Consider the following 116006-nt stretch of genomic DNA (forward strand, 5'->3'; position numbering starts at 1 on the left):
GGGTTTTAAAATCTATTCTGTGACTGACTGGAAACCAGTATAAACTGGAAACCAGTGTAAAGATTTCAAAACTGGTGTGATGTGTTCAGATCTCTTAGTCCTGGTTAAAACTCTTGCAGCAGCGTTCTGGATGAGCTGCAGATGTTTAATGTTCTTTTTAGGAAGTCCTGTTAAAGACCATTACAGTAATCCAGTCTACTGGAGATGAATGCATGGATGAGTTTCTCTTGGTCTTTCTGGGAAACTAAACTTTTAATTCTGTTGATGTTTCTGAGCTGGTAAAAATCTTCTTAGTGAAGCTTTGATGTGGCTGCTGAAAGTCAGGTCTGAGTCTATCAACACTCCCAGGTTACCAACTTGGTTGGTGGTTTTAAGAGTCAGAGTCTCCAGATGTTTACCAATGCTGACCCTCTTCTCTTTCTACCAAACAGAATAATCTCCGTTTTGTCTTCATTTAATTGTAGAAAATTCTCCTTCATCCAGGTGTTTATTTGCTCCAGACACTGACACAATAAGTCTGTTGGACTGCAGTCATCTGGTGGCAAAGACATAAAGTTGTGTATCATCTGCATAACTTTGATAATTAATGCTATAGTTCTGTAATATTTGACCCAAAGGGAGCAGATACAAGTTGAACAGAAGAGGTCCAAGGACTGACCCCTGGGGGACTCCACAAGTCATGGCCACTCGCTCGGATTCATAGCTGCCGATCGTAACAAAATAACTCCGGCCTTCTAAATAGGACCTGAACCAGTTAAGAACCAGCCTGTGCAACAGGATTCTGTGATTTATAGTATCAAACGCAGCACTGCGATCCAACAGAACCAGGACTGATACTAGACCAGAACCAGGACTGATACTTGACCAGAATCAGGACTGATACCAGACCAGAACCAGGACTGATACTTGACCAGAATCAATATTCAACCTAATGTCATTTAACACTTTGACCAGAGCTGTTTCAGGGCTGTGATGAGGTCGGAAGCCGGACTGAAATTTATCAAGATTTCCACTTTCATTTAAAAAGTCATGAAGCTGGTGAAATACAACTTTCTCAATAATCTTGGAAATAAAAGAGGTTAGAGACGGTCTATAGTTGTTCATTATAGAGGCGTCTAGAGTCCTTTTCTTTAGGAGGCTTAATAGCAGCTATCTTTAGTGACTTGGGAAAAATGCCTGATGCCAGTGAGCTGTTAACTATCAGTAGGAGACCACTTTCTACTGAGGTAAAAACTGTTTTTAAAAAGTCGGATAGTATCATGTCCAGAGTGCATGTTGTTGATTTCAAATGTCAAACTGTTTTTTGTAGGATTTTTAAATCCACCATTTTAAATTGCGACATAACATCAGAATTATTTCCGGGTTTTAGACACAGACTAGTTGTCTTGTGTGACTGTGTGGAATTAATATTTTGCCTAATTGTTTAAATTTTTTGGCTAAAAAAGTCGGCAAATTGGTTGCATTTCTCAGTGGAAAGGAGCTCTGGGCTAATCTGTATAGGAGGATGGAGAGGAATTTCCTGTGTATAAATAGAAATAAAACGGAGGTCATTATTTTTGGTAAATGTGACCTGCTGACAGGATGCAGCAGCGTTATTGGCACCTTGGACTCATTCACTCATCCTTTTATTAAAAACCTCTGTGTTTTATTTGATTTTAACCTCAAATTTGACAGGCAGGTTTGTGCAGTAGTCCAGTCTAGTTTTTACCATTTGAGGCTTATCAGTAGAATTAAGCCTTACCTTCCCCGTGATGCCCTAGAAAGGGTCATTTATACTTTTATTTTCTCTAGACTGGACTACTGTAACTCCCTTTATTCTGGGATTGATCAGTCTCTCCTCCGCCATCTACAGCTGATTCCGCCTATTAACGGTGACCAGACGGCGGGAGCACACTAAGCCAGTGCTGCAATCCCTTTACTGGCTGCCTGTCGCTTTTAGAATTTCTTTTAAAGAAAAAAAACTTCTGATTTTTCAGTGTATACATGGTCTGGCTCCTCTCGATCTGTCCGATCTTCTGCACCACCACCATCCTGGTAGGGCTCTGAGGTCTGAAAATCAGTTGAGGTTAGCAGTCCTGAGGACTCGACTAGTCCCTCGAGGAGACAGAGCTTCTTCTGTGGTCGCTCCAAAACGTTGGAATGGACTTCCTCTCTCTCTGAGGTCTGCCAAACCTATCTTTTTACTCTGGCTTTTAATCCTAGAGAGCAGGATCATTAGGCTAGACCTTTTAATTTATTTTTGTTATTTTACTGTTTTATACTGTTTGTTTTATTATAGTTTGATGTTTTATTTGTTGTAATTTTATCTGTACAGCACTTTGGGTACCCTGGGGTATGAGAAGGTGCTATATAAATAAAAGTTGATTGATTGATAGTGCACAAAATAGAAAACTGGTAGCCTATAGCATTTTCACTTGTCCAGTAAAGGACTCCACATTATTTTTTTTTGTGCACAGCATGGGAAACATTGACCTACTGATTAGAGCCCCCAGTGGAGGCTTGGTTCCCTGGACTTCTGCTCCTCTGGCTGCACCGGGGCATCAGAGCATGGTGTGCAGGACCACACAAGACAGAATTATGTGGCAGACTTTCTCCAGAGAGCAGCACATGAGATTTGATCGTATCCTACGCTCATTTCTAAATGAATAAATGCCAAACCTTGCATGGATATGGTCGTCCACACATATTTCCGTTGTACGTTTATATGATAAATGAGGGCCATTGCCTCTAAAACTCCTGTATGACCAACACATTAGAGTCTTGTTAGGGCCTATTTTGACTGCTTTATACAAGCAAACAGAAGCAGCATTGTTTAAGAATGACCTGTTTCCAGGTTTTCCTTCTTGGTTTTAGTTCAAATGCTGGTTTTCCTTCCTGGTTTTGGGTAAGCAAGGATAAGACAGCTAAGATATTAAAAATACCTCCTTTAATACATTTTATGTTACCTTTCATTGCGTAAGAATGCACATACAAGCACACATTTGTCCAGGACTATGAAGATGGTAAATGAAGATATTTTTAAGGGAATGTGGCTGTTTTAGACAATTTTTGGGAGTGGTTGTCCTCCCGGATGGTTCTCGGGATCAGCCCCATTCCTCTGATAACAATGATATTAACCATAACCATAACGTTGTGACCACTGTCTAATACTGAGCAGATCCTCTTCATGACTTGTGACCTGTTGGGACATTTTTGTGGGTATCCTATAAGGGAATGTTAGCAGTAGACTACTGTAGGGCTGAATCTTTGGTAGTTGGGCTTGCTTCTCCCAGATTATATCCCATCAGATGGTTATCTTTGGTGTTCAGAGGGTGGCTGAACATGTCAGACTCTTTGTTGTGGTTTTTGAATCCTTCCAAAGCCCTGCTGGGGTAGGCTACTACTGTAGAACATCCATCTGATTCCCATAATGCAGGTTTTCCCAGCACAGTATTGAATTGTCATAAGATGAGCATGGTTACACATGCTACTTGTTGGTGGTTTTATTGTTGTGGCTGACTGATGTATGAGTCAGTACAGGTAAACTCTGGCTCGACACTGACAGGATGAAGCAAAGCTTAGTAGTTTCTCAGACCTGAGCTTTATTGATCCAGCCCCTTAGGCCTGAACTCATGTCTTATTTGGCTCTACGTGACCAAACATGCTAAACGTAGCCCCCTAAGCTAATTTGTGTATCCAGAATTTTCCAGTTGTCTCTTTTCAAAACACAGCAAGACTTACATAACAGGCCAAGTGCAGTAGGGCTGGGCCATGGTCTCAGATTTGTGTAGGTGTGTACTTTATGTATTAATGAGGTTGGTGGTTCTTGTATGTGTGGTTTGCTCCAGGTGTTCGAGACTGGGAAGAAAAAATAAGACTATACCACTAGTTTGAACTCGGCTATACTACTGAGAAAGTAGTAATGGTAAAGATGGAAAACAGCAAGTGAAAGAAGGAAAGAAGGAAATGATGGAAGGAAAACAAGTGATGAAACCTTTATGGAAAAAAGGATCAGATGAGATGATAGAGAGGTACAGTAAATACTACAGCATGACCTTTATTCTGAAAATTGCAAGTGACTGAAAACAGTTCACGTTCATCCTTTTGTTGCAGAAGATGTGCACTAAAGAGCAGACGTCTGGAAAAGTAAAAGGTATAGCACAGCTGTGCCCAAGTCGGGGCGCTGCTAAAAAGCCAAAAGGGAGCAGTTAGTGCCAAGACAGATACAGCTGCAGAAAGGTTATCATCTGAGCCGAGCAGCTATCTGAATAACCCACCAGTAGACAGTGACTGTGATCCACTTATGTGGTGGAAAATTCACACAGTAAACTTTCCCCACATCAGCAGATTAGCCAGAAAGTACCTTTTCATTCCAGCTACCAGCTGTGCATCTGAAAGGTCGCCCAGCACAGGTGGAAACTGCCATAAAACCACAACTGTGAACATGTTGGTGTTTCTGACAAAGAATCTTCAAACTTGAACAAATGTGAAGTGGTCCTTCGTTTGTTGCGGGGGTTACATTCTGAAAACACCCTGCGATAAATGAAATCTACAAAATTACGACCTTATTCATTTTTTCACAATTCAAATGTGTGTGAAGGTCTAACAATCCCTCCTCAGAGTGTTTATAGACCTTTCCCAAACTATAATGAACATTTTCATACACTCTCAAAAACCTACATATATTTAACAACGTGAATTTCTTAATAATTACTCACCCTGTAAAATATATTACAGCTTCCCTGCTGGCGCTGCGTCCCCACCCTCGTTTGTAACGTTGTTTTTCACTGAAAGCCCGGCTGTTGCTGTCTTTTTCAGAAAAAGACAGCAGGACACGAAGTAGACTGACTCTGGACAATCAAGACACAAAACACAGCGCATTGATGTTCACCGACACAATCAAGAAACAAAGCACAGTAGGCCGATTCCTGCAGCAAAATTTGGACATAAAATGGTTGAAATAAGATTTACATAAACTTAAATATGCAGTGCTGCATACAAAAAAATCCACGAAACAGCGAGACGGCAGAAGATGAACAGCGATGGGACCTCTGTAGATACCTTCTACCCCCATGCACAGTAGCATTATTCAGCCATGTTATTTTTACGTTTACTCAAGGGTTTGTCTAGTTTTGTTATTTAACTTCTTTATTTTGCACACTGCAGTTTTATGTTGCAAAGCAACTCTGTTTTACTTTTGTGGACAGTTTACATAATTATGTCTGCCTGTTCAATTGATAAGAAATTGTTCCTATTTTGAATTTTCACCAATAAAGTGTTTTTGAAGTATTTTGTCTAGCGTCAATTATATCGTCAATTATATCGTCAGTTATATCGTTATTGCAAATTTTCAAATTTATAAGGTGATAAGTATTTTTGGCCATATCAACCTGCCCTAGTATGCAGTGTTTCAACAAACACTGATGTTTTAACTGACTCTGTATTTGCATGTAAGGTGGTTTCCCTTCATGAGGACTTCTATTGCTTTTGGCACAAATGCTTTACATTTGCTGACAAAAACCACAGATTAAGACTTGTGCCCTAAATTAATGTAAAGCTCTTGGCTCTGGTTTATCCTCTGGGTATTTTATGCAAGACAGTATTAGAATTTGTTTTGCCAAATTAGGGCTGGGTTCAGTACGGCATGATTGTGTTTAATGCATTAATCACTTAATGTTGTTAATTATTTTATGGTACAGTTAACACAGTGTTTTTTTTTCCCCAAGGTTCTTGCTCACTGGCTCTGAACACAGAGAAACCACATGAGGAGGCCAGAGGGGTTCTCCCAGGTCTCCGAGGCTGTCCTGGACATATAATGTCTGGATGGTGACTGGGATTAAAAAAGTCTAAAGCTTCTACCTGCATTTTTACACACACACACACACACACACACACACACACACACACACACACACACACACACACACACACACACACACACACACACACACACACACAAAGAAAAAAAAGGATGACCAAAAATAACAACAGTAACAACAAAAAATGGCTTAGAGCTTTAATGGTTAAATTATTCATCTAATAGCTAAACAACTGCTTGATGTTGACTTCTGCCGCCTGTCTTTAGAGGAGGCGCGATGCAGTCTTTATCTTACTGTCTCTGTCACCTTATCAGTCAACTACACCCTTCTCTACATACAAGGGTGTGTGGGATATCTTGACTTCTGAGCGACCTGAGATCCAGCATGGGTGTGTTGCAACTTCATGACTTGGCTTGTTTTTCTAGCTGGTGAAAAACAGGAGTATTCCAAGTCAGATGATATCCAATAAAGGGTCAATATTTAGAAGAAATGTGATATCTGGACAACAACAATCATAGTTATATAATATAGTCTAGTGGAGGAAGAAAGTTAAGACAGTTTCAGTTCAGTTATTTCTAAGATTAAGAATCAAAATAATAAAAATACCACTGTGACAAAATCTTTATCACATCATCTGATCCATACTTTGGTATTTCCTGAGAGTTGGTAATGAAAGCATCTCATGCCTCTCCTGCCCTTCAACGCTCTGGAAACACTCGACTTGGCTCAGTTACTCCTGAAAACACTCCCTGGGTGGAAAGAAAGGCCCACTGCCACATTCTCAGGTGGTACTATATTTTTGTAGGGGATTTAACAAAATGCTGATCTCAGTTTACCAACTTGTTAACTCCAGCTAAAATGATCACGAATGAAAAACAGCTGCATCTGCCACCTCCAGCTGTGATGCTTGGTAGAGGATTTCCAGCAGTCAATGCATAAGTGGATGTTAAACACATGGTGGCCTACGGTTGGCATGTGTTATCTAATTACTAAACTTCCATCCATCCGTCCATTTTCTGCCGCTGGGGCAGCTGCCTAAGCAAGGAAACCCAGACTTTCCTCTCCCCGGCCACATTCACCAGCTCATCCGGAGGGATCCCGAGGCGTTCCCAGGCCAGCCGAGAGATGTAGTCCGTCCAGCGTGTCCTGGGTCTTCCCCGAGGTCTCTTTCCGGTGGGACGTGCCCGGAACACCTCACCAGGGAGGCGTCCAGGAGGCATCCTGACCAGATGCCCGAGCCACCTCATCTCCTCTCGATGTGGAGGAGCAGCGGCTCTACTCTGAACCCCTCCCGGATCACCGAGCTTCTCACCCTATCTCTAAAGGAGAGCCCGGCCACCCTGCGGAGAAAACTCATTTCGGCCGCTTGTATTCGCGATCTTGTTCTTTCGGGCACTACCCACAGCTCATGACCATAGGTGAGGGTAGGAACGTAGACCAACTGGTAAATCGAGAGCTTTGCCTTTTGGCTCAGCTTCTTCTTCACCACAACAGATCGATGCAGAGTCCGCATCACTGCAGATGCCGCATCGATCCGCCTGTCGATCTCCCTCTCCATCCTTCCCTCACTCCTGAACAAGACCCCGAGATACATGAACTCCTCCATTTGGGGCAGGACCCTATTGCTGACCCGGAGAGAGCGCTCCACCCTTTTCCGGCTGAGGACCATGGTCTCAGACTTGGAGGTGCTGATTCTCATTCCAGCTGCTTCACACTCGGTTGCGAATCGCTCCAGTGAGAGCTGAAGATCACGGCCTGATGAAGCTAACAGAACCACATCTTCCGCAAAGAGCAGAGACCCAATCCTGAGGCCACCAAACCGGATCCCTTCAACACCTCGGCTGCTCCTAGAAATTCTGTCCATAAAAGTTATGAACAGAATCAGAGACAGAGGGCAGCCTTGGCTGAGTCCAACCCGCACTGGAAACAATGCTGATTTACATTACTAAACTTAATAAGCTTATTATGTTATACCTGTCCGGCCCAAAACGTACCTGGGTCCAAATGAAAGCAAACCATAAAAACATTTTTCAGATTGGTTAAAATTTCTCATCAGCAAAATTCCTCCAGTCGACAATAATTTCCATAAATATTACTGTAGGCTCACTGCAAAGGGGTAGACCTATTTCACAGCCAATAAGAAGACCTCAGAGGGATGGAAGATGGGTTCGGGGTGACTACAACCCCTCACCCCTGTGGAGGAGCTCACGGTGAGCATCAACCGGCTGTGCGATAATGAGGGCCATCCCGAGGGGTCCATCATCAGAACCGGGTCCAAATGACTGCAAAGTAACTTTATAAAGTCCACCTACAAAGCCAGATTACAAAGGCGGTGCAGAATCCCCTTCAGTGACTCAACAGAAAGCTGGTTCCTCTGCTTGGTCCACTGGCTCTGCATCAGTGAGAAAACCCTCTCAACATTTGCGTCATGTGATGAAGTGCAAAGACAAACGGCAATCTTCAGCAATTCTGTGTAAGATGTAATACTTTTGGCCTTCTCAAAATATTTGGTCCACTTCTGCTGCACCTGCAGGCTAATAAACTCCTCATCACTGCTGCACCTCTCTGTAAATTTTTCAGATTGGTGACCTGGTAAAAACACTTGACATCATCAGTTGAAAAAATGCCTGTTGAGGATGGTTGTCTCATTTTCTCCAGGGTTGGTTGTAATATATGCAAAAACCCCAGTTTTGGGACATACACGCATGGTGTGATACATACAGTAATTTCTTCTTTTTTTGTAGATAGAAAATGGGCAGAAAGTTTGTCTGGAAGACTACTTCTGGCCAGACACCCCCTGACGTTTCTGTTCTGTTGTATTCTTATATATTGTTCTTGATACTGATTTTCTAATTCTGACACTGATACTGAAGTACAAAAATGATTCAGCCAGTTCATGGTTTAAGTGAAAGAAATACCAGATTTTAGTAGGCCTATGCTGTTCTGTTGGACTGTTTTTACACTCATTTTTATACTGTTTCTTTTAAAGTAATTGTGTCCGTTCTTGATATATGAGAGGTTGTAGCCTCAATAAATGAATTTTTTCAACTAAAATATTACATGGCATGGCTCAGCAAGGTAGAGTGGTCGTCTTGTAACCTGAGGGTTGCCAGTTCGATCCTCGGCCAAGTCGAGTTCATGTCGAGGTGTCCTTGGGCAAGACACCGAACCCCTGACTGCTCCTGATGGGTCGTGGTTGAGCGCCTTGCATGGCAGCTTCCGCCATCAGTGTGTGAATGTGTGTGTGAATGGGTGAATGTGATGTATAATGTAAAGCACTTTGGGTATCGTTCCAGGTACAATAAAAGCGCTATATAAATACGGATCATATACCATTTACATTAAACGCTTTAAATGAAAAGATTTCAATAAAATCTACACTTTTTCAGTTGACTTTTTTTTTTGTTTAATCCTCGTTGAAATAGCATTGGTTAGTTGTCACGAAAGCTCATGTTGTATTTGGCAGTCCATATCTTTGGAACAGATTTATATTGAGGAGTGAAAAGTTCATTAATTTTGACATGACACTTTCGGCTTCCGTTAGAGATTAAAATCTGAGGTTACCAATTTCTGAGAATTGAAATGAAAGTAAAAAGTGTGACAGCCAACTGTGTTCTCCCCTACTCCAGACATGCACCGTACAAGCCTTGCACATCAGCACAGAACTGGTCAGGTCCTTACCAAGTCCATCTCTACACTTTTGGGCCAGTAGTTCCTTAAATTTAAGGGACATGAAGCTGTTGCTCTTCCTTTCAAGAAGAATGTTGTGGATACTGTTCAGTGTTTTCTTCACCTCAGTAATGGACGTGCTCTCTTTTTCCATTTCTTGAATGTGGGTGTGAAACACAGACATGCGTCTCTTGACTCTTGATTACTGTTCGTGGTTTGTGCTTTGACAGTAAGAATGCCATTAAAGGCAAAATACGTAGCACTGACACCTAGTGTTTTAAATCAGAACTGCAGTCTAAAGAGAAAAACACGGACAGCGTTCGTCCTCCCCTCGGAGAGTTTCTGTAGGTTGGCGGTTTGTGAGAGGACGGTTCTTTTATACGGTCTATGAAGGACGGAGAACTTAGCGCCAGCAAACATCATGATCAGGAGCGAAGATGATTCACACACAGGAAGTTGCTGTGCTTTGCAATGCTAGCGCTAATTTCATGCGCTAATTTCCGTTAGCATAAAACAGAGTGTAAACAAAAGCTACATTAATCAACAAATGTTTTCCCTTAGTCTCACTTCATAAATGAATTTGGTAGTAATTTCATAAGTTTATAAGGACAAACACAGTATTCATTCGGTCCAAACATCATTACATTTGTTGTTGTAAACTAACAGGCCACCAGTTTACTCCACTAATACGTCCATACAGTCACACACATTCATTTATTGAGTGCCGAGAAATAAATTAGACTAAAATCTTTGTAAATCAAGATAAACTTTTGGGTTAATTTAAGCAAAATTCTGGTGTTTACCTGTCGAGGGGAAACTTTGCCAGCTCAGACTTCTCCACCTTTCAAAAGATTCTCCAATATTGATCCTCATTTTATCTTTGGTGGTTTGCTTTTTTAGCAGGATGCCAAGGCCTTTTAGGTTTTTCTGAAACTATTTCTGGTCGCTTCTTTTACCAGCTTCCATACCTGCAGGCTGCTGCTCTTTTACCCACATAAAATACCAAACGCTGCCTTGTTTGGTAACCGTGGGGAGTCGCATATGATTGGTTAAGGAACCAGGAAGTAGGAAAGAGCAACACGGTGCACCCAAGTTATTCCGACACAGAACTCTTATTTTGAAGGAGAAAAACTTGACAAAGACATAGTTGATGTAGGAGACAGATTGTTTATAGGAAAGCTTCCTTTTATCCCTCGCAGCATTTAAAATGATTTTTTAGGAAAAAAATCCAAATTTTTCAGCCTTTAAAGCTGGAAACATCTGTATCCTCCTCTCAATGCCAGGGCACAGAGACAGCCTGCTGTGGGAAAGCCTCCTTCTATATTCAGTGTCAACAAACTCACAGTACTCCTTCAGGTTATCTGTGTGCTGTGTAAATGTGGAAATGCTGGTACATTTTGAACATGATGTTCTCAAGGTCAGTATCTGTTGTGTCAAACCATGATGAACACAATTATTTAAAGGTTGTGCTGTGCAATCCCAACCAGAGTCTTGTTCTGCAGTGAACTCTACAGATTTGCAAACACATTCATCTCGTCGGATTGTGTTGCAGGTGCCTTCAGTGTTTCAGTGAGAAACTGTACGATGGTTTCTGCTGTCTCACTGGGTGTATTTTTAACCTCAACCTCATTTTTGTTTGCACACCACCCTTATTCCAGTCAAACTACTAGATTAGGATTGGGAATATTTCCTCTGCGCCATGGTTAGTCCCACCTGTTGAAACCCTACAGTACCGGATTTCTTTCAGAGCTTCCTGAGTGACATTGATGGTGCTATCGCACCACTGACCACAGCCTGGGTCTTGGTGTGAGCACTGCTAAACCTTTTAGTTCTGGAAACGCCTTTTTTAGCAACACATTTGTGGACCTGTAGCTGCTGTGGTGCTTCACATTATGACATGTCAGCACACCTTCTGCTGCATTTAAGGCATCCTCTTTTTTCCAGGTGTGAGAAGGAACTCCAATCAAACAAAGTTGGTGCAGCAGTTTTAAAGCTGTAAAGTGATTAGATTCCAATAAAAACACAATTTTGGATGATAGATTATATTTTTCTCTCACTGTCATTTGATTTAGTTTCACACTGCGCCTTTAATGTTTTAGGTTAATTGTCAGTCCTGAACCTTGTGATGGACTGGTAACATGTCCAGGCTGAACCTGCCGCTCACCTGCTAAATGCTGGGTTAGGCTCCAGCTTCCCTGCAACCCTTAATGGACGAAGCTGTAGATAATGAATGAATGAATGTCAGTCCTGAAACCCTCACTTGTTACCTGTAAATCTGTCTCCTCTCCAATCTTTCTTTGACTGTGTGACAGGAATACTATTTAATATTTTCTCAGAATTCCCTGCAGCTAGTTAGAATCAGGCCTTCTTCCAACCAGAGAAGAGTTAGAACTTTTCTAATTATCATTGTGTGTGTGTGTGTGTTTTTTTTTACAATGTAAAACAAGAACATTAAAAGTCCTAAACTGTTGGCTTGTGTTTCACATTCTTTAAAGCATCTGGTGCCTCTTGTGTATTTTTAACAGCAACCATGAAATAAAAGTCAAATTTTCAGCCCCCGCTTTAACTATTTTCCTTCTAGCTCTTGTTGCTCCTTGTTCACCTTCAGGCATCTCCCCCTGCTCCTCCTCCTCCTGAAGTCCCGCCCTCTTCTCTCTGCTGGGCTGGAGGAGTTGCTCACATTCAGACACAAGTCCAGCAGACATGCAGACACAGGTAGCATGACACGGTGGAGATCTCTCTCTTTTTGTTTTTACAGCTGTGGTTCAGAGCAGAGTAATGCTCTTTTAACCATGATGAGGAGCCTCTGAGGAAGATTTTCTCTCTTTCGACTCAGTATTTGAATTTTCCAGCTCTTCACTGACAGTTTCAGCAACATGAGTATGAAAAAGAAGAAGGGGCTGGTCATCAGCTGGCACAAGTCAATGTCCATCTTGGCTCCTTGGAGGAAAGGTAAAATCACCCGATTACTCTCCATCTTTTCACAAATTAGACCAACCAGTCCTTGAACAAGTTAGTTAAAGCAGCTAACCTGACAGTGTGAGCGGCCAGGTGTGATTTGTTCCTCATCACTCCTCAGATGTCATGTCCACCTGAAGACTCGTCCATCAGTCTGTCTCTGTGAGGATGTCTGAGCTGTGTTTTGTCCTGAGGCTGAATGAATTTAGTCCTGAGCTGAAGACGTGTGAAACTCTCTGAGTTGAGTTTAATGTTGATGAGAAGCAGATGTGACAGTCTGTTCAGACTTTAATTCAACTCCCACAAGTAGATAAATGTTTGTGTCTAAGAGACAAATAATATCACGTCAGTTCTAAAAATAGCTTTTTAAAAGCCAGTCTTTCATTTTCTCCGCTCATCGTTAAACTCTTCTGGTCTCCTTCCATTAGATGAGGCTTGAATGAAAAATGAGAGCTGTAAATAATGTGTCTGTGTGGCTGCCTCGACATAAAAGACATGGATACCACATGTTTATACCTCCTCCTCCTCCATGGGCCTGCTGTAACAGGAGAACTGGATGTCAGCTAGAAAAACACAACACAGCTGTTAAAAGTGATCATTTTAACGGTCTGGTTCTACGGTGGCTCTTTGGGGTCTGAAGCTTTCATTGTGGGTCCATTTCTGACTCTGTGAACCCTTCTGTTCCACCAGCTGCAGTTATTAAATTTTAGTTGTTGTTTTCACACAAAGCCAATAACCAGCCAGTAGCATAATGACTTATTACAGGTTCGGCTCAAAGATTTATTATGTTTTTGGCAAATTATTGTGTTGTTGACTGTATTACATCATTTTTTGCTACATCCTTTTAGCTCCTAAACCTGACCATGAAATGCTGGTCATTGTTGTTGTCACATCAGAGGTAGAAACCACTAGCAAACAGGCTGATAAGCACCACTAAAACCATCCTCACCAGTTCTGAAAACAGCTGATTTCTGCTGCTGCAGACTAGTTGACTGAAAGCAGAGATGAAATCAGCTTTGTTCATCTGCTGGACTAAGCTGACTGAGGCTAAAAACCTTGTTAGACTACAGAATTAATGCTGTATGTCTACATTTTAGGCAAAAACATAACAGTTTAAGGAGTTTTTAGGTTTTTGGTCACAGTTTCTACTTGTGATCACCCCTGCTCGTCTGATCCGTTGCTGGAGTCAGGATTTGGGTTCGGGGCTTTAGGTTTAGGAATGCAGTATAAACTGAAGAGCTGTCAGCTGGTGTTACAGCCATCTTTACGGTCAGGAAGCCAGTCACAACCTGAGGAGACTCTGCAGCAACCCACCGAGCATTGCCAGTCTCATCCTTCTGTCTTTTCTTATCCCAGCATCGGGTTTTTCTGCATTCCACATCCCAGCCCGGCTCGGCTGTCACTGCCAGCTTATTTACAGTATGAGCCTCCACACCTGCCAAGGAGAAAATCCCTGCGATGTTTTCTTGTGTCGGGATGATAAGTGTGCTTATTGTTGCAGCTGTGAGGGAGCTCCTTTGCTCTGCTTCCACACAGTCACATTGTTTGCCTTGTTACTTAGAGGAGGAAGAAAGGGCCATTGTAAAGATAACACAGTGTATACAGTTCAGCAGGGAGCCGACGCTCGGTGTGTCATTTTATCTCAGAAGAGGTTTGGGAGGGAGCTGGAGATCGTTTGAGGAGCCAAACCTGGATGAAACAACAAAAAACTGTAACCTGACCCGACCGGCTGAAATCTGAGGCTCTTTGAAAAGAAATGCTTCAGTTTTTGTCAAATTCCAGAGGAGTCGATGTGCAGATGCAGAAATATGCAGATTACAGCCTCATTTGTTTTACATCACATTACGTTCCATTTAACAGCAACAGGTGAAGATGAAAGATGCTGCTGAGCTGTAACGACTGCATCTTTAAGCCATACACATTTCCTACAATACGCATCAATTAATTCACGTTTCATTTCATCCTTTTTATCCAAGATGCCTCATTGGAAGTGAAAATAAATGTTTACCAAAGAGGAGTAAAAATAAAATAGACATAAGACCTTGTAACTATAAAGTCACTTTAGTCATGCATTTCTTAAATATATCTTTAAACCTTGTTTATCTGCTTTTATTGCTCTAATTAAATTTTTTTATTGTATTTAATTCTATTCCAGTCTTTTTAAAAAATATTTTCCTAATTTCTTACTCTATTTATTTAGTTTCATATAGTTGTAAATAAAAGTAGGCGTTAGGGGTTAAATGTTAAATGGCTCCTGTGGTTCAGCTGAAGGAAAATGAGCCACATTCATCCTTCGTGTTGCTGCTGTGTTTCAGGAAATGGTTGAGGGGTGACAGTGGACTAAACCTCCTGTGGAAGAATAAAGAAACATGCTCAGTGTGTCTGCACCAGACCAAGTGAAATAAACCGAAGCCGTTCAGGCTCCAGAATCTTATCCATATATGTCCACGTGGACCTCAGTTTGTTCTCTGAGAGGAAAAAATGCTTTTGATGGATGAGAAGTCAAAGCTGAATCTGTCAAAGGAAATGATCACGGAGGGGTTTTGACTTGAGTTACAGTCCTTCTGCACATTCTTCTCTTATCTAAACGGTTTCTGATAGGACAGAGCAGAGCTGGGGGCCCCGTTAACTGTGATAAGTGAAGGTGGTCTGGGTTTCATCCTCAGGTTCGAGGGTCCGGCTGCACCACGTGGTGAGGATTGAGACCACAGTGAGAGATGGTGCAGGTGGGCTTCCCGTCATTACCCCCTAAATCCAGAATACACTTGGATTTCAGTCTTTTTTGTTTTTCATTCTCTTCATGAAAGAAAAGCATTTTCTTGTGAACATGATGGTCCGTTCAGGGCTGGAGAGACGGATCTGGTTAAGCTCAGACAGCTGCAAACTAATCCGACTTCACGTCGTCCGTTCAGAAGTCTGCTGTACGTGTTCACCAGCAGAGGTTTTTCTAACAACCTTTAACTGAATCAACCTTTTAAAATATAGATCTAATGATTTAACTGTAAATTTAAGCTGACAACGTAAAACCACTCAGTTTCCTTCATAGTTTCACAATATGTTTTCATTTTCCAAACTTTTTTTTCTTTTAAGTCTTTTTCTTTTAATATGCAGTCTTGTGAATAATTCCATTTTTTATAATAAATTATTGAAAAGCTAAAAAAATTAATTGTGAATTCTAACCAGACTGGTTATTTAGGTAAAGAGTAATTCTCCAATGTCAGGCCGTCCTTCCTGGATCAGTACATAATCCCTGGCTTCTCCTCTAACAGCAGATGGTCAGCGGTCAGTGTTGACCACTGACCACCCACAATCCACCTGGGCTGTAAAAATAGTTGTCTTGTCACAGCTTGTCTATGAGCTGCTGTATTCTAAGGCAACAACTGATTCAACAGGTTTTCCCCAAGGAAACACACACTCAGGATCAGTCAGCACACACACCTGTTGTTCAGGTGAAGCCTTCATCTGGAAACGACTGGAGGTCTGAGGGAGAGGCTGGACACACCTGGAGATGGTTCAGTTAAATATGATGCTACCATAGTTTAGTGACATGTCCAGAAATCATATTTTCCCAAAAAACCACAAGAAAGCTGAACGACCCGTACAGGACTGGACTGATCCGGATCAAACTCAAGCAGCTATTCAGCTAAAGGACAGCTGGAAGCCAGAGCTGGCTAGATGTTTCCCCGTGTTTCTAAATTCTCTACTCAGCCTAAAAAGACATGTTCAAAACCACTTTTATAAATTAGTTTCCAGAAAGAAGCCTCCCAGGTCCTGGTTGAGGTCCTGTATCCTCCAGAGAAATCCAGAGTTATTATGTAGGATTTATTTATTCTTTACAGAGCAGAGCAGATTTAGATGGAATGAGACGTCTTAGTTACTTTACTCTGTTTCTTTAAAATAAATCCAACTTAAAGACCTATAAAGAGCATTGATGAGATTTTACACATTCACAGTGATGGGAAATTAAAGAACGCAGAATAATCTGACAAAAACTGTACCAAGAACATCTGTAATTGTAACAGACTGGACTTACTCGATCTGACTGGTTTGGACTGGAAGTTGTAACTAAGGACCGGTCTTTAAACTGGGCTAGTCGTGTCCCAACCGTTACTCCATGAGAGTGATCCTGGAAACTCCTGATCCTAAGTCTTTCTCCTCTGGCACAGTAGCAGAACTTACTGTTTCGAACATAGCATTAACTCTGGACCTGTGGTATCTGAAAGCTGTCTGAAACGCGTGCTGAAGGGAATGTGCTCCAGTCAGAGCCCCGATGGTTTTCTGAACCTGACCAGTATAGTTTCCAACTAAGTCCAACCAGAAAGTGACAGAAAGTGTTTTAGTGAAGACTTGCTGTTGTCATGGATGGATGTGAGGGCCCAAACGCAGGATGGAGAGGCCGGAGGCAGACGGAAATCAGAAACAAGGGGTTTAATCCAGAATCATGAGCAGACATGACGGGAAACAGGACAGATGATGTGACAAAGGAAAACTGAAACCATATACATATACAGAGAAGCCAACAGGGAACAGGTGAAGTGAATCTGCAATTAAACCAGGTGAGCTAACGAAGGGGAATGACCTACAAAATAAAAGAGGAAACCGGACAATGAACCCATAAAGAGCAACACTAAACCAAAGCACACAGACCACGACAGCTGTGTTATTAACCAAACGTGACTCTTGAATTTGTGGATAAACTTTATGGTATCTGATGGTAACAGCTGGAATTGGAATTTGATTAGCTGATAGTGGAGATGTTTAAATAGACTTCAGTTCTGTATTTGTTTAAGATGCCAGACTTAGATGTAAAACTGTGGAGTTTAATGTTGCCTCTCACACGTCTGGGATTTAAGCACAGTTCAACAAGACTATTTAGACTATTTAAATTTATTTACAGAGAACACAAAATTTATTTAAACAAAATCTACAACAAAACAAAAAAAGTTTAGAAACCTTCCTGCTGTTGGAGCCATGTTTGACTCACTGGCTGCAGAAATTTGACTCAGGGATGTGTAGGCATGTTCTTTCATATCCCAACACCACCTGGCCTCTGTAAACCCCTGGATGAAGCCTGTCTTTTCCCTCCAGCCTTCTGGGTATTTCAGAGTTTTTTCTCATGAAGCTTGAGCCCAAGGCATCGGTGGAGGGCAGGAGGCCAACCAACCTACTCTACTTAAACCGGGACGAGTAGCTCTGCTTGGAATGTGAAACAAATAAGATGGGAAATAGCTGAGGGATGTTTTGAAGCAGAAAGATGGTTTAGGATGAGTCGGGGACAAGCTGGGGGTGGACTGGCTGTAATAATACGCTGTCAGGTTTAGTTGGGCTGGAAATGGGCTGAGTCAGCCTGTGGGAATAATTACAGGATAGAAGATGTGTTTGTGTTGTTTGTGAAGGATGACGTCACCTAGATCAGGACAACACCTGTCCCGCTGACGGTGACTGGATGGAGGGGATTGAAGAGACAGACAGGGATTGGATCACAATAGCAAGAAGCCAGATTACACGGCTGAGTTGACGGGATGACTTCAGTGTGTAATTAAAGTCAACCTTCTTATTGTCCTCCAAAGAACAGTCATGCACTGGAAACTACGTCAGATAACACAGAGGACTCTCCACAGAGACTCGGAAATAGTGTGGCAGAGGAAAAAAGTGAATTCTCCGGCTTCCTGCAATGTGCAGATGAATTCTTGGGCTGTGATGTCACTGAAAACAGATCAGATTCCAGCTATTGCTGCTAACTGAGAAAAGACGAACTCTACGGTGCAGCAGCTGACTTCCTCAGAGCTTTGCTGGGATCACGTTCACATAAATACTTTATGATCTACGTTACAGACAGACAACCTGGGCTACTTTTCTGATGTGGCTGTAGTGTGCTGCATATTCACTTCTGCCACCGTCCAGGAAAATGAAGAGTTTCCACCAGTCCAAGGAAACTACGTACTGTGACCCACATTGATGGCCTAGACTGGATGTGTTTTCATCAAGCTGCTGAGAGGTGATGAGTCTCTTTCATCTTCATACCAGTCTTCTTCTGGATCACCTCAGAAGGGAGGCATCCTAACCTGATATCTCTCGTTCTTTCTGTCACTACTCACAGCTGGTGACCATAGGTGAGGGTAGGAACATAGACTGACCAGTAAATCGAGAGCTTTGTCTTTTTACGTAACTCTTTCCTCACCAGAGAGACAGTTTCCACATCACTGCAGCTGCTGCACGCATCTGCCTGTTGATCTCCTGCTCCATCCTGCCCTCTTTCCTAAACAAGACCCGAGGTACTTGAACTCTGGCACTTGGAGCAGGATCTGATTCCCAACCCAGAGAGGACACTCTGGCTGGTGATCATGGTCTCAGATTTGGAGATGCTGATTCTCATTCCAGACGCTTCACACTTGGCTGTGAATCTCTCCAGTGAGAGCTGAAGGTCACGGCCCGATGAAGCAAACAGAACCACATCATCTGCAAAAAGCAGACACCAAACCGGACCCCCTCAACACCTTGTCTGCACCTAGAAATTATGTCCACATTCTGCTGTTCTCAGGTGCAAACAGTTGGTCTTCTGTTTTTCCCTTCATAAACTTCCATGGTCGCCAGGATACCTGCTTGTTTCTCATGTTTCTGACCTGCTCCGTCGTGCTGGTCTTCAGGGATGTGATGCTAGAGGAAAGATAAAGCGGTGCACATGCTATTAAGATTCCAGGCTGTTCTAGGAGTCACCATTTGATGGGAATGCCTGTAATTCTTCACCAATGAGCCAATAAAAAACATCAAAGCTTCCTCCAACCCTGGGGCCTCATTCTTGACTGAGGCCCGGTGGAAACGTCACAAAAACAGAAATGTGTGTTTCTCTGGCTCAGGGCAGGATTGTAGCTATACTGTTCCAGAACTGACCTTAACATGTCTTATCTCACATTTCTGTGCTCAACTAAACATTAAAATGCTTCTGTGGAGTGGGTGCAGGTCCTGAAAGCCACATGACCAAACCCTGACATCTGTAGAAACTGTAGTCAGTGAATTTATTCTGAATTTGTCTCAGAAACCTTCAATCAGATTTGGGGTTTTTCTGGCTTTTTGCTTCTATGTGATAAATATTGTAGATATAAGAACATTCTATAAGACCAAACCAAACAACTCCGGCTCTTTATAGAGTTACTTCTCTTCAGGTTGTCTTCTGAAAAAACCAGGTTGAGTCGTCTCACCATCGATCATTTAGAAAGTCAGATGGTTTATTTTATTCCTGTAAATATGGACATGAGGTAACGCTGTCCCAGTGGTAGCTGGGATGGACTTCAGCTCCTCTTTTTTTGTAACTTACATTCGTAATTATGTCAAATAAATACGTTCAAATGAGAAACGTTGCTGGTTTCTGTGGAAAAGCAAAGATAAGTTTGTCCTCATGAATAATAACATGAACCCTTCTCGGACAGCTGGGAGTGGTTTGTGTTTCATAACGATTGTTTTCATGACTGCTGACTTTAATCATCACACTCTGATGGGAGCAGTAAACACTCATTTGTGCCACCATACACATAAATGCTGAATGAACTCCAAATTTAAACTGAGGTAAAAAAATAAAACAAACAAACAAACAAAAAACAGGGACAGGAAATGAATTTTCTAGGTCACACAAAGCAACAACAACTCGCTTATTTTTACCTACAGCAGCAGGATAGAAAAGTGGAAACAACTCTGGAAAGTTTTCTACGGTGGCCGGGAAGTCCAAAACAACATATATAAACAAATATATATTGAGTGAAATGCTTTTACATTTTTGCGTAATAGAAACATAATAGAAACCATATTTACATTTACAGAACAAAACTAAGTTTATTTGTTCAGCACATTTCATGTACAATTCAAAGTGCTTCATATAAAACATTAAAAGCTGGAAGCAATAACAAAGTTTAAGAGAAATAAAAGAAATGAAATAAAAACAGAAAGACTAAAATAAAATAGATAAAAAGCACAAAATAAAGTTCCATTGTGGGGAATTTAACAGTTGTTCTGATACAAGGCAGCAAATAGAAAAGTGTTTCTATTTGAGGGACCCCTGCATGTACGTCTTAGAAGACGAGTCCTGAAAACACTTTTACTGAAGATCAGAAGATGATGTGAAGGTAGGACGGGTTCATTATAACAGTAGTCACACATGCTGAAGGCCGTCAGAAAAAAGTTAATCGTGTTCCAACGTACGTGCAGAGAAGTGTACACTGTCGCCCCCTGTGGTCATAGATTCTGATGGGTGACAGATTTTGGTGAAACACCTGTCTTTCTTACTGTGTTTCGTGAACTTGAAGGTGTTTCACGTCAGTGGAAAGTTGCTTTATCGTTGGTAAAAATTTTAAAAAACGTTTTCAGAACTTTGTAAAACTGTTTTGCAGTTGCACATGTAAGTCTGCTTCAAGGATTGCAAACGTGTTTCACGTCTTGTACGGATGTTCTTTCTGAAACGGAACATTGTTGTCCTTGGTAAACGTGTTTTGGCTTTGTAGCTTTGTTTTGTAAATATAAATATGGTTTCTATGATGTAAATATGTTTCACAAAAATGTTAAAGTGTTTTACTCGATGTAATATTGTTTTGCACTTCCTGGCCACCGTAGATTTCTGTTTGCTGCATATAAAATATAAGAAATGAGTCTTTAAACAACCAAACATAAACATTCATGTTAAAAATAATAATCTAAGATGAATGATTTAAAGCCGTATGTATCATATGTGATACAGCTTCTGAGACCTTTTGCATCATTTTAAGGTAAAAATGTGGCTCAAAACCCTGTTTTACACAGTCTGATACTTGTCTTCTTTCCCCCGGTGGACGACGTTTTACATGGTAATAAAAGATAAATATTGAATATATTGAAATATTGAAGGGACAAATAAAGACTTCAGATAAAAAAATGGGTCGGGCTTTAAAGGGTTAAACCCAGTGGCTGTGCCGAAAAGTCTTTATGATTTCGTTTTCAGACAGATAAACATGGAATGTGTGCGATTATTAATCATGTCTTGAATTTATATGCCTTTATTTATCCTGGTTTCATTCATCTCACTGAGGCCCTCACATCCATCCGTTATGAACAGTGAAATCTTATTTCTACAGCACCGATTCACTCACTGCAAAAACGAACTCTCCTAATATATGAAGGAAAAAAATAACATTTCCCACTAACTCCAGGTCCTTTATCAAGTAAAAACCTCAAACCTTTAGTTTCTCTTGTGAGACAGAAACACTGGAAGAAACATTGGCAGGAAAGTTGAGAAGGTTTTTTTTCTTAAAAGAAATGTTTCATAACTTGTTTAAAGATATTTCTCACGTCGAAAGTCCAGAAATGTTTTCTCATTTCAGGAAATCTTCCCAGGTGTAATTATTTCACTGGATAATCTGGATCTTGTTATTTCAAGTGTTTTTTTTACTCGTATTATAACTTATTTTTGCTGTGGATGCTCCTGACTCACAACTCAAGTCTTTTACTGGTAAATGTGTCTCATTTTCATCTTTTCCTTCCTGCTAGAAGAGTGATACGCTATATAATGAGTGTGGCTGTTTTTCATGTAGAATCTGATTTATTCACTAGAATCTGCTGCTAAATAAACAGTGTGAATCAGGAAGGACTGCAGCTGGTTTTGAAAGGCCTGAGCAAACAGAGGACGAGAGCTGCTGTAGAAACTGATACGAACAGGCTCGTATCAGTGTGTTTTCAGACCTGCTCACGTTCAGCAGAAACATTTCAGTTATTTTTCAGGATTGTGGGTGTGGTGGTGTTTTGACAAGCAGCTGATTTTGCAACCAAAACAAGATGTTTGGAAACAAACTTTTATGCCGGGACGTTGTTAATCCAAAGCATCATTAAGTGTATGTTGTTTACTTCAGAACCGGCTCCAGTAGAAGGTCAGATTCCCATTTAATGACGGAGAATCATTCAGCAGTGTTAGGCCTCCACCCTCAGCTAACAACATCCCAGATAAACCACACATGAACTCCATTTACCACCAACGGCTTCTATTTTCATTCTCTGGATAAACAGTGGAGCAGGTTTTTATTAAAGATCTTAAAAAACCAAGGCCTGCATCTTATGTCAGCCTAAAAGTCTTTCTGATCTGGTTTTAGACTGATAGCAAGAGCAGAACGTAGAAGATTATAAATCATGTCTCTAAGTTCTTACTTAGTTACGATAACCTGGTTGTTTACAAGCACATTAACATCAATGATCTCAGTGAGACTCTGACATCATTTAGTATCTTTCACACCCAGTTTTTTTTTATCTGTAAACGACCTCCCAGAACCAAATGATCTGACTTTGTCAGGAAAAACACTGAACTTGAGAAGATCCAGATGATCCTGCCGGAGCAGGAAAACCATCACACCTGGGAAGATTTCCTGAAACAAGACAACGTTTCTGGAGAGAAAGTGGTGAAACAAGATGATTCTTGTTGGCAGTGGCGCAGGTGGTGCAGTGGGTCAGCCAGTAACTGGGAGGTTGTTGGTTTGAGTCCCACTCCTTGGGCAAGGCATCTCACCCTCCTTGCCTCCATTCTGCTGGACTTTGGTGGCGCAGACTGATGAGCTGCTGCCATATTTCCACCAGCCTGCTCCAGGAACCGACTGCTTACCAGTGAATTGATAATAACGATGGATTCATGTGAAGTAATTAGAATCAGTGTAAACACTTTGTCTGTAAATTAATAGATATTCTTAAATCAACTGAATCATCTTGTTAACTTTCTCTTGTTTTCAGATCTTTTCTCTCAAAGTGAGACAGTTTGGGGGTTTTAACTTAATAAATTATTATATTTTTAGAAAATCTTATCAAGTGTAATTACCTTCCTGCACTGACAGATTATTTTACTGGTTATAGTCTGAATCTTCTCATGTTTTCGTTTCCCTTCGTATTAAGAAAAATCATTTTGAGCTCCAGACTTCTCATCTGTGAGGAAGACAGCATCACATTTTCCACTTCAGTGAAATTTTAATCTTATGTTTGCTTTGGTTAAATCTCCAAATCTTCCAGCAGAAAGTTGCTCAGCCTTTTTAGAGTTTTTAATTATTTGACAAGCCAAATAAAACATCCCAACACAACAGAGACATTTAAAAAAGAGCTAATTTTTCCTTTTATTGTCTTAAAATTCAGAGTTTGGAAGGAAGACAGAATGTAATGTGACTGAAGTATCAGATTACTCACAGTGAGGACTCGCGTGGCTGCTCCCTGTAATGGTCATAAGTGGAGCTTCACTTCAAAGCCGGACAGTCGGGTCGGCCACACTGACAAATTGGATCAGTCCTGTGGTCTCTGAGTGGAAGAATTCAGGATTATATAAAGACCAGGCCTTGGGTTTTAGTCCAACATCAAACCAGGGTTGGTGGGTAGGATCAAACAGCTCCGTCCAGCCCAGTGTTAGTGCGAGGGAGGGTAAAATACCTGAGTTTCTACAGTCCTTCATTTAGTCTCTAAATGCTCTTCAAATGAATCATGAGGCTGAGCCGAGTGTTATATAATCTAGTTCCTGCTGAAAATCTCCCAGTCCTGCAGATCCACATGGTTGCAGCTCTAAGCTTCAGTGAACTTTGGATTAAACTCAGGTATTCAAAGGTCTCTGGTTTCCTTTGAGGATCTCAGACATCCCAGACTGTGTGAAAACACGACGTACTGGAGGGCCAGGTCTGAAGATGGAGAAGTAAAAAACATCAGACGCATTCACTGATGAAAGTCTCGTCCTTCCAAACAACAAACCAGAAAAGAAAATACTTCAGACTTTTGTAGAATCATGGCTGCTGGAATAAATTCATCTTTCTTTGTCTTTGGAACAGGTAAAGGAGACAGGGATGCCTTTCTGGAAAGAGAGGTTGTTCTGACAAAACTGAAGCTTTTCAACAACTTCCATGAAAAGCTCCTGACGGCCGACGACTCCCTCTCCACTGTCTCCACCGTGTCAGTGTCTGACCAGGACATCTTGGACCCCCCCAAGGCCTCTAAGGTAAATTCCCACCTGGAAGACAAGCCAGGGCAGCCTGGGATGGAGTCCGGCTCAGACTACCTGTCTGCCATCTTCTCCCACTCTCAGCTCCCCAGGTTGTACAAGTTTGAATCAGAGGACTCTGGAGTAGAGCTGCCCAGTGGAGCCAACTCTCCGTCCACACCGATGGGCTCGGAGCAGAGCTTTGTGGTCCACAGCCGAGAGTCCTCCTGTGATTCCTGCCACCTAAACCCCGACCATACCTCTCTCCCTAACATTCTGGGTTTAAACATTTCGAGCTCTGAGACTCAGCAGCAAAAGGACTCACAGGATCCCAGTTTGAATGCAGCAGTAGATACTCCAGACGATGTCTTCTTACACAGAGACAAACTAGGTTCACCAGCTGGGATGGTAGAACTGGACATGGATCAGGACACGGACCAGAACAAGGCTTCAGAAAGTCTCCCTGAAGGAGATGGAGAGAAATCTGAACAATGTGAGGAGAGCGTTTCTTTACCTGAAAGTATCTGCATGGAGAGTATGACGCCTGCAGAGGAATCCTCATCAGGGACGGGAACTGAGTCCATGAGGAGGAGTGACAGTCTGGAGGAGTACATGGACCAGTGCTGCCGACTCAGCCAGGTAAGAAAATAAACATGTTGACATCCGTGTTGCTCAGGAAAAACTGAAACGTCACACTGCGTCGTTTAGTCTTTCGGTTTAACGGATGTGTCGTCTCCTCTCTGAACTCACCCAGCTTCCATGTCAGCAGGTAAATAAGAAAAATGGAGGCTTAGTTTGTTTTATTAACCCCTGCTAAAAATTAGCAACAAACCACGTCTGGCCTTTTTTTTACTTTATTTCTTTATGTCTAATTGAATTATGGTATTAATTTAAAATCATTCACTCATATGTATGAATTTATTTGATTTATTTTCATATAATTTATTTGTTATTTATCTTAATTTGTTAATTCATTTGATATTTACTGATATTTAATTTTTTTCCAGTCTTTTTATTCCCAGATTTTACTGTATTTATAGAACTGTGAATAAATTAAGATTTTAAAGGGTAAACCAGGTAACTTAGAGAACTGAAGCTGGACCTGTTCCTACAGCAGACTGGTAACAGAGGCAAAGCAGCTGGACTCATTCAGAGGCAGCAGCAAGGCCACGTTCCATTCATGTCCTGGAAAAGCTGGTTTTCCAGCTCCCAGTGGACTGTGGGAGAACACCTGGCAGGTGAGAAAGATGCAAAGTCATAATCACCTGTTTGATGTTCCTGAAAACATCCCAGTCAGACTCTGAGGCGGTTTTCAGTACCAGCAGCTGTCAGAGAGAGAACGTGATGCAGCTTTAAAGTTTTCTACATGAATCCTTCTGCTGTTTCACACCAGAGGAAACGTGGCAGGACTGGAACCAGCCAAAGACTGAATGAGTTTAGGGAGTTTGTTGTTTGTAACTCTGCCCATGTTCTTATTTTACCAGTTTATATGTTTACTGAAGCAGTCATATAAAAACATGGGATTCCAGCTTTAAGTTAGAACATTCCCATCCAAACTGGTAAAATATTTTAGGGTTTCCAGCATGTTCATTTTGTTCATCTTTTTCAAAAGTAGCTGAAGAAGTGATTGAAAAGCTGTTTCTCTGCTGACTGGAGAATAAAAGTTAACCTACAAGCCAGGTGATGGTGGAAGCATTAGGGTTGGCCTCGTCAACATTTAATGTCCTCTGAGAGAAACATGGGACAGATGCAGCAGGTTCACGGCATGGTGAAAGATCAGCTCAAAGTCGAGCAGCTCTGGGGCTGGATTCCCTGCACAGATTAAACAAGGATGAGGAAGAAGGTGAGGAACATAGAGGGAATGACTCATGGTGATACCTGCATGCATGACAACAGCCAGATGAGTTCTGGGGTTTCTACTTTCTACTCAGATTCAGCCAAATGCAGCAGAACGGATCAGGTGATGCTTCATAGGACACATGCAGAGAAAACAGCCTGAGATCAGTTCACTAAAACCTGAACATTAAGAGCTAAAAAAAACAAAACAAGGAGACTGAAGATAATTTATGCCTCATCTTCAGGTGACGTTTTTGCACATTTTCCTCCAACTCTTTCTCAACAACCTTTTAAATCAATGTCAAGCTCAAAGACTTTTCTGAAGACGAGGGTGTATTTTTGCTGGCACATGGGCAACATGAGCCCCCCCCCATGTGATAGTGGGCTGCAGTCATTTCATGAGCCTGCATGTCATGCAACACTTGTTCATCTTTGCTGAGGGACTGGAGATTTTCCAGGTGATACTGAAGACCACCGGACCCCCCCCCCGGTTTACATTCCCAGAGTTTGGCAGTCTACCTGGATGTTTCAAGTAGGTGTCAAATATCTCAAATTACCCACATATTAACAAAGATAAAGGCTCTTTGATAGTTGGTGAGGCCCCGAGGAGGCATGTGGCTTTTAGGGGCCCAGCATGGCTGACGCTGGTGAAAGGCGGCCTGCTGAGTCCTCACCATCTTTCCTTGACAGATAGTAAGGAACGTTTTTCCTGCCCATCAGGGTTCTGGAGGAGATAAAAATGAAAATTATTTCTCTGTTTGATTACACAGTTCTAAGACATGAGGACTAAACGGAAGAAAAGATGATCTGGTTCAAAGACTGCGGTGCCACGTGGAAATAAGCCGTTCTCCTCGTTTTTGTTTATTTAGTTTTTCCTTCCTGGTTCTGGTTCTGATGGTGGTTTTCTTTCCTGGTTCTGGTTCTGATGGAGGTTTTCCTTCCTGGTTCTGGTTCTGATGGTGGTTTTCTTTCCTGGTTCTGGTTCTGATGGAGGTTTTCCTTCCTGGTTCTGGTTCTGATGGTGGTTTTCTTTCCTGGTTCTGGTTCTGATGGAGGTTTTCCTTCCTGGTTCTGGTTCTGATGGTGGTTTTCTTTCCTGGTTCTGGTTCTGATGGAGGTTTTCCTTCCTGGTTCTGGTTCTGATGGTGGTTTTCTTTCCTGGTTCTGGTTCTGATGGTGGTTTTCTTTCCTGGTTCTGGTTCTGATGGAGGTTTTCCTTCCTGGTTCTGGTTCTGATGGTGGTTTTCTTTCCTGGTTCTGGTTCTGATGGAGGTTTTCCTTCCTGGTTCTGGTTCTGATGATGGTTTTCTTTCCTGGTTCTGGTTCTGATGGAGGTTTTACTTCCTGGTTCTGGTTCTGGTTCTGATGGAGGTTTTCCTTCCTGGTTCTGGTTCTGATGGTGGTTTTCTTTCCTGGTTCTGGTTTCCTGGAGGTTTTCTCTCCACTCAGGATGGAAAATTGAATCAAAGAGAAGATCTGGTCCAATCTGGTGGTTTCCTCATTATTTTTATGAACTGGTATAAACAGACACAGTTAGTATAAACTGGACTGACATGGTTTTAATTGGATTATAACTGGACTGCAAAGAGTTGAATTGCATCAGATTGCGTCTGTAAAACTGAGTTGAGATGACGTTGTCGTGAACTGGTGCTGTATAAATAAAGCTGAATTGATTGCTATAGTAAAATGATTAGAATGAAGTAATCTCATTCTAATCTCCAGTGCTGGAACCAGTGCTGGAACCAGTGCTGGTTCAGAGCCACAGCCTGCCTAAGCACCGGCTCCTGGCTCTGAAAACTGGTTCTAAGCTGGCACCAACTCTTTGCTGGGCCAGAGCTAAGAACTGCTTCCTTGTGAGCTGAAGAGATGTGTGGCTGCAGGATCGGCCCATAGCTTCCCCCCTCTCCGGATGCTCTAAACACATCTGGTTCTTCATTCCTTTCCAACACTGTCATGTTTAGGAAAGTATTTTGGTTACAGCGAAGATACTGGAAGGCAGAAAACCTTTGTTTCTATGGCGATCTCAGATCTTGTTTACTCTTTATTTTCAATGTGAGTCGTAAAGAGATCAAATATGGAGACAGATAAATAGATACAAGATAAACTCTCATCATTAGCATGAAAGCTAATAGAGGATATGAAGGAAAACTGCTGTCTGAAATGAAATTAATTGTATTTTTCTGGATTTAGTTGGTGTTTGTTGTGAATCAGTGTTAAGTAAATCGACCTGAATCAGCCTGGAGATGTACAGTCATGCTTCCATGTTGCCTCTTTACATTATGTAGTTATATTGTTGAACTGTAAAATTTGTTGGAGTACCAGCTTCATAATTCTCCTAAAAGTCCTTTATGGAACCATAATTAATGTGTTTTTATTTAATCTAAACTAGAAACCTGGTGTGCAGTATTGCAGCATATTTCAGGTTCAGACACACAGGCTGAGCACCAAAGCGAAGTGGCCGGAGCGATGAACGTACAGCAAACTTTTTCTACTCTGCCCCATATGTGTGTGTGTATTAAATAACTGTGTCGTATTTTGCATATTTAAATTCCAAAGTATCAGACGCCAGAGTTGGAGCTGGATTTGTGATTCGAGGATGAAGAACACGGTTTAAACCAGGGAATGGTTTTAACAGTGCAGTATGATGCAAGTTATTTCATGCATGTTCAGTTCAGCTGATAATAAATCTCCAAAGATCAGTATTGTGTTATATGCAGTCCAGGTCTCGGGTTTTTTATGAACGTGTTGGGTCCAGATTTGGCTGGGAGAATACTGTGGGGAATGGGTTGGTTAGTGAGGCATGGGTTCGTGTTGAAAAAATCAGACCCTTGCAGGACTCTGCTGGAAGCTGGAGATTTAATTCATTCAGCTTAACTACGTGGATGGGATTTAATATCATTCATAACCTCTTCTAGTTCAGAGCTAATATGCGTTTTTATTTGGCTGCATCTCCTGCTGGAGCTAACCAGACAGGACGTGAGGAGATGTAATAAGAAACACATTTTTAAACCCAGACCAAGACATCTGCCTCTTTCATCCCAGTAACCTGTTTCTCCATATTGCTCTCTTTCTTTTCTCCCTTCATGTGGCTGGGTTCGGTAAAGTAAACTGATCTCTGTTCCTCAGGTTTTCTTCTTCTTCTTTATCTTTTTTGGCAGTTGGCCAATACGAATTGGTGCATTACTGCCACCAAGTGGCCTGGAGTGTGGACCAGACATTGTCTAAGCATTAGTCTGCTACCTTTCATCCCATGTGCCCCATGCTGCCACGCTCCAACAGGGGGACCGGTCCCCCAGCTTGAGAACCACTGCTGAGCTGAGTTTGAACTGGAAAGAGAATCCAGATAAACTGGTGATGCTAAGCACCTGGTGGTTGGCAGAAGAAGGGAGCAGTGATAAATGTAGAGCTCCTGAACAACCTCAAGAAGGAACATGAATGGATAAAAACAAAAGAAAAGGCCTAGAAAAGAAGCTGAAAAGATGTGGAACACCATCGGGATCTCTGTCCGGAACACATTACCTTCTCTGGTTCTGGTGCTGCTGATGCAACGTAAGAACATTAAACTGTCCACCTCAGACTGAGAACTGCAAGCACTGAAGGACCTAAACAGCAAGTCAGTCCAGTATCATGGCAGCACAGGGAACACTGAATGCTTCCAGACTATCACCTCTTCTGGTGGATCTGCTGCTTGTTTCTGAATTTTCTCTGTTCTGTGTGAGACGATGACTGTACGGAAACTCTGAGGAAGTGCAGCAGGGTGTGTGTGTGTTTGTTTACTCGTGGTTGCGCATTTTAAAATTGGTCTCTACACATTCTACATTCCTGGATCCCACTCATACTTCCCGGCTGTGCATCAGCCAGGGGTCTCAGTGGGATTGTGGATAAGATCGGTACCAGCTCTGATTACCGGGCCTCTCACTCCCCCACCACGGAGTGAGCGTCATCTCCTGGAAGGACGGCCCATCCCTTTCCTTTCTTGATGAGCTATCAGTAAACTGTGTGGTGGTGTTGATGCAGAGAAGAGTATCTGTGAAGCTACCAGGTCTGCTGATGTAAAACCCTCAACTGGTTAGAGAGGGTTTTTAACGTCGTGATGCATAGAACAGGAATGATGCCCATGAGTCGGTCATACCCAGACAGGGACTGAACCTGATGCTCTCCTCAGCACCAGACAAAATGCATCCTTTCATCTTCATCAGATTTGCCAGAAACTGAGCTCCAGCTGCAGCAGCAGACCCGGTGTGTTTAGGAGCTACGTTTAGGAGCATTTGTCATCAAAGGAAATGAGTGATGTCAGCCCCCAGTTTGTTTGACCTTTGTCCAGTGTTTCCACCATAGCTCCCAGTTGCCTTTTACTGGAAGTTTAGCGTCAGCATGGAAAAAACGGGGGAAAAGACCCCAACCTGAGCTCACATCCTGCTTTTGTTTGGTCACTTTAGGAATGTTGATGATTGGATAAATATTTGCTCAAAATTTCCTTCTTTTATTTGCTAAAAAAATGTGACTGTCTGCACCTCCACCATCACAGCAGACACAGAAACATCCGGGGAGGAACTTTATTCCAGCTACAGTTTGATTTTTGATACATTTTATTTTCTCTGGAATCTGGAAAATAAGACAAGCAAACATATTAGGAATGTTTGGAGAGGAAAAGAGCTGATGTCATGAGCTCTTGTAGGAGCTGAAAGAGTCTTCACTCGATAAGCTCAGACCTTTTCCTCAGTATATTTAATATATAAAAATATTAAATGCAATATAAAAACTGCTCATACATAAGAAGTTAATCCTGTTTTTCTCGCAGCCTCATCGCAGCAAGGTTCCTGATCCTAAACGGGAATGTTTAGGAGTGAAGGCTGATTCTGACCAGGCTGCAGGTGACTGGTTGTTTGTCGTTGGGAACTTTTCCAGGGTGTATTCTGTCTGGCAGATGGGATAAGCTGCAGCCCCCCATGGGTTTGGTGAATGAATGAATGAAACATGGACAATCAACAGGAAGTTAACATTTCCAACCCGTTTCCCAGCATCGGAAAAGAACCAACAGGAGAAGAAAAGTGTGTCTGCTGCAGCAGCAAATGAATACAGATGTCAGCATGTTCTGAATCACTGAGCCCTAATGCTGCTGTTTTCTTCATGAAGTCATTTATCCACTGTTGTTGTATGGAGCACATGAAGTCATCATCAGCTGTGATGAAATAAGACTGTACAGATGAATATCCATAAATCACATGTTAGATCTGGTCTTCCTGGTTTGATTACAGAGTCCTGCGAATGCTCTGTGAGTAAGACATGTGCACATGCCATTAACAACTCACTTGTCCTGAAAGTCCTGCTGCAGCCTGGAAGGCAGGATCTGACCCTAAGCATGCGAGGAGACCCTGCTCCAAGTCAACCGTCACAAGGCCGCAGGACCAGATCCTGGATATATATATATATATATATATATATATATATATATATATATATATATATATATATATATATATACAATATTAACAATATAAAATAATTTGATTTATTACATCTTTAGTTTAAACATGTATGAACTATAGATGTAATAATTGAAACTATTTTGTTATATTAGTAATATTTATATTGTTATAGTACATTATAATACATCTACATTACATACATTATTCTCATTATTCAGTTCAGTGTCTGTAACATTTTAGACATTAAAGTGACTTTTATTTGCAAAACAAAATAGGTAAAAGATTTACAAATTTAGAGAGGAGATTTCCACATGGAGGACAGAGAGATGTGTGTGAAACAGTGGAATTGAATTTAACACTGAAAAGGCTCCGAGTTACACTGATATACAATTAAATCACTCAACTTAAGATTTCACCAGACAAATGCACAGGACATAGCAGAGAGAGAAGTTCAACCAACAACAACACCTCAGTAATCAAAGTACACCTCAATAATCAAAATACACCTCAGTAATCAAAGTACACCTCAGTAATCAGACCACACCTAATATAACCAAATAATTTAAATTATTACATCTATAGTTTATACATGTTTAAACTAAAGATGTAATAATTATATATATATATATATATATATATATGGTTTTTTTTTTTGTCATTGAAAGATAATATAGGTTTAATCCCTGCCAAAGATCTAAGGTTAAAAAGTTAGCTTTGACAACTGTGTTAACTGAGTCTAGAAGAGTTTTCCACATCGTGGTGGGAATCAGGAATACAGGAAAGTAGTCAACAGGTCAAACGTCAGCTGTGTTATTAATTGAATTAATTAATTAATTGATTTAATTTAAACGAATTATTTAAAATCCAAATTTTTACATGTTCAAGCCATGCTGAATGAGTGCTAATAATGTTTTTTAGTGAGATAGATCTGAGTATCATCAGCATAAAAGTGTAATGCAATGTTATCTGTTGTAAATAGTTCACAAAGACAGCATGTACAATGAAAACGATAAAAGAATAGGCATGGACCCTTGTGCAACCCCACATGATACAGGAACTATGGCAGAAAACCATGACCAGTACTGACCACCTGTCAAAAAAGACAAACTCCCACAGACTGGATCCCTCATCTTGTTTCTGGTATTTACTCACCTGGAAAAGAAGGACGTAGGCAGGATGTTGTTTATCCACATTCACTGTTGTCCTGCAACAACCGGAGCAACAGATACTTTGTTGGCAGCAGTGAGTGAAAACTCACCTGTTAGATGTCTTATGCATAACATTGCAACTGGTTTTAAACCATCGTCGTCATCCCTCTTTTTATTATGCAGAAGAACATAAGACCCATTTTACTTTCCTGAAAACGTCATTGATTCTACTGATGTGGTTTTTAAGTTGCAAACCTTCTGTTTGTACAGGAGCAGCAGCAGAGTCCCAGTCCTCTGGGATCTGGTCTGGGTTACCTGCAGCACATCTGCCAACTTATAGAGAAGATCGGCCATCTCCAGGAGATAAACCTGCGGTTGCAGAGGCAGATCTGCAGTCTGCAGAAGGACGGCAGGATGACCAAGACTAAGGAGGTGAGGGAACGCTTTCCTTCTAGGCTTGGAAATTCTGCATTTCATAACCAAGCAAAGAAAAATAAGACATTAGAAAGAACAAATGCTTTTTTTTTTTTTTTTTTTTTTTTTTTTAACATTTTAGGATAAAAAATTAAACAAAAAGACAACAAGTAAAGTAATTAAACAAAACAAAAAGACAAACAGTAGTCCTGATAACTTCAGACCTGTTATTCTCTAATTTTAATCCCTTTATAGTCTCATTCTTTTTCCACATGTCTTTAGTTGTTATGTAGGGAAAGGCAGCAGTTTCTCCTTCACTGACTGTGTAATACCTTTTACAGCCTCACCCTCTCTAGATAGGTCAGGGGTCATTGGTTTACTACCTGTGTCCCCTTAGGAGCTGAAGATGAGATAAACTCCTGTATGAGGCTTCACCACATGAATGTTGTGCAGCAGATTCATACAAAAAACAGGTGCTGATGGAAGATAATAACTCACTGTTCCATCAACAGACTATCTGCCTGCCAGCTAACGTAATCATGGTGGTTTATGGGTGTGTGTAGGTATTGTTTGTGTGAATTTTAGTTTTTATTGGTGTGTGAGTGTGTGTGTGGGGGGGGGGCATCATTGGTTTTATGTCTAGGTGTACTATCCAGAATACTTGAGCCAAACTGTTTTTACAACATGTTCTAAGTTCATATGTTGTGATTCTTTGTTCCCCAAAGATGATGAGGATACATAAAAAGCAGAGAGATATTTTTATTTTACACATCTGCAGTTTTCTATTATAAAAAAGAAAGAAAAAGTGAGAAGGGATGACTGCAGAATGCACCCTCTTTAGTTTCTATAAATCTCTGCCTGGTGATTATGTAACACGTAGGAGAGACGTTCTTTGGTGTGGATGTCAGGGGGAGATGGTGCGAGTGTAGGATGTGTTGTTATAGAGGCCCATCTGAACCTTGGGTAAGCTCGGAGCAGGGAAAGAAATCAATTAGCAGAATCTCAGTTTCATACAATAGAGCAGGAAAAGGCACGGTTTTAATCTTTTTCACATGAAGCAGCCGGTCTGGGCTGTTTGTAATGTTTGCTGTATGATGGGAAATCACCTGGAAGTGATCTCACTCTGCAGGTCCCGCTTGGCTTGGAAGGACGGTTGTGAACTTCAGTTAGAAGGAGACTCCGGGTTTCATCTGGGAGGACATTTCTACTGTCCTTTGTTTAACTATAGCATACTGACGCACATGTAACACACACACACCTGCACACACACAAAAGCATACACCAATTCACCCTTTCAATGAAAGTTTACTTTGTACACTCAAAGAATTATAAAATTAGGAGTAATTTCCATTATTTATTTGTATGTTCATCATTTTAATTTAATTTAATTTAATTTAATTTAATTTAATTAAATTAAATTTGTTTCACCAATAATTCATGCTGTAACAATATATATCCTGGCTGTACAATGAATAATGTGTAATAAAGTTCAGTTCAATTATTTCCCTTCAGTTTATTGAATTCAACTGAAATTATTTTAACTAAATTTTATGCTCTCAAATATAAATATTGTTATCCAGAAAATTAAAATCTATTCTTAAATATTCCATTTGAACAGAAGTGTCTTTATGATAATAAAAAATGTTTTTTTTTCTTCTGCAAAAATTCATCAATATATACTTAAAATACTGTAGAAAGTTAGAGTTTTTGTATTTTACTGTCATTTATTTATTTTAATTATTTATAAATACATTTTTAAGGTAGTGTTTTAGGTGGAGGTCATGTTTTAGGTGGAGGTGGAGATTTAGGTGGAGGTAGTGTTTTAGGTGAAGGTGGTATTTTAGGTGCAGGTAGTGTTTTAGGTGGAGGTGGTGTTTTAGGTGGAGGTGGTGTTTTTGGTGGAGGTAGTATTTTAGATGGAGGTGGTTTTTAAGGTGGAGGTGGTGTTTTAGGTGGAGGTGGTGTTTTAGGTGAAGGTAATGTTTTAGGTGGAGGTGGTGCTTTAGGTGGAGGTGGTGTTTTAGGTGGAGGTGGTGCTTTAGGTGAAAGTGATGTTTTAGGTGGAGGTGGTGTTTTAGGTGGAGGTGGTGCTTTAGGTGAAGGTGGTGTTTTAGGTGGAGGTGGTGCTTTAGGTGGAGGTAGTGTTTTAGGTGGAGGTGGTGCTTTAGGTGGAGGTAGTGTTTTAGGTGGAGGTGGTGTTTTAGGTGGAGGTGGTGCTTTAGGTGGAGGTAATGTTTTAGGTGGAGGTGGTGCTTTAGGTGAAGGTGGTGTTTTAGGTGGAGGTGGTGCTTTAGGTGAAGGTGGTGTTTTAGGTGGAGGTGGTGCTTTAGGTGGAGGTAATGTTTTAGGTGGAGGTGGTGCTTTAGGTGAAGGTGGTGTTTTAGGTGGAGGTGGTGCTTTAGGTGAAGGTGGTGTTTTAGGTGGAGGTGTTGTGAAATGAAAACCTGGAAAGAAATTCAGCTCTAATAAAATCAGCCAGCGGTGATCTGTAGGATTTGGATCTGGCTTTGGTTTGGTTCTTCTTCAGTTTCTGCTTTTAGTCTTGAATTATTTCCTTGATTCTGTTTTTTTTTATTCTGTTGAGAATTTTTATCCGGTCGAGACCTCACACGTGAGGAGAAAAATCCGGCATTAAACAGTGTTGATCGTACTGTGGGTGGTGGCTCCGATAATCTCGTCACAGAACAACAGACACGTAATGGTGCCGATCTAGAATCTAGTTCTCTGAGTTGGAAATCTCGCATGACCAAACGTTATATAACAAAAACGAAGAAGAAACATGGCAACAACCGGAAAACACAACACCTAGCATGGAAGAGGACATACAGGACGAGGGAATGATGGTGGTCTTGGGACTATTGTTAACAGAAAGGAAGATCTGAAAAAAATAACCGACTAGAGACGGCGTGAACATGGACTTTATTTACTTCCTTGTTCCCAAGCCAGCTCGCTCTCTGATTGGCTACATTCTGTTCCACGTCACAACTCAGGAGTTGTCAGCTTTCCCCACACACGTGAAGAGTTTTGGTCGTAAATATTGAACATATTGAACCCGGTTCGGAGCTGATGAATTCGCTCTTAACACACCTCAGACCACAGGATCATTTTATAGGAAAATCTAAGACTCTTTGCCGTCCTTGGTCGGGAAGGGGCAAAATCGGGACAAAAACAGCCTGATTATCTTTATGTGTAGCAGGCTGTTATTGTTCTGGTTGCCTTTCTCTTCCTGCTTCTCCATCACACCTCATTCCCAGTTGTCTCACCAGCTCCTTGTTTGGAGTCGGCTCCCTGGTTTCTTTTGTTCCTGGTCAGATCTTCTTCACATGCCACAGTGACACTTTCTTTCTTTGCAGGACTTTTTCCAGCAGCACTGCAGTTGTGGTGCAGCCAACATCTCCTTCCAGGAGATTCAGAAAAGACGCTGCAGAGGTGACTTTTTATCCCTGAGTGGAACTCTGTCTGACCTGTCCACCATCCCGGAGGTCAGCCGGCATCCTTTAATGTCACCCAGCAGAGGTAACCTTTATATAAGTTCAGTACAGTGAGTCTTTCTGTGAAGACATGATGTAGTTCAGCAATGAATTCCCTGAAATCATCCATCCAGCAGTCAGTTCATCTTCACCTGCAGCTGAACCAGCTTTAGTTAACATTCAATTAGTTGTAGGATCAGAAGGTAATAACCCGTTCCAGTGAGAAACACACACACTGTTTTCATTTCAAACTTTTAGCAATGCTAGAGTTTCCTAACCTGACCCAGAGGCAACCCCTGGAGTGTTCCTGCCTCTGTTTACCTTGTTATCAGATACAAGCTGATGTTGGCCGTCTGGGAGCAGCACCGCCTCCAGATGTTACTTTTACTGTTATGTTTTCTGGGAGGCTCGTGGGCCTGAGGAGTTGGTGGTCCTGCAGGGAAGATGAAATTATAACTCAGGCGAGATTCCTGGGATCCTGCTCATGACAGGAACACTTAATGTCCCATGAACTCTGGAATGCCGAGATTCCTCTGGAAAACAGAAAACTAAATCCACCTAAGAGGTGGAGATGGGAGACCCAGATGAAATGTTGTAAATATGAGTGAAAAAACACTGTAGCTGGAATGTGAGTGAAAAGGGGAAGGGTCACACCTATAGACACTCATATGTCTACGTCCTGAAGTCTGAAACTTTCCATATTTGTGTTTACTGGCTCTTCTACACAGAACCAGGAGTCCCATTCATGGGGTCTCCATAGTCAGAAACCGAGGGGCCCATGTGATAAGGAGAGCTGTGTTTACTTGGATGAGGGAGAGGTGGGGAGTGGGACGAATATTTATCATAAAGGGTCATTACTTCCTTCTAAGCAGACATGAAGACTTCCAACAAATGCAGCATGTTGGACATCAGAGGTACTGTGACTGGTTCTGATTGTTCAGGCCCCCTCAGCAGGTGGTCAAATCATCAAATCACCTAGAGGGGAGGCCAGCGTGGAACTGGCCACCTCTTAGATCTGATTCCACATCCCTACCGTGGATGATTGACAGGCCAGTGTAGGACAAGAACAGAAACATCTTTCCAGACCTGCATGTGGACCACCAGTTTGTGGTTTATGTTTCAGGGATGAGCAGTGAAAGTCTGACACCCCTGCCTCTGTGGAGGAGAAGCATGAACCGAAGGAGTTACACTGAGGGGGAGGCCCGCTTCCTGGGAGACGTGGAGGGGCTTTCTATCCCCCAGCGCAGGGTGGGTGTGCATGAGTTCCTCAGCAGGAATCACATTTAGTGGTGTTTTTATTATCTTTAATGTCTCGTATGAGGGAAGTTTCTACATCGCCTGAGCAGGAAATTTCATGACTTCTACCAGCCATGATTCACTTCTTTCTTTTTTTGTTTCACATTACACCTCTCTGCCTTTACTGAATGACATCATCATGAAACAAAATTCTCACCCTGAGGCTAGTCAGACAAAGAAAAACTAGAAACCACCTTTTTGAAGACAAACTGCACAGTTGGTAGACATTAGAGTGTCCATGAAGGGAAAAACCGACCATTATTCATCCAGAATGGACAATATAGCTGCTCCAAACATAATACCGAGACATTCTTTGTATGTTCCATCACCATGTCTTCTTTTCATCCTGGTCCCTGAACTCAGATCTGTTGATGTTATGCTACAGAATTAATTTAACTTTCTGATCAGTACAGAGTTCAGCCAGAGGCCGAAACATTAACAGTTACAGACACAGCTGGTAAATCAGCCTGTAACAAGTGTCAATCTGATATAAATATAAATGATATCTCTCTCTAAAAAAAAAAAAAAAACCTATGCCAGCATTAAAAATAAATAAGATCCAGCTGATATCAGCTGTGACAGAGTCAACAGAAAATTTTACTCATGAATAGCAAACCCAGTCTTGAAATCTTAACCAGTAATGACACTTTAAAATTAATAGACTGAGATCAGGCAGTTGGTCCCAAACTAAACACAGATATTATATGATACGTTCAGCGTTGTGGATCATATTTCACACAGATACTCAGTACAAATGTTTTCATTATGATCTGGTTGCTCCACAAACGTCTACACCCAGTCACAGAAGACCCGTGGATCAGTAACTAACATGCACAGGTAGAGCACCACCAGACCGGTCCTGGTTCGATCTGTGCTACTTACTCCATCTCTGGGAAACATTAAGGAAACCTCTGCAGCGGATATAAACTTAACATACTAAAATACTGTCAGTAATCGTGCAAATGTGGCTTACTGTAAGGACGAGTCGGACTGAGTTTAATTCAGCTGTAGATGATGAGGATGAAGAGGAGGAAGGGGGACATCGATGGTTGCTATCTTGCTAGGTCTCGTCACATCGCTGGAATCATCCAATCTGCTGGAAATGGTTGACACCTGACACTTTTCTTTCTTCGTGTTAGGGTTGAACCACTTTCTGATGTCCGTTGTCCAAATGTTTCATTGTGGCCAATGACTGAGCATCACATATCTAAAAGGATAACTGAAAGAACAAACACGTAAACACTCAAACATGCAAACATGGCGAAAGGCCAGTTTTCCACAGCTGAAAAATCCCCACAGAAACTGATTCTCATTATGACCATTTAGTATCAGCATAAGAATAACTGTTAGATAATTATAAATGAAAATTACATGTAAAAATATTTAAATTTAAATTAAAAGTCTAGTTCCTGGATGGGAGTGGTTGGGCTTTGCCCCCCGTGGCCCACCTAAAGCACCGGGCCTGCCCATTCACCCGATCACACTATAGATGCTTGAACACAACATCCACACCCTGATGGACACATTGGGAGGCTCTTCCTCCCAAGATGCAGCCACGCTTAGATTTATGTGATTTCTACAGAGTAATCCTGCTTCTCACCACAAAGTCTGTGATGGTGAGCAGAGCTGACCCTAACAAGGAGCAATCCAGAGGTCTAGCTTTCAGAGAAGAAACCACTGTGGTTCACCTTCTGCTCAGTCAGCCTAATGAACACGGCAGGGCTGGAGAACAGCGTTGTTGTGTTTTCTTCTGATAGATGAGGTCATTTTAACCAAAGCTGTTCTTTGTGTTCAGCTCAGTGAAAACTACACCTGGGGCCGAGTCAAAGACCTGATGAGGAAAAGTAAAGTGAGGAACCAGAACAGGCTGGGACTCATTTCCACGTCCCTGAAGATGTCATGTCCACAGCTGTACAGGTGAGGAATGCAGCTGATTTGTTGTCAGTCTCTTCAGGCATGTTTGGTAGGGAAATGAGTCTATACCTGACCGTGGCCAGTTCCTTACAGCAGTAGTGAAATTGGCCCAAAACACAGTTTATTGTTCAGCCCTTAGCAGTGACAGCACACAGTCCTGTGACACAAAAGCAAGAGGAGAAAAAAATCCTAAAAGACAGTAAAATCTACATGCATCTTATTTCTTTAAAAGTCTCAAGTAAGGTGCAAGTGAAACTATTTAAATACATGAGCTGTACCTGATGCAGGGTAAGTGTAAACCAGTGTAAGGAGAGGGAAAACAGATTGTGTAAATGTTTTCTGTTTAGTTCTTTCGGCTGGAATGCCAGCAGCTCATTTCCCTTGTTTGTTGAGGAAAAGTAAAAAGAAGAGAAAGAATGCAAGTTATTTGGCTGAAGTGAATTAAAAACCAGCGTGAGAGACAGAGAGGCATTTTTTTGGGGTGGAAAAGTGGTGACAGCTTTAGTGACTTTTGGGAAAGAGATGGAGAGTGGCAGGTTTCTGGCACATGGAGATAAAGGAGCTTTTAGCTTCCTTTTTTTTCTATAAGATGAGGGGTCTAACTCAGGATGAACGGTGGCCTTTCTTTGCTTGAGAGAACTTGTACAATGTAGGAATCTGATGGGAGGAGGAGGATTGCTGGCCCTTCAGCCTCTCCCTCTGTACTGACCAGAGTTTGGCACCAGCCCAGACAGCCAGGGGAGGGGGTTAAAAGTCAGATCTGAGGTATGCTTGGAGGAGTGGGAGAATTTCCCTGTGGATTTAAGCATGGTGAAATATGGCTGAAATCCAGGATTCATTAAAAAGAACACCATCCTCCTGCAGAGAGGTGCACAGCAGCAAGGCTGAGCTGCTGTGTTGGAAAGTGAAGGAGTGTCTATGATAGATATCATAAAAAGCCAGAAGCTCTGGGAACTAACTGTACCCTCCTCTTTACAGGCCGGATCTAGAGCTAGCAGAACAAGTCGGCAGAAACAGGAACTCCATGATTGCTTTGGGCCACCAGAGCAAACTGGACTTGTCTTGGCTTCAGTGAACATCCAGGTACATGATTTCTTTTTAACCTTGAAACTCACCAGATCTCTGGCACCACCGAGCATTACCACATCTACCATCATCAGCGTCTCAGGAGTGTGTAGCTCTGTGGGGTGAACTAGCTACCCTTTAGATGGTCTACAGGAGGTTTACAATCCAGCCACTAAATGTAGTTTTATTCAGAGACTCTACCTGGTAAATCCACAATAGTAGCAGGTAAATAGTAGCAGGAATAACTGGAAATGAGGAAAAAGTGGAAACATGGAAATAGTTTCTGTTGTGTGTTTGTTTCAATAACAACATTTTTTCTCCTGAAAGCCAAGACTTGAGAGAACGATGAGATGAGAAAAGGTTTGGTCACTGTTGATCTGTGTGTTATTTCTACAAAGTTCTGTTAGTAATAAATTCTGCTTTCTTCTTCTGGTCGGCCTTTATGCTGCTACATCTATTCATACATTCATTTTACTGGGGTTAAAAGCTTTTACAGACAGTTTTACAAATAAATAAATAAATAAAAACACATTCGGATCAAAAATAGCTAAATGGTTTGGAGTTTTAAGGTTAATAACTTCTAAGTTCTGCTCTTCATCTTTGTCTCCAGTTTAAATCAGATCTAAAGGAGGAAGAGGATGCCGTGAAGTTATTGAGAACATTAAACAAGTCAAAGGGAAGAGGAGGAAGAACGTGTGGAAGTGAAGGAGTTGACTACTGATGAATGACAGCGATGTGTGACAGGCTGGGAAGGTTTACTCTGAGATTTGGTAGATTGTAAATAAATTCTGTTCTCACTGAAATAAGAAAATGTGGCAACATCTGCACTGTGATATAATTTATCAACTTTATGCATTCTCTGTTTATATCAGCTAAATGAACTATTAGGTTTTGCATGAACAAACTGCAAAACGTAATAGGAAATAAACACATTCTGATTCACAACTTCGACATTTGCAAGATGTTGTAAATACAAACTTGATCTTTGTCCAGCATCTATAAGGTGGTTTGAATGGAGGAGATGAACTGCAGCGCTTCGGTGAGCATGGCGCACACACCACAGTAAAATATGAGCTGCAGATAACATGTCAGACTGTACAGACACACTGCAGCCTGATAACTAGTCTTATAACATCAGAAACATCCCAGACGAAAATCTCTTTCAACAAACCACAACTTCCTCCGGGCTGGATATGCACACTTCTGATTTTCTAAGGAGGAGGACTGAAGTTAGCTTCTTGAGCTGCTGTGTTGCCAGATATGCAGTGATGTGTTTTACCTTCAATCTCCACAAAGTTAGTGGTGTTTTGTTCTCATTTATTTCTCTGCAGCTAAAGCAAGCTGCTCAACTTCTGAAGATTCTGGCTTTTCCACAATGAAGGCAGAACAGTTTGTTAGCTATAAGCTAATCCAGTTAGCCCTGCAGTCGTACGGGCAGGGGCCACTTTCACTGACTAACATGAAGCTGAGCTGTGATTTTAGACCCACTCTTAAAACTCCTGCAGAGATCTACAAAAACCTGCTCAACATCCTCAACAACTACACAGTTCTTACAAAGATCTCTGTCTTTTAACACACTTTAATCAGCTGCTGTCCGACACTAATGACACGTTTCATGTACATTTCTGAATTCAGTTTATTTGGACTTTATGTTTGTTATAGCTCCTGCCCACTAACTGGTTCTTCTAGCTGGTTCCTCTGACTCAGTGTCATTCAGGTGTCATGCCCTGCATGTCTTAGATGTTATCCTACTCCAACACACCTGACTCAGATCAATGGACCTCCTCATCAGGCTCTTTGCCAGCCTGTTTGCCAGGGATGTTAAAGTGTAGAAACACCCACAACATGCATGGCAGTGGTACTTGAGGATCGGATCCTCTTGGTTTCGCTTGGTTCCTTTCATTGGTTGAAGTTTGATGTTATTCTGTTTAGTTCCTTCTTCTTCCAGTTTTTAGTGAGGACTTCACAGATCACCACGCACCTGCTCGTTCTTCTTCTGCTGTCCCTTTTGTGTCTTAATGTTCAGCTGCTCAACAAAACATGTCAAGACAAACCAGCTGAAAAGGGTATAATTACTTTTTGAAGCCTCCGTTAGCAGTAATTACAGCTGCAGATCTAGTTAGGCCCTTCTAGTCACTAGGATTCTTGCTCATTCTCTAAGGCTTTAGCGGCAGGTTTTAAAAGCTCCATGGGCACGCTGAACGGTCCAGCTCTTTCCTGGTCTGTTTTCTGGAAAATTGGAACAGGTTTTTCTCAAGAATGAGTCTGTTGTAACTATCTATCATTCCTTCTGCTCTGAAGAGGTTTCAAGGCCATGCTGATGAAGAACCTCCCCACAGCATGAAGCTGCCACCACCATGCTTTACTATGGGGATGCTGTTCTTACAGTGCTGAGTTTTTTTTAAGCAATAACGAGCTTTATGTTTTTAATATGACCCTTTACAGATGGTTTGATCCCTTCTGTGAAGCTTTGCAGCTCATTACTGGTTACCTTTGACCTTTTTGCTGCTCATTCTAGTTCCTGAGACCTGACACGTTGTGTTTGATGTGCATGTTTTTAACGCTGCCATGTTGTTCCTATTTTACTTTGGTTTTAAGGATTTTTATAAATAAATATATTTCTATTTTGTAACCAGTCCCTGATCCATTCTTCAGATCTTCATCCCTGACCTGTTTAAGGAGCTCTTTGGTCTTTGTTGGACTGTTTGCTTGTTGGTGCTTCTTATTTAGTGACATTATTATTTTCTTGGCACTTTCAAGATGTTACTTTTAATATTATGAGTTATTTTGTCATATGTTCTTTAGACGTTTTAGATTCATGAAACCCAGAAAAATAAATTTTACAGCCCACTAAAGCTGCAGCAGAACGGTCCAGTTTGATGTGCAGCTCATAAATCTGCCACGATTCTGTTGTAGGTTTTATGATAGTAAAGGATACGTCATGTGTTTTATACAGTAACAAAACAACATATTTAATCTCTAATGTACTACATTACTTTGATGACTATGCAGTTTAAGAAGGGATGTTGAATTTTGTCAGACAGCACAAACTGTGTATAATTTATATCTGATGTTTATATTCAGAACATCAGAAAACTGTATATGTTTTATACTTTGAAGAACTTTGTACAAATTTATTTTTAAAAATAAAGATTTTTTAAAAGAAAATTTTCTTGATGGTTTTTCGCCTCCTCCATTTACAGATCCATCCATCCATTTTCTGTTCTGCTTAGTCCAATACAAGGTCGCAGAAAGATGGAGCCTGTCCCAGCAATTAGAGGCAGGGTGCACCCTGGACAGATCATCACAGCGCTTTACACACACACACACACACACACACACACACACACACACACACACACACACACACACACACACACACACACACACACACACACACACACACACACATTTATAATCAGTATGAATAATATGTAACAACTGAGAAAAATTTAAAAGGCTTTTCTTGGTTTAAAATAAAGCCATAAGAAAAAGATATTTCACACAAGAATATGACGAAGCTGTTAGTCCAGCGTGCACACTGAGCATGTCCAGTTGTTTCCAGTTAATTCTCACCTGTTAAAATGCTGGGATAGGCTCCAGTTACCCCGTGACCCGTAATGGAATAAGCGGTCAAGATAATGAATGAATGAATGAATGAATACCCAGTTAATATGAAACAAGTTTCCTTTTACTTTTAAGTAATATATGTTACCTTTCCTCCAATTTGTGGGGTTTAATGATTTTATTTCTACATATCTGTACATGCAGGACACACAGGCTTATTTCTGTCATCACACTGACATCTCATGGTTACTTTCAGTAATGCTACCAGAACACCACCATCTTCCTTCCTCCTCTCTTCTGGAAGTGTGACATGTTAATGCTGCACTGAAAGATGAATTTGAAGCTAAAACATTTGCTTCCGTTTGAAGACTCCAAATACAACCGTTTAAAGCATGAGAATAAGGTCCACAAACTAATTTATCTGTTCTGTTGACTTAAATAAAGAGAACACTGCAGGGTGATCATGTGTTAATATTGTAATAGGTAATGCAACATCTGAATAAGTAATAGAAACAGCAGTTCATTTTATAGCGATGATTTCACTTCCTATAATTCCCAGCAGGTATAAATAAATGTTTTTCTTGGAAGAAAGAAATGCTGCTAGTTCTTCTCTGTTGATACGGAGTTGATTTTGACCATAAATCATTCAGGGAACATTACAGTATAACAGCTAACACAATGACACCTCTGTGGTCTTCTTCCCTCAGCATATTTCCTCACACAATCCCACTCTCACAGCTGTGGGCATGACAACAAATCAGCACGAGGAGAACAGAATTCCACTTTAGAACAAAGTGAATCTTCTCTTTCACAGGGAAAGAAGAAATGAGCAGTGTTTTCCAGGATCCACGTCCAGCAGAGCAGAAGAACAAACCCACTATGGATTTACTCCCACATTCAGCTCCACAAGCTCATCGGCTGCTTCTGTTTGCTAAATGTTTTGGATTTGTTTGTTCAGTCTGAGTAAGAGTAGCATCAGTGGATTTTACCATCTCTGCTCAGATGAAAGTCAGACACACAACTTTTTATTTTCCTTCTGTTTTCACTGTACAGTGTGCAGGTTTCATACTAATCACACATTTAAAGCAGAACATGCCTGTAGGGAAAAAGAGAAGCAAACAAAACAAAAAAATAAAATAAAAAGACACAATGTGCAATAAAAGGAGCTGCTGAACATGAACTATTCTTTTTATTTCTTTCATGTCAGCACCGCATTTGGTCTTTTTCAGTCTTGGCACGTGCTCAGATAGAAAAAGGAGATTTAGGCAGATTTATTCATATCACAGTAGTCAGCAACGGGTAAACCACAGAAGACATGCAATGTATTCAAACAAAATGTATCAATAAAAAGAAAAAAGCCAAACAAAACAGTACAAGGAAAGACGTTAAAGTCCTTCAGTTGAACTCAGTCTGTGGTGAAGATGCAAGAACTGAAGCAGACCTGTGGTTCTCCGAGTTCCACATATGTGATGCATAAAAACTGAAGCAGCTGCTCTCTTTAACTCCAGGGACAAGAAGCAAGCCAGGCCCAGATCTAACTGTAGAAGAAGATCTGAGCCGTACAAACCTACAGCAGTGTGTTCAAATCTGCTCTTTACAGACAGGAAGTCTGGGTGGGAGACCTCAGAACTCCAGTGGTAAAGTCCACTTTTCTGGTCTTTGTGTGGACTCAAGAAACAGCTGTTTTTAATAATATCCCAACAGCAGCAAAAATGTGCTTGTATTATATAACGTAAAAAAAAAAAAACAAACTCTCTCATATGTTACTTAGTTTTAAGTTATAAATGTGAAGTTTTGCTTCGTAGTTCTCACAGGGACCCTGGATATCAGCTTTTTATCACCGTGCCCAGTGTAACCACACATCAGTGTGTTCACCACTCTGATGTGGTGAACACACTGGTCACCTCTTCATCAGGTCCACCTTCTAGTACCGGGTCGTCCTCTTTATCAGGTCCACCTTCTAGTACCGGGTCGTCCTCTTCATCAGGTCCACCTTCTAGTACCGGGTCGTCCTCTTTATCAGGTCCACCTTCTAGTACCGGGTCGTCCTCTTCATCAGGATCACCTTCTAGTACCGGGTCGTCCTCTTCATCAGGTCCACCTTCTAGTACCGGGTCGTCCTCTTCATCAGGTCCACCTTCTAGTACCGGGTCGTCCTCTTCATCAGGACCACCTTCTAGTACCGGGTCGTCCTCTTCATCAGGTCCGCCTTCTAGTACCGGGTCGTCCTCTTCATCAGGTCCGCCTTCTAGTACCGGGTCGTCCTCTTCATCAGGTCCACCTTCTAGTACCGGGTCGTCCTCTTCATCACGTCCACCTTCTAGTACCGGGTCGTCCTCTTCATCAGGTCCACCTTCTAGTACCGGGTCGTCCTCTTCATCAGGTCCACCTTCTAGTACCGGGTCGTCCTCTTCATCAGGTCCACCTTCTAGTACCGGGTCGTCCTCTTCATCAGGACCACCTTCTAGTACCGGGTCGGACCTTTTTAATCCTGGTGTGATAGATGAAGCAGGTGGAGGAAACCTTCCTCAGAGGTTTTCTCCATATTGACATGACAGCATCACACAGTTGCTGCAGGTTTGTCGGCTGCATCCATGATGAGAATCTCCCGTTCCACCACATCCCAAAGCTGCTCTACTGGACTGAGATCTGGTGGCTGTGGAGGTCGTTGGAGTCCAGTGAACTCATCGTCATGTTCTAGAAAGCAGGTGGAGATGATCTGAGCTTTGTGACATGGTGCATTATCCTGCTGGAAGTAGCATCAGAAGATGCTCCACTGTGGTCATAAAGGGATGGACATGGTCAGCAACAATACTCAGGTAGGCTGTGCTGGTTAAACCAGGCCACGTTGGTACTAAGGGGCTCAAGGACCCCTTGGACCAAGAAAATCTCCCCCCACCATTACACCAGCAGCAGGCTGAAGCGTTGATTCAAGGCAGGATGGATCCATGTTTTCATGATGTTTCCAGCAGATTCTGAGCCGAGCATCTGAATGTGGAGCTGAAATGGAGACTCATCAGACCAGCAACGTTTCTCCATCTTCTATTGTCCAGTGTTGGTGAGTGTGTGTGAATTGTAGCCTCAGTTTCCTGTTCTTAGCTGGCAGGAGGCACCCGGTGTGTCTTCTGCTGCTGTAGTTCATCTGTTTCCAGGTTGGACTTGTTGTGTGTTCAGAGATGCTGTTCTGCAGACTTTGGTTGGAACCTGTGCTTATTGGACTTCCTGTTGCCTTTTTATCATCTCCAACCAGTCTGCACATTCTCCTCTGACATGTCTTCACCATGTCTACATGACTAAATACATTGAGTTGCTGCCATGTGGTTGGCTGATTAGATAATTGTGTTAACAGCAGGTGGACAGGTGGACAGGTGGACAGGTGGAGCTGATAATGTGGACAGTGAGTGTATATTTATAAAACAAGCGGTTATATTTTAGTGATGTTATCTGAACCAGATTTTAGTGCCTAAACCTAACAACTACCTTTCTATCTAAAGTTCACCAAACAGCAACTCTATATATAACTTAAATGTGTCTGTTTTAAATGGGAGATTGTTCAGATGTCCTGGTCAATAGATCCAACCTCCAAGCTCACCCGTTCAAGTTGAGAGGTGCTTCTTTTTGTTCCTTTTTCATGTCTACATTTTTAACAGGAGAATCAAAAGTCTACTTCAGAATCAGAAACGCTCATGTAAGAACAACATGATGCACAGTGTTATCCGTCTCTTTTATTCTCTGTTAGTGAAGGTTCAGTCTTGACATCTGGCTCAGTCTTTACAGGTTAACTTACTGGTTAAGTTACAGATTTCCTGCTGGTTGTTTACGTCCTCAGAAGTCTTTATCCCAGCCAGACAACTCATCAGGAGGCTCCTCTGTGTCAGGTGGGAATATATCAAAGTTACTGTGATCCGTTGGCCCCTTCAGCTGCAGAAACAACCAAAGTTATTATAAGTCCTTGCTACTGAAGCAAAAAATGAATGAAAAATCCATTGATGGAATAACCTCCTCATTCAGTATATTCAGTTATCAGGTGATCTCAGTCTTTGGACACATAATGCTGCTGAACCTAGACCTGAACCTAGACCTGACCCACTGCAGCAACCCCAGATCATAGACTGCCCCCACAGGCTTGTACAGCAGCACTAGGCATGGTAGCTGCATCCATTCATCCTCCTCTCTTCTTACCCTGATACTCCATCACTCTGGACCTGGGTAGATCTGGACTCATCAGACCACATGACCTTCTTCCATGGCTCCAGAGTCCAGTCTTTATGCTGCCTAGCAACCTGAAGCCTTTTTCTCTGGTTAGCTTCACCGGTTAGTGGTTTTCTTCTGGCTCCACAGCTGTTCAGTCCCTTAAGTTCCTTCACATTGTTCATGTGGAAATGTTCTAACTTTCACTATTAAACATGGTCCTGAGATCTACTGCTGTTTTTCTTCCATCTTGTTCCACCAAACGTTGAAGTGATCACCATCATTCAGGATGTTTTTCTGACCACGTTTCTTCCTGGAAGACGATGGTTCCCACCACCCTTCCAGTTTTTAATGATGGATGGACAGTTCTGAAACTAGTTCTAGTAGTTTCTGCCTCTCTATAGATGTTTTCCCTGTTTGATGTCGATGATCTGACCCCTTTTTAAACACATGAACATCTTTCCACGACCATGGACGTGTCTTTCCAGGTGGTTGCTTGACATGAGAAGCTGCTCTGTGCTTCAGTCGGGGTTAAATTACTTGCTGCAGCTGGAAGATGATCACCCTGCAGGAATTATCCAATAGGAAGCTCCTACCTGTTTGCTTAGGTAAATCCAGGTGGGGACTTTTGTTTGGCTGAGCAGTGCATATAATGACTCAAATACATAATTATTTAAACATATCAGTAGTTGTAAAAAAAAATATTGCATGATGCCATTCAACATGGAGATCATTAAATAATTATTTAAATTCTAGAAAAATTATATATGTTTTTATAAAAAAAATTAATAATATATGAATAAATATTTGATTAATGCATTTATGTCCAATCTTAATAAAATTGCTGATTGATTGTGGGACTTTTCTCTCCCTGTAGACGTGAGAATGTCAATGAAAACTGGTTTTAAGAAAAAGTGGCAACAGCCAAATCAAAGTGAAATGAAAAATTAGCCACAGAGACATACATGATTTTTTTTTAGCTCTCTTATTTTTATTTCATTTTGTTGTCACTTATCTGTCATTTTGATTTTCATGTCATTAAATGTGATTTATTTGATGGGACTGCATCTCTAAGCTCTAAGTTTTCCCATGTATATGACTAAATGTGAAAGATTAAAAATGACACATTACATTTCATTTCAGAGCAGATAAACATAAAGGAACTGAGTTTTTTTTTTTTTTTTTTTTTAGCCAATCAGGACACAGCTGTGATTCCCAGCTGGAGCAGCTGGAGCAGGGTAACCGTGATGTGTCCTGATTGAGCCTGCCCTGCTCCTGCAAAGCTTTAATGTCATGAGAGCAGGATAAAGTAATGAAGTTAAACTAACATGCATTGTTTCAGGAACATCTCTGAGAATCCAGCGACTCTCCAGCAGTGTAAAGTGAAAGTTTCTGGAGCTTTGTGTTGCTGAGTCTCACCTGTCTTCTTAGTGGAGACAGCAGCTGGCGACATCTCAAACCCTCCCAGTTGAAACCCTGGAACCATCTACAGAACAATCACAGCCTGAGATACAGTCTCCTTCTCCAGGTGGCAGAAAGGAACATGCCTGTAGAATCACTTCATTGCTTTTCATGACACCGTTTCTTCCTTTCTTCCTCAGAGAACTCAGTTTTCTAACGAAGCGAGGAGCTGTCACCCAAATAAAAAAATAACTGGGACCTTATCACAATATAACATGGCACGGTTGATTTTAAAAAAGTGAAACATAAAACATAATAACGGTGCACATTTCACATAGCAGAGGAGGACTCTTCTTCACTGACCGGCTGTTGACCACAGTCATGGCTACAGACTTGGATTCTCTCCTAATAAGGTTTCTCTGAATTCAGTGTGTCTGTGTCACGAATGGAGCAAGAACACTTAAGGGCTTTATTTAAAATGAAACCCACAATAATTATGTCTTCTGTATCAGACTGCACCGCTTAGTCCAATTAGGGGTCGCGGGGAAGCTCGAGTCTATCCCAGTAATTAACAGACAAGAGGCAGGGTACACCCTGGACAGGTCGCCAGCCCATCACAGGACCAACACAAAGAGAAAAACAGCCATTCACACTCACATTCACTCCTTGGGAGAATTTCGAGTGACCAATTTACATATTTACATATATGAATTTGGAGGAAGCCAGAGTACCCAGAGAGAACCCATGCATACACGAGGAGAACATGCAAACTCCACACAGAAAGGCCACTGTTCCAACCTCCCCCCAAGCTGAGGCTCAAACCAGTGGCCTTCTTGCTGTGAAGCTAACCTCCACACCATACCACTCCTGTAGTTAAAGGAGTCATCACCTGGAAAGTGAACTTTTTCAGGTTAAAACATGTACTGGTGTTGGACCGAAGTGTTACTCCCCTGAAAGACTTTCTTATGAAGACAGTGGAGTTTTTCCGTCTGGCCCTTTGTTCACAGCAGAACCGCCAACAAGGTAAACTCTCGCAAACGCGTGATTTTAATTTGCTCCTGGGATTTCGTCATCATAAGAGTTTATTTGAATAAGCCAGCCCCTCTTCCACACCTAAAATCATCTGCTCAGCCTACTGCAGTTGTCATTAACAGTCAGTTGTGTGAAGATTTCAAAACGGCCCTCTCATGTCAACTGCTCGGTTGTCAGTTACCAAAACCAACATGAAAATGTTTTAGTCTCTCTGTAGCAGCAGACCAAACTGCCAGGAACAAATGGATCAAATTAGTGGCCCACTCAGACCAGAGCAAAGGGGCCCCCAGACTGGAGCCCCCTGGCGCGATGGGGCAGGGGCGCCAGGCAGCACAGGGTGACGGTGAGCAGGTCCAGCAGGTGCCGGGCGCCGCGGGCTGCAAGGAGGGCAGGCACCCCACAGGCCCAAGGGCCACCCATTCCCCCCAGCAGAGCCCCGTCCAGGAACCCGACGGGTCCAGACCGCCCCAGGCAAAACCACCGCCGGCCACGCCAACCCAACACCAAGGCTAGGTACCCCAGGGACAAGAACATGTCTGCAGGTTAGGTCCAGTGAGGCTAGTGGAAGGCGGGCCTCAGACCCGACCCTCTCCACCTACACACACTCACACAACCACATACATTCTCCCTGAGGTCTCCCCAGCCCCCCGATGTGGCACCGAGGTCGGCCCCCAGGGCAAACGGCGCCCAGCAGCACGCCACACAGGACAGCACTACAGGATTCATGACTGATGTTTTGTCATGATGGATGTGTGCTCACAGTTGTAGATGTAGCTTTGCTAGTCTTCTTACCACAAGACGGCAATTGTGATCATTTAATCTAACAAGGTGACCATCATGTAGTCTGACACTGGTATAATTTTATTAGGGAGGAAATATTTAAAAAGTGACATTTTACTACCTCTTCAGTTCCTATACAGTCGGATTTTATCACCAAACCAGAACGCAAACTTTTTATTTCTCTGACATTTTCACGTCATGTATGTAAACGGGAGTTGTGATGGTTCTACGGACAGATTTTACTGGTAACTGGGCAGAAATGAGGCTCTGGAAGAGGCTAAAACTGGTGAACTGGCAGTATTCCAGAGGCTGCACTGTAGTGTAGTGTGAAGGTTCCCAGGCTCGGAGTCTGGTTCAATCACAAATGGCTAAATTCTGTAAGCTGCTGCTCGGTAAGGTTAGCTCGCCATCACTAAGGTGTTGATGTTTTGGAGTCTAACACACTCTAACAGCCCTCCTTCCGACTTTGGCCTCCCAGAGGCCAATCAGCGTGCAACTCGTTAACATTATTTAAATTAGTGAAAAGCTTGTGTGAACTCTCATGAGATGAAGTTGTGGTATGAGGGTCAAAACAAGCTCTATGTTTGATGTTTTTTTATTTAATAAGTTTTCAAAAAATATTTAAAGACACTTTGAGGACAGTGGATACATGAAAAGACCAGGTGATGACACCTTTAATTTAATTTATGCATAGCTCCTGTTGCCAAATTAGCTTACATAGCTATTCAGGTAGCTTTGCAGTAACAACCAAATGGTGTGTTTTGTTGTACGGTTTGTAGAATGTGGACATGCTGTTTTGTGCTGTGTTAAGTAACTGCTATGGCAACCTGTTAAGTATATTAGGAAGATGGCTGATACAAGTGATGCATCAACTTGAATCCTTGTACCCCAGATTTCAAGAGGGAAAGTGAAACTACTGGAGAAAAAACGTTTTTTCGAAGATTTATAATCTTAAGAGTTATTCTGTGTTATTGTATTCAGATTAAAGATTCCATGTGTCGCAATGAGACTGTGTAATATGTGGTTCACACATTACCACAAAAACCTTTCAAAGCAAAGCGCCTGCAAGGGAGCGTTTAATTTATTCTTCCCATTCCTCCAGTTATGTAGAGTCTGAGTTATGTTGTTTGTACTGGGTATGGATGAATACTATTAATTCTACAATTACAATAATAATAGTGGTAAACTACAATCATTTAAAAGTACAGCAACAAAAAAACAACAACAAAAAAAAAAAACATTATGCATAGTCGAAACAGTAATAAAGTTTATAAATTTGAATGTAATGCCCCCAAAATGTTTTTGACGGCAGTTCATCTTCACAAAAGCCCAAACTAGTTCATGTCTAATTCTTTATCAATCTGTGTGCATGTGAATGAGCGTGTGAGTGAGTGTGATGGGTAAGATATTACAGCTGTTTTTATTATTATTATGGAGATCTGATAATTGTTTCTCGTTACAGATTGATGCCACTGTCACTGACGCCATGGACGATAACACACTTGCTGGATACATCCCAACACAGATCGAATTGCAGCAAGATGCTTCTGTTTAGAAAATAAAAGTACAAGTGCAAAACCATCAAGAAAACTGCTCAAAAACTGAAGTGAAAGATGGGCATTGATTGGAATGATGAGAATTAATGTGATGATGAGGAGACTGTTGCTCCTCAGAGCAGTTTGATGAGGACTGTGATGGAGAAGAAGCCAGAGACAGACACATGAAGATACCTACAGAAACGGTTATCATGCATTCAGATGTGAAAGACATTGAGGCCGATGGGCTATCAGACACATCTGAGGACCCTGATGACCCTTTGATACTTGATCCCAGCCTACTATTTGAGAAAGATGACCTTGTTGTCACATCACACTCCCTTCAACTAATACATCTGTCACAACTTCACAAACCACATCCAGAGGTGAAGACTGGAGTTCCCCTACGTGAAATGATGTTGTATGCATCACGATCAAACTTCACAGGGTCAGTGTCATGTAAGAGATGATAAACCAGTTCAAGGATCCAACATTCCTCAAACACCCCCCTGAAATACACTGACATTGATTAAAAAGGAGCTGACACAGTTGGGGTCTCAAGAGACGTGTATGCTGCATTTTGGACCTGCGGGTTCCTCCTAAATGGCAAGAAGAAGACTGGAAATCCATTGGTAGAATTCTGCTCAAGGGTTTTTAGGACCATGGATACTATCCCTGTCGCCCTGCCCCAATCTTCTCAGTGGCACTGAGTTTTGGTGAAAATCAAGTGTCAGATGATTTGCTCTTTGAAAGTCTTCTCCTGTACCTAAGTCAGTCAGAAAGGGATCTGATAACATGTGCCCTACAAGGGGATCTCTCAGATGAATCTCATGGACTGCCTAAATGTATCAACCCTTCCAACGGTGGACAATCTGAAAGACATCCTACAAAAAGTGTCACACAAAAAAGCTGATCCAAAAAACAGCATATGCTCAGAAAGTTGAGGTTGTGTTCTCATAAATAAATAGGCTGGCACAATGACCTGTGGCACATACCTGTGGTCCTCTTCTGGAGCATACACTTCCTACCCAGATCGCAATGAAGTGGATCAAGCTGTACAAGACCAATAACACTCTAGGAGCCTCAATGAGGCTGTGGCAGACCACCCTTGAGGCTAACTTTGAGCCAGTTGCACAAGTCTCCATCAAATGTGGTATATGCTCAGTCCCCGCTGCTGTTCGGCATAGCCCTGAACCCCATGTGCACATGTGCAGAGTGGTGTTGAGGGAACACAGACCAAAGTGAACAAAACGAGCTGCTTGTCCAAAAAACTTCCTAAAAAAGTCTCATTTCAATTCCTGAAAATGATTTATCCAGTGTTGGGAGTGATGCCGCTTCAGAAAGGCCCACCAGCTTTTAATCCGCCGATCGTAGACGCAGCAATGTTACTTACGGTGCGATCCACATTCCATTGAAAGAATCTCTGCATCTCAGTCATTGTGACATTTTCTGTTCCATAATCAACATGAACCCTGGAAGATTTCCCCATCATCTTTTCAACTTCTTTTATGAAATAGCCTGTGATTATCGTAGGGTCACTGTTTGTTGGACCGGCATGAAGCTAGACAATGAGTCTTGAAAAGCCATCAATCACTCCACTGAAGCACATAGCAAATGGCTTTAATCTGTCGTAGGAGCCAACATGCCACATAAAATTAGGCCCTGGATTAGCATACACATGTCACATTTAGTAGTTTCTTCATCTTTGCTCAACTCCCCAAGGGTCAAGAAACTTCATTAAAAGTCTCACTGTACTTTGATTCACAACCAGCATTGTTTTTGTCAACGATGACGAATTTATTTTGTTGACAAACCTTTGTTTCATGACGATAACGAGACGGTGACGAGCTAAAAATGGCTCTGATGACGAAAACATGACGACACGTTTGTGAGATTTCTTTGATGAGACGAAGGGCTGATTGTCCAACATTAAAAACACGACATTTCTGCCTATTGTGAGCTCAATCTGTCAGTCAGCAATGAGGCAGCTTGGCCACGCCCACCACCAGACGTGCAGCGTCACACAGACAAGCAGTTCATTCATTCATAGATGAATCATGGATTTGGTGAAAGCGATAAAACATATATGTACATATTTTAACTATAATCCATCATAATTCCACTGGCAGACCAGGTCAAGTTGAGCATGTGTTCCTCATCCTTTGCTCATGTTTTGGACATGTGTGTGTTCAGGGTGGAGTTTTACACTTCAGAAAATTCTCAGAAATAAAGCCACAGTTACCAAAGTCAGGATGTTGTTGCTCTTTTCTTTTTGGAGTAATTGATTACAGTATTTGTTGTTGGCTGGGAAACCTTCTAAGTCTAAAAACATTCCTTTTAATTTTGTAATTATTGATGAAAACAACCAAACAACAAGCTCACAATGTGATGCTATATGTTTAACTTATAGATCTGCTATTTTCTTGTGACATGTTTGTATGATGAATTGGGCATCATTTCATGAAAAAAGTTGAAATATAGAAATAAAAGTTTCTGTCCAACAGCAGTTAAGTAACACGGCAGCATTTCATCCCTGTTGATGGGAAAGTCTCGGCTAAAGCTTTCAGTCTGGTAAAGGACCTGGTTATTATGTAAAAGCATTAAGGTTAACTTGTTTTATCAATTACTTGTTATAAACTGTCAACCTTGATTCCACTTTTTAATTCGTATTATTGACCCAAATTAATTTGTTAAAATACTAATACTTTCTTTATTCGACTAAAACTAGACTAAAACCTTTTTGAGTTTTTGTCGACTAAAACTGGACTAAAAAGGACTAAATGTGACTAAAACTAATAAACATTTTCATCCTGAAGACTAAAACTAAGACTAAAACTGAGATGCCTGCTAAAAACAACACTGTTCACAACATAACCCACTTGAATGCATTTAAGATCAGCAGAACCTCCCATGCCCCTTAAGTTGATCAATGAGAAATGCTGTTCACGTTTTGACAATAAAACATTTGACATAATAACGTGATACGTTTCAAGTTTTTACAATAAACTGTCACGTTATAACGTGAGAAGGCCCCATTTTTTTATTTAAAAGCTCCACGCTTTAATAGCTTTTAGTTATTAAATGTTAAGAATTTAAAAAGATCATTACTGTTCTGCAGCAATAATGATCATGAATGACAAAATTACCAATTAACTCAATAATCTGACACAATCACATTTTTTCCAACCTTATCTTTTTCAAATGGAAAGGAGAAAAATTCATCTCTAAAAGAACTTACTTGTGTTTCTTGATGTCCACAATGCCATTCTTTTTGTTTCCCAGCCTTTCCACTGGGTTCAGCCTGTAAGAAAAGAAATAGACTTTTAAATTGGTTCATACTGTCTATGAAAAATACTTACAAATACACAATCAATCTATTTGCTTATAATGTTTTTTTAAGTGGGTTATTTACACTCAGTTTATTCTTTGTGGCCGTCATAAATTCTATTAGGTTATTATAATTTTTGAATGGCACAGAGAGCTTTCTTTTGGATGGGAGTTATTGGGGGAAAAGTCTTCTGATTGGTTGAATTCCTAAAGGCTTGCTGAGGGAGTAAACAAAAGGAAGATGGAGAGCAAACATAATCAGTCTAGAAAATCTGGGCGCTGTGACGTGATAGTGGATAGGTTGCTACTTCTGAATAGAATAAATTTCTTCTACATAAACTACTAAATTGAATTTAAAGATTCAAGATTTTAATTGTCATTATGCAAGCATAGAAAAAATTTGAGGAGTCTTTTGGCTTAAGTTCACATAAATTAGAAAACAGAAACAGATAACAGGTACATATAAATGGGTAAAATATAAAGATATTAAAGATAATAACACCTCTATATTACAGAAAATAAGAATTCCCTGCAGCCAGTGATATTTACAGGGTGGAAAAAATTAATCCTAGCGCAAGGACGTTGATCTATGTGTCTGTGTGTGTGTGTGTGTGGCTGTGGAGGGTGGGTGCGTGTGCGCGAGTACTGTTGGGGGTGGGGATGTACGTGTTGAACTACAGAAGGATGTTGCTTTCACAGCTCTGGGGACGAAGCTGAGTCTTTCTGTGGTGGTTTAAATGTTCCTGTTCTACTTTCCTGATGGAAGCGGTACAAACAGTGTGTTGTCTGGGTGGGCGGGGTCGGCTGCGATGTGTCTGGCCCTCTTCTGGACATGGGCGTGTAGATGAAATCCAGAGCTGGCAGACGGTGGCCCACAATCTCCTGAGCTTGTGTGACGTTCACATGGCTCCGAAGCCAGTTCAAGTGTGAAAATGGTGGCGAAAACTAGGAGAAAGGCTTCACCATCCCCACGAAACCGCTGTAGTACATACCACAAGGCTGTGGGGGTGCTATGATGATTAAAGAGTATCACGCCAGAGCGAGACCAAGTTCATTATCTGCATGCACATAATGAATTGTTGTTGTGTTTGATGTGCATTTGTCACATTGGCGTGATGAACACAGACGGTGGAAGTTTCAACCTGTCCATCTTGGTACCTGGTTTCAGACATGATCGCTTTCATGGAGGTAATCCCTGGTTTTGTGGGGATGAAAGGGTGGATTGCTAAAATACTTTTGTGGTTTTACTGCAATTTGGCGCCATGGAGAAGCACCCTAAGTTCCCCTGGTCCTGTGCAGCTGCCGTACCGTCACACTGAGACACAGGATGCTCTCCATGGAGGCTCTGTAGAAGTTCACCAGCAGCTGAGAAGAGAGTCCCGTCGCTTCAACTTCCTGAGGAAGAAGAGCCGTTGTTGAGCTTCTTCACCAGGTGTGAAGTGTTCACAGTCCAGGAGGGGTCAGAGAAAATGTGGATGTCCAGGAACTTCATGCTGTCCACTTGCTCCACTGCCTCTCCGTGGATGCAGAGAGGAGCATGCTCAGTCTTCCTGGACCTCCTGGAATCTTCTAGGACCTCCCTTGTCTTGTCGATGTTAAGAACCAGATTGTTCTTGGAACAACATTTTTTGAGACTCTTGAGGACTTCTTCTCTATAGTGGGTCTGATCATTGTTGGACATGAGACCCACCACGGTGGTATCGTCCCCAAACTTGGGTGGATGGCAGAGCAGTCCTGTGTGAAGAGGGTGAAGAAGGCGGAGCCGAGCACACAACCCTGAGCACACAAAAGCATTGAGGATCAGTGGTGAAGATGTTGACGTCTATCCTCACCACCTGGCCCTGTTGATGAGGAAGTCCCTGATCCAGGTGCAGAGTGATGCTGGCAGACCAGGTTGTGGAGCTTCAGGGCCAGCACGTCAGGGGGAACGGTGTTAAAGGCTGAGCTGAAGTCCACAAACAGCAACGTAACACAAGTGTTAGGATGCTGCAGGTGTGTCAAGGTCGTGTGGAGAGCTTTCAAGGCAGCATCCTCCGTAGAACGCTTCTCCCTGTAGGTGAATTGCAGGCTGTTTAGGCCGACAGGGATGTGCTTTAGGAGGATCCGCTCAAAAGACTATGATTACTGGGCCTAGAGCGATGGGGCGGTAACCACTGAGGCAGGTTATGGTTGTTTTTTTGGGCACAATGATGGAGGCAGACAGAAACTGTGGAAAGCTGCAGGGACAGGTTGAAGATGTCCAGAAAAAACTCTGCCAGTTGGTCTGCACACGGCTTTGGTGTCTGACCTGACATACATTCACTAAAGTTTCTTCACATTAGAGAACAGTTTATAGTTTTTTTGTTGATCTCCATCTGTTTTTATCTTTTTTTGATTAGAAATATATTGATTTGGGTAGTATTTATCATGCAAACATATAAAATCATTATGCATCGGCCACCGACTGATCAGTTTTGGTTTTGTTAAAAAGAATAAAACCTTTGTGATATGATTCTATAAGACTGAATTAGTCTCACCCCTGCAGTGACACCGGTATGATGACTGACTGACTAAATAAATAAATAAAAACAGTTACAACCTCCATAAGTCATGTCTTGTTTCTAAGCTTGACACATATTTACCCAGCTTCCACCTCCAGTTCCTGTAAGATTTGCTCGTGTGTTTAAAGTTGTGTGTTGAGCAGTGACTGCAGCTGTATTCCAGATCTGATATCGAAGAGGGATTCATCGTACCTGCAGAGTCTCCTGATGAGGTCGTCTGGACGTTTGCCTATTCTCTTTGGAAAATCCACCTTCTCAATGCCATGGAGGACCATGGTGTAAATCTTTATGGGGTCTGACCCAAAGAAGGGTGGGCTGGAAGAAAAGACGGTTTTCAGATTTTCAGCTTTTATTTTGCCTCCTTTGTCTGACTTTAATTGGCATGAATCTGCTCATCCTGTTGAATTAATTCGTGTAACATTATCTTTATGGGCTCGACACACGGGAGGCGACCAACGACAGCGACGGCAGCAGTGTCGTGCATCGCGCTCTAAGATCGCTTTTCTCCAAGAAATTTGATTGGTTATGATATTGGTGGGGATTTTGACATTTTCAAACCAGTCCGTGACGTGACAAAGTTTGACGGATGGAGAGTCAGAAGATTTTGCACGAATTGACAGAAATCTTGCTGTTTACTGTATAAATGAGAGAGAATTCTAGGTTCATCCGAGTTTACAAAATAGGGAAACAGCATCATGAATATCATCATTTGATGGACCTCAAGGCTGATCCAGATCAATCCAGAACCTACGTTTGGACTAATTCACTCTGGCGCCACGCGGCTGCCTTTTATTAAGCTAAAATATTCTTCCATGTTCAAAGTGTTTGCAGATGGCGCCGTCCAGCCTGCTCTCATTGGTCTGTCCATGAAGCCCCTCGCTGGTTGGTTGTAGTGCCAGGCGGCAGCGGCAAAAAATGTTCTATTTTCTTATGTCGCATCACAAGCCCCGTGTGCACGTCTACATGAACGAGCGCAACATTTCACATGCACAAATGTCGCCTGTCGCTTGGCTGGAGGAGGGCAGCGTTTTTCACCGCAATACACAGGTTGCATAGGAAATGATGGAGAAGGAGCGACGTCGCCTCTTGTGTGTCGAGCCCATTATGCTGAGTTGATGGTGTTGGGAAGGTGTTTTGATTTTCAAGTCAAGCAAAAAATAAACACGTTTAAAGGCCAAAGAGTCATCAGGTGGTCATCTCAGAGAGAAGGAAGGAAAGAGGAGGAGAAACAGAGAAAGGGTGAAGGTCTGCTGATCCATCACCTCTATGAGTGTCGTGTAATAGATGAGCCTGACATAAGTTAATGTTTTTTAGCTTCTTGCTACTTTTTTTGACATGAAGTTGTATTCAGTTTTTAATCTTCCAGAACTAAAACAATCTGAGGAATCCTGCAATCTAATTCATTTCACCCCATTAGTCTGTATTCATTAAATTCAGCTCACATTTCATTCCAGATATTTATTTTATTTTACATTCTGTCCTCACAGAAAGAGAATAGCTAAATGTGGGTAAAAGGACATCTAATATACACAGATGTTTCGTAACTTTTTGGATAGTTTGAAGTGTGTTGTCCGGTTGTGCTGACTTGTGAAGGCTCAAGCAGGTGGGTTCCTGCATGTTCAGTTCGACCTTCTGAAATCTTCTCAAACTGTTTCTGTCATCAGCCACAATGTGTACAGTCTCATGTTTTTGTATGTTTGGTGGTGGTGTTGAACAGGAGAAATGTGTTTGTGTGTGTGAAAGGTATGTGTTTGTGCTGACTCGGCCACAATAATGTTAAAATAAATGACTGATGTTCTATAAATCCAACATTGAACAACAGTGTTGGATATTGTTCCTTCTATGAGAAACTAATTAGATAACATGATTACAGCAATTAAAAAGTAATTAGTCAAGTTACCACAGTACTGTAAGAGAAAAGTAACTTGTTAGAAATCTTCGGCATTACCAAACATAAATACCTGATTGGTTAGAAAGTCAATCAACATCTATGGCTGAAAGTACTGAATGTACCTTATTACATAATCTGTAAAATCAAGTATGTGGAGCTTAAATTCGGGAAATTCATGTCCTTTAGAAGGATGGGGAATTTAAAGTTGTTGCTAGAATATCCTTCACCACATAACCAACAATAAATTCAATAAGGTTCCTCAGACCAGCAGTCGAGTTGTAAGCTAGTCGTTAGTTACCTGAGCTGCTACCAGCCTGCAGGAGCTACTTGAAAGGCTGAGTTCTTAGAGTTCTTACTTGCCAGTGAGAAGTTCAAATATGAGGATTCCCAAAGACCAACAATCTGCCCCAAAATCATGGCCCTTGTTCATGATGACCTCTGGGGCCACATACTCCGGTGTCCCACAGAACGTCCAGGTCTTTTTTCCAATACCGATCTTTTTAGCAAAGCCAAAGTCTGCCTGCAGACAGATGGAAATGTTAGAAGTTAGAAAGAGCACCTCTACAGTTAACCATGCTGTTCGGACTGATGTCAGTCTGACCCACTGGTTCCACTGAAAATGAAAGTCTCTTTACACGTCATGTCACACTGGGCTCCTTTCTAAAGCAGAGGGTACTGTACAAGTTGTATTCAGTAAGGCAAGATCATTTAGTTTGGTAGTATCTAAAAAATATCTAAAAACTCTGTCCTTAACCTTTTACTTCCCAAATCCCAGCAGTTACTTTTCACAGCTTGTCTTCTCAGGTGTTAGTAAAATGATCTGCCATGTCATTTAAATCTTCACGTTTTCCAACCACTGCATAGTAGGCATGGCTACATTAATCTGGTGCCTCCATTATGTTAATGTCAAACAGGCATTTTCTTTTATATTACTGTACAAACTGCTCATGATTCTGTTTGACATTCCACAGTCTGACTTTCTGTATGACTCGTCTGCTCTCTGTGCAGACAGACATACTATGTCAGAAATAAAATGAAGAAAACAAGTGTATATTTTTAAGCAGAGTGGAACTTCAGTATCAGGTTAGTTACAAATGTCTCCTTCCAGTAATCATATCAGACAGCATGGTATAAATGTCCATCGCTATGTTGATGATACTCACATATTTTTCTCCATGAAGCCTGATAAAATCAAAAATGTATTAAAGACATAAAGTCCTGGATGACTCTGGATGTTATCCTTCTAAATGCAGAGAGACTGAGGTTGTTGTCTTTGGTCCTGAGAACCTTAGGAAGTCCTATCATCAGATATAATATTTCTCTTGTTTTATCTTCTTTTCATTGGCTTCCTGTTAAATCCAGAATAAAATTTAAAATTCTTCTCCTTACATATAAGCTTTTAGTGACCAAGCTCCATAGGATCTTAAAGATCTGAGATCCAGATCTCCCAAAGGAGTACTTCACTCTCAGCCTGCAGGTTTCTTGGTGGTTCCCAGAGGTTTTAAACGTAGAATGAGAGGCAGAACCTTCAGTTCTTGGTCCGCTCTCTGTGGAACCAGCTCCCAGGTTGACTTCATGAAGCAGACACCTCTCTACCTTCAGATCATCTTCAAACTTTGCTTCCTGATAAATCTTATAGTAGGTCTGGCTTGATGACTGAATCAAAGTAAGGTTTGAGCCACTCCATTGGTTTCCTTAGCTAGGTAATTATTTTTATGAATTGGTTTATATGAACACAGTTATTATAAACTGGACTAATATGGGTCATTTAATGGATTTTTAATTGGATAATAATTGGATTACAATGAATTAAACTGTGCCTGTAAAACTGACTTGAGATGACTTTGTTGTGAACTGGTGCTATATACATTAGGACCACTTCTGCACCACAAAAAACTTGCTGTAATCCTTGTCCAGGCCAACAACTGACATCTGGACCACATGCTGCCCACACAAGTGAGTAAGTAAGTAAGTAGACCAGGGCGACCAATTAACCTAACATGCATGTCTTTGGACTGTGTGAGGGAGCCAGAGTACCCATACATACAAAAGAAAAACATGCAAACTCTACACAAAAAGGCCCCTGCCTGGGCTCCAAGACTAACAACCATTTTAACAACTGCCTTACCATTTTGACATAACCCTCAGCATCCAGTAGAAGGTTTTCAGGCTTCAGGTCTCTGTAGACTATGCCCATCATGTGGAGATAGTCAAAGGCCTCCAAGACACAACCAGTACAGAACCTGGCTGTGGGCTCATCAAAGTAACTCCTAGTAGATGAAAAAGAAAAACACAGCTTTATATATTCCATAAAAATGTATATTAGTAAGGATCTGTGTCAGTTTTTAAGGCAAAGCAAGTTTATTTCTATAGCACATTATATGTACATGACAATTCAAAATGCTTTACATAAGACATCAAAAGGATTACAGGTGGTGCAAAGAAAGCATGAAAAGTAGTAAAAGGCAGCAACAAATAGCAAAAATCACAATAAAATCATGAATTACATTAAAACGATTAAAAGGAAGATAAGTTAAAAAGTTAACATGCAGATTTCATGCAGAGTTGCATGAGAAAAGAAATGTTTTTAACCTGGATTTAAAAATTTCTACATTTGGTGAAAGTTTAATCTCCACTGGCAGTTTGTTTCACTTGTTTGCAGCATAACAGCTAAATGCTGCTTCTCCATGTTTAGTCTGGACTCTGATCTGGATCCTGGTCTGGACTCTGGTCTGGACTAGTTGACCAGAGTCTTTGGATCTAAGAGCTCTGCTAGGTTTATATTCTCTGAACATATCACAGATGTATTCTGGGCCTAAACCATTCTGGGATTTGTAAACAATCAGAAGGGTTTTAAAATCTATTCTGTGACTGACTGGAAGCCAGTGTAAAGATTTCAAAACTGGCGTTCAGATCTCTTAGTCTCTAAAACTCCAGCAGCAGCATCTGGATGAGCTGCAGATGTTTAATGCTCTTTTTAGGAAGTCCTGTTAAAAGACCATTACAGTAATCCAGCCTACTGGAGATGGATCACGGAGGAGTTTCTCCTGGTCTTACTGGGAGAATAAACCTTTAATTCTGTTGATGTTTCTGAGCTGGTAAAAAGCTTCTTAGTGAAGCTTTGATGTGGCTGCTGAAAGTCAGGTCTGAGTCTATCAACACTCCAAAGTTACCAACTTGGTCGGTGATTTTAAGAGCCCGAGTCTCCAGGTGTTTACCAATGCTGACCCTCTTCTCTTTCTACCAAACAGAATAATCTCAGTTTTGTCTTCATTTAATTGTAGAAAATTCTCCCTCATCCAGGTGTTTATTTGCTCCAGACTCTGACACAGTAAGTCTGCTGGGCTGCAGTCATCTGGTGACAGAGACATATAAAGTTGTGTATCATCTGCATAACTTTGATAATTAATGCTGTAGTTCTGTAATATTTAACACAAAGGGAGCAGATATAAGTTGAACAGAAGGGGTCCAAGGACTGACCCCTGGGGGACTCCACAAGTCAAATTTAAGGAGGTCAGCTTTAGAAGGAGGTCAAAGGACTGAAGCTCCTCACTGACATCAGTTTAGTTGTCTCCATTATTTTGCTGATATACAATAACTCTGGAGTATGAGCTGTTTAACATCACTTTCTAGATGTCTTCATTAGTAGTTGCAGAATGAATGAATGAAAAGGACATACACTCACATGTCCCGCAGCACAGACCACAGCTCTCCACCCAGACAAACCTCTAGCAGCATGTAAACAAACTTGTTGTCTCGAAAAGTCCGGAATAACCTGGAATAAATGCACAGCCATGCATTAAAACAGGGGCGTCCAGCTTTGGTCCTCGAGCCCTGTAGGTTTTAGATGTTTCATGATCAAACACACCTGATTCAAATTAAATGACTCTTCTCAACAGCTTGTTTTCAAACAAGTTGACACATTAATCTAATTCAAGTGTGGTGCAGCAGGACAAATCCCAAACCTGCAGGACAGGAGCCCTCCAGGACCGACTTTGGACAGTCCTTCATTAAAACATAAAGTAGTTCACATAGTAGCATAGTAAATTCCTTGCTGATCGTAATAATAGTATGGGGCAGATTTTATCTTTCACCTTCTGCTGGCCAGAGAAATAAACTACTGGCTGCCAAGTTGGTGCTGAAGCCTGTTCAATGACTGAACTTAACTTATGCCCGTGGGCACTAAGGTTTATTATATTCTTTGATTTAATTTTCATTCATTCTTGAGACAAAACAACAAAAACAAACAAAAGATAATCCAAATACAAGAATTAAAAGGAGCAGAAAAAAGAAAAAAATGTCTTCTAACTCCCCTTTTTACACAACAATTTATCCAAAACTGAAAAACAAAGTTCAGATAAAATAGGGCTAAAACATCTTCGCACATCTACCTGCCAAGAAACTCTTTATTAGAATCCATCACAACAAAACAGAAAAACCTCCAACACACATTCAACACACTGACTTTAACATCTTCTAAAAAATATTATTTCTTTCTTCATTTTTAAATCTTTTCTGGGGGTTTGGTGCTAATCTCTTCTTATGTGCTTTTTACAAAATGATTCAAACACAGTAGTCCACTAACTAAATCCTACAACTGAACGAATGATGGATTTGATGAATCTGTAATCATTTCTTCTTAAACCTCTTTTTTGACAAAATGAAATAGTATCTTTAACTTTGTGTAAATATTTTCATTTATAGCTGATTTCCAAGTTAAACCTTCATCAATCAGAACACCAAGAACTTAGATTCATTTACTCTGACAATTCTGGCACCATCCTGTTCAGTAGTTTGTACTTTTATCTTCATTACTGAACATCATGTCATGTTTTCCCAATTAAGTGATTCATCTTTCTGTTTTTAGATAGAAAAAAAGTAATTAGATCTGCAAACACAAATGTAGAAACATTAACAATATCATAAACATACAAGATAAAATGTTTTGGCCCGAGGACGGACCCCAGAGGTACACCGCAGGTCATATGATTAAATTCTGATTTCATTTTATCAATTTAAACATTTTCTGATACCATATTTGAAAATCTGTTTTGTAGAAGTTATTCATGATCAATAATGTCAATATTATTGTGTTTTTTAAATGGACAAATATATCTGCAGGCTTTGCAGAGCAGTTGCACTGAGTGGTTCTACAACAACGTTGACTGCTGCTTAAGATTCTAGATTTGTCCATGAATAAGAAAATTGTAGAAGCTGGGTACTGGGTGGTGTTTTTTAAATGTTAGTAGGAAAAGCAGTGGTTGGAAAGTACATGCGAAACACAGAGTGAGCATGACATTTTGGCTGAACTTTTCTCTTTAAATGGACGGTGGACAGACTGTTTACACAAAGTCAAGATAAATCTCAGTGAAGAGGAGGAATCTGTGTTGACAGCATTCTTCTAGCTGGTCCTTAGTGACTCCACCGAGACACCAACACTCTTCACATCGCAATTTTATCTCTTGCTCAGTAAATACATGGGATTTGTAGAAAATAGATGTCTGGGTTTAAGTTGTTCTGCTTAACATCTTAAAGCTCCCACAGGCTGAGATTGTACAGAGCCTACTAAATCTTTTTATAGACAATCAGAGGTAACTATGGATTGATAGATTGTGGCTGGTTTAGGATGAATCCTGACAGTGTGATGTTGGAAGTGGTCCAGACCTGATGATGAAGGCTGAGTTTGTTTGCTGAAGAATGTTCTTCTCAGAGTAGATGTGTTCCTGTTGTCTGGTGTCCACAATGTGTTTCTTTTTGATACATTTCAGAGCAAATGTGGTGTTTTCATCCTTCAGCTTCACCTAAAAGAAAAGAAAACTTGCTATCCTCAGTACAGTCTCATCTGTTTGCTAAGATGGAATAAAATTCCTCCAAACTACTTCCCCTATAAAGGTGAGCAGACAAATGAAAGGTGATGGTTCAGGCATTACAAGTTCTACTCGTCCAAATCCTCCCATGCCCAGTGTTGCTATGACTTCCAGGTCCTGGAAAGGCTGATGTGCAGGAAGCAGAGCGATCCTTTCCCTCATCCTTCTCATCTCCTGAGACTCTGTAGAATCAGTCTGAGACAAGTGGGGTCTATGGGAAGGAGAACATGGGACACACGGTTACATCTGGATCTATGGTAGCTTTAAATGGGCTCAACACTAAACTGGAAATGGATAACCGTTGACCTAATCAGCAGTCATAGATCACTTTGTTGTGTCATTCGTTCACTCACAGGGCGTTTCTTTTCTCATCATTCCTGGAGAGCTCTTCCACATATTTCTTGAGGTAAGCTTGAAGCTCCTCATAAGTTCCCACCATTTGGTTGAAATTACTGGAGGAGTCAAAGAGAGAGACAACTTTCAGTTCTATAATATATATATATATATATATATATATATATATATATATATATATATATATATATATATATATACACATATATGTTAGGGCTGTCAAAAAATAATCATTTCAGCATCATTTCAGCAAGTCAGCAGGATGAGTTTAAAGCTGTGAAGCTGCTTCCTTCTAAACACAGAAGGAACAATATGTGATGAATATCAGCATCAGGTGAACAGACAGAAAGCAGGATGAGAATCTCACAGCTTCTAGATGGTGAGGAGAGAGAAATATTCACAATATGCACAATAACTTCCATCTATGCACCTTCACTGCTTCATTATCCACATTTCTGGATATAAATTCTCTAAACTTTCATTCTTAGCTTGACTGTTTAGCTTCACCTCTGCACCTGCAGCCTCCGCTACCGGGAGTTAAGGGTTAACATCTGGTTTCCGGGTGTAGCGTCAGGTCTGTAGATGTAACTATAAACATGTGTGGTATCCACAGAAAGTCCAGAATCTCAGCTACCAGCTCAGTAAACCCATTTCTATCACCAACACACACAGTTAAGACAACAAATTATTTAAAGACCAGGTACACAAAGTCTGAAAATACATAAACACAGATGATGTTTCCCCATGAACACGAACAAACGGCTCCTCTACTGAAAGCTCACATCTCACAGATTCCACAGCTGGAAGTTTCATCTCGCTACGACCAAGATTCACCGAACCAGAGGCAGAAGAAGACCCGATTTATGCTGCACGTTTTTAAAAGTCAGAAAACATGTCTTACCTTTGCTGTATTGCATGAATTAAAATCGCATTTATTAAAAAAAAAACAATAATAAATTAAATTTCTTGCTGTCCTGTGGGAGCAGTTTCCTGTCCAAAAATCACAATGTTCTGTCCATCTGCATGAGCTTAGACGAAGAGAAACGTCGGTTCTTTTTCTTTCTGAAGTTCTAGACAGAAAACGTCTCTTCATTTTAATAAACCCGATTACATCAGATGCACCGCTGCAGCAGGGAAGAGAGACATGGACCTGTGTCCCAAGACCGTGGGGGGCTCTTGCTGGGGCTCTCCTCTGCTTCTCTTCGGGTGGGGCTGGAGTCGTCTTCGGGGTGGGGTGGCTTGGGTTGGTGCTCCGGGGCTGCTGCTGAGGGCCCCGGTCTCTGGGCTGCCCTGGTCTGCCTCTGACCTCCGTGGAGGCGTGGTCGCATTTACACGATCTCACTCACCACTCTTCATCACTGATCACTCCTTATTCCTCATCCTCTGCATGCTGACACAGTCACTGAGTTGTCCAGTGGGTTTTTATACTAAGAGATAATTCTTTTTTTATTTTTCCTGTGAGTTAGTATCTGGTCGCTGTTATGCTACTTTCATGATATGTCTTTTTGATTTGGTTATTATTTAAAAACTCTTAATGACTGGCAGCTCTGTTTTTTTTTGTACACAGTAAAAAATTTCAGGCATATAAAATAATAGAAGAAAATAAAGTTCAATAAAGTTCATAGTTTCAATGAAGTTAATAGTTTATAGTTATAGTTGTTTTCTTCTTAAGACTATTGCAAGCATAGTCAGTTAATCATAATCATATTTTGTGAAGCATATTATGTGAATCTTACACGGTAGCTGTGACTGTGTGTGTGTATATTGTCAGTGGATACATTACTCGTTTTTCTCTTGGGAAAGCTGAACATGGCCTTGCTGAGAAGATAACGCAGTTTTAACACTTTAACAATTGCATCTTTAGTTCACATCTGGCTCTCTTTCGGTTCACAGCTGGCTGCACACTGCTCACAGCTTGTTTGTTTCTATTTTTGTGCTAAATTGAACTCCATGCAAGTAAATTTGACTCTACCAAGATTTCATTGGTCTGTTGTTCCTGATTTAAAGTCTGAGATTATTTTTATCCAACAACTTGGTCCTTCGAGCCGGATCCCAACATCTCTCCGTGGACAGGACGGGACCTGAAACCGTGAGGTCAGAGCTTTCTGAAAACAAAGACCCCAGTCCAGGTGGCCACTAAACACGGGCCAGGATACTGCTGACTCATTGGAGAAAGTGCTGTTTTCATTATATTTGGTGTTATTTTTTATGGAAAAACAAGCCATCACGTATCAGTCTAACAGACTAAAGACAGAGGTGGATTGGACCATTCCCAACTGCTGAATTAATAGCTCTAACTCGAGCTTGTGAATTGGCAAAAGACAGAAAAGTAACTATTTGGACAGACAGTCAGTATGCATTTTCTACATTGCATGTTTGCAAATGTATGCAAATGTGCTGCACACACACATAGGACAGATGAAGTTTCCCTTGGAAATTCAAAGGCAGATGCGGCTGCTAAGCTGGCAGCACAGAAAACCTGCGTCACTGACAAATGCATGCATCACAGTTTTAGCTCATATGCAGCACAGCTTACCTCCAGCAGAACAAGAGAAGTGACTCCGGAAAGGAGCAACATTAAGTGAGACAGATAATATCTACCGATGACCAGCAGGAAAACCAATCCTCCCAAAAAAACCGTATCAGTATTTTTCTGTAGTGACTCATGGCTTCAGCTATGTGTCAGCGGGAGGGATGTTACTGATTATTGATCAGATATTTACACATTATGGATTCTCAAACTACTCAAAACTTTTTTTCAACAGTGTTTTGTTTGTTTGAAAAACAATCCTCAAGGCAACATTAAGACTAAAACCGGGAAATTTCCAAATGCATCTTATGCTTTCCAAAATATTTGCATGGATTTTATAGAATTAAATAAATGTGGAAAGAAAGAAATTTTGTAATTATAGATACATTTTCTAAATGGGTTAAACTATTTCCATGTGCACACCCAGATGCTAAGTAGCTAAAGCACTAGTAAGAGAAATAATTCCAAGATTTGGAGTACCACAAAGAATTTACAGTGATACTGGAACACACTTTGTAAATCAGGTTATTCAATATATAGGACAAGCATTAGACATTCAGTTAAAAAATCACTGTGCTTATCATCCACAATCAGCAGGATTGGTGGAGCGGCATAATGGCATAGTAAACAACAAATTTCTAAAAATTATGGCAGAAACAGAGAAGCTTTATTGCATTCCCTTAGTAGCATTACACATGCACATAACTCCAACCAATGATGGGTTAACTCCCTTTGTGCATGGACGGCCATATTATCTACCAAATTTAGCACAATTTTGTGAGCCAGAAGAAATGACATTGACTGACTATATGATTAAGGTTTTAACTGCAAAAGAGGTTGTTTCTGCTAATATCATCCCACAGGAAGAAGGTGAACAGCAGAACCTCACAGTGAGACCAGGAGACTGAGTGTTGATTAAAGGCATTCTCCGCGTTGGGACAACCCGTACTAGGTGTTGCTGACCCCCCCACCGCAGTGAAAATTGCTGGAAGGTCTACGTGGGTTCACCTCACACACTGTAAAAAAGTACCAGTGGCTCTCAACAGACTCATAGAGAAGCCCGACTACAAAAGGAGCATTGGCCAATAGGGGGTGTTATCTTAAACCTGGTGAAGATATCAACAACTTCATGAGTCTTTAGGAGAAAAACCAGTTGCCATAGTAACAGTGTGATGTCATACCGTCACCCACCGGAGGAGGGACTCAGTAGAGACACCGCAGGATACCATCTCAGCAGTGTGAGTCGTACACATTGTACACAAGTGTAATTGTCTCCATCTTACTGACTCTTGAACTGACTATCTACGTATGGCACCTCAGACACCTACTTAAGAGCTCTGAAGCACGTACAGTCAAGTTCAGACATGTAATGGATCATCACGATGAGCATGACAACCTCTGGGATGAGACTGCAGTCCAGGTAGCACATACAGTTACTACTACTACTACTACTACTACTAGTTGTTCTGTGTATGCACTGTTACCTCAAGCCACACCTACCTGAAAACATGGCCTGTACCTCTGAATGTAACACTATCTGTTTTCTGTGCTGTGACACTAACCTTGAACAGTGAGCCACAGCTTACTAACATGACCATGTGGATTATTTTACTCATTCCTAGGACTACTTTACTCATTCTAAGGATTACTTTACTCATTCCTAGGACTACTTTACTCATTCCTAGGATTACTTTACTCATTCCTAGGACTACTTTACTCATTCCTAGGATTACTTTACTCATTCCTAGGATTACTTTACTCATTCCTAGGATTGCTTTACTCATTCCTTGGATGACTTTACTCATTCCGAGGATTACTTTACTCATTCCTAGGATTACTTTACGCATTCCTAGGATTACTTTACGCATTCCTAGGATTACTTTACTCATTCCTAGGATTGCTTTACTCATCCCTAGGATGACTTTACTCATTCCTAGGATGGCTTTACTCATTCCTAGGATTACTTTACTCATTCCTAGGATGACTTTACGCATTCCTAGGACTACTTTACGCATTCCTAGGATTACTTTACTCATTCCTAGGATTGCTTTACTCATTCCTAGGATGACTTTACTCATTCCTAGGATTACTTTACTCATTCCTAGGATGACTTTACTCATTCCTAGGATGACTTTTCTCATTCCTAGGATTACTTTACTCATTCCTAGGATTGCTTTACTCATTCCTAGGATGACTTTACTCATTCCTAGGATTACTTTACTAATTCCTAGGATGACTTTACTCATTCCTAGGATTACTTTACTCATTCCTAGGACTACTTTAAGCATTCCTAGGATTACTTTACTCATTCCTAGGATTGATTTACTCATTCCTAGGATGACTTTACTCATTCCTAGGATTACTTTACTCATTCCTAGGATGACTTTACTCATTCCTAGAATGACTTTACTCATTCCTAGGATTACTTTACTCATTCCTAGGATGACTTTACTCATTCCTAGGATTACTTTACTAATTCCTAGGATGACTTTACTCATTCCTAGGATGACTTTACTCATTCCTAGGATTACTTTACTCATTCCTAGGACTACTTTAAGCATTCCTAGGATTACTTTACTCATTCCTAGGATTGATTTACTCATTCCTAGGATGACATTACTCATTCCTAAGATGACTTTACTCATTCCTAGGATTACTTTACTCATTCCTAGGATGACTTTACTCATTCCTAGGATGACTTTACTCATTCCTAGAATGACTTTACTCATTCCTAGGATTACTTTACTCATTCCTAGGACTACTTTACGCATTCCTAGGATTACTTTACTCATTCCTAGGATTGCTTTTCTCATTCCAAGGATGACTTTACTCATTCCTAGGATGATTTTACTTATTCATAGGATTGCTTTACTCATTCCTAGGATTACTTTACTCATTCCTAGGACTACTCATTCCTAGGATTACTTTACTCATTCCTAGGATTGCTTCACTCATTCCTAGGATTACTTTATGGATTCCTAGGACTACTTTACGCATTCCTAGGATTACTTTACGCATTCCTAGGATTACTTTACTCATTCCTAGGATTGCTTTACTCATCCCTAGGATGACTTTACTCATTCCTAGGATGGCTTTACTCATCCCTAGGATGACTTTACTTATTCCTAGGATTGCTTTACTCATTACTAGGATGACTTTACTCATTCCTAGGATTACTTTACTCATTCCTAGGATGACTTTACTCATTCCTAGGATGACTTTTCTCATTCCTATGATTACTTTACTCATTCCTAGGACTACTTTACTCATTCCTAAGATCACTTTACTCATTCCTAGGATGACTTTACGCATTCCTAGGATTACTTTACGCATTCCTAGGATTACTTTACTCATTCCTAGGATTGCTTTACTCATCCCTAGGATGACTTTACTCATTCCTAGGATGGCTTTACTCATCCCTAGGATGACTTTACTTATTCCTAGGATTGCTTTACTCATTACTAGGATGACTTTACTCATTCCTAGGATTACTTTACTCATTCCTAGGATGACTTCACTCATTCCTAGGATGACTTTTCTCATTCCTATGATTACTTTACTCATTCCTAGGACTACTTTACTCATTCCTAAGATCACTTTACTCATTCCTAGGATGACTTTACTCATTCCTAGGATTACTTTACTCATTCCTAGGATGACTTTACTCATTCCTAGGATGACTTTACTCATTCCTAGGATTACTTTACTCATTCCTAGGACTACTTTAAGCATTCCTAGGATTACTTCACTCATTCCTAGGATTGCTTTACTCATTCCTAGGATGACTTTACTCATTCCTAAGATGACTTTACTCATTCCTAGGATTACTTTACTCATTCCTAGGATTGCTTCACTCATTCCTAGGATGACTTTACTCATTCCTAGGACTACTTTACGCATTCCTAGGATTACTTTACTCATTCCTAGGATTGCTTTTCTCATTCCTAGGATGACTTTACTCATTCCTAGGATGACTTTACTTATTCCTAGGATTGCTTTACTCATTCCTAGGATGACTTTACTCATTCCTAGGATGACTTTACTCATTCCTAGGATTGCTTTACTCATTCCTAGGACTACTTTACTCATTCCTAGGACTACTTTACTCATTCCTAGGATTACTTTTGTCATTCCTAGGATGACTTTACTCATTCCTAGGATGACTTTACTCATTCCTAGGATTACTTTACTCATTCCTAGGACTACTTTAAGCATTCCTAGGATTACTTTACTCATTTCTAGGATTGCTTTACTCATTCCTAGGACTACTTTACTCATTCCTAGGATTACTTTACTCATTCCTAGGATGACTTTACTCATTCCTAGGATGACTTTACTCATTCCTAGGATTACTTTACTCATTCCTAGGACTACTTTAAGCATTCCTAGGATTGCTTTACTCATTCCTAGGATTACTTTACTCATTCCTAGGACTACTTTAAGCATTCCTAGGATTACTTTACTCATTTCTAGGATTGCTTTACTCATTCCTAGGATGACTTTACTCATTCCTAGGATGACTTTACTCATTCCTAGGATTACTTTACTCATTCCTAGCACTACTTTAAGCATTCCTAGGATTGCTTTACTCATTCCTAGGATTACTTCACTCATTCCTAGGACTACTTTAAGCATTCCTAGGATTACTTTACTCATTTCTAGGATTGCTTTACTCATTCCTAGGATGACTTTACTCATTCCTAAGATGACTTTACTCATTCCTAGGATTACTTTACTCATTCCTAGGATGACTTTACTCATTCCTAGAATGACTTTACTCATTCCTAGGATTGCTTTACTCATTCCTAGGACTACTTTACGCATTCCTAGGATTACTTTACTCATTCCTAGGATTGCTTTTCTCATTCCTAGGACGACTTTACTCATTCCTAGGATTGCTTTTCTCATTCCTAGGATGACTTTACTCATTCCTAGAATGACTTTACTCATTCCTAGGATTGCTTTACTCATTCCTAGGACTACTTTACTCATTCCTAGGATTACTTTACACATTCCTAAGATTACTTTACTTATTCCTAGGATTACTTTACTCATTCCTATGTTTACTTTACTCATTCCTAGGATTACTTTACTCATTCCTAGGATTACATTACGCATTCCTAGGATTACTTTACTCATTCCTAGGACTACTTTAATCATTCCTAGGACTACTTCACTCATTTGTAGGACTACTTTATTTGTTCCTAGGATTACTTCACTCATTCCTAGGACTACATTACTCATTCCTAGGATTACTTTACTCATTCCTTGGACTACTATACTCATTCCTAGGACTACTTTACTCATTCGTAGGTCTACTTTATTTGTTCCTAGGATTACTTTACTCATTCCTAGGACTGTTCTATTTATTCCTAGATAAATTGGGCTGCTGCTATTCTCTGGTTTTCACTGAAAGTAATGTAGTTTTATTTTAAGAGGAGATAATCATTTACATTTTCTACTGTGTTGCCAGTGAATTTACTCGGTAACACATATCTTGATTTTGACTTCTGTATTAATCTCACGTGTCTCAGCTTTCGTTTGACTCCATGGTTATATAAAACAGCCCTTGTAGATGTGAAGATATACTTCAGTTATTTAGGGGACGTCATTTCATACACCAGGGCAGAAAAATAGGAGGTTAATGCATTTTTTATTTGGAAAACAGATAAAATAGCATGAATTGGCACGAAGGTAAACAGGGAAACATGTAAAGCCTTCATGACTGTAACCCTTGACATAAACCAGCTGTTCATAAAATCACACATAGACAGAGGTGGGTAGTAACGCGCTACATTTACACCGTTACATTTACTTGAGTAACTTTTTGAAAAAAATTACTTCTATCAGTATTTTTAATGGCTTGTACTTTTTACTCTTACTTAAGTAAATTTATGAGCAAATAACGCTACTCTTACTCCACTACATTGGGCAAAAGTGGATTCGTTACTTCTCTTTATAACATTTGTTTTTCTCCCGTGGATAACCATATGACCATGTTCCGCCAGTCAAATGTAGCAGCAATAATCACATGACTCCGTCTGACCTATCAGACGTACCCATGCTGCAACTCGCACGGAAACAAAATATTAGCGGCAGAAAGTATTTTTTTTTTTTCCCGAACTTTATTGACAATTCAGATTAACAGAACATAACAATTTAGACGTATTACAATGCAAGACATGTACACCGACAGATTATAAAGTCAGAAAGACATAAAAAGAAAAATAAATAAATAATAAGAATTAAAATTAAAAAAATTAAAAAAGGATAAACAAGATAAAAAAAGATAAATAAACAATAACAGAATACATAGTTGATACTGCACAGATACTAGGGGTTTTGGTTGAGTTCATAATCCGTTACAAAGTCATATAATCTTATACCAATTTTCTTTTTCATAAATTTAAGGGATTGAAAATATAAACACAGTTCTTTGTGAAAAACATTAAAATTTGGTCTAATCTTTATATATTTGCTTTTGTGGATAAAAAATTTCCCCAACAATAGTAAAACATTGAAAGCTAGATCTTGCATTTTATCAGTGAGGATTGTACCAAATAAGATCTCATTTATGTTTAGCTGAGACGGAGATGCAAACTTGGATGAGCACCAGAAAATAAAGTCTTCCCAGAAAATACTTACGAATACACAATCGAAAAACATGTGATCAACAGTTTCAATTTCGCTTTCACAGAAGGTGCAGCAATTCTCTTGAAAACCAAAACGAATTCTCAGAAATTCTTTGGTAGGGTATATGTCATTAAGCATTTTAAAATGAGTTTCCTTTACTTTAGGAGCCACTGGAAATTTTATGTATCTACTCCTCAACTTGTTCACTTTCTCTTTGGGAAAACATTTAGAAATGCGATTTCTATGAGTTGATAAAGGGAATAGATTCCTAAAAAACACACAACGTATAAAAGTATTGGGCAGATTCGGGTTAGTGATGGATTGTCCATTGATTAAAAGAGAAGGAAGCCGTAGATTAACATTGTTGAGGAGTAAATTACCTGACAGAAGGATCAAACTCTGAGGAAGTGCTTTGACTATAGTTTTGTATTGTTTACTATCATTTAACATGAATTTAGAGCAAAAAAGGTCAAATGGTAGAATATTTCCAGTATCATCAAGAAGATGCATTACAGACCATATGCCTCGTTCAAGCCAATTTTTGTAACATAAGGATTTGTTCCTAAATAACACATATCGGGAGTTCCAGAGTGGGGTATTGTGGGGACTGAAATTGTGCTTGAATAATAGCTTCCAGTAAAGTAATACTTGTTGGTGGAAGGATGATAGTTTGATTGGCAGTTTTCTAACATCAAAGTCACATTTAAGAAGAAAATTAATACCACCTAAATCCAAGAAAATTCTTGAGGGGATATGAAACCAAAAACCATTTTCGTTTTTCAGAAATGCTCTGAGCCAGTTAATTTTAATTGTACCATCTAAACATTCAATATCTATAGCCTTAAGACCTCCATCCTCATAATCTCTCATTATTGTTCCTTTCCTAACATAGTGTGCCTTGTTTTTCCAAATATATTTAAAGTTAGCTTGGTTTATAGCTTTAATTGCAGGTTTGGGGAGTGCCAGCGAATATGCTGGGTAAATGAATCTTGACAGACATTCCATTTTTGTAAGAAAGACTCGACCAAAAATAGAAATGTCACGCTGAGACCACATATTTAAATTGAGCTTACATCTATCAATAGTTTTCCAGAAGTTCAGTTCTTCCACTAAATTTGCATCTTTGGCGATATGAACACCTAGATATTTTCCATCAGCTTTTACAGGAATGTTGTAAAGAGCTGTGTGAGGAGAATCGTGTATTGGTAATAGTTCACATTTTTGTAAATTGAGGTTTAAACCAGATGCCCTGGAGAAAAAATTAACTGACTGGAGAACTTTAGGTATTTGATTACTGTCTTTCATAAATATAGCCGTGTCATCAGCTAGTTGGGTGATGGTTAGCTGACTGCCTAAGACGTTAAGTTTGTCAAAATCTAAGTTTTTCATAAGGATTGATAACATTTCTGCTGCAGCGATGAACAGTAAAGGGGAGATAGGGCAACCCTGTTTAATTCCTTTGTTGATAAAGAATCGAGGGGAGATGCCGTGTGGCAACAAGATTACACTGTTTGTCTCCCTGTAGAGTGTTCTAGTTAGCTGTATAAAGTTTGGTCCAAACCCGAATAACTCTAGAGTGCGAAACATAAATTCATGCTCAATTGTGTCGAAGGCTTTAAAAAAATCTAATAATAGAATGAAGCCTTCGTCTTCAACTAAATGATTGTAATCTAACAGGTCGAGTACAAGACGGATGTTGTTGTGTATTGATCGTCCTTTCAAAAAGCCTGATTGTGTGTCAGAAATAATCTGAGGCATCCCAGTTTTCAGTCTGGAGGCATATATATGGGTTAATATTTTATAGTCGCTATTGAGTAGGGATATTGGTCTTAAATTATCAATCAATCTAGAATCCTTTCCGGGTTTAGGAATGAGGGTGATGACTCCCTGTTTCATGGTGGTTGGAAGGGCGCTGGTATCAGAGATCTCTTTTAAGACGAGGAAGAGGATGTCTTTCAGGTGGACCCAGAAGTGTCTATAAAAATTAATAGTCAGACCATCTGAACCAGGAGATTTATCTAAAGATAAACTTCTCATAGATTTTTCTACTTCCTCCATAGTGATCTCTGCTTCACATAACTCTCTGAAGGCTTCGTCCACTTTAGGAACCAGATCTTTAATATGGTCAAAGAAGGCATCAGCATCATGGGAGGAGTAAGAGGACGAGTACAAGTCGCTGTAGAAGCGAAAGATTTCTTTTGTAATTTCTTTAAAATCTGTACATTCCTTGTCATTAATTAGCAGGGATTTAACAGAGTTTCGTTCTTGCCTTCTTTTTTCCAATCTACAGAAATAAGCTGAGCTCCTTTCTCCTTCCTCCACCCATTTCGCTCTCGATCGTATATAAGCACCATTAGCCTTAGTGATGTAAATATTATTCAGAGAGGATTGTAATAGGATAAGCTTTTGTTTATTACTCTCATCTAGTACAGGTTTGCAACAGATTGAGTTAATTTCATGGACAATTTCCATCTCTTTTTGCTTCCTATCCTGTTGTACACGTTTCCCATTAGTTATTGAAATCTGGCGTATCCTAAATTTCAGAAATTCCCATCTTTCTCTGTGCGTGGTGAAAAGCTTATCCTTACAGATCTCATTAATCACATTAATAATTTCTTGACAATATTCTTCATCATTTAATAAGTTAGAATTAAATTTCCAATATCCTTTACTCCTGGGACTAATGTTATTGGGCTGAATGGTGAGTGTAATCATACAGTGATCTGTTAGGGGTGCAGCAGAAATGTTAGCTTTGGAAGTAAATTCATAATTATTTTCTGACACCAACCAAAAATCTAACCTTGATCTGGCAGTTCCATCAGGTTTAACCCAAGTAAAGGCTTGAATGTCTGGATTATCCCGACGCCACACATCGATTAAATTAAACTCTCTACAAAAGTTGAGGAGCACTGGATTATAATGATGATTTTGAAATGCTGATGGAGATCGGTCGAGCCACTCATTTTCAACCAGATTAAAATCCCCCCCAATTATGATATTCTGTGTAGGATATCTCTGTCTAAGTTCTCTAACAGAGTTGGTTAAATCAGATAACATTAATTTGTTTTGTGTAGTTGAATTGTACCCATATACATTCCCCAGGATAACAAAATTGTCCTCAATAAGACAGATACAAATAATCCAGTGACCAGAGTCATCTCTTTTAGTAGTTAATATCTTCCCAGGAAAATTGTTCATAAGTATAGCGACCCCTGCTGACCTGTTACTGCCATGACTAACATAGATTTTGTCACTCCATTGATTAGACCAAAACTTTGTATCCGCTTCATTAGAGTGAGTTTCTTGAAGTAGAAAACACTGTGCTTTTTGGTTTTTACAAAAAAGAAAAATAGATTTTCTTTTCACAGAATCTCTGAGACCCCTAACATTAAGTGAAACATAAGAACACATAGATTGTAACGAAGACATAAAAGGAAAATAAGGAAGAACAAGTACAAATAGATATAAGCTGGTACTAGAACGAAGAACTGAAGGAGCCCCTAAGTATTCTAAACAGTATAAGACTGAGGATTTTAGTTTAGACTCTTAAGTGCATTGAAATTGATCAATATGTTTTATATAAGAAGGATAACCGTTTGCCTTTGTAGAGCCAGTATAAAGTTAACGTTGGGATGTTATAGAGAAACCAGAGCAAAAGGATATTAAGGTATTTAACACCTGCTCACTAACTCAAGTAGAGAATTATTCAAACTGTAGTCAGGTTAACTCGAATATAAAAAACTCTTAAATGAACAACACACTTAAAAGGTGAATTTAACTATAGTTGAGCATTCAATATGAACCCTTTTAAGTGAGAGTGAATGTAGTTTTAGCCAGACTAATCCAAAAGAACCCCGTTACCACTGATGTAGCCCACATGTCCTCTGAAGTAGACGTTCTTGCCTGCAGCCCGAGCTTGCTCCATCTTTGGCCAAGCTGCCGCTCGAGCCTCCCGGTCAGCTTTGCAGAAGTCTTGCTTGAAGAGAATTCCCAAGTCTTTGCAGGTCTTACAGTTTTTAGACATCTTCCAGAAGGCATCCCTGTGGTGTCTCATGACGAACTGCAGGATGACCTGACGGTGCCGGCCCTCCTCCTTTCTTCCCAGGCGATGAACCGAGTCCACCACCGTCTCCATCGTTGCAGCCCACTGCGGCGCTATCTTGGACAGGATACCGATGACGATGTCCCGGGTGTTTTCATCGTCCTTTTCTTTAAGACCTTGAATTTTTAAGTTCCACCGCCGCTTATAACGCTCCATCTCTGCAACTTTCTCTCTCAGCTCTTTGTTTTCTTTAATAATTTGTGGCATTTCTTTTCCAAATTCCTTAATCTTGACCTTGCATTCCTTTATCTCAGCTGCGTTCATTTCCACCAGCCGTGAAATATTCGCCACCATTACAGAGTTCTCTTTGAGCTGATGTCCGAAGTCGTCGATTTTGGATGTTAGTTTTTCTATGGCAGTAACGAGAGCCTCGTCTCCCATGACTGGAGATTCCTGCACAGTTTTTACCTTTGTTGGTGGAGTCGAAGACTTTGTAGGAGTAGCAGGGGAAGTTTTCCTCTTCATGTTGGTATTAGTGGTGACGTCCATCAGAGAGTAGTCGTGTTCGCACGTGTTCGGTGGTAGCGTAGTTGCTAGCTTAGCGTCGGCTTTTTTCATTCCTGTTGCTAGATTAGCAGGTACGCAGAATTCACAATATTCATCAAGTGCGCTCCAGCAATGCACATTAAGTTTGTGGTTATCGCGCACGACCTCAGTGTTAAAATAGGTAGACTTTCTATACAAAACGGGGCAAATGGGTGAGAGCTTAGCAGAAGCTGTCCGCCCTGTCCGCCATCCCAGCGGAAGTCTAGCGGCAGAAAATATTTTCTTCCGAAGACGAACTATGGCGAAAAACTAGTGAAAAATGGCAGCAGCAAATGTCTGAATTGAATAAGAGGACACAACAGAAGACGGCGAAGTTGGCGAACATCCCTGGCCTGATATTCAAAGCATGTTTAGCTTGCGCAAAACGCAAAAGAACAGCTGTGTAATGCGGTGTCTTCTGTGCCTACCAAAACAAACCGACATTTCAGCATTCAAAAACTCGACGTCTAATTTGAGGAAACACGTTGCGGTAAGTATAACGTTATAGTTTTATTACATATCATTATCATTAGCCTACATATCAGTCATAATTCATCCAACAGTTCTTTCATCTGGGCTGCATCTAACGTTAAGGTTAGTACATCTATAACCACATTAACAATAATAAAAAAGGCACCCATCACTAATGTTTTAAAAGTGTTATTGTTCTCATTGTATACTATTCATGCACAAGAAATATTGTAAGTTAAACCTTTTTTCAGAGGCGTAAATTCAGCACCAGTACATAAATCACACAACTAAAGTGCAACTACAACACACTATTTACCACTCTCCCCGTATATAAAACTTTATGACTTAATATGTTATACTTTGAAGCCTCATTTATATTTTTCTGTCAACAGAGGGTTCACACCGACAGCATGAAGAAATACACAGACCTAATTGAGTCCCACAGAAAACGAAGGTCCTTCACTACAAGTGAACCACCTCCAAAAAGTGCAAAGCTCTCCCTTCTCAAGCCCACAACGAGTATCCAAGGCAACATTTGATCATCTTGTAATCAGATTTGTCTGTGAGGCCAGCTTACCTTTTTCTGTGGTGGAGACACCATCGTTTAAGACTATGATGGGAACAATACTGCCTAAGCATACAGTAATGACAAGAAAAACATTGTGCTCAAAAATACAGGAAGCTGCCAAAACAATGAAGAACACTATTATAAAAACGCTCAGTACTGTTAACTATGTTGCAACAACCACAGACTGCTGGTCAGCCCGACAGCGCAGCTACTTAGGAGTGACCTGCCACTGGATTCATGACAGCACCTTAGAAAGGCTCTCTGCTGCACTGGCTTGTAGGCCTCTTAAAGGCTCACACACCTTTGATGTGCTTGCAGCAGCGTTAGAAGAGATACATTCTGAATATCAAATAAGAGATAAGGTGACAAGGACAACCACTGACAGTGGTTCCAACTTTCTAAAAGCTTTTCGAATATATGGCGAAGATGAAGAAGTCACCAATGAAGAGGAGCAGATGGACATCACCAATGATGAGGCATCAGAGGATGAGTGTGAGTCGGAGGTGGAGATCCAGGATGTCTCTGCTGTGTTGAATGATAATACAGGCCTTGAATACCAACTTCCAAGGCACCAAAAGTGTGCCTGCCATCTTCTAAACCTGATGTCTACAGTAGATGCTGCTGCCACGGCAGTGACCAATGACACATACAAAAGGCTGTCTCGATCTGCTTTTGCAAAGTGTTCTGCTCTATGGAACAAAACCAGTAGGTCAACCATGGCCTTTGAAATAGTGGAACGTGAATGGAAGCTGCAGTTCCTCCAACCAACTCAAACACGTTGGAGCTCCCTGTTCCTGGCTGTGGAGAGAGTTGTACGCATTCAGAAAGAGCAAGGAGAGGCAGCAATTCAGAATGTCTGCACAGCACTGAAGATAAAGATGTAAGTTGACTTATGACATGTTTTAAACACAACTATGCATACAACCCATGGTTAATTCCACTGTTAATTCATTTAAACTGGTTTAGTCTGAGTTTAGTTTTAGTTTAATTCTGGTTTAGTACTGGTTTATTCTAGATTTAGTTTTGCATTCAATAAACTAGTTTGTGGAGAGCAAACTATTTCTGAGGTGGTCCTCTGTGTGAACAGTTTGAAAACCACTAAACTAATTTAATTTCTGATCTGTGTGGGTTTTTTCTTTTAGGTTTAATCCTGCTGAATTTGGATTTTTGGCTGAGTACACTGCTGTCATGAAACCTGTTGCCATGGCCCTCAACATCCTTCAAGGGGAAACGTCTGTGCACATGGGATTTTTGCTGCCAACACTTTACCAGTTGCAGGAGAAGCTAATAAGGCTGGAGTTATCCTGCAAAGTCTGAAGATCTCTAGTAGATGCCCTGCTCAATGGGATTCAGAAACGTTTTGGAGGCGCCATGGAGGACCCTGAGCTGATTGCAGCAGCAATACTCTTACCTCTTATACTCTTAAGATTTCGAACATTGTGGACAACAAAGGAGTGCATCTTAAAAGCTGGTATCTATCTATATTTTTTGTTAATTTAAATTTGAGCTTGTAAACTCTGACTTGTCAGCTTTTGAAGTCCATGGTTAAGAATTGTATGCTGACCTATTTATTTTAAACAATTTCCGCAGGACTTGACTTCATTAGAAATCACCTAGACACAGACTCCGATGATGGCAGCACAAACAGCAGTCCCTCTGATGAAGATGACTTCTTTGCATCCATGAAATCAGGAAAACCACAAGCAGGAGAGCTGGAGAGGTACCTTTCATGTCCATCCTCTGAAGGTATGGATCTACTGCACACCTTTCCTCACATCAAGAAGCTCTCACTGAAACTCAACACTGGTCTTCCTGCATCTGCAGCCTGCGAGAGACTTTTCAGTCATGCAGGACTTAGGTTTACTGCTAAACGATCACAGCTTCACAGCAAGAATCTTGAGAGCCAGTTACTGTTGAAGCTTAACCGTCAGTTCACTGAGTGATTCTAAGGGACAGAACAAGCACCACACATGCACAGACTCAAAAGTGGCATGTACAACAAAAACACTCCTCCTAGCACACACACACAGTGTCTTCTGTCATGTCCTCTTCTTCATATCAGACATTTGCCATAACAGTGTTGTTTTAATGTTATTTTCTGGTTGCCAAGCATGCTGAGCCATTTGGAGCAAAAGTTAATCAGAAGTTTGTTTTGTGACTTGGAATAGTTTGCAGGGTTCTCACATACAGTACATACAATATGTTGTATGTTTTTTGTTGCTGTTAAAAAGCTTTTGTTTGAAAGCTTGTACAAGTTATTTATAAAGATGTCATTTATTTTGTTTTTTACTGATTGTTTAGTTTATTTTTGAAAATACAAGAATTTGCACATTTTATTTATTTTATTGTCTGATTTTATAAATACAAAGAAATAAATCCGATGTTACATTTAAACAGTTACTCAGTACTTGAGTAGTTTTTTCAATAAGTAATTTTTTACTCTTACTTGAGTAATTTTTTTAGGTCTACTTTTTACTTTTACTTGAGTAAAAATATTTTGAAGTAACTGTACTCTTACTTGAGTAAAATGTTTGGCTACTCTACCCACCTCTGCACATAGAGATAGTGGAAATGCCACTATAAGGATAGAAAAGCAGCGTTGCTTGCAGGGCTCCTGATCGGAGGACAGAAAGTGGAACCAGCACTGGTCTGGGTCTGTGGAAAAAGAAGGTATTTTATTTGCCATTAAACTGGTGTGGTTGCTGTCATTTTGCATATCTTATTCCAGGATTTCAGGTACTTTCAGATCTCCCTGAACGTCCGCATGTCAAACAGGTCAGACTCAAGAGGGATGCTGGACAGAAACAGCCTAAGACACGTTTAAATTGGGGACAAAGATTTTTGGCAGGACTAATTCCTCACTATGGCACAGTTTAACTATCTCATGCCCTCAATCACATCATTGCAATCTGAATTAAAAGCCATACGTCGCATAGCATTAATAAAACCGTATGGCTGTGGATTTCCTGTTAGCAGAACAGAGTGGTACATGCCAGGTAATCGGAGACTCCTGCTGCACCTGGGTTCCAGATTCCACAGGTAACCTGGTAACCTCGGTGCAGCAGTACCTGCAAGATTTGTTAACCTCCAAGAAAGCCAAAGATTCCACGGATGGTGGGCCGACTGGGATGCCTGGGGATGGTTCACATCAGGACCCTGGTATTATCCACTTATTAAATTATTCACACCAGTTAGAGTTGTCCTGTTCTGTCTGTTCACATCCTGTGTGTTGCCATGAGTCAGTGGGATGATCTCTAAAGCTGTAGGGGCAACAGTTTCACAGTATGCGCTTATACCAATGGACTATGATTTTGAAGATCTGGATAAAACTTCAGACAACTTTGATCACATGTAATAAGACATGTAAATAGAATGTGAACCTTTTATGACCCTCGTTAAGAATATCCATGTGAAGTGTAAAGAGGTGACAGATATGTTTGGGGATGTACACACATTCAAAAGTTTTATTAACTCATTTTGTTGAAACTCAAAAATGGTGATTAATCATGTTAAAATGAGTGATTAATTGTGATTAATTTGAAAGCTGTGATTAAATAAACATAAAAAAAAATTATTTGCTGGATCTCAGGCTTCTACAGACTAAGTGCTAGGAATACAAACTGGTCAACTCTTGCTGGTTTCAGTGATGACCTGTGGCATGACACAATGTTCCCACTTGCACTGAAAACCACTCTGATGGGGAACTTGTGGCAGGGATGCATAAATATTTCTTGGCTAGCTTGGCCACTAGGGGAAAATGTGCCTCATTCATCTTCCACCATTCTAGTGATTCTGTGTCTGATCCAGCGTCCAGTAGGAGATAGAGGCTGAGCTCCTTTTCAATAGACTCTCTGCTCAAATGTGGGGCTGCTCGGTTTTTCCGATGTTTAAAAGTAGCTGCTCAAACTCTTCTTTTTCTTCTTAGCACTAGCAGGAACCTCCTCTGGCTCATCCTGATCTCTGGCAGGGGGAACTGATAGAAGGGGGGCTGCCTCTGCTTGTTCGGCCACCAGCTTCTGCAGCTCCGCAGCAGTCTTGTCTTGATGTAATCCACCTCTCTTGTTTGATGTATGTGGTTTTAAATCGAGGGTTGACAAGAGAAGCCATGTCAAGCAGGTCCTGGGTTGTCTGGTCATCGTACTTGGATGGGTTGGATGGAACAGATGGAGGACGGGTTTCAAGCAGGAAAAACTTGGGTAAAGCTCCCCAGACAAGGCCTTGTTCATGGACTCCAGAACCTCCAAATCCTGCCAAGTTGGAACCAGATGACGTGTTTTCTTGTTGGCGCAGCAGACTTGTGAGAGAGCTTTCTCCTGCTCAGTCACCCTCACAACCATCGCTGCATAGAGCCCCTGGTAGGGGTTTCTGTGATCAGCTGATGAGGAGGGAAGGGTGGATTTTGATCTGCTTGAGCCTTGGCCAGCTCCCGTCTTCTCTTCCATGAACTGGAGAACGCAGCCACAATCTTCCTGCAGACGCCAACATTCCACCTCCGTAGTTTCACACTCCTCTATGTAAAAAAAGAAGAAGTAAATGTAACGTTAGGTACTTTTTATGTACTACACTGTGTACGAGAAAGGTAAAATGTATCAGTTAGTAATGTTTTAATTTATATCTGTATATTTTATATGAAAATAATTTACATTTTAATGTGTATCCCATAGTTGATTTATCTCCTTAATCAGATTTTTAAAACCATGCAGTTATGACTTTTTATCTCACAAAAGAACCCTTTTATCTCATGATTATTACTTTTTTATCCCATAATTTTATCTAATTTTTTTTATCATATTATTATGACTTTTTAGTTTATATGCCAAGTCTAACTAAACTAGTTTTTAATGTCTGTTGATTTTAAAAACCTAAACACATGTTGGTGCAATTGTCCTAATTTAATATTTAATTTTTTATCTATTTATTAAAGCAGTGTAGTAGTAATACAAATTGTGTAACTGACAGTAACCTCTAGGTTCCTGTGGCAGTAATGATAAATATAATTTGGCTTTGGGATCATTGAAGTTGACCATCACTGCTCCAAACTGTCAGCCTTAAGGGAAGAACAGTTAAAGAAACAGTGCTCCAAGGTATCACTGACTGTGTAGTGAAATATATTCCTATACATTTTAGATCGATTTAGAGTTAGGCACTCACCAACAGCTAAATGAAGACGGTGGCCAAAACACTGCAGGTGTATCATTTCGTTCAGCTGATGGGCAAGGATGTTGTTGGTGGCGTTGTCCGTGGCAACACAGGTGAGGCGATCCTCCTGCAGTCCCCACGACTCAAGCTCTTCTCTGAGGCCTTTGGCTAGCATTTCTCCAGTGTGGTCTTAACCTGTCTGTAAACACCAGCTGTGGAGATTCCAGCCTTGGTCGATAAAGCGTATCGTCAGGCTCATATATGGATGTGTCGTTCGGTTCGACCACAAATCTGTTGTTGTAGCGTAGAACTTCCCCTTGTGAATCTCTGCCTCCACTTTGGCCTGACATGCATCATATAAATCAGGTAACACAACTTTAGTCATGTGTTTTTGGCTGGGCATTTCGTATCTCGGATGGAGTGTTTGCACCAACTCACAAACTCAAAAACACGACTGTAGATTGGAACCATATCTTTGCAGATGTGCTTGGCAATAGCAGTAATGATTTCCTTCCATCTGCGGGAGCTATGGTATATGGTGTTGCAGAAAAACCTGTTGCAGCGTCTGCGTCTGGAGTTTATTATGAACACTTTTGCCACCAGTTAACCCTGCTTTTTGCGGCCTTTGCTCCTTGTGCAGGTGATAAAATAAGTTAGTACTGTTGGAGTCTGTTGTTAGGACCGGGAGCCGGCATACTTTACAAACGACTGTTGACTGTTCCACGTCGGTCTTTTTATATCTATATCTATATTGCCCCTCTTTAAGGTACAAGCTCTTCGATGTGGGTTGAGTGGTCATCTTGTAGTGCATTGCCCTGCTTTGAAACACATCCGCAACTGTCTTCCTCCATCTTTGGTTATGTATTGCAGCATGCATGGGCATGCCGTAAGGTGCATTTTGACGTAAAATACTGCAGTAAAGCACCTATCCGCGGCATAAACGATAGAGCCTCATATGAAGCGATAGACATTTTCTATCATCCAGATGATATATATCGTCATATCGCCCAGCCCTACTAGAAGCTCATGCATACACATGTATAACTCCTCACATACAGTACTGATATCACTGATTCATGTGTGCATAGGATGCCTTGTATGTATGTGCGTGGGGTTTTAGTAGTATGTATGTGTGAATTTTCCCTAGTATGTATGCAATATGTTTCTTGTGTGTGTATAAAAGTTGATTTTATATGTTTGTGCAAGTGATTGTAGTTTTATGCACGATATCAGATGTGTGTGTGAGAGTTGAAAAATGCATTTTGTCCTATACAGCCTCTCATTGTAAACCGTGCACTGACAAGTGTTCTGTAATGTTTGGAATGCATATATGTATATATGTATGTATGTATGTATATATATATATATATATAAAATATAATATAATATATATATTTTTTATTTTTATATATATATATATATATATATATATATATATATATATATATATATATATAAAATATAATATAATATAATATATATATATATATATTTTATATATATATATATATTATATATAGGGAGAGAGAGAGAGAGAGAGAGAGAGAGAGAGAGAGAGAGAGAGAGAGAGAGATGTGTGTACCACTGGTAATTCCTGTAACATTGGTGGGTGAGTTTTATAGTGTGTTGTTCAAAACTGAGTTTGAGTTTTGCTGTTATATTAATGTGGTGAAATTTTTACCCTTAACATGTTTTTATACAGTATCCTGTGGATTAAAGAGGTGTTCATGTATATTCTTAATGTGGTTGATCTGCAGCTAAACATGCATACAGGTCAAATGTGGGTATTCTCTTTTATAAATAAATACTGGTTTAAAAATTATGACTAAAGCTCAGACTCTAAGATTATTCCATGCCATTCAGAAGCTTGTGTTTACATTGTTGTCCATCTGGAATCCAAAGGAATCGTCTGTGGTGCACATCAGTAGATAGCATCAGGCATAAATACTCACTCTCTGTCCACCACCAGGCAATGCGTGTCGTTCTGGCTGCAGATGATGTTGGCGGAGCGAACATCCTCACTGTAAACATATGAGTACAGTTCAGAAACAACCCACGATGCACACACGGTCACTTGTGCAGAGTGTTGTGGTTGATGTCTTCATACCAGGGTGCAGCTTTCATGCTCCCAAATATTATTTTCATAATGTCTTTGAACCTCTCATAGATTAGGGTCACAGCATTTTGTGAAATAGATTAGTTATGACCGTATTTGTAGGAGTCAAGTGTTGTGAGAGTGGTAGGGTCAAGACTGAATCCAATCCTGAGCACCAGCACCTTCAAGAAGCCTTGAATCAGAATGTTGTTTTTGTTCAACACTTTAGAAATGACTTGGCTAGGACTGGGTTTGAGAAATCAGCTGAAGAAGTATAGGAAAACATTGTGGAATAAATTAAAACTGATCCAGGAACAAGGTTCAAAATATTCTATTCCTTAAATATTAAGTCCTGCTGTCCTCAGCTAAACACACGTCCTGTTGTAAAACTTTTAAACCTGTGTTGGATGGCACAAAACAAAACGTGAATGTTTTTCATATTTGTGACTCATGTTTTTTCCACATGACTGAACTGGAACATGACTGGTATTGAAAAGTTCTTTAGTGGTAAACAACATTAAATGATGCACCATATGACAATGAAACTGAAGCACAGCCTGTATCTGTAGGTTAAAAAAACATAAAAAGATATATGAACAGAATAAAACAATAAATATCACATAAATAAACCATGAATTCCTGTTTAAAAACATTCAAACATGCTATCCATTTCCCAGAGAGCACATCTTGTCATGTTAATGTCACCCCTGCACCAATTCCTGTCACATTCTGCCCAGCCAAACTCCCCAGTAATCACACTCCTGATCATCCACACCTGTCCCTGATCATCTCACCCTGCCACATTCACTCCAGTCCTGCACTACAGCAGTCAGTCCCCGGATTGTTAAGCAGCCACACATGCACCCAGTCTTCTCTCCCAGTCCATTTATACTCCAGTGCCACACTCATTCCCTGTTGGACCTTAATGCTGGGCTCACACCAAACGATTTTCACGGTCGCAGACTAAAAACGGAAGTCTTTAGGAAATCTTAGGAGTTTTACCCCGCGCTCCCGTCATCTCGGTCATTAGGTCTAAACTGGAAATCTGAGCTGTTTAACGTCAGTCTTTCCCTCGTCTTGGATCTGCGACAATATCAAACGTGTTTGAGATTATCACAAGTCGCAGTGACGAAACACGATCAACAACCAATATATGAGCTCTGACAAAAGCAGAAACAGGAATCCTGACAGAACACCGGCAAAAACGGACAAAAAAACAAACAAACAAACAAACAAAAAAACTAACAACTGAGGTATCTAAGCATAGCATTTGTATGGTACACACTCAAGTCTTTACCATATAAGGTTCTCTGTCCCACAGACTGGATTGACACATGAACATGCATTCTATGCAAATGAGCATCCTATAGGCAAACTCTATGATTGGAGGACACAGGACTGAGGAATTTTCTTTGTTTAAACCCTATATAAGACAGAACGACACATCAGGTCTTTAGATCTTTGTTCTGGTTTTGGGACCTCCAGATTTTGCTGCAGAAATCTGTTTTGATGTCTGAACTTTTGTAATAAACTTCTTTTTATTATTCAAGTCAGCGTCCAGAGACGTTTTTGCCTGAAAGCCAATTTTTCTACATCTCCTGATCAAGACACATCACAACGATGTGGAGCGTCCAGAAAGAGGAGCGGATGTAATTAGAAGTAAACGTCTGCTGTGGATCATTCATGTGTTACAGTATTCTAACAAATGAGAGAAGAATAGAAACTCATTCATCGTCCAGATTCTGATGAGTCAGTGAAACACCTGGTGGAGATGTAAAGGCAGACGATGTGTAATTCCTGGAGGGAAACTGTCCCTTGGTTTGCTTTGCTGTGGGCAGATCAGCCCTGTTCCATGTCAACTGTCCAACATATCACAAAAAATGCTAAAATAATCTAGATGTAGTCTCGTAAATAGTGATTCACAGTCTTTGTCAAATCTCAGTCTGAGACTAGGCTGAGACTTAAAACATTTTTAGATGTGAGCTGGTGTGAGATGGTAGTTTTCTAGGGTCTTTTGCAAATCTTTTCAAAGTCTTCTGTTGTAAACTCAGCATAATGTTGCTGCATGCTTGGACTACTCCTCTTGCCCTTTCCTGCTCCGTGGCTTCTGGATGTCCTGGCAACTCCTTTATCTCCCAATAGTAAGACCGTTTCTCTGTTCATTGTCTGCTCAATAAAGTCTGGTTAATCCTTATCTGTCTCCGAGGGGTCCATGCGTAACAGTTAAACAGGAAGCAACAATCAAATGACTGCACTTATCACCACGTTGCTTTGGGTGAAAACTGTTTCAGGTGGCCGGTTCTTGTTTTTATGGTCCTGACAGACAATCATCCAGCTGTGATTTTATCTTTGAGTATTTTTTTGCCTTTTGTGAGACAACCTGTTAACTGAAAGCTTGTTTGATGTCTAACGTCCCTCTAATATAGTTCCTTTATGTTTATTTTCCAGCAGGTTAATTGTCACCTGGTTTGCAAACCAACTAACATTTACCCTTTTTCAGCGTTTGCAATGTTAACATATCTTAAAATCCTACATTGTGTTGTTAACATAAAATGTTAAATAAAATGTTAACAGAAAATCCTACAATGTGTTCTTCCATTTTTGTACCTGATGAGAGCTTTCTCTCCAAAGTAGTCGCCGACTCCTAACGTCTTGATTTCCTGAGGTTCAGAAAATCCCTCTGTACTCTGTGTAACGATGACCTACATATAAAACATCCATTAGAAAATACAGCCACTATGCTTTCACACAGAACCTCACATAGCAGCTTAAATGTCTTACAGTAGTGACCTGCATAAAGTTTATTATCTTTGTCTTCTCAGTAATCACAAACGCAGACACTTAGATCCTGAACTTCGTCCTCTGCTGTCAGTACTCCTACTGTTTACATTTGTGAAAAAACTTCATTCCAATTTATTCAGGTATGTGTAAAATGTTGTCTTTTATAAGTGTGTTTGATAAAAGTGAGCAAACATCTTACCTCTCCTTTTGCAATGATAAAGAAAGTGTTCCCTTCTTCACCCTCTCGAATAATGTACTCCCCTTTTTCAAAAAAATCCTGAAAGACAGAAACATTTTTTTCCCCATTATGAAACCTTTTTTGAAAAACAGCAATCAGAGTCATAACAAGACAAATAAAGCTGCAAGCGGCATCCATCAGGTCCGAGCCTCGTGGCCCCTGCCACCCATCTCATACACCTTTTGCTAGCATGTTAGTTAACCTGCTAACATGGTATGTCACATGGTAAAACGTCCAGCTGAGAATCTGAAATGATATTCCTAGTTAGCATTTTTTGCTAGCATGCTAATATGCTAGCTAACATGCTATGTTGCCATGGCAACAGGTGTTGTAATGTGTTAAAGACCCAACAAGTATGAATACTGTAAACTTTGGTGCAGATCCCATGTATTTCTATGGAGATATGAGCAAACCATGTTTCATGGCGAGAAGGCTTTTTTCCGTTGGTTGCCACAGTAACACGCTTTTTCCGATTACAAAGAGTTGAATATCGTTTGGTCCCCAACTTGTCACGAAGCTTCCCACCAAGTTTGGAGTCACTCGCACGAATCCCCTCAGACTAGTTTGTTCAAATACAATGTATTTAAAGTGAAAAAAATGGGAAAAATAGGGACATAAACTCCAAGATGGCGGGCACCCCATTGCCATGGCAACAGGTGTTCAATTGACTTTTTTGCTCGACCTGGGGTGTTACACGTGTGTGCCGAGTTTCGTCTTCCTACGTCATAGTAGGAATGTGGCCGGGGAGAGGGACGCCTGGGTTTCCCTGCTTAGGCAGCTACCACCGCAACCACCACCGATAGATATTTCTTTGACTTTATTTACATATTATAATAGCACCAAATTTGTCTCAAATTAATGTCTTAAATGTAGTAAATCATATGTCTGAAGCAGTTATTATTACATTTTTATGTCCTTAGTATTAGTTCCATTTAATGTAATTGCAAAATTAACATTTTCTGATGCTGGACATCATTTAAAAAAAAAAAAGAGGTTTAGAGCAGATACCATGTGGGCGGGGCATTGTTTGGATCATGCCCACAATGCCCCGCCCACATGGAATTCTTGTATGTTGCCATGGCTAGGCCTCAACCACGTCCTTTGATGTTATGATGTCATCTATTCTTTATTATGTAAGGCTGGAACATATATAATTTAGTTATTACTGGCTTGTCAGTGATTACATTTTGCAAGTTAGCAGCTCTGATAGAGACATCCTTCATCACAACAGTAACGTGAGAAAAATTCTGTTTAATTAGAAATGGCTTCAAGAATAATTAAGATTCAGCTATCATCAGTGGAACCCTTGAAAACCATAACAAGACAGGAGATGGTGGAAAGGAATTACCAAATCCAAAAGCAGAAACGTAAGTCACAGTATTTGGAAATGGGAGAAAAACTAAAACCTTTTCGTCAACAGAGGGATGATAAAAAACTCCAAAGGGAAGAGCATCTGAACAAGCTTATAGCCGAGGAAAGAGAGTTCAAAAACCAGGAAAGGCAGGCCAAATATAAACTTATCCAAAGTAGGCATCTTCAACAAGATCCGTATGTTCAAGAATTCAATACGACATACAGTAGAAAACAGTGCTATTTAGAGAACGAAAAGCTGAAAGACATTAATACCTTGAAAAGACAAAATGACCTAGAGCAACACAGGAAATATGAGGAGAGTGTAGCAAGACATAATTCTGAAGCCTTAAAATATAATGAAGCTTTAGCTCGTGAGAGAATAGAGAAAGACAGGATTAATTGTGAAGAGAACAGAAAGATGTTTGAGGAAAGGAAAAGTGAAATAGAAATAGAGAGATAAGTGAAGCTGGAGGAAGAAAAATGGCAAAGAGACCAGGATTTAAAGAAAACTCCAGATTCAGAGAAACAAGAGGCCGAGAAAAGGAGAACCAGGGATTTTCTCCGTCAAAATCAACCACGACAGAGAATCTCCAAATTAGTGAGTTATAAAGCCCGGCTTGAAGAAAAAGATGAGTTTTTAGATTCTCCGTTTGTATGTGACATGAACGCTAAACAGCTGAAAATAGATGAGGCTCAAGCTTTGAACAATAAACGCCGTGAGATAAAAACACAGATTGTGTCAGAAAAACGGGCTGAAGCAAATAAAATACAGGCTGCTAAGGAGGCTCTTGTCGAAGAGAGAATATTCAGAGAGGAAATAGAGCAACGAGTCATGGCAACAAAGCGAGAAGAGCAGGACAAGCAGAAGAAAAAAGTAAGTGTTAAATTACATGAGAGAGATCTTTTAGAGCAGATGAGGCAACAGAAGCTCCTAAAAGATGCAGAGTGTGAGAAGAAATATCAAGAAGGTCTAAGTGCATATGAGTCTGATAGATTATATAATCTTGAACAAGAGAAGAAGCGTCGAGTTGAAAAGGAAACTCGTGCTTCAGATTGTCTGGAAAATATGGCCCTTCATAAAGAAAGACGCGCATTAATCGAAAAGAAGGATAGAACTGAAAAAGACAAACTGATTCAGATAGTTGATGAAGAGCGTGAGGAAATGGTACGAGAACGTAAGGATTATATAACAGCTAAACTTGGTAAGGCTGTGAAGAATGGGCTTAATGCTGAAAATTATCTTAATCAGAATATCAAACCAAATATGCATCTCAGTTCAGTTCCGAAAGGAAAACCATTAGGCCGGTTTGATACTCACGAGACGCGTGTCGTGAAAACGTTGCAGGCAGCTAGGAACATGTATGTCCCACTGCCAAACAAAAACACCGCCATGGTGCCAGCTGTTAAAAGACAAGCCGGACACCAAGTTACAGTAAGGGATATAGTTACAGGTGCAAATGACAGGATAACTGTCCCAAAACCCGCCAGAGAGCTGGGTCCTTACAGTCCTCTCCCCAACATTGCTTCAAGGCATACACACACTTTGAACAGCAGGACAACAACTGTCCCAAAACCCGCCAAAGAACTGAATCCTTACGGTCCTCTCCCAAACATTGATTCAAGGCATACACACACTTTGAACGGCAGGACAACAACTGTCCCAAAACCCGCCAAAGAACTGAATCCTTACGGTCCTCTCCCAAACATTGATTCAAGGCATACACACACTTTGAACGGCAGGACAACAACTGTCCCAAAACCCGCCAAAGAACTGAATCCTTACGGTCCTCTCCCAAACATTGATTCAAGGCATACACACACTTTGAACGGCAGGACAACAACTAACATCTTCTAAACAGTTTAACAAGGAGTTTATAGGAGTCTGGCTAGTTTGCTTCAGAGGGATGTTTATCAGTGTATTGTCTGCAAAGCAGTGATACGAGATGCCATGGTTTCTTTAAAAACCCAACTAGTAGACATTGTTAAGATCATTTAAAAATACCTGAAGCTGAATAAAACAACTTTCTTCAGCAACTTGGGAACAAAAAAGGCAATTTTGAGTTCAGAAACAGAAGGAAACAGAATGTAAAAGCCCTAAAACTAAACAAACTCAAATCTTATACAACAAAATCAATAAGAATAGAAAAAAAAGAATAAAAAAACTAACTAAAAAAAAAAAACACACATATATATATATATATATATATATATATATATATATATATATATATATAATCATAAAAAAACAAACAAAAAAAAAAACCAAACAAAAAAAAAAACAACAAAAAAAAAACCTAAGTAACTCTGCCAAAGTGTCTCATTTGGGTCACTTTGCCGGTCCCAAGCCCGGATAAAGGAGGAGGGTAACAGAGCTTGTACATTTTAGGAAACCAACATTGTAGACTCTGTTCAGGGTTATGCTGTATAATTTAGATTAAAACAACATAACCAGTGAGCACATAAAACAGACTGAAGGTAAAAGACCAGAAGAGAGTAAACCAACTACATACAAAGTTATACATAAAGTTTGTTCAAACTGTGCCTGCATTGACGTAACGAGTGCAACTCTGTGTGATACATTCACACTTGTGCAGTTAAAACTTTGATGTTTTGAATTGCTTGAATTGAGTGTGCAGGACAATCTGATATTTCCAGCTTTTTCTTTTTATTTACCATTTATTTAATTCAGTCTTTTCCATTTTACAAAAAACATAATAAAAAATACACACACACACATATATATATATATATATATATATATATATATATATATATATATATATACATGTGTTTGCTGTGTCTGTCAGCGTAGTTTAAGGTGCCTTCCTGTTTAATCAGTCTGTACTTTCCCCTCACTTTGTGCGTTACAGTATAACTATTAGATTAATAACACAGGTTTTGATGTAAATACACAGACTATAGTTCATATATGTATATAAATACACTACCGTTCAAAAGTTTGGGGTCACTTTGCCATGGGATTCAATAGGGAAGTGAAACTTTTGAACGGTAGTGCATGTATATAGTTTTTTTTAGACTCTGGTCCATCAAATGCATAAACATCTAGGAGAGCCAGTTTTTTCAGCTTCCAGACACCGCACAACGAGGAAGTGACAGCTGCAGTTATCCAGGCTATTTAGGATGTGGAACCAAATTGGAGCTTCCATCAAGCTTGAAGTATGTGTTTTGCATAAGTGTGAAGTTGGGTTTAATATGGTGACGCTGAAATAGTTGGAGTTTAGATTTCACCCTCAGCGGATAATTAAAATGACTGTCTGATTTCATGTTCTACCAAGGAAATAAGGATGCTCAAAAAAATGTTAACCTTTTTATTTCCATTCACCAGGAGCATGTAACCGGGCCTTTGAAAATTTAAAATCTTACGAAAGAATGGAGAGAGATGGAACCAAGGGGGGGGGGGGGGTGAAGAGACAGAAGCTCATGACGAGTAGGCGTGATCGGGTGAGTTAACAGAACGATGTGGTTACTGGCCACATATACAGAATCCTGACTCCAGATATGACTGATATACTGACATCAGAAATCAGCAGATTTGACTTGAGTAGAATCTTGCGATATCCTGTCAGGTGATACTCTCCGGTCCCACGTCTGGAGTTGATATGGTCCGGACATGAAATCTGAAACTGTCATGGCCGGAGAGTCTCCACGACAGATATCACCATGCATGAGGCATGTCTGAGGGTTTCTGGACAGAGATATCTCTGGATTCTGGGGGGGTTGCGCAGTGATGTGTACACCAGCAGAGCTGTTCAAAGTCTGTTCTCTGAGCAACAGAAAGCCAGTGAAGACTTGAGCAGTGGACTAATGTGGTAGTTTTTCCTGCTCATGAATAAATGGTAGTCTCACTGCTGCTCACTGCCAGATCGCCAGTGTTCTGAATGTTTCCAGCCTTTCTCATCAGCCTGATGACCTGTTTTTCTTGTACCTTGCCCACTCCAGCCTGGTAACTCCTGCTCTCTTTTTGTGGCTTTCAAGGTCTTTGAACTTTGGACTTTTATACCAGATTGGATTTGGATTCTGGACCAAGCTTGTTATTTCCTTATTAGATGGATTGAAAAAAACACCGGACCTCTTGGAGTTCCCAGTCTGGATCAGAGTAACCAAGCCCTGTTAACCCTCTAATTCTCATTTCAGTAATCTCCTGTTCATCAGGTGCTCGCAGCTCCCTGGAGAACACACCTGATCAGGATCCCATCACTTCTGCTGGTACATTATTTCACTGCCTGAGTTATTCTGCTACGGTTGGCAGTTTCTCAACTCTGTTCTCTTATGTCCACTGAAGAGCCTGCTGCCAAGGACCAGATTTAACTTTCTTTAGACACCTGCCTGGGCACATTAAATTCTTATTCATCCAATCCTAAGGTTTCAGATCTTATGTGGGTTCTATCTAAAATCTAAACAGTTACAGTTCCAGTCTGAAAAGATGTTAACCAAATAAGCAAGTCGACAAACTGCTCAGCACAAACTTTAGAAAGCTAGTGGGTAAGTCATCAAGGCAGCATGTAGAGGAACTCGAACCGAATATAAGCAAGGCAAGGCAGTTTATTTGTACAGCACATTTCATGTACAGGACAATTCAAAGTGCGTTACATCAAACAAAGGCATTACAGATATTTAGAAATAGTAAAATGCATCAACACATAATCACAATAAAATAATAAATTCTTTTTTATTTATTCATTCATATATATATATATTATATTATTATTATTATATATAATTAAAATGATTAAAAGCAAGAAAAGTTAAAATGTTTCCGTGCAGATTTCATGCATAAGCGCATGAGAAAAGAAAAGTTTATTTAAAAATGTCTACATTTAGTGAAAGTTTCATCTCCACTGGCAGTTTGTCCGCCAGCTCCGCGTATGCTCATCTACCACCTAAACATCACACACAGGTGAGCAGACGTCTGCCAGCTCCGCGTACGCTCATCTACCACCTGAACATCACACACAGGTGAGCAGACGTCTGCCAGCTCCGCGTACGCTCATCTACCACCTGAACATCACACACAGGTGAGCAGACGTCTGCCAGCTCCGCGTACGCTCATCTACCACCTGAACATCACACACAGGTGAGCAGACGTCTGCCAGCTCCGCGTACGCTCATCTACCACCTGAACATCACACACAGGTGAGCAGACGTCTGCCAGCTCCGCGTACGCTCATCTACCACCTGAACATCACACACAGGTGAGCAGACGTCTGCCAGCTCCGCGTACGCTCATCTACCACCTGAACATCACACACAGGTGAGCAGACGTCCGCCAGCTCCGCGTACGCTCATCTACCACCTGAACATCACACACAGGTGAGCAGACGTCCGCCAGCTCCGCGTACGCTCATCTACCACCTGAACATCACACACAGGTGAGCAGACGTCCGCCAGCTCCGCGTACGCTCATCTACCACCTGAACATCACACACAGGTGAGCAGACGTCCGCCAGCTCCGCGTACGCTCATCTACCACCTGAACATCACACACAGGTGAGCAGACGTCCGCCAGCTCCGCGTACGCTCATCTACCACCTGAACATCACACACTGGTTTTTACTCCACCAGCAGGTGAAACATCGAGGAACAACCAGAGTTTTTCTCTCACTATGTGTTACATTAATAAAAATGCGCATGTCACGGGAGCGCGCACAGCTGAACAGGTTGAATCAGCCGTCATTTTCATTTCTACGTTGTCTTACAGCTTCAAATGGATTCACTGTTCTTTACAGGCTTGTTCACATCACCGCGTTTTCTGAGATCTGAACTTTAAGAATATGTGGAGACTGAATAAAACAGTTTAATCAGGACATTTAACAAGTATTCTTTTTTTCTTTCTGTTCAGCGATGAAGTTTGGAATTTCCGATGTGACTTCACAGCAAGCTGTCATATAATCTTTAAAGGATTTAGTCATTCCCACGTGTGTCATGTTAACACAGTAATGCTGTAATGGGTAGGTTACCTTTTCATGAATAAATAATTCAACAGTAGCAATTTTAAGGTTGTTGTTAGTTATATTCTGGTTAAGTCTGTATGTATTGAGCAACACCAATCATAATCATAATGATAATAATAATAATAATAATAATAATAATAACAATAATGATAATAATTAAAGCCGCAAACGGCATCCATCGGGTCCGAGCCACGTGGCCCCCGCCACCCGTGTTAGCATTTTAGTTAACATGCTAACATGCTAGGCAATATGGTAAAATGGCTAGCTGAGAAACTGAAATTTTGATATACCTAGTTAGCATTTCTTGCTAGCATATTAATATGCTAGCATTTTAGCTAACATGCTAACATGCTAGGCAATATGGTAAAATGGCTAGCTGAGAAACTGAAATTTTGATATACCTAGTTAGCATTTCTTGCTAGCATATTAATATGCTAGCATTTTAGCTAACATGCTAACATGCTAGGCAATATGGTAAAATGGCTAGCTGAGAAACTGAAATTTTGATATACCTAGTTAGCATTTCTTGCTAGCATACTAATATGCTAGCATGCTAGGTAACATGCTAACATGCTAGGCCATATGGTAAAATGGCTAGCTGAGAAACTGAAATATTGATTTACTTAATTAGCATTTCTTGCTAGCATACTAATATGCTAGCTAACATGCTAACATGCTAGGCCATATGAATGAATGAATGAATGAATGAAAAATACTTTATTAATCCCAAAGGGAAATTCAATATTGTAGTAGTAGTAATTTTTTTTTTTTTTTTTTTAGTAAAACAATCACATTAATTAATTAAGGGCTTTGTTCTTCAGCCTGATAGCTGCTGGAAGGAAGGATCTTCTGTATCTCTCTGTCTTGCATCGGACTTGAACAAGCCTCCCACTGAACACACTCTGTTGTTTCGTCACGGCGTTGTGTAGAGGGTGTGAAGGATCTTCCATTATCTTCGTCAGCTTGTACAGAATTCTTTTTTTGATGATCAACTCCAGCGGCTCCAGAGTTACTCCAAGCACAGAACCGGCTTTCTTGATCAGTTTGTTAATTCTTTTCAAGTCTCTGGTTCTGATGCCGCTGCCCCAGCAGATTGCTGCAAAGCTGATTGCACTTTCAACAACAGACCTGTAGAACATTTGCAACATTTTGGTGCAGACGTTAAAAGATCTCAGCTTCCTTAAGAAGTAGAGTCTGCTCTGACCTTTCTTGTAAATGTACTCAGTGTTGCTTTTCCACTCAAGTCTGTTGTCCAGCTGAACTCCAAGGTACTTGTATTCCTCCACCACCTCCACCTCCTCTCCCATGATGGAAACACTTCTATGTGTGTTCTTGTTCCTCCTGAAGTCAACAATCATCTCCTTTGTTTTCTTGGTATTCAAGATGAGATGATTGTCACCGCACCATTTCACAAACTGACCGACCAGTTCTCTGTACTCTGCTTCTTGTCCATCACTGATACACCCAACAACTGCTGAGTCATCAGAGTATTTCTGCAGATGACAGAACTCAGAGTTGTACTGGAAGTCTGAGGTGTACAGCGTGAATAGAAATGGTGAAAGTACAGTCCCTTGTGGTGTTCCAGTGCAGCTGACCACCATCTCAGACACACAACCTTTCAGTCTCACAAACTGTGGTCTGTTTGTGAGGTAGTCGTAAATCCAGGTGGTTGTGGAGGGATCCACCTGGAATTTCTGCAGCTTCTCACACAGCAGAGCAGGCTGAATCGTATTAAAAGCACTTGAGAAATCAAAGAACATGACCCTCAAAGTGCTGCCTGACTGGTCCAGATGAGAGTGGGCTCTCTGAAGCAGGTATATGATGGCATCTTCAACCCCAAGCCCATTACGGTATGCAAACTGTAATGGGTCCTGAAAGGTGTTCACCTGCTTGCTGAGGTGAGCCAGTAAGAGTCTCTCCAGGACTTTCATGACGTGAGATGTCAGGGCGACTGGTCTGTAGTCTTTTGGTTCAGCTGGTTGTGGTTTTTTAGGCACTGGAACAAGGCAGGATGTTTTCCACAGCACCGGGATTCTTTTCTGGCTCAGGCTGGTGTTGAACAGGTGCTGGAGAATCGGACATAGCTGTTTTGAGCAGGTCTTGAGAACTCTGGGACTGACACCATCTGGACCTGCAGCCTTGTTCTGGTTCAGTTTCACCAGTTGTTGCATGACTTGGTTACAGGAGACAGACAGAGTGGAGGTGGAGGCAGAGGAGGTTTCAGGAAGTCCTGATGTGGAGGGAGATGAGGTTGTGTCCAGGTCCTTGACTGAGCTGCAGGGTGACAGAGTGGAGGTGTGACAGGAAAGCTGTGGGCTCATGGAGGGTGTGTGGCTAGTTGGGGTTGAAGCAGGAGGTGAGCTAAACCTATTGAAGAACATGTTCAGTTCATTCGCTCTGTCCAGACCTCCATCAGTCTGATCCTCCTTTATCCCGAAGCCAGTGATCTTCTTCATTCCTGACCACACATCCCTCACATTGTTTTTCTGAAGCTTACTTTCCAACTTCTTCCTGTAGTCCTCCTTGCACTTCTTCATTTGTGTTTTCAGTTGTTTTTGTGTGGACTTCAATAACTCCCTGTCTCCATCCCTAAAAGCTTTCTTTTTGATGTTCAGCAGCTTTTTCAGGTCACTGGTGATCCAGGGTTTGTTATTGGGGAAGCACCTCACTGTTCTTGTTGGAACGGTGCTGTCCACACAGAAGTTAATATAATCTGTCACACACTCAGTCAAGGCATTGATGTCATCTCCATGAGGTTCACATAGGACGTTCCAGTCTGTAGCCTCGAAGCATCCTCTCAGAGCATCTTCAGCTTCATTAGACCAGGTTCTAATAGCCTTTCTAATGACTGGTTGTTGCTGAACGATGGGCTTGTAGGAGGAGGAGAGAAGAACTAGGTTATGGTCTGATCTTCCTAAAGGTGGCAGGGCAAAGGAGCTGTATGCATTTTTAATATTTGCATAAAATAAGTCCAACGTTTTGTTTTCTCTGGTGGAGCAGCTGACAAACTGTTGGAAAGTTGGTAGAGTTGCAGAGAGGGAGATGTTGTTAAAATCTCCAGAGATTGCCACAAATGCGTTTGGATGTTGTGTTTGAAGCCTGGCCACTACAGAGTTAATGACATCACAGGCTGCGTCTGGAGCGGTACCAGGTTATATACCGCTACCAGAATAACGCATGTGAACTCTCTGGGTAAATAATACGGGCGGAGACTCACAGCTAGCAGTTCAATGTCTCTTTTGCAGATCTTCTCTTTAACAGTGACATGTTCAGGATGACACCAGCGCTGGTTTACCAGCACCGCAATTCCACCTCCCTTCAGCTTCCCGCTGAGTTGTTTATTGCGGTCTGCACGGACCGTCCTGAAGCCGTGTACAGACGCATTACAGTCTGGGATGTGTTCATGCAGCCATGTCTCGGTGAAGCACATAATACTGCACTCTCTGTATTCTTTAAGAGACCTGGTTAGCACCTGAAGTTCATCAATTTTGTTAACTAGCGATCTCACGTTTCCCATAACAACCGTTGGAAGAAACGGTTTGAATCGCCACCGTTTTTCTCTCTGCCTCGCTCCTGCCCTGCATCCTCTTCTCTTTCTTTTCAACTCCGTTGGGATTTGAAGTGTTGTTTCACTGATAATCTTGAGTTTGGAGAGTTTTATCAGTTGATCCTGATGGTAAACAAGTCTCGTTGCCATGGAGACTCACAATAACAAGTCTTGCAAAAAGAAAAAATATTCAGAAAAATCTCCCGTATAGCACAGCCTCTGACCAGCGCGAAAAAATCTACCCGAACAGACACAGATTGACAGCTGATGTCTTAAAAAAGACGGCTATATTGCAAAAAAATCACAAGTTAAAAACAGAGCTACTACAATTGCTGCTGCCACCTAGCGGCGCATTCTAGAACAAATGGTAAAATGGCTAGCTGAGAAACTGAAATATTGATTTACTTAATAAGCATTTTTTGCTAGCATACTAATATGCTAGCATTTTAGCTAACATGCTAACATGCTAGGCAATATGGTAAAATGGCTAGCTGAGAAACTGAAATTTTGATATACCTAGTTAGCATTTCTTGCTAGCATACTAATATGCTAGCATTTTAGCTAACATGCTAACATGCTAGGCAATATGGTAAAATGGCTAGCTGAGAAACTGAAATATTGATTTACTTAATAAGCATTTTTTGCTAGCATGCAAATATGCTAGCATGCTAGCTAACATGCTAACGTGCTAGGCCATATGGTAAAATGGCTAGCTGAGAAACTGAAATATTGATTGACCTAGTTAGCATTTCTTGCTAGCATGCTAACATGCTAGCTAACATGCTATGTTGCCATGGCAACAGGTGCAGATCCCATGTATTTCTATGGAGATATGAGCAAACCGTGTTTCATGGCGAGAGGGCATTTTCTGTCGGTTGCCACGGTAACACGCTTTGTCCTATTTGAAAGATTTGAATATCGTTTGGCCCCAAACTTGTCAGGAAGCTTCCCACCAAGTTTGGAGTCACTCGCACGAATCCCCTCAGACTAGTTCGTTCATATACGATGCATGTAAAGTAAAAAAATGGGGTAAAAAATGGATGTAAACTCCAAGATGGTGGGCACCCCGTTGCCATGGCAACAGGTGTTTGATTGACTTTTTGCTCGACTCGGGGTGTTACACGTGTGTGCCGAGTTTTGTCTTCCTACGTCGAAGTAGACTTTTGGGACCCCATTCATTTTGGGATTTTTTGGGTGTCTAGGTGGCGCTGTTGAGCCACTTTTGCATTGAAGTGTATGCAGACCTTAGAATATCAAAATTTTCCCCGGGCTGGACATGTGTGCCAAATTTCACAACTTTTCATGAGTGTTTAGGGGATCATATTTGGCCTCAAAGCGCTTAGAAGAAGAAGAAGAAGGAGAAGAATAAACATTTCAACAACAATAGGGTCCTTCCATATGGCTCGGACCCTAATAAAAATCTTAGGCAAAACATGAAGAGGGTGTACTCACCACCTCCAGACAATCAACAATTTTGGCCAGTTTTTCCTCAGGAAGTTCTCGGAGCAGAGACACACTTAAAAACAAACAAACAAAGAACAAAACAAAACAAAAGCATGTTGTTAGAGACGATAGTTAACAAGTATGTGTCACTGTAACTCACACAGCAGTCATAGTTATATTAAGCCATTATATTTGAAGACTGTCAATACAAGACAAGACAAGTTTATTTGTAGCTTGATTCAGCTGCAGGGTGGTTCAAAGTGCCTCACAGGATACAAGAAGCAAAATTTAACAGTAAAAACAAAAGGAAAAAGAACAATGGATAAAACAGTATTAAAACATGATCAAGTTTAAATATTCCAGCTGAAAGAACCAGATGCAGAGCTGGACTGTAAATAAAAACTAGTCCATGCAGCAGAGAACAGAGGGGTATTGCACGAAACCAAGATAAGGGATTAAGCCGGGATATGTTGGTTATCCTGGCTGAATTTAGCCCTAAGTCGGTTGCATGAAAGCAGCTCAAACTAAACCCGGCCAAGTTACTGTGGTGATTTATCCGCTGCAGCTAGCCTGCTCCAGACCAGGCTAACTGCTCAGGCTAAGATTAATCCTAGCGACTACCTGCATGTCCAACGTCAATTCTATGAGGAATTAATGTGTTTTACAGCATGTCCATGGTCTTCCTAAGTATGGCGCGTCATTTTAATCATCCAGTATTAAAATATTACATATACAGTCACTGTACATTTAATCGAAATCTGTTCGTAATCGCAACAGCCTTTTTATATGGATTCGAGTTGTAGTATTATTATTCTATTCTATTCTACAGTCATTTAGCAGACGCTTTTATCCAAAGCGACTTACATTTGAGAGTAAGAACAACACAAGCATGAATTCAAACAAGATGGGACGTCATCATTAAGTGTTAGTCAGACCGCTTTGAGTCCAGTTAGACCCAGGTGCTGTCGTGTAGTGCTAGTGTAGTGCATATAATTTTTTTTTTTTTTTTAGTCATTTTATTTAAATACAGGATCACGATTTCATCACACAATATCAACTTGGTCATAAGTGCATGATTTCATCAGGCCAAGTGTTATATTGCTATGCTAATGAAGACTGCTCGTCAAATTGCTGTCAGAGGTTTTATAAATATGTGTTTTATTGCAGTAATTGAGATTACAAAACACAGCTGATGAGGTTTCAAAGGTGTTTTCAATTTAATCTGTGACAAAGACAATGTAGAATATTCAGGTCCAACTCCCCTCCACCTGGTCCCTCTTCATAATGGCTTGCCCTTTTTTGGAGGATGTGCTGGACGAGGAAGCCCGCATCCTCAGAAGAGCATTCAGAGGGAACGAGTCTTCAGGGACAGGTCACATCCCCTGGCCTTTGGAGATGACTATGTCATTGAAAGATACAGATTTTCGGGTGATGGACTAAGATATTTATGTAGGCTGCTGAGTCCAAAAATACAGCACCAGACAGCGTGAAGCCATGCCCTCACTGTACCACAGATGATCTGTGTCACATTGAGATGGCTTGCGAGTGGGAGCTTCCTTTATTCTGTGGGGGATGCAGAGAACCTCAATAAAGGAACCATTTGCCGGACAATCAGATGCGTTTGTCTGGCGCTGAAATCATTCAGCAATATATTCATCACCTTCCCTGGCCACAGAAGACCCCTCTACATCAAGGAGGAGTTTTACAAGATTGCAGGTAACCTCAATTTTAATGTGCACCCATTAGTTTCTAAGTATATCTGTCACAGTTGGATACTCACTATTTTTTGTTACAGCTTTCCCTAACATCATTGGGGCAGTGGATTGCACACACATAAGAATCAGACGCCCCTCAGGTGAACATGAGGGAGATTACATTAACAGGAAATCCTTCCACAGCATCAATGTTCAGGTAAGAGTGATTTGTGGTTATGACCTACATGAATCTGTTCTGTGCATTTAATGACCTTAATAGGCTACAACTAAATATTTCAGATGATCTGTGATGCTGACTGCCTTGTGAGCAATTTAGAGGCAAAGTGGCCTGGCTCAGTGCATGACTCTAGAGTCTTTTGGGCTAGTCCAATTTATGAGAGACTTTCACAAGGTAGCCCACACATTTGTACTGTAAGCACCTTGGACATTGTGTGTGTAACTCTGTTTTCTAAATTATATTTTGTATTATCAGGTGAATTCTCTGGTGTGCTGCTGGGAGATAAAGGATACGCCTGTGAGTCATTCCTCTTGACTTGCAGATCCCCAAACCCCACCACAGCAGGCCTACAACCATGCACACACCAAGACAAGGGCTCGAATCGAGATGACCTTCGGCCTTCTGAAATCTCGATTTCAGTGCCTGCACCACCTGAGGATTTCCCCGGACAGAGCCTGTGATGTTATTGCTGCATGCGTAGTACTGCATAACATTGCAGGCCTAAGAAAGGAGAGACCCCCCGAGTGGCTGTTGATGTTGACTGGGAAAATGCTCCCATCTTCCCGGACAACATTAATGGCAGACTTGTTTCTTCACTTAATTTTTGGATTTAGCCCCTTTATTTAAATAAAAGAGCTTTTCCTGTGTGAGCATTTTGTTTAGCACTGGTGGTTCTTTAAAATTCTTTTACATTCATGAAAAGAGGACGGACACCAATGTTCTAGTTCTTTTTTTTTTTATTAAGCAGTCATTGGTCTTGGTTGCTTGGATCCTACGACAGCAAAAGTAACAAGGATTAAAACACTGTATTGCAGATATGGTTACTGTGTGCATTGAAACACTCACTTCTCTTTCTAGTTTCTGGATTTTCAGGTCCAGTTTTCTGAGTGTCCGGCGTTTAATCTCTAGATCCAGCTCCATTCCTTGGAGCTTTCTCTTTTTGAGTCTGATTTTAACATCTGCCAGCTCTCTCTCTCTCTCCAGGTGCCCTGAATAAAGCGTTCTGACAGTTTGTGAAGTCTGTAAAGGAAATGTCAGTTAGCACAGCAGGATTTGTTCATAACGTAGATTTACTTTAGCCAATACTCACAATGTTACCAGGCCGCTTAGGAGACTGTGCAGCATCCGGGTCCTGCTACACATTTTCTATTAGCACCACATCACTGACTTCATATCCTTCATGGAATAAATAAGCAGGCCAATCCCATAAAACTGACATGCCTCAAGCCTTCTGGACTCCATGACACAGTCTCCTCATCTGCAGACGTGCATTCTGCAGCTGCAGATGTGCCTTCCCCCTGCCGTATACATGCAGCGAGAGGACTCGGATTAAGATTTCACAGAACATACCAAGCCTGTGATTTGGAGACACTGTACTAACCGGATCATCTTCTGGTGGCTCCAAAAGTGTAATTGTGTTCCCAGACACTGCAAGGTTATCCAAAGTCAGACACTATATTATATTTGATTGTGTTCCATGTGCAGTAGAATTGCAGTACTTTGTGTACCTTGTATGAAGCGGACAGTTTCTGTGGCTGGGACAGAGTCAGTTATTGTCCCTCCCTGGATCCCCTCCATCACTGGCCTCCCTTTATTTAAATGGAGGCCAGTTCCTCTGCTGGAGTCACATCCTGGCTTGGTGGGCCGCCCCCTGTGCCAGTTCTATAGGCCTTTTTTTAACTGCTACAATCATACAGACATTGAACATGTCAGCAGACACCTCATCTATTCACCTCATTTGTTCACGGTTATCTACTTTGGAGTCACTTACCAGCCTGCAAAATGTTCTTATATTTAATTTTTTCTTGCTGCCTGGTCCTTTTATGGCCAGACAGGTTTGTCCTTTATGAAGGACAGAAAGATAAAATAGATAAAAACGTTACATGAGGAAAATAGATTAAATGACACATTGTGGATAATTGTTTGCACCTAATCATACTCTACATTTCCTGAGTAACATGCACCTGCTTGTCACTCTTAAAGTATACAACAGTTAGTGGATTTGAAAAGTAATCCTTTAATTGTAGCCTAATTATGACAGTTCCAGTGGAGCACTGTTTATTAATTGTACAGTTTTTGACTACTTACGCATTGAGCCGGTCGGCTATTGTCTGCCAGGCTCTCTTGCGTTCTTTACTTATGGCATTGGTTTTGCCTTTTTTCCTTATAATATCCTTAACTTCGTCAGAGAACTCCGTCAGGAGCTGTTGTTCAGCGGCCGTGACGTAGGACGCGCGACTTTTATCCATTTCCCCATCGGTGATTCTGTGAGCGATCGCGAGGTCTGCTTCAGTATGCCGTGCACACGCACTTATCCCAACTATCTTCACCTGGCTTAACCTAGCCGCACCTTCTCATCCTGGCTCAGCAAACGTGCAACCACTTAAGCCAGGATAGGCCGCGCAAGCTAGGTCAAGCTGGGCTTGCTTAATCATCCTAGATTTATTTATTCTGGTTTCGTGCAATACCCCTCAGGTGGGTCTTTGTCCCACAGTGATGAGACGGACGTCTCTGGAACCAGCTGAGTGTCTGCTTTCATATGACTCCTTGTTTGCTTGAAGTGGAGAAATTAGCAGAAACTCTAACGTGGACAGAGCTGGTGTCATGTTTTTCTTTCATTCCCATGTAACTGCTCAGGGTTTGAACTGTGTCTGGCTTGGATGCCAATGCTTGGTAGAGTCTTGTCCATGCAAACACACTGAGCAAAACAATGTCATGCCATGTTTTCTGCTCTGCCCTGTCTGGGCTCATCAGTAGATTTAGTCCACCTGGGTTTTCCCAATTGCTACTGAGGTATCTAAGCATAGCATTTGTATGGTACACACTCAAGTCTTTACCATATAAGGTTCTCTGTCCTACAGACTGGATTGACACAAGAACATGCATTCTATGCAAATGAGCATCCTATAGGCAAACTCTATGATTGGAGGACACAGGACTGAGGAATTTTCTTTGTTTAAACCCTATATAAGACAGAATGACACATCAGGTCTTTAGGTCTCCGTTCTGGCTTTGGGACCTCCAGATTTTGCTGCAGAAATCTGTTTTGATGTCTGAACTTTTGTAATAAACTTCTTTTTATTATTCAAGTCAGCGTCCAGAGATGTTTTTGCCTGAAAGCCAATTTTTCCACATCTCCTGATCAAGATACATCACTTCTCAGTTTCTCTGTAGTCACTGCACTACTTAAACACTCTTCAGTCTCTCCTTCTCTGACAGATTATCAGCAACAGCACCTCGCCAAGTTGAAATCCAGCATTCAGTTTATTGTCTCCAGATTGCCTACCTGTTTACGTCCTTGGATTACCCCTCTTGCCTTGCCCTCGACGGATTCCTCTTGCCTGTTTTTTTGGATTTCTGGATTGAGACCCATGCTTTGCTTCTGGACCCCGAGCCTCACCTCTTGTCTTGGATAAGTACCCCGGCGGCCTCAGTGTTCTCACTATCGCCTGCCGTTTGACCTTGCCTCCAGATTCTGGACTTTTTCAGCTCCTTTCCTTCCCAATAAATCTGATTCTTTGTATTCCTACTCCTGTGTGTGGTTGACTTGTCGGGTCCTCACAGTCAATCATTGCAGTTGGCTTTTTGTAAAACATGTTGAAGTAACTTATACCATTTATGCTGCTGATTACCTGTCCAGAAAAAGCTAGCCCCTCTCTACTTTGGAAATACCAGGCCAAGGTTTTGTCCCTTTCTTTTCTAACAACTCTTTTGCCATGAACTGTTTTTTTTTTTTTTTTTTTTTTGAGGTAATGTCAGATTGTCCTGGTTGTCTTCTGGTGGATGTTTTGTTCTGCTTGCCCCCATTTTGCTGTGTAAATATGTGCTGCCACTGCTCACTGGCTTATAAGGAGGGAGGGCAGAAAGCTCCAAGAGAAGGAGGAGGCGGCGACTAGCATGAACCCACGGCCGGACCGAAGAGTGAAGGTGTCTGATGCTATCCTCCCCATCAAATTACACCTCTAGTTCTTCACAGACATTTTGAATTCCTTCACTCTAGAAATGAGGAATTTCTGCTTATTGCCCCTTTAAATATATTTACAGTATTTCACCTACATCATAGTTTTCTTTCTTTGCCCCATCAGCATTTATCTAAATGTCACAAATGTCCAAAAACAGGACAATACTATAAATTTGATCTTCTGTAGTGACCATTATGATATATTTAATGCCCTCTGATTGACATTGTTTTATGGAAACAGTTCTGGCAGTAAATGATGGTCTCAGTGGAAATTAATACACATAAATTACTACCATGTACCAGTGTCAGCATGCTTCCAGCAGCAGTGCATGTTTCATTCACTGACAACACTCAGACGACTTGTCGGCTCTGTTGTACCTGCGCAGAAAGCTGAAGTACTCCTCATGTCTGGCCTGTGTAGTCTGCACCATGATGGTCTGGAAGGTTTGGCGATCCAGAGCCCAGATGTGAGACTGGGACACAGCTGGATGAGAGGTGAGCAAGTAACAACCCATTTATTTATTCATTACTGTGGAGGACAGTTAAAGCAACACGGACAGTAGAGAAAACTAATTATTTAGGAAAGGATTAATTGAACTTTTCAATATCACAATTCTCCTTTTCTTTGTAGTTGGTAGAGCTACCATAACAATCCCTTTTACAGGCTATCAAAATGTAAAGATACGTTTTCAAATCCATAGTGTTTACTCGTGTAGTTTCTTGTTAGGATGAAAACACTTACATCAGTGTCAAAGACATGGGTAAGTACTTCTGAAGTATTTTCAGTGACTTCTTCTGGGAACACTCGTCTGCTCATGGCTGCTTTATAATGATGCTATCTACACACTTCAGATTAAGGCCGCACCATGGTATGTCTTTTCTTTTTCTTTTATTTCTTAAATCGTGATGTGATATTTTGTAAAAAAAGAAATTATAATCCACACGAGGGCAAATAATGTAAATGAAACAGGTCATCTTCCTGTGTGTTTAACTAGAGAGAAAGAAACTGATATTTTATGATTATGGTAGTTGAATACATTTTTGGGGCAGCTATGATGCAGGAGGTCAACCGATTTTTTTTCTCTGGGTCTTCAGTCAACACACAGACGTATAGGCTATCTCCTCTGTTAATGGATTCTACACAGAAACGAACTACGGAAATCAATCTGAGATTGGAAGAAGAAACTGAGTTAGAATGAGCCAAATTCCACATGACTGTCTATCTTATAGTGTAGGGATTCTGAAGTCATATAACTGCTAAGATTTTCTGGGTTTGTTTAGATTAGAGGTTTCCTTTTTGCATGACTGTGTTCTGGGTTTAGTTGACTCTGTAGGTATATTGGTTGTGTTAAATTGGCAACTAATGTTTGTTTCTGAATGTTTGCTGCCTTCTGCTGCCTGGGCATGCTTCATGCAGATCATGTGCACAGTTTAATTCTAGTTTTTGAATAAGTGATGCTGTTACTCACCTTTCACAGTGGCTGTTCTCTTACAGTTGTACAGTATGGCCAGTTCTCCAAATGCTGTTCCAGGGTGCATCTCTCCCAGCAGCTTTCCATTTTGGATGACCTCCAGCAACCCCTCTGTGCAATGACCGAGATCAGGTTTTTCACTTAATCCACACAAACATATATTTGGAAAAGAAGTTCCTAACACTTTGCGTTATTTTTGCCATCCATGTAGTAACTCTACACTTCCATGGAATTAACATTATTCATGTTTGGATCAAAGAGGGTTTTTATATAAAAAAAAAAAAAAAGGCTACGACTTGTTGATGTATGTCATTAGGAAAGGCCACATGGTGCATATTTTAACGTTTGTCTCAACATTTTTTAGCAGCCAAGCCCTTGCCGAGAGAACATATCACAGTCAAAAAATATCCCAAACAGCAGATGAAAGATGAACGAACCACAAGCTGTAATATTTGGAATGGGGGCATTTTCAAGCGGGATACGGTTTGTTCTTTCTTAAACATAAAAGATGTGTACCATCTTTAACTTTATTAATTAAATCAGGGAACCCTGTTAACTAAGTACATAGTAAGGAAGGTTAATTTATATAACCCCTTTCATAGAAAGTAAACCAATGAGCTGTTAATTGTTTGGCTGTAATCAAAATTTAACTTGGGGTGAATGCTAAATAACATACAGCATATAACATGTTACAGTACTTTCTAAAGGTCTTTGTCCACATTCTTTATTATTAGCCATTAATATCTGACAGTAAGCCAGGACAGGATCAGTCAGCTGGAGCTTTTGCATGTTTCATTTCCAGTCTGGTTGTGGAGGAGAGGTGAACGTCTCCTCCTTTGACTGCAGCTGTGAGGGCTAATGGACGGGGGGAGGGTGGAAACGCTGCTCATTAAGAAGTAAACGTGCTTTCACCTCAGTCTCCAAAAGTCTCCAGTAACACCAGAAAATGTCTTTAGGTTTGTTGCTAGTCACTTCTTTGAAAAAGAGTCACTATATGGGTCTGAAAACTCACTGAAAATAACACTGTGATTAAATGTGTTAATTTTTTGTAATTAATTAATTGTAATTAACGCATTAAAAATCCCACCCTTAATATATACATATATAATCTATCCCATTTCCCTCACCCCCAATACCTCTCCCTTCCTGCCGCCTCTATCCCACCTGATCTCCCCACCCCTCTTCCCCCAAATACACCCTCCCCCCTTCCCAACCCATAAAACTACATGAATATGTTTAACAGAACTCAGTATGTTTGGTCTTTTGTGGCTTCTACCTCAGAGGAGGAGGTGCTGTCCAAGCAGGACTGTGATGATTGGTCCAGGTGATTAGCTGACTACAACACAGGCACCCACCAAGACAAAAAGGCACACTGGTAAAATGTTGTTCATACAAACAACAATTAGCCTTAAAAGATTATACAAAGGTTACTGACAGAGAAGCCTGGTGTTTATGAAGCCTACATGCTGCAGAGGACTTGTGATGCAAGGTTGACTTAAAAAATAATAATTATATATATATATATATATATATATATATATATATATATATATATATATATATATATATAAATGAATGATTGGGTGGCTGTGTCTTCATCTCTGCAGTGGGAATGTAAAAGGAGGGAAACTGCCCAGTGCTCATTTTCCTCTGCAAGCATCTAGAAATAATTTTCTTTTAAAATGCATTTAGTGATTTTGGAAGATGTGCACATCTGTGGGCTCATATTAACCCTGTAAGTCATGTTGAAATATATCTGTGCTTGAAGAAGATTCAGTTTTAGGATATACATTAGCTATAAGAGGACTGTGTAGTTGTCAAGCCCTCAAAGTGGGGTTTAAGGGTAGTTAAATACCCAGCATCTCTATGGGATGTAATGTCAAAATTTGCGACATATACACATTGTGCTGAGCTGACCTTCCAGAACGTAGAGATAGTTTCCAGCTTCCCCCTCCTGAATGACCAGCTGTCCCTCTGTGTAAACTTTCTCATACATACAGTCCACCATTTCCCTTGTGTGCTGTGGCTCCAGTTTCTTAAGAAAGTCATTGCTCATGATGGCATCATTGATGAGCGTCCTGGCACTGGAACAAAAAGAAACAGCAGTAAACTAAGTTAAATGTATGTCATATAACCCTTGGGTTAAATGTCGGCTCATATAATCTAATCTCAAGTCATGGAGTTCCTCAGGGTACTGTACTTATCATCATGGTATAAATGTTCATCGCTATGCAGATAATACTTAGATTTACATTTGAATGAATCCTGTTCACACCGATCAGTTGGTCAGATTACAAAGAAATCTTAAAGAACTGGATGAATTTGAATTTTTTTCCTTTTAAATTCAGACAGACTGAGGTTGTTGTCTTCAGATCATGAGAACCTCAGAAAGACTGTCTAGCTATTAAATTACTATGGATGGTATTACCTTAGCTTCCAGTAGTACTGTGACAAGACATGGGAGTTATTCTGGACCAGGATTTGTCCTTTGACTCACTTATAAAACTAGTTTCTGGGAGCACCTTCTTCCACCAACGTAATATTCCCAAAATGAGGAACATCCTGTCTCAGAGTGATGGATGGGTTACTTCCAGAATGGATGACTGTAATTCCTGATTATTCTTCTGAAAAGTCTCCATCTGATCCAAAATGCTGCAGGGTTCTCATGAAATAAATTTTTCCAGTTTATCTTCTCTTCATTGGCTCCCAGTTAAATCTAGAATAAAATTTTGAATTCTTCTCCTCACATACTGTATAAAGCTCTTAGTGACCAAGCGCCATTGGACCTTAACAATCTCTTAAAGAGAGCTTCACTCTCAGCCTGCAGGTTTACTGGTGGTTTCTAGAGGTTCTAAAAGTAGAATGGGAGGCAGAACCATCAGTTATCAGATCCCTCTCTGTGAAACCAGCTCCCAGTTTGGCTTCAGGTATCAGACTCCCTCTCTACCTCCTGATAATTTTATTTTAGGTTCGGTTTGGTGACCCTGATCCATCCTTTAGTCCTGCTGCTATAGGCTGAGGCTGCTATGGGACATCCCATGATGCACTGGGCTCCTCTCTGCTGGGGGCATCCCATGATGCACTGGGTTCCTCTCTGCTGGGGGACGTCCCATAATGCACTGGGCTCCTCTCTGCTGAGGGACGTCCCATAATGCCCTGGGCTCCTCTCTGCTGATGGGAACGTCCCATAATGCACTGGGTTCCTCTGTGCTGGGGGACGTCCCATAATGCACTGGGCTCCTCTCTGCTGAAGGGAACGTCCCATAATGCACTGGGTTCCTCTGTGCTGGGGGACGTCCCATAATGCACTGGGCTCCTCTCTGCTGAAGGGAACGTCCCATGATGCACTGGGCTCCTCTCTGCTGGGGGACGTCCCATAATGCACTGGACTCCTCTCTGGTCTCTTGACTCTCCATGTAGAAATATCTGACGTTGCTGTTGTCGCTCATTTGTGTTTCTCTTCAGGAATCCCTGGTATGAGTGATGCTGCTGGTTGACTCTCTTTCCGTAGAGTGTGTATCGGCTAAAAAATGGCCTCCAATTTTACTGGTTCCAGGCGGAACGCAGTACGTTTTGACTTGCATGGAGATATAGAAATGGACCGATTGCAGTTCAGCAGGAATGTTGTTCAAACAGGACTTGGATTTAGACCTGTACAAGTGGACTACATGTTTGCCTTACCTGGAAAAAAGACCTTTTGAAGTGTGATGGGTATTTTTCTATCATAAAATAAGACACAAAGAACTCAGAGTGAAGTCAGCTTCATCGCGATGGGGAGAGACGGTGGTTCAGCACTCAGAGAGTGTCTG

At 40.8% G+C, this 116006-nt stretch overlaps 2 protein-coding genes and 3 long non-coding RNA genes across 5 annotated transcripts; 4 read left to right on the plus strand and 1 right to left on the minus strand.

Moving 5' to 3' along the window:
- The first annotated feature begins 12166 nt into the window (after positions 1-12166).
- Positions 12167-44104, plus strand: si:ch211-250c4.3 (uncharacterized protein LOC100535981 homolog). The gene is made up of 8 exons (XM_042009710.1): positions 12167-12419; positions 24230-25017; positions 33062-33223; positions 36559-36721; positions 37799-37923; positions 39767-39888; positions 40864-40968; positions 41561-44104. Exons 1-7 carry the CDS (start codon positions 12344-12346, stop codon positions 40958-40960), a joined length of 1533 nt encoding a protein of 510 aa, XP_041865644.1. The 5' UTR covers positions 12167-12343; the 3' UTR covers positions 40961-40968; positions 41561-44104.
- LOC121655219 (cGMP-dependent protein kinase 2) lies at positions 39899-114205 on the minus strand. The gene is made up of 17 exons (XM_042009709.1): positions 114115-114205; positions 112195-112308; positions 111104-111209; positions 104842-104905; positions 92479-92556; positions 92106-92200; positions 89356-89424; positions 67435-67533; positions 67145-67292; positions 66879-67015; positions 64900-64989; positions 63343-63484; positions 61571-61734; positions 59516-59638; positions 56695-56757; positions 50128-50194; positions 39899-40042 (listed from the first exon to the last, which is right to left on the minus strand). The coding sequence occupies exons 1-17, from the start codon at positions 114203-114205 to the stop codon at positions 40007-40009; spliced, it is 1686 nt and encodes a 561-aa protein (XP_041865643.1). The 3' UTR covers positions 39899-40006.
- LOC121655230 lies at positions 82905-84160 on the plus strand. The gene is made up of 3 exons (XR_006013105.1): positions 82905-83144; positions 83407-83735; positions 83855-84160. It is a non-coding gene; the product is annotated as an uncharacterized LOC121655230 (long non-coding RNA).
- LOC121655231 lies at positions 106690-107075 on the plus strand. Its single transcript, XR_006013106.1, has 3 exons — positions 106690-106743; positions 106827-106938; positions 107020-107075. It is a non-coding gene; the product is annotated as an uncharacterized LOC121655231 (long non-coding RNA).
- LOC121655235 lies at positions 107699-113171 on the plus strand. The gene is made up of 3 exons (XR_006013109.1): positions 107699-107708; positions 112766-112773; positions 113070-113171. It is a non-coding gene; the product is annotated as an uncharacterized LOC121655235 (long non-coding RNA).
- Positions 114206-116006: the final 1801 nt, after the last annotated feature.

Source organism: Melanotaenia boesemani, chromosome 16, assembly GCF_017639745.1.
Source record: "Melanotaenia boesemani isolate fMelBoe1 chromosome 16, fMelBoe1.pri, whole genome shotgun sequence".
In the NCBI taxonomy this organism is placed as follows: domain Eukaryota; kingdom Metazoa; phylum Chordata; class Actinopteri; order Atheriniformes; family Melanotaeniidae; genus Melanotaenia; species Melanotaenia boesemani.

Excerpts from the sequence above, each read along its gene's own strand:
- LOC121655219 (XM_042009709.1), bottom strand. The coding sequence starts at position 114,205 with ATGGTGGACTGTATGTATGAGAAAGTTTACACAGAGGGACAGCTGGTC. Across the intron at positions 67,293-67,434 it reads GATGAGAAAAGAAACGCCCT|ACCCCACTTGTCTCAGACTG; the intron begins GTGAGTGAACGA and ends TCCTTCCCATAG. Across the intron at positions 67,016-67,144 it reads GATTTGGACGAGTAGAACTT|GTGAAGCTGAAGGATGAAAA; the intron begins GTAATGCCTGAA and ends CTTTTCTTTTAG.
- si:ch211-250c4.3 (XM_042009710.1), top strand. The coding sequence starts at position 12,344 with ATGAGTATGAAAAAGAAGAAGGGGCTGGTCATCAGCTGGCACAAGTCA. Across the intron at positions 33,224-36,558 it reads GGATGACCAAGACTAAGGAG|GACTTTTTCCAGCAGCACTG; the intron begins GTGAGGGAACGC and ends CTTTCTTTGCAG. Across the intron at positions 37,924-39,766 it reads TTTCTATCCCCCAGCGCAGG|CTCAGTGAAAACTACACCTG; the intron begins GTGGGTGTGCAT and ends CTTTGTGTTCAG.